The 144179-nt window shown below is 44.0% G+C and overlaps 1 protein-coding gene across 1 annotated transcript; it reads right to left on the reverse strand.

Annotated features, from left to right (window-relative positions):
- Nucleotides 1–8943: 8943 nt before the first annotated feature.
- Nucleotides 8944–109260, reverse strand: AMOTL1 (angiomotin like 1). Its single transcript, XM_040977126.1, has 13 exons — nt 109154–109260; nt 75404–75553; nt 69944–70877; nt 55740–56031; nt 50117–50261; nt 48925–49014; nt 30864–31009; nt 27968–28117; nt 22499–22689; nt 16369–16494; nt 15478–15704; nt 12216–12491; nt 8944–11377 (listed from the first exon to the last, which is right to left on the reverse strand). Exons 1-13 carry the CDS (start codon nt 109200–109202, stop codon nt 11271–11273), a joined length of 2883 nt encoding a protein of 960 aa, XP_040833060.1. The 5' UTR covers nt 109203–109260; the 3' UTR covers nt 8944–11270.
- Between the last annotated feature and the right edge of the window lie 34919 nt (nt 109261–144179).

Here is a 144179-nt window from a genome sequence, read left to right on the forward strand (position 1 = left end):
CTTCCCACCTGGTTGCAGGCGGAGTTCCGGCTGCTGTTGGAGTTCAGATCGCTGTGCTGGAGTATCAGTCACTGCAACACCACACTGCTGTGCCCGCTGCTTTCCTGTGTCTGTCAGTCTCCATGTACCCCTCTGCTGTTGTTCTGTCCTTTCCTATTTCCTGAAATATGTCCTCTCTGCTTCATCCTGATTAAATGTTTCTCCGTCTGATTAAACGTGTCCTTACCCTATTCCGCCATCTTGATTCTCCCTATCATTAATTTTCAAAAGTAACCCAATGAATGAACCATAACTGTGTTCCCCAAGGATACTCTTAAAATAAATATTTACAAAAATCTTTTAGACATTGCAAAAATGAGAGTGCCAGGGACAAAGGAACTATTGATGCTATAACACGACAGGACAAACACAGATTGTGCTTGGGGTGTGTTGAGTTAAAACAGAAAATGTGTTCTTCTTTAGGCCAGAGGGTAGGGCACTGGATGGAAAATCAGCCCCTAACTTGAGAACTCAAAGCAATTTTCTGGATGAAAATAGGGCTGGCTATGCCAGACTGGGTTGAACTATAAGAGGGGGGCATGATTCTGTCAGGTCTTTGGGATCTCAAAGTTGCCCAGGCAATCACCAATTGGTGTTTGGAAGGGAAAATGGAAATGTTATGAGGTTTTGGGGGAACTCAGTGACAGGAGTTGGCCGAGCCTGACTTCATATTCCAAGTTTTGGCTTCTTTCTTAGGAGAGCAACTGAACAACTCTCCACCTTCTCCAGATTTTTGGCTCTCCCTTGAATACTGCAGCAATGGTGTGTGGAGCTGGCTAAGAGTTCTGGGTTGTCTGTAGGTACCCCTTCCACCATCGAAGGGCGCACTATCACCTGCAGTTTCCAAAGGCACACATGAGTAGAAAGCTGGAATCAGAGACAAACTCACGCATTTTAACATGACATGTAGCCATCTCAAGAAGTGGTTTTACTATTGCACCAAATGCCTGCCTGCTCAGTTCAACTTTTGATTAATATCTATTCTGGATTCCTACCCCAAGACCCCTGAACTGACGTACATTCACGTATAAGTAACAAAAGGTAATCTGGCCTAAGGGCTGGAATAATTTCTATAGCGAACAACACTGTCTTTGTGGAGGACCAGCTACACACTACACCTACTAACTCTCATGAAATCCCTAGGGTTGACTTCATTCAGTCAGCAAACACTCAAGGGTCTGTGGTGTCACGAAGTGCATTAGATTCACACTAATTAAAAAGTAGACAGTCCCAGCTCCATGTCATTTGTACAAATGAGATGCAATGGGAAGTTCAAGAACTTCTCAAGGTGATTCAGCTACTATTGGAAAGGAAGCAATTAATTTCAGTCCTGGTGACCTGGAGCATTTTCCTGAGGGAAGCAGCACCTTGAAGAATGACTTAGATTTGGGTAGACAAATAAGAGGTCTTACTAGGCCAAGGGAATTTGTGGGCAGTGATAAAAACGGAAATACACATAGCAGTTTCTGGCAGAGTGATAGTTTCAGGGCAACTAGAGGGCAGGGGTGGAAGAAGTGGAAAGAAACTAGCCTGGGGAAGTGTCCAGAATCAGGTAAGACCATGATTGAGTGTGTGTGTGTGTTCAGCGCAAATCGTTTTGCTGTCAAATCCCTTAAGGGGATACTGGGATGAGAAATGCTCTCAGAAACCTGAGAGGAAAGACTGCGTGACCCATAATCTGTGGAGCCTAGCAGCCTGGATTGGATTCCCTGCCACTCACATGCTCTAGAACTTGAGTAAAATGGCTTCTCTGCCTCTTAGTTTTCCCATCAGTGAAATGGGGCTGTAATGATAGTGCTGGTCCCAGAGTTTGTAATATAGCAAAGGGTCTTAGGGGTGTTGGGTACACAAAGGTCCCAAGGAAATGTCACCTGCTCCTCTTGCTTGTCTGATATCTGCATCAAGTACAGAGTGGGATAAGACTGTAGGCAGTAGGCTTCTGCAACTAAGTGCCAGAGGAAGCCCTGAAACAAGGCTATGAGGATGCAGGGTCCATCAGGAATCAAGATGGCAGGTGGAATTGACAGGAAGAGGTTATAGAGGGTAACCGAGGGCAGAACATGGGAATAGACAATTGAATGGTTAGAATAGCACCATGTTTCAGACACAGAGGTTTCATGTGCTCAAACAAGAATAGACCCCTAGGGCAGGAGCAGGCCTGAGACAATATGTTGCATACTAGCAGTATTCCATGCTGACACACGGACTCCAGCTGGTGCCTCACAAAGAGATCAGAGCCATCGTTCCTGCCTCTTCAACCCATTATGTCCTTTTTCCTCAAAAGACCTTTCCCAAAAGTGTCTCATTAATGGGTTTTCAGTTAGCCATTTGCCACCAGTTCTGTTTAGAACCATCCAGAAACAAAAAGCTCATAAATTCACCACCACACACAGACCTAACTGAAGACAATCTCCAGTACACACACAGAATGGAGATTGTGTAGAAGCCACTAGGTCTGCATTAGACTGCAGAGCCCATATGTGCTCTTCAAAACTCTGGAAGCTGTTTCTTTACCTGGAATACTGGGGCACTAGTGAACAGTGAGGCCTACATCTGGGACTTCTCAAGGGAAATTAGCATTCCAAAGCCAACTCAACAGATGTAGGTCCTGCATCCCTTGAACACACAGGGGACAAAACCAACAGAGACATGACACTTTTTTTCATTATTGTTTAAATTTTTTTCTTCTTAAAAAACAAAACGAAACAAAAATAGAATTACAGAGAGAGAGAAAGAATCTACATTTGCTGGTTTACTCCCCAAAATGACTATAACAGCCAGAGCTGGGCTGATCTGAAGCCAGGAGCCATGAGTTTCTTCCAGATGTCCCACGTGAGTGCAGGGCATCAAGAACTTGGGCCATACTGCACTGCTTTCCCAGGCCATTGGCAGGGAGCTGGATGGGAAGTGGAGCAGCCAGAACAAGAACTGGCATCCATATGGAGTGTGAGCCTGGCAGGTGGAGGCTTAGTGTACTATGCCATAGTGCTGACCCCCATCAAAATTTCTCAACTAGTTCCTGACAACAGAATTATAATTCGCATTAATATCCTCCATATTACTCAGTTGTGTGGTCTCTGATGCTTAGACCCTGTGTCTATGTTATCAGTCTCCAAGAACCTGGGGAGAGGCTTTCTTTCTGGGTTCCCAGAAGCTCCACTTTTTGTTTCTAAAAATCATATGCATGTTAATAACCCAACAACTTTATGGAAAGATGGAATTAAAAGGTGTTTGGAGAAAAAATTGAAATGCATACATAGTTTTTCCACAGTGCATATTTCCCATGAACTTTTTAAATAAAAAAAAACTATGCATGGATTTATAATTTTCTATGTTGGTAGCAAAATGAACTGTGTATAAAACTGTCACGGAAAAATAAAATTAAATGTGTATTTTTTGGTGCAAAAAATTTTTGTAGTCTGTGGAAAGCACATGCTATAAAAAGGCAACGCAAATTTCAACAATTTTTTGAACCAAAACAACTAATATTTTTCAGCTTCATTTTCTATTTGTTTTGAAGATTTTTCATATATACTCTTCAAGGGGACTTCAGAAAGTTCATGGAAAGCATGAAACTACAGAAACCTATGCATAGATTTCAACATTTGAAAGACTTATTTACTTATTCATTTATTTGAAAAGCAGAGATCTCTTCATGTTGCTTCACTTCCCAAATGGCCACAATACCCAGAACTAGGTTAGGTCTGGATCTCACACATGGGGAGCAAGGGCCCAAGAACTCGGATCTTCCTCTGTTGTTTTCCCAGGCACATTAGGAAGCTAGATCAAAACCAGTAGCAGCCAGGACTTCAACTTGCACTTGGAGATGTGTACAAGCAGTGGCTTAGCTCACTGAACCATGCCAGCCCAGCTCCCCCCAAAACATCTTTTAATGTCTTTTCCCACACATGTCAAGTATCCTCACATACACAGCTTCTGACAATACTGAGAGCAGAGTCTTGAGGATGAAAACCTGAGGGAGAGGCAGCAGCTGTAACCTCTGGGTGGTATGGGGCTGTCGGCCTGCCATGGATGGGGCACACAGACGAAGCACAACGCACACACACTGATGTTGATGAAACAGTGACGAACGGTCCTTCAGGATAGACAGCTCCTTTCCTTGACAATGCAGAACTGTTTGAACTAAAGAAATCTCCTGGCTTCTGGTGTATTTCTCATTTGCAGCCTAACTTCTGACTGCAATGAACTGACAGCATTCACAAGGCACCCAGAGCTCTATGAGCCCTAGTGCACACCCGAACGGGATGACCCCAGCTGCTGGAATTGAGCATTTCATTTTTTCCCCATTATTTTCATTGGAAAGGCAGATTTACACAGAGAAGAGACAGAGAGCAAGATCCTCTATCCTTCAGTTCACTCCCTAAATGGCTACATGGGCCAGAGCTGAGCCAATTTGAAGCCAGGAGCTTCTCCCGGGTCTCCCTCTTGGGTGCAGGGTCCTAAGGCTTTGGGCCATCCTTGACTGCTTTCCCAGGTCACAAACAGGGAGCTGGATGGGAAGTGGAACAACTGGGACACAAGCTGACACTCATATGAGATGCTGGCACATGGTAGTCTTGCTGTCTTTCCAGGGTAATCTGTGGAGGCAGGGGAGCTGTGGCACTTAGCCCTTTATTCTGAAAGAGGATAAGACACACTGAGACAGGATTCCCTGCAGATCCTGTGACTGGAAGCCAGGACAGATATGTGCCACGCAGAAGGGTCCTGGGGCTCTCCCTCCTCCCTGGCACACCCTGCTTTCACATGCCAGTGCTCAAGAGTTAGGTTCAGCTCCCTGCCCTCTTTGCCCAAGGTTGTTTGAGGCTGTTCACTAGCCTTTAACGTGGTCATCAGGACTAGGGAGTTGTGAGGCCTGAGGGAGATCACTCGTATCATCACTGCAGGACTTAGAGAGGGATGCACCACCGTCTCCTGAGCAAACTCTGAGGGAGCTCTTCTCATGCTTTGGCCAGGCGTGGGACAGAGTCTTTTGCTGGAAAAGGCACTGCGCCCTCCCCACACGTGTCGGCAGCATCAGAATCCTGGAGGCCACTTAGGCTTCTGGCCCGAAGTTCAGTAACTTGCCACATGACCTTTCCCTGACCACTTACCTTCTTACTCCCGACCCTGAGACACCAACAGAGCAGGTGCCCTTACCCCTCTCCACCCTGGGCACAAAAGAGTGACTCCAGCCCAGGGTTCAGGCCAAGGATGTGAATTCCCAAGACACAGTTCAGTTTACAGTGGTCAATGGTAGGCTCTGAATCCAGAAACCCCTCCCCACAGCCCCTAAGAGGGCACTTGGATATCATCAGAGGAGGCACCATCTCCCTGCTCCCACCAGTGCCTGCATTTCCCGTTTCCTTATTTGTCTGGAGGAGCAGGGAGTGGGTGGGCGGTAGGCTGTAGCGGTCCTGATGACTCATTTCCTCCTCCAAATCAAAAGCTGAGTATTGGGGAAAACACAGCACACAGGTGGGCAGTGAAATGCTCACAGAGGCAGAAGAGGAAATGGAGCCGTCTCCTGCAGTGAGGAAACGGAAACATTTACAAAGCCGTCAGTTTCACATGTCCTCTTTGGGAGAAATAAGCAAGCCAGCAGGAAGGCCAGGCCAGTTTTTCAGTTTATCCATTTATTAATATATACAATATAAGGCACAAATTTAAGCAGCAAAGGACAGGAAAATCTTTGGCTAACCCACAGCATCCACAGTTGCCGTGGCAGACATGCTGTGTTCTGGAACGCATCCCACTCTGCACACGCAAGCCCTCTGGGCTGCACCTCGCCTCTCTAGGAACACGAAGATGCCCCAAGGTTCCCCAGGCACGGAAGTCTCCGGAAGAGCACAGCATACTGCCACCGACACAGCAACACACATACATGGAGTGGGCAGAAAAAACACTGGCACTGGGGATGTCACCATTTTGGCTGAAACTGGTACCTGCCCTTTGCCCTTGTTTAACAAATTTCCACAGATTGCGTAAATGTTTCATGAAGCAGGAGGTTCCGCCATCACTCCTCAGAAAGGAAATACATTTTTGTTGAAATGAAGCCACTGTGGACAAACCTGTTTACATTCTGTTTCATAATAAATACTTACAGGTGTCTAGCTGTGAACAGAATCCTAGGCAAAGTCACATGTAAACACAACACTGGGCATCAAAACTTCAGAGAGTTGACAGAAGAAAACGCTGTATATATGCTGTTTTATACGGAGCATAGAATCTTAATTCTGTGAAGAAGCAGTTTCATGACAAAGAAATACCTCCTCACAGCATAACACGACACTAACATGCATCTAAATCTAACACCAGCTTGCAGAATATGTACAAAGGAATATGCACTTACACATCTTGTAGCGTGTGCAGAGGTGGGGACACACGCTAGGCATGGCGGGGGAACAGGTTGTTAAAATGACTGCAGGTTACTTGAACTAACGGGTACTGCCCTCCCCCGAATCAATCACTTTGGGAGACCAATGACTTTTCAGAACACTTCTTTTCAGAAACAAACATGATGTAAATGTCCTCAACTGCCATCTTTATTCCTCCGATTGTGCTATGAATGGATCATTTTGGGCACTGAACTCCATCCTCTGAGATTGAAAGCTTCTCATCTGGTGGAAACAAAGGAACATGCCAGTTCCCCAAAGCCATTTAAATAGAGGACATCCCCAAATGCCTTTGCTACTTGGGTGGCATGGCACTCATCAGTCTCCCAATGGGACACCTCAATGGGAAAGCAGGGTAAGTAGAAACACTTGGATCTTTTGGACTTTCAGAAGAGAAAATCCACAACCAACAGTGTAGGCATATCTCACACTTAGGCACTCACACACATCTTTATGTAGCATTCAACTACTAAGCGAGATGATATGCCACTGAAAAATAAGAAAACACTGCTCATTTATTTCTAAAGAAATTCAGTCACTCAAATGTTGAGCACTGCATGCTCTCCGCTGACAGGTTTCCAGCAGTTTCCTTATTACTGTTTGCAACTCCCAGGGAGCAACACATCAAAGGCACCCCTCTCCCCCACCAAAACTCTCACATCAAAGGCAGGCAGTTTAAACACTGATTAATTGGTGGGGGTTGGGAAGGGAGAGACAAAGAAATGAAGATTTATAAAGCGCATGCCATGGCTGCCTCAGCTTTTGGGGTGCGGAGAAGATAATGCGAAGCTGGACATGCTCGGTCTACTTAAAAGCCTTTACCATTTACTAACATTCATGGGATCTCTACAACTATGGCCACGGCATCTTCCTGACTAGGAGATGTTCAAGATGATCCAGAGGGCACACTCCACTCACTCCAGCGCACATGTGCAGCCAGTCTTTGGTTTTAGAAGAACCCATCTTTTTGCCCATCACAGCTCCATGAGGTCTACATGGGAACCCTCTTTTTCAAAATCTTTCAAGCCTCCTTGTGTTCCTCACTGCCTCCTAAATGCAGGTTTCTGCTGGGTTATTCCCAAGGATCTGGGACTCAGAAGGCTGCTGGGACGAGTGTCCTCCCTCGATCAGCCCAAACATGCTTCAGGTGCTGTGTCACGAGGATGCAGATGGCGGAGGGCAGATCCAGGTGAGAACAAGGAGCAGCGACCACCAGCTTCTCCACAGGGACCATTGTGAGAACCTCCTTCCCGAGCAACAGAACCTTTGAGTTCTCTGTGCCGAGTTCAGAACTCATTTGCAGCAACTGTTCCCATATCCACTCCAAGGCCTTACACAGTCCAACTCGTCCATGAGTTCCAAAGGGCATCTTTGGCACATTTAGGGCCACAAAAGCTCCACCACTCCATACCCTCCGGAAAGCCCTGACCTGCACCTGTGCTTAGAGTGTGAAGTCCACCCCACTGCTGCCTACCAATTTCTGTGAAGCAAAAAGAATGCAGAGAGAAGACAATGCTAAGTGAGTGTTGTGTACATGCACTGACACGTTGGGAATATCATGTGTTTATCCTGGCAGCTTAACTGTACGGCCCTGCAGACAGTAAAAAGTTCTTAAGTATAGAACCATTCACTTAGTGAAACTCTGGCATCAGACACCTGAGCCCAAGAACTTCTCATATTGCATTCCATACCCTAAGGCTTTGCACACACCACCAGGCAAGCCCCTGAGCATGCAGCAGGGTCCTGCTGCACACCTTCTCAGCACGCCAGAGCCTTCACCCTGCCACTCTGAGACAGGACCTTCAGGTTCTACAACCAGGTGTTCCTGGGAGGTTCTGAAGAAGTGTCCAGGTCTCTGGACAGTGTAGAAGTACTCTTCAGGTGGAAGCAGTAGCTGTGCCTCTAAAGGAACACAGAGATTTCCACCTAGTTCTGAGATTAGTGTATACACAGGGAACATACACCATGGTAAGGAGGGTGGGCAGAGCAAGTTATGGTGTAGGCATGGCTCTTCTTCTACACCCCCGTTTTCAATCCCAGCTCGTGAGTGTGAGGCTCTGGGACTGGATGCATCCTCTGTGAGCCCATTTATGCATCCATGACATCAGGATAATAAAAAGCATGCAAACCCCACGTGATGTGAAGACTGTTAGAAGATACCAGGGCGCTTTCGTAGAGCGCTAAACACAGAGCTAGCAGGGGTTTTCTCAAGATCAAACGAGATAAGATACTGTAAACTGCCAGAAGCCAGAGCCAGTGCTCAGTACCTCTGATCCCTTTTCCCTGTATGCCAGCTAAGCTCAAGAAAGCTACTGCAGGGCAGGTGCAACAGAAAATGTTTTAAAGCTATAGACTGCTCTCCCAAGGAAGAGGCCTAATGGGTTAGTGGGGAAAAAGGCGGACAAAGGCTACTGCACAGCTGTAGTTGACAACTGGAAAATGGAGATGTGCCTATTTGTATTTTGTCAATCAAAACAACTGGCATTAGAAAAAAAAAAAAAGGACAAACTAACAAAAGAAGTATGGGAAGCTTGGAAGAGTGAGTGACTCTCATACGCACAGGCGCCAAAATGCAGTGTCTAGAGCGTGAGGTCGAGTCTTCTGGAGAACCACAAACAGGGCTTGGTCTCTTGCACTAACCTGTTGCCAGGGAGACAGCCCAAGGTATGGGGTGGCCCAGATACATGGTGCAGGCTGGAAACAATGATTTTCTTTCCTTTCTAATCCATTCCCAACACTGCCAGGGGATGGATATCACGCCCTTAAGAGTTAGTTGCCATCAACTAAACCTCATTCCCATTTAGGTGATAGGGAACAATGACACAGCAGGGATGATGGGTCCTGGGGACTCACTCCCACATCCACACTCAACTCCACCTCTCACTGCCAGGGTCTCCCCACAGATCATGGGGAGAACTTAGTGCTCAGTTGTTGGGAGCTGCCTCAGTTTCCCAGTCTGCACAATACTTACTCTGCTGCTGAAGAGGCAGCACAGAGCCACCGCAAGAGTCAGGACCTGTTTAATCTATCATTGTGGGTGGCTCAGAGACCTGTCTCGCCAAAGCCACTGGTTTGTTTTTTCCCATCTTCAGCTATCACCTCTGTCTCCCTTCTACCACCGGAACTCAGGAAGGCTGTAACTTCACCCGGAGTTATACTCCTAAGACAAATCCTAGAAGAAGCTTCCCAAGTGTGATTCCCAGGAATCGCCTTCAGTGTCTCATTGAGGTGGTACTTGAACAAATCTCAGGCAGATTTTTTTTTTTTTAACTTTGGGACTTGAGAAAAGACAGACCCAGCTGACCTGCAGAGAAAATAGCAGAATCCTGCCAGAGCATGTGGCGACCTGATTAGCATTTCCTCTATTCTAATCCAGCACCTCCTGCATTTGTATAAAAAGCCAACGGAGGAGTCCTGTGAAACATCATGAGGAGGACTGAGCTCTCTGTGCCAAGTTTAGAACTCAGGACAGAGGCCCAACACCCAGTTTACTTCTGGGATCTCTCCGTGGCATTTCTGTCTCACTTTGGATAAGCAGTTCCTAAAACTGAAACCTCCAAAAATTTACTCACACGCCAGTTAGGTTACAAATCAAGTGGCTGGCAGAGAGAAACCCAAATGTAAAAGTCTGCACGTTCATCTGCAGCTATCCGAGGAGTGCCCAAGAGGAGCATGAGACATGGTGTGTGAGACATCAGGTGTATGAAACATGGATAAAGTCTCACAGCGGTGCGTGGTTCTGCATGCACCAAAACAAAACTGTTGGCAAACCCTCAGCCATTTCCTGGGCTGCTGTCCTGAAAGTTTTACTCTTACAGAACAAAATTATGGCGATTTTGTGCTCCTCACTACAAAGCTGACATGAGCGTTGACAAGGCCAGGGCCATAATGTTAATGCAAGATGTTCCCGAGGGAGCCATGGACCCTTCTGCTTCATCAGGGCCTACCTAGCACATGGTCAGGATGCAATTAATGCAAAGCAGAGAAAACAGCCAGCAAGCCAGCATCTGACTTTGTCATTCCTGGTCACCGTCCACGGCTGAACACAGCAGGGCTGATTACACTTCAAAAACTGCCCCTTACAAATCCCAGACCTAAGAAATCCTGCCAAGTCTGATTACAAGTAAAATAAAATGCTGGAAACAAAAACAAACATAAAATGATGGAGTTGAGACAGAGATGAACTCAGAGGAGTTAGGGAAGTGGAGGTCTAAGATCCCAACATATCCATCCTGTTTAGAAAATACTGTTGAATCCAAAAAAGCAGAGAATCCTCACAACCTCCTGGAAAACCAAGCCAGGCAGCTAACGAGGTGGAGCCCACCTTTCAAGTTCCCCTCACCCCTGGCTGCTGCTCCTCACAGCACACACTCCTACAGCACACCCCATGGGCAGCACGAGCAGCACCATAGTTCAGCGAGATGGATCCAGGGATTTCTAAGAGGTTCTTAAACCAAACACGCCAGACGCAAGGAGAACGGGGTTATTCCCAGGAAGCTCCATGTTCAGGTTTGTCTGTTTATAACCAGAGATACATTTTCTGTGCAAAGAAAAATTCCACTTCCTATTTCTACTTAACTGTGTTTCCAAACCTACATGCGTTTTCTATCTTCCGCTACACGTCATAAAAATCCGTGGCATTCTCTTCCATCTTCAGTCATGGAGGTCTCTTATTTTTGTTCCTAACCTTTATCAAAAGCATTCCCGTGGATCTGACATCTCTTCTAAGTTCGCACCATTCCTGATTTCCCGTCCACAACCTTCTTGAGCTTTCTTCTCCTCTCTGCCACGCTCCTTGCCCATCAGGGTTCCATCAGGAGGCTACTGGGGATGGCAGAGTTAGATGAGCACTTCCATCATCTCTCCGTCAGGGAGCTCGGGCCTGTGTAGCAAGCTGCTGACGCGGCCCCTGTGGTCTGGTGACTTCCCGTGGCCAGGAGAGGTGTCTGCCAAAGAGAGGAGACACATTAAGCTCTGTGCGAGGACCCATGGCAAGCGCCCCTGTCCCAGCCAGGCTTCTCCCTAATCCCAGTGACTACTGGGGGAAGGTCAAACAATGTAGCTCATGACTGAATGATTGGCCCAGGCAGTCACACACAAGGGAAGGTAAGTGAACGGTGAAACGAAGTGAGTTCAGTGGGTGGGAATGACAGCAGGACTCTGCAAGAGCTTCTCACAGCACCGTCCCTAGACTCTGACATGCTCACTATAAGCAAGGAATTACCTGCATGTTCCTTGTTTTACATGGGAAAGTGCATCCTAAGAATTTCACCTCCAGAAAAGTAAAAAGTGAAACAAAAAAAGACAATTCTATTTATTTGTCTGTCTTAGGGGATATAAAAAACACACACACAAAAAAAATCTTCCCCAAGCTCCACCCTCCACCCTGGAGGTAAGTGTTCCTGGTTAAGTCAATGCCTTGAAGGCAACATCCCTGATAATATGGATGTACCTGGTGCCTAACATTAGCTCCGAAACATTTTAATTTTTAGCACCCCACAGGGGTCTCTATGACCCCTTCTGAGGAAGCAGTAGTTACAAGGCACACACTATAAACTGTGTGTTCATTTGAAGTGAAAGCAAATTATTGCAGCCCACATCTGCTCCTGTATTTTATTCCTGCAACATAAAATGCACACACAGCCTAGTGCAATAGGACAGGACGATCACAGTCACAAAGTGAGAGCTGGCAACTGCTGCCTCTCCAGCTCACCAAGGCTCGTTCTCTCAGGTCATGCAGTGCCATGGTTCCTGAATGGTATGAAGGAGGGAGGCATCACGTACCCAGTTTCTCCGCCACCCCTTTGGCCGCGGGGTGTTTCAGGACAGGGCTGTTGGAAGGGGTGTTGCTCAGCCTGCCCCGGCTGGGGAGGGAGGCCATGTTGGGCCAGAGGAGTTCAGTGTTCTTGTCCGTCTGGGTGCTGCTGTCCTTGCTGCCCGTCTTGGCATGCGCACTGCTGGCTGAAGTGGCGGAGGCTGTTGAGGCCAGTGCTGAGGATGGGGGAGTCGGCAGCAGGGGGGCTGAGGTGTGTTCATGATGCTCCTTCCCCAGCAGCAACCCTGAGGACGGAAGAACAGTATTCTCAATGACACTCTTTTTTTTCTGAAGAAACAGACAAAAACTTGTCTGAGAGATCACGTGCTTCTTGGCTGAGGACTGCTTCACTCATTCATTGATTCATTCATCAAGCATTTAATATGCATTTATTATGTGCATGATCAAATGAAAGGGACTTTAAGGAGTGACCTCATCCCTTTCCTAGGCAGTGGAGAAGTTGTCAAACAATCTAGTTACGACAGAACATCATCAAGTGCAGGACAAATTTGTTCCCAGGGTGGTCCCAGGAGCATCAAGAGGCACCCAACAATCAGAGTCTAAGTGTGGTGGGATGCCTGTGAGGTTTCCTGCAGGCCCTGCAGCATGGCTCAGGATGCCTGACCTGAAGCAATGGCTGTGGTTTAAGAAAAACTAAAGGGTCTTCTTGGCCCTTGGTATGTCTCTGTGGGTCTGCAGCTCTTCTGAACAATCTACAACCCTACCTCCACTTGAGAGAACACTTGATCATCTCCACCAGGTCCCGTCCAAAACTAGACATGCTCCCTGGGCAGGTATGTTGCTTTGAATGTGGTTTGTCCTCACGGATTCACATGTTGGAGGTGTAGTCTCAGGGTGGTGGTGCTGGGAAATGGTGAGCTCTTTCAAAGGTAGGAGTCTAGTTCAGTGAAGGAATTATCTTTGAAAAGGGTTCAAGCAACTCTTGTGGAAACTTGGGGATTCAGGTAACGAGAACAAACTGTTGCAAGAGTTAGCTCAATCCCTGACTTGCTCTCTGCCCTCCTGTTTGATGCTGCATCTCCCCTTCTTGCATGTGCTATGATGTAGTCTGCCACCAAGGCCCATCCTGGAGCTGAGTCAGTGCTGGTACCCTGCCCTTAAAGCTGCAAAACTCTATGTAAACCTCTTTCTTTATAAAGTAACCTGTCTTGGGCATTTCATTATAGTGCTTGTGGGACCGCTGAATTGTACACATTATTTCCTGAGAGATTTCCCTATACTAGAAAACCATGCCTTCCCACCTCCCCAAAAAACAGGAAGCCTGCTGGGTGCCCATGAGCAGCTGCTTTGCTCTCCTTCCTAGAGTAGTGAGGCTGGGGTGGAGGAGAGGGCATGCTGCCTATGAGAAGGACATGCAAAATGTGCAGGTGTTCATTTTCCTTAATCCCTTTGTGCTCAGACAGACAGGAGGGTAACTTTCTTATTCGTAAGTACAGCAAATGTTCAGGAAAGTGGCAACCCTCCAGAATGCTACAGGAAAAGCAGAAAGCACAATCAAGTATGTTTCCACCTATCTCACTAACAAAAAAGCCATGCATAGTGCATCCTCACTAGGGCTGTTTTCAGGTACCCTTGTGAGTTTGGGGAATTTGTAGCTCTATTCTTCAAACCATGAGGCTGTTTACAGGAAGATTCCACCAAGTGGGTGGGGCAGGAGGTTCTGGCCTTCTTACAAGCTCCCAGTGCTTCACATATTGTCCACTTTATATTATACAACATTCCCACGGATGGGTCTTTTCTTTCGCCTTACAGCTAAGAAGCAGAGACAGGATTCAAACTCAGTTGTGCCTGCTTTGAAGTGCATCCTACGTTTCTTTCCTCCTCATTTCCTGCCTATGGAAACTCCGGTGTCTGACAGGACGTTTGTATGTGTGTGTCTCCTTGGAGTTCCTGAACAATTAAAGAGACACACCATCTCCTCTATCTCCTGCCAGAGGCCACAGACCAAGAGATGGTAAGAACAAGTGGGGAACTGCACAGTGGGCCATCCACTGCACCTGTGGCCAGGCTGCACATCTCTCTGTTTTGGTGACAAATGGGTACCAACAGTAGTTATAAGGGGGAATACCAGGTTAGAGAACACAGCAATCTACCATCACACTAAGGTGCTCAGTCTCCTAGGCCTGGTGTAGACCAAATTCAGGAGGATATTGATTTCGACCAAGGGAGATGTCTCTCTGGCTGCACGTCAAACAGTCCTCCAGGGAGGTTTGCACTGGCATTGAGCACATTTCTGCCTTCTTCCCCAGGTCTGAGTACTACCTCCTGCTCTCTATCTGAGCTGGGGGGCCAAGTGTCCTCGGAAGGGTCTTGGCTGATCCCAGCTGCTGTCCACACACATCCTCTTTGAAGTGCATTTCCTTTGAGGGCAGGGGCTGCTGAAGCCACCAATGGAGGGACTTCAAACAGAGATTCTGGCTGTAAGTCTTTGATTCCCCCCTCAAGTGTGCTGGCTTCATATGGAAGTTCTTAACCCCTTTGGCACAAAGCAGCCAGCCTCCTCTAGGGAAAATTGGCTCTGGGCTCCACAGAGGAACAAAAACACACTGACCCAGGGACACACATCAAAGAAAGGCAGGACCCCTGGGGATGCCAGTGTGCTGGGGAAGGCAGCAGGAATGTGTGTGGGGGAATGCTGCCTGTTTCTTCTCCAGGCCTCTAGCCCAACAAGGGAGCTCGTGCCTAGCTGAGACCACACTCGTGCAACAATACAGTGAAAACGATCATTAAAAACCTGCACACTTGAGGGCACTTCTTCCAATGAACTTTTCTCTGCACCTTCTCCCTCTTGCCTCCCATGGCTCCATGGGGTGAAGCACGGTGGATATTGGCTTCCCTTTGTAGAAGCTGGACCAGAAGTGCCATGGTCAAATAATAGACTGAGCAGAAGCAAGTTCTGGACCTATTTATTTTCCCCCCACTAGGTGTTTTGCATTGTAAAGGAATAGCTCCACATTCAATAATAATAATAGATGATTATCATGGTATGTGACACTGTAGGGCTTACAGCCACTCTGGTGGTGTAGCCTTTGGGAATTCACAGTGTCCATTTCATTTTCACAATCAAGGTACAATCAACTTTCCTCCCCATTCTATAGATTTCTGAACAGAGACTGGGAGATGCTCATGGCATCTGGGAAAAGCAGAGACAGGGAGGCTGCCTGTCAATGTCTTGATTCTAAGATCCCAGCACGAAGGTGGTGGACTCACCTATGCTCCCCTTCCAGGTCTTCTCTTCCTTCTTCTCCTCTGCCAGCTGGCTGCTGGTCAGTGAGGTCTGCCGGGAGTGTGTCCCGGTGGCAGCTGCGATGGATGGGACTGAGCGAGCAGGCCGCAGGCTTGAGGAGTCTGCCTTCCCAGCATCTTTCCGGGATCGCTGCTGAAGGACTTTAATCATGGCGTCCTTCTCTATGATTTTGGCATGCAGGTTTTTAATACTGCAAGACACAGAAAACAGTGTTGAACAAAGAGCCAGTAGGTAAGAAAATCACATCTGGTTAGAACTAGAATCTCTCCTCTAGAGTCATCCCGGGCACTTTGCTCTGGCCCAGATATGGGAGTCAAGTGCTTTATAGATCATCAAGCATTCCTAACCTCTAAATTACAGAAGATGGATCATCAGTAAGAGATCAAAAGGCTGCATCTCCTGAGCACCGGTAGAGACTCCGGGCCTTCTGAGCAGCACAGTGAGAAGGGCCATGCCACCTACTGGGTCAAGACGGGCTGACAGAGCACTCTGCGAAGCTAGTACTGGGAATAGGTAGTGAAGAGCAATAGGAAGCACGGAGTCCTCTGAAGCCTCAAAGAGAGTGAGCTTCTAACTAAAGTCAACTTTCCTATTTTCTAAGAGAAAAAGCAAGAGAGATGGACAGATTATCTGGAAGACAAATTTTCTCCCCAGGTGGCCAAAAATAAAACCCAAAGCCACACGAGTTTTTTGGAGACCTCAAGTTCACAGCTGCCCAGCCAGGCCAGAGGTGCAGCTGCCTCCAGAAGAGTTGGAGTGAGAGAGTCACCAAGGGCTGGCAGGCCACACTCAGGGTCTGTAGGTGAGTGGTCAGGGCAGTGGCTGCAGCGCCAGCACATGCGGTCATTCCTTACGTGTATTCCATGTCTTGGCACCTCCTGTTGGCCTGTGCCACCTCTTCTTCCTCCTGCCAGATGTGAGCCTCCAGGGAGCTCTCTCCGTAGCTGCCATTCCGAGAGTGGTTGATGATTGTGGTGTCTCTGGGAACAACGGGGTGAGCACTGGGTCACAGACAGCCTGCTTGTTCATTTCAAGCTAAACACACTCAGAATGGCAAGAATGGGATCTACGTCAAAGCACCTGTCTGCTACTCACACCCTACCGGCATCTACAGACCTTAGTACTCTACTTCCTCAGCTCAGTTTCCAATCTGGTCAGGTGCTACCACATAGAACTTAGCAAACAGTCGTGAATAGCCAGCCAAAGGCTACCATGTTGAAAAAAATTGTTAGGGGCTGGTACTGTGGCATAGCAGGTAAAGCTACTTCCTACAGCACTGGCATCTCATATGAGCACAGGCAATTCCATTCCTAAATCTGAAAGAATTACGCGGTATATTGGGAAAACAAAATAAAATCCTCAAATCAAAATTTCCTGTCTTTCTACTAATAAACAACATTGTGCATTAAGCTATATGACAAGTTGCTTATATGCAGATTAAGCACCTATAGCTTTAATCTACTGACACGTGGATACTGTTGCTGCCATTGTATTTGTTGGTGTTTCTGGGACTATATTTCTGTATACCTGTCTTGTCACATTTTTCCAGTGTTAAAATTCTATTTTCAGCTTTCAAAATTTTATTTATTACTCTTGTTTATTTGAAAACCAGAGACGCAGAGAGTTTCCATGTGTTGGTTTGCTCCCCCTGTGTAGCAGCCAGAGCTGGGCAGGCTGAAGCCCAGATCCAGGAACTCACTTCAGGTCTTCTGTGTAGGTGGCAGGAAGTCAACCGCTTAGGCTGTTATCTGCTGCATCGCCTCATGTGCATTAGCAGGGGAGTGAAATGGGGAGGAGAGACGGGACTCACATATAGGAACTCAAGAAAAGTATGTGGACATCCCCAGGAGGGCTTCACCTTTGTGCCACACGCCTGCCCGGCTAGTTCAGTATTTTACAGTAAAAAGGGGCTCAGTGAGTACTTGAAACAAAGGCTAGCCCTCTTGGACAGAGAGACTCCAAGCTGAATTCTTTCTCCAGATGAATTCTGTCTCAATTCTTGTTTTATTCACTTGGGCTGTGGTTCAGGTTGGTTCAATGTAACAGACATGCTAGGCATCAGGAAAGAAGATAGACATTGTGTCCTTGGAAAGTCTAACTGAGGTGCGTGACACAGGTAGATGAAAATTCCCTTCAGATAGAAGCAGGTGTCTGACTGAACACAAGTGATCAAAGGGGCTGCTGTGATAACTGGCTAATCCTCTGCCTATAAGCGCCAACATTTCATATGGGCAGCGGTTGCCACCCTGGCGCTCCACTTTTAAATCCAACTCCATGCTGATAGATTGGGAAAGCAATGGAGAATGGCCCTCACCCCCGAGCCTCTGCACCCACGTGGGAGACCTGAAAGATGTTTCACGTTCCTGGCTTCAGACCAACCTTGCTCCAACCATTGTGGCCATTTGAGGAATGAACCAGAGGAAGAAGATCGCTCTTTCCCTCTGTCTCTCTGTGAGTGTTAAAACAAAAAGCCTGTCTTTCCAATATAAACAAATAAATCTTTTTAAAAAAAGTGATCAAAAATAACTATTCTGGCCACTTGTTTTTTCAATTTACTCACTTCTAATGAACAGCAATTAGTAAATTAGTACAAAGATAATTCTGCCATTTGAGTATATCTTTTTTTTTTTTTTAAGATTTATTTGTTTTCATTACAAAGTCAGATATACAGAGAGGAGGAGAGACAGAGATGAAGATCCTCCGTCCGATGATTCACTCCCCAAGTGACCGCAACGGCCGGTGCTATGCCGACCTGAAGCCAGGAACCAGGAACCTCTTCCGGGTCTCCCACACGGGTACAGGGTCCCAAAGCTTCGGGCTGTCCTCAACTGCCTTCCTAGGCCACAGGCAGGGAGCTGGATGGGAAGTGGGGCTGCCAGGATTAGAACTGGCGCCCATATGAGATCCTGGCGCGTTCAAGGTGAGGACTTTAGCCGCTAGGCCACACCGCCGAGCCCTGAGTAGTAGATCTTAAGCGGAAGATCTTATTGCCTCTGATTTTATGAATGGTAAATTAATGATTTAACTAAATATTTAATACCTTTAATGTCACATTTCATGGTCACAATCATATTGAAAACCTCAGAGCTCTTTGCTAGGACACCCAAGACAGCACAGGATTTATTTCTTCTATTCAGTGACCCCAAACAATGATGGACCATGAGTTTCTCACTGGGTCTGGGTAGAACCTGGTGCTCATGGCTGCCCCTTCCATCCCTACATCATAGGCAGTACGGATGACTATCCTCAGTGTACACATGGAGACCCCAGGAAGGGTGACTTTTCCAAGAAGACCTAGGTGTGAAGAATGGAAATGAATTCAACCTTAGGTACTTATGCTCCCCACATCCAGGTCCGTAACAGGCATTCTATATTCCTGTAAGTTTCATTTGTCTTTGTGAAGAAGGCTTCAGCAAAGATGCATAAAGACACAATAAACAAGACAGCATCTGTGAGAATGTGGCTCAAAAAAGAAAGCTGTGTCTGAAAATGTATCATGAAGTCAACATGTGCTGAAAGCAAACAACAATCTTTAAATATATTTATGAAAATACGAATTCATTCTACAGTGCACAAAAATCATCAATACAGCATTAAATAACTAGAAACAGTTTCAATATTTCAATATTACTTTTGAAAAATTCACATAGAGACAATTTTAAAAATTTATGTTTGTTCTGTTTATACTGTCAAGCAGGCAGAGTTAGATGAAAACAACTTAGATACTAAATTCTGGGGGAAAAATGTATCACTCTGAAATCTGTAGGAAGCTTCAAAACCTTCCCTTCACATATAAAATAAACCCAACTTCTACAATGTATGATTGCTAGTACTGAGATGCATAGAGTAGCAAAGCCAGTTCAGTGTGCAAAAATTACCTTTGTTGTTTAAAACTTATTGCTTATAAATGTAATGTATGCATCATTGGCTAAAAAGTCATAGAACTGGTAACCAGAGAAAGTCATTTTTATCTCTAGCTATTTAGCAGAGATCAGAGCTTCAACATTTCTCAAATGTTTCATTTTCCATTTTTCCCCTTACTGGCAATAGAAAAGCACAGGTGAAATTACAAAGATGTTCTTTGAAAAGAACTTAAAATTTCCATCCATCATTCCATTCATTCATCCATCACCCAGGGCACTGGAGGGGAGACACAAGGTTAGTATTGGGTCTCAACAGGGCTCAAACAGGACTTGGCTCCCCAAAACCATGCAAGCATTTAGGGGAGACCACACAGAGGATAGAGGAAGAGTTTACTCCCTATTCCTAGATCTTGTTTCACCACGCGATCCTTCTCTTTGTCTTCTGCCCTCCTTAAATGCCAGGTTATTGGGACTGTCTGTCTTGGATTGTTCAGACCTCCAAAACTGAAAACCAAAATAAGCCTTTCTTTTTCATAAGATGATCCTCTCAGATATTTTAGTTAGTATATGAACTTTAGACTGAAATAGATAAATCCCACAGTGCTCCTGTTGTCTGAGTACCCTTCATACTCCAGTGCAAGAAAGATGAAGTAATATGTGCCTAGAATCTGCTGCTGGGAGATTATTGTGGTTCTGCCTGGCTCTATTCACTGCTACCTTCAGTTTTAAACCCACCATAGGGTCTACACTGCAGAGCTGTTTATTCCCTCACCACAGGGTCTACACTGTGGACCTGTTCGCTCCATCACTTGTGTATCCTAGTTCCACTCTTGTGATCAGTGTTCAGAATGGCAAACAGACTTGTGCTCTGCTAAAAGCAAGACCACAAAAAGGTCCCCACTCCGGCCTCCAAGGTAACACATCAGCAGTGCTACTGGGGCCTTCGTGTCTCAGTCAGGCTCCCTGTCCTTAACCAGGGCAGAGCTATGATTTCCATTTCACTTAATGATGTCTGTCACATTTAGACGAGCTTGTCTCCCATCACACGTTCACAGTCAGTGACAGGGCAAGACGCCTTGCCTTTAGGTATTCTGCCTCCCTGTGTAGGGTCCTTCCACTGAACACCACACAGAGGAAGGGAACATGCAGGGCAATTGTTAACAGTCATGCATTAGCTCCAAAGCTGATCAAGTCTTCTAGAAGACCAAGTCCTCTAGAACACTACTATTGTTTGCCTAGAACACAGAAGTGACTTAGTCATTAGCTTAGAAAATAAAGAGTTGACTTTGGGAAGGTGTATTTCAGAGGGTTCCACTGTTCCCATCGACATGGTGCAATGCCTCAACTGGTGATTATACCTTCTGTCTCCTTCTCACCCAACAGCTACAGAGCTGTCTGTAGCTGACTCAAATATGTGTTTTATTCCTCAGACACTCAGATGATATTAGTTGTATATTCCACTACTGTCATAAACATCTATGGACAACACGCGAGCACTGGAAAATGATTCCAAAATGGTCATGTTCCATGTGTGTCTGCAGGTCTTTCTGGGTGCAAGTGTCCTGGGGTACCTGCTGGGGATGCCTGTGCCCAAATGATGACTCTGCCTTCTTCAGCTTTTGGAGTCATCTGGGCAGACTCCTGGGCACTCTTCTCTACTTGAGTAACGAACCTGAGTGCCCATAGACAGCTTTAAAACTGTCTCCCCTCCATTCCAACCTGTCTTCTCACACTCTAAGGAAGAAATAGCCCATCTCAAGGCAAGGTGAAACTGACTCCGCGAGCAGTTGCATCCTAGACTTTTACTCCTCTTGCTTGGCTCACATCCTGCAAGCCCTAATGGTACCACAACAGTCCTTTTTTCCCGAGAAGCTCCTTTGAAATTTGAGGCACTTCTCCAAGTACAACAGACCCATAAATGTTGGGAAATTCTGAACAACTTCAAATGACCAAAATCACTAATGTGCAGAAAGTGAAGTGAGGGAGAGGCAAGGGTGGGGGCTTCACTGGTTCAGTGCACAGGCAGCCAGGCTCGTGCAGTAGCAAGGCCGGGGGGAGATCCTCCAACCCAAAGGTAAGGAGATACTGCCTCACTCGCCCAGGCAGAACAGGATTTCAGCAAAATTCCTGAGCTCACACCCCTTGAGCTCATTATTACAGGAAGAATGAGGCTGTGCATCTACAGAAAATAGAGCATCAGTGGTAAATACAGACAGCATCAGAAAACATTCTCCAATTAGATGAAGTTGGATTTTGAGTGAAACAAGCCTCCATTTGACCTGTGGCCCCAGCACATCCTCCTAGACAAGTTTGGATAAATTACTGAAAAATCTCATTTTCTTCACTTACAACACTGCTATGAGGCTCATAAATTCTCATCTGACCCTGGATTAAAAAATTCCTACTACATCGTCACAGCATCATTTTTCATGATCCCACAGTATTGCCACTGTGTGGGTGTGCTTTACACTGCTAAATGAATCCCCTCTTGTTGCATTATAGACTGTTTTAAATGACTGATGTTTTCGACACCTAGGAGTGAATATCCTTGAACATATATCTTCAGGCACTCATGTAATAATGTCCTCAAGATAAATGTTGAGCGCTAGAAGTTTGGAACCAAATTATCCTCCAGAAATGTTTTACTACCTTCATCCACAACCTGCAGCATGGCCTTTTAAGTGACTGTCAACTGGGCCTGGCACAATGATCTACTGGCTAAATCTTTACCTTGAAAGCACTGGGATCCCATACAGGTGCTGGTTTGAATCTCAGCTGCTCCACTTCCCTTTGGCTCCCTGTTTGTGGCCTGGAAGGCAGTTGAGAACGGCCCAAGGCCTTAGTACCCTGTACCCGTGCAGGAGACCTGAAAGAGGCTTCGGGCTCCTGGGTTTGGATCGGCTCAGCTCAGGCCATTATGGTCACTCAGGGAGTGAACCAGCAGATGGAAAATCTTTTTCTCTGTCTCTCCTTCTCTCTGTATATCTGCCTTTCCAATATAAATAAATAAACCTTAAAAAAAAAAGATGGTGAGCTGACCTCACTCCCCAGGAGGGGCCCTGTTAGCTGGATTTGATATTTCCCTTGTGCCTTTGTGCCCTGCAGAGTCCCACATTCTCACCTCTCCGCTGCAGCAGTGGCTGCAGCATTCATGGCGAAGTGTCGAATGGTGCTCTCCTCCAGGTACTTTTGCTCCCACTTCGTCATGTCAGCTTCCAGGGCCAGGATCCGTTCCTCCTTCTCTCGCACGAGTTCCATAAGGGCTGGAGCATTATACTCTGGCATGTTGGCTGGCTGGCCACTTCCATGTTTCTGGAGAAGCAGAAATGAGATCTTGCTGCTCAAAATGCACAATGAACTAGACCACATGAACCCAGTCTGTGAAGCTGTACGTAAGGATCATATGGCTTCCCTAGACCTTACAGCAGTTTACACATATCAGCATTGTGGCCTTGTTGCCGGAGTGCTGTGTTGCAATCCTGATTCAGTAGATCCTACCACCAGACCACCTCACTTCTACTTTCCTGTCTCATTCAAAGCCCATGAAACTCTATAAAACACAATATATGCCCTCAGTTTCACAGACAAGAAACCAAAGTTTCTGGAAGGTTAAATGAATGGTTTGGTGTCTCTTAGCTCATCAATAGCAAGGTCAAAATTCAACTCCAGCTTTCTCTGACTACAAGGCTCAAGGTCTTTACACAACAAGCAGCTTGTCCAATGCCTGGTAGTTAATTTATACCAAAAGTAGGAATGGGAATTCAGATTTGGCCTCTCAGTCTAGAACACCTATTCCAGAATTCAAGGAAATGATCCCAGTTGTCTGTATCCCCCTGATTCTGAGAGGTAAAGTGGAAACAGGGGAGGTGGCAGCAACACGCCCTAACAGGCATGCCCCCGGGAGCTGTGATGTTCCTAGGTGGGAGGGGAGGCACCAAAGGCATCAACATTTCTCCTATCCGAAGGGCTGAGAGTGAGAAATAAAGAAATCATGGAAGCACAAGCACATGGATGAAAGGCAAGCTCATGTTTTAGCCTTTCGTTAATAAAGCAGTTGCCATCTGGATTGTAAACAAGCTGATGATGTTTACAGACTTTGCTTTTAATTATTTCCTATTTCCTCTCAACAGCATGATGTAGAGGATACTGGGCTTTAACAAGGTATGGTCTTGAGACCAGCAGTGGAGACAAGTCATCGTGGGAACTCAGGGTCAGGGGCCCAGTCCCCGCATGATCTGGGGTTACTTCACACACCAGCAGAGAATGATTCTCTCCTGGCTACTCTACAGCCTGAGACCCACAATCCCCTCCTGTCTCCCAGTGACTGCAAATATCAAAAGCAAAGCTTGTTGCTGGGTGAGAGGTATCCAAAAGCTTCACACAGAAGCCCCTAATGTCCTAAGAGGAACAGCTGGGCATCCTGCACTCCACCAATGGACTCTAGACCTGCCAGACCGAAGAGAACACACGGGCCTCCGGGCTTTTTGTAAACCGTATGCTCCTATTCAATGTTTTAAAACCACAAATGGAAATGATTCTCAGAAGTGGCTGCTTGCCAACAACCAACATTTAAGGAAGAACAGAGCAGAAGGCACATACCTGTTCTCACTCAGCCTGCAGGGAGCCACTGACCCCATCTGGCCAGTCACCCCAGACTCAGGCAAGGGGACAAATGAACCAGTCCATCGAGATGAGATATTCCCTTATTTTTAGAAACTTTCCAAGAAAGAAAGCTCCCTTGCTTTCCTTAGCTGCCATCGATGCCTGTCAGTTTCTATCTAATCCATTCTGTTACATTTCAGCTGGTTTGCTTTTGCAAAATCTTCTTGACCTCACATAACATCATGACAACTCTTCACAGGTCCCCAAATTCAGGCCATTAAAAGGTATTTAAATAAATGCCTGCCTTTCAGTGTTCAGGTGCACAGAGAAAGCATGGGTTAATGGACAAATGTGCTAGCTAGAGAAGACACTGAACGTCAGGGCAGTTTTTGCATCTCACCCAGTGGTGCATAAATATTTACTGAGCACGTACCATGTGCTGGGGATGTATCAGCAAACACCACAGATAAAATCTTTGCTCTTGATGTGTTCATATGGGAGGAATGCCCTAATAGTCCATGGTCACTTCATCTCTCTAGGCCTCATTTTCTCCAGAACATTCCTTTCTTCTCTCTTGCACCTCACAGCAGGATTAGTGTGGAAGCACAACAGTAGTTAAGACTAGCAATGGAAGTTTCTTTTTTAGTGGAATGCTAAGTGCCAGGCACTGTGGTAAGCATTTTGTGCAGTTTTTTAAATATTTATTTTAAAAAAACAGAGTCCCAAAGAGCGTAGGGGTGATTACAAAAAGAGATAACTTTGAACTGTGGATTCACTCTTCCTCCAATGGCTGCAACGGCCAGGATGGGGCCAGACCAAAGCCAGGAGCCTGGGACTCTGTCTGCACCTTGCAAATGATATGCTGGTGCTCAAGCACTTGGGCCATATTTTGCCACCTTGCTAGATGCACTGACAGGGAGCCAGATGGGAAATGGAGCTGCCAGAACTTCCTCATGTTACAGACCAGGATACTGAGGCTCAGAAAGAGCACTCACCCAAGGCTACTTCTCTGGAAGGAGGAGGCATGAGTCAACCCCGGCAGCTCTAACTCTGGAGCCTGCGCTCCGATTCCCTCCAGGATTCCATGCCACTCTGCTCATTGCTGGTAGAACTGCCTCCTGGAAGCACCCAAGACATTGTGCAGCAATGGGAGCTCTATTTGTTGGGTTAGATTTGGAAGCTCTGCTGTGTTCTAAAGGCAGAGTTAGTCCAAAGGCAGAGCCCTCATATTGGGAGTAGAGGGTGTTAATGCTACCCTCCCCAAAGGAATGGCCTCAGAAATTAGCACAGCAGTGTTATGTTGAACATGGGGTAATGAGGGGCTTTATTACAGTGTGGGCTCAGCATCCTTTCTAGAGGGGCCTCACGTGAGGGGACTGGGAGTGTAGGGGGCAAGGCGGCATGCCCTGCTGCCCTATCTGTGCAGGTGCAAGCAGGAGCTGCACAAGGGTGAGCGAGGAGATCAGAGGGGTCCATACAAAGTGTTACCTAGAAAGGCCAAGTCTTCTAGAGGACAGTGTTCTACGGTGGACTCAGGTCATGCCTGGTGAGGGCTGGCACACTGGTGCTTTCTGTACCAGTCCACCAGCTCCAGATCTGAGTATAACTAGATTTCACCTAGAGAAAAACTCAAGATTTTGGGGGTGGATTTTTTTCTGAAATAATATGTTTCCCTTTTGTTAGAATATGCTCACTGCAAAATTAGAAAATTTTATTAAAGGAAAAGCCTGAAAATAATTTACCTTTTAATGTGTAGATAAGCACAACAGGACTCTCTGAGTGCATTTCCTATGCCAGGAGGTGGATGTATATCTCATCTTTTGAACACTGTGGCACTATTTTGAAACACACGTCAAGCATCAATGTTCTAATTGGTCCTGAAGATTGCACTCCGCCTCATGTCAGCTGCAGATCTGCCATCAGCTCTCAAAGACACATCCAGAATACAAGGAGGGTAATTTCCCTGGGGAGCTTCAATTTAGCAATTTCTGCTCTTCACACACACGCCTGAAGGTATCAGTTGCTTTTAGGCATGGCAGGAGTGCTGCTCTGGCTGGTTTGAGGGAATTATGTGACTGAGCAAGCACAGGTCTCAGGGTATGTGTGCAAACTGTCCTCTGCAGCCATGAAGATATCTTTTCAGGATTTTAACTTCAACAGCTCTTCTTGATACATGGTAATAACAATGGAGTTGAGTCTGGTCATGCAGCTTTAAAAATGGGATGTGCCGGGGCTGGCACAGCAGCTCACTGGCTACTCCTTCACCTGCAAGCGCCGGCATCCCATGTTAGTGTAGCAGCTGCTGCACTTATCATCCAGCTCCCTGCTTCCAGCCTTGGAAAGCAGCAGAGAATGGCCGAAAGCCTTGGGACCCTGTGTCTGCATGGGAGACCTGGAGGAAGCACCTGGCTTTTGATCAGCTCAGCTCTGGCTGCTGTGGCCTTTTAAATGCGGAGTGAACCAGAGGATGGAAGATCTTTCTCTTTGTCTCTCCTCTCTGTAAATCTGACTTTCCAATTAAACTTACAATTAAAAAAAAAAAACCCTGAGATGTCCCTCTTTTGTCATCCCAGTCTACCAGTCTCAAGGTCTACTACAGGCCATTGCTGCGCCTGGTCCCACAGAAGTCCTGCCTTCAGGTTAGGGAGGTGGAGATCTAGTGACTGAGCAACACAGGACAACTGGAGGGTACGATTCAAGCCAGCACATGTGACACAAGTTACACATGTTTGATGTCCAGCTACAATATGCAAGATGGTAGGAAGCTGGGGTGGATGCCTAAATTTTTTTGGGCAATCCTAGTCACATCTCTATCTCCAGCAAAGTGCCCACAAGCAGCACAAACTGCATGGGCCTGCACTGCGAGAGAGCTGAGCTTGCCTGAGTACACACTTTCAAGTGTTTTCAAGTGTCTCAAACACAACCACTAGGCCCTGTTCTGTAGATAGCCCCATGGAGCTCTGCGTTGAGTAGCCCTGGTATCCTAGCTTAGAGCACACTTTTCAGCAGAGGTATACAGGACTTTGCCCACCAGGCTGGCTGATGATGGGCCAAGCCAGGCTTGTCTACAGCCAGAGGCTCTGACCGGCCTGGAATGGGGCTGAGACTGCGATGCTTCACTCTGTGCTTGCTCATTGCTAAATTACTTCACCCGCTCCCGTAAAGAAGGTGAGGCAGAAGGATAGCAGCTTGCTCATGGCCAAGGTCACTTCCTAGGGCTGCAGTTGGTTCTTCTGCTTACCTCTGGAAACTCACCGATCATCACCTCCAGTCACTACTGTCAACCCTCACCAGTGCTTTCTTTCCACTGCTCTGAGTTCCCACTGTCACCACACCTTAGAGGACACTAAGCCTTGGGGCTTGGCCCTTGACTTAATCATCCACACTCCAGATTGTCCATTGGCATGACTGAGGGCTCTTTCTCTAAGCCTTTGCATCACATTCTTCTTTGTTTTAAAAGCCTCCTTGGTGCTGGTTCTCTACTGACTACAGCAAGAACCCTCACCTCACCACTTGACCAAATGTCCTCCCTGGCATGACCTCCTCACCAGCCACCCCAACAGGCATCCTCCACTAACTAGTGGCTCAAAACTGCCTTGGACTTGACATATTGGTCCATGGCCCCTTCACTTTCCCATGCCCTTCCTTGAACTCCCTCTGATGAGTATGCCTTGGAATGCTCAGAAATTCACCTTTCAAAGTCCAGCTCAGATGTGTTCTTCTCTGAAGCCATTTAAAGCACATATCTCTCCCCTACGGCATTCTTCTTTCCCCAGCCCAAGTCGGTAGCTACCTTCTCTCTGTCACTCCACAATAAGTGGAAGGCTGGCAGACTCCTCCTCTGGTGGCAATGTAGGCTCCCTGAAGACAGGGAGTTTTGGCTTCCCTTTGAATTATTAGGGCAGAGCACAGAACCTAGCCTTCAGAAGGAGTTTTTTACTCTGCTGAATGATCATGTCCAAATCACCTGTTGGCCCAGCTGCCTTACCTGTTGGGTTCTCAGTGCATCCAGCTCTCGCTCCAGCCAGGTCCGCAGCCTCCGCTCCATCTGCTCTCGCTTCTCACATGCAGACTGCAGCTGGGTCAGGGCCTGCTGCAACTTTTCAACTTTCTCAACATATGCTTGCTTCTCTCGTAACTGAGTGGAGAAGAGTGAAAAAGAAGAGAGTTTAGATCAATGATTTTCAGTGTTGGGGTGCAGGTGGCAGGCAGATTACCTGGAAATCGTATTCAAACCACAGGTGCATGTACCCCACAATTCCTATCCTTCAGGTTTGCTGAGACAGAAAAGATTTATACAAAGTTGTCAGTTACACTTCAAATGACTAGGCTACTTGGAAATAAAGACCTCACCCTAGTATCCACTGTTGGTAATTTGCACAGCTTGGTTACTGCTTAATAACACTAGTATTTACAAGTATTAAAAGAGGCTAATGAAATTTTTTTAGTATTGTGAATAAATCCTTAATATTTTGGATCAAATGAAAACTTTAGAATCAAAAACTTCTATACTAAATAAGAGCAGGCATTGCAGTAAAGCAAGTTAAGCTGCTGCTTGTGACACCCAGCATCCCATGTCAAAGTGAGTGCCAGTTTCAGCCTAGTTTCATCCCACATTCCCTAATTCAGCTTCCTGCTGATCCTGGTGTGGCTTGGCCTAGCCTGGCCTTTTGCAACGATTTGGGAAGTGAACCAGAAGATGAAAGTGTTCTCTTTCTCACTGTTTTTCCCTATCTGTCACTCTGCATTTCAAACAAGCAAACAAATTTTAAAACATTCTATAAACTGAAGACAAACATGCCTGCCTATTTACTTCTCTATCCATTCATTCATTAAAAAATATTGGAAGGAAATACCTAAAGTGTTAACAATGTATATCTATATAGCAATTTTTTTCTTTGTTCTTTTCATTTTTTAAAAATTTCCACGACAAACATAAATTACTTTTATAAGGGACAAATTATACATGTGTATACACATGCATGTGGATCCACCTGTGTATGTGTGAATAAACATAATCATTTCTTTTGATTAATGTTAATAGAGTAACTTTCTCATAAAGATCACCAAGTCTTCTGGAGACAAGTGACAGCCCTGAAGAGTCAGGGAGGACCTAACCAACACTCTTGCAACTTAACTGAGTACAAATACATTAAGGTTAAAATAAAACGTAGGTAAATATCACAACAGGCACAGACTTAAGATTATGGCCAAAAATTTCAAACTCTTACCCTCAGAGTTTGTTTTCCTCCAGTTAGGAGTTGAGACCATGGTCATAAATCCTGGGCACATTTCTAACTTTCTGGAAACTGATGCGTACCAAAAACCAGGCAAGAGTATTAACTTGATCTAGTCCTGGGCAAGAATACACCAGATGGTATTTCCTGTCATTCTGCACCTGGGTATGCAGATGCCTTGCTGGTGATTCAGCCCTGACTTTAACCCCTGATTAAACTGGCAAGTCAGAACAGGCTAGTGATTGAGCTTGATGACTTCATTGGCAGCACGGCCGTGAGCTGTCTTTGTCCCCTCTCTTATCCAAAGCCATTGGAATAAAACAGAGGAATTTCTAACTTTTTAAGGAAGGCACATCAATTTTGCATATTTTAAAAAAGATTTGTTTTTATTGGAAAATCAGATTTACTGAGAGAAGGAAAGACAGAAACATCTCCCATCCTCTGGTTCACGGAGGACTGAACAGGTGAAATGACTTGCTCAGAGTCACATAGTTGATACTGATACAAGAACCTGGCTCTTCACAGCACTCTGAATCACCATGGAAAGTCAGGGTAAGTTGATCTGAAGGAGGACCCTCCAGAAGGCCCTGTAGTAAGAACAAGAGGTGAGTCTACCAGCCAGAGACATGGAAGATGATTTTAGGGAGGTTACGGGCAACCAAAGGTTTCACATATGGTGATGCTCAAGAATCTGTCTTTAAGGAGGTCATAAATAACTTTTACTTTAATAGAAATATTAAAAATGTTTTAAAAATTATAATTTTTAAATTTATGATCATTTTTCTTAGGACCACAGACAGAGGTGGAGCTTTCAGAAGTGACCTCTAGGATAATAACAACGAGAATTGGTGCGCCCTCCACAAGGTTGACTTTCTGTCCACTGATTGCTGCAGAAAACATCTTCCTATTTAGCCACTTCCTTTCTGGCAACCAGGAAGATACTCCGGGCTCCTACCCAGGGTTTTCCTGCAAGTATTAAAACTGTCATTTCTATATAAGACTTGGGGAGTTTAAATGGTTGATTATGGGCAAGACCCTGCTTTACTCACTGATTATTCTGTTTAGCAGCACTACCCTTGCAGGGAAGGCTGGTGGAAACATCTGAGTGACCAAACAGCAGGACATCGCCTGAAAGGACAGGTTCTTGTGCCATAGGTTGAAAGTTCTGTGAGCTGAAGAGGATTCCATTAGCAGCTACTAAACCCATAATGCTTCAACAGGATCAAAATTTCTGGGCCTAGAGGGATACTGCGTGGTTGATCCAGTCAACTTCTGAAAATGTGAGACAGATCTGCTGACCCAAGGACAACTGAACTATTAAAAAAAAATTGTTAATTTTCTTTTCTGTGAGGCACCAGTGTTTTCTAGTCCCTCCATTTTTTCCCTAGCCCTGGACATTTGCCAACCAACAGTTGGAGGCTGGACTTCCGGCTGAGCGGGAGTTCTCTCACAAGGGTATTCATGGCTGCTTCTCATATTTTCGTGGCTTTGAGATGCAGTAATCTGTTCTCATTATTTTTGTTCAGGATATTTCCCATATCCCTCCTATGCTCAGCTCCTTAAGTTTGGCTCTGGTTAAAGTAGCTGGGTAGGAAAACGAAGTGGAAGTCCTCGGGATTTCTGTTTCCCTCCCCAAGTCAGTCTCACCTCCTCTTCCAGCTTGATGACTCTGGCCTGGGCGTTGCTCAAAGCCTGGTCCAGGATCTCAATGTGCCTCCGGTGATCCTCACTCGCAGTCCGTACTGCTGCTAACTCCATTTCTAATTTCTCTTTTTCCTTCAAGAATTCTTTGTCTAGAAGGGAAACAAGAACAAAACTACCTCTATCAGCAAGTGCTTGGTCTCTGGGCTCACTGCCAGTCTACATCTGGCAAGGATTAAAAATAAAAAAGCATTCAAATAGTAGAGGATTGAGTTACTGTTTTTATTCCTCAACAGTGGTGTCTCAAAAACCATCACTAGAAGCATTCCAGGACACAGTTGCAGAGAGAAAACAGCACACAGAAAACCAGTGACCCCATATCTCCATAACTCACTTCTCTACAACACTGACTTCAATGCTTCAATGAGTTTTATACCTGTTATTTAATTTAATGCTCACTCCTCCCCTATTTCCATTTTCCAAGCCTCTACTGATGGGGGTAATATCAATACTAATGTTAATATTTTGACTTATAAAAATAAACCAAGATGCAGAATCAAGCATCTTGTCTTAGGCCACATAGCAAAGGCGAGATTTAAGGTTAAAAGCCCGTCTCTGGCTGGATGCTCTTCCCAAATAACCTGGTCCCTTACTTTTTCCTGCCTTTTTTTTTTTTGTAAAGAGGAATAACACTGCTTTAGGTTTAAAGCATGATTTTTCTCTCGTTCAGCAACAACAAGGGTGATAGTGGTTGCTGTCATTTTTCTCGTGTGGAAAGCCACGCTGGGACACCCTCAGTCCCTACTCTTCGTTTCCTGTGCTGACGTCTCTATTCTCATAGCTTACACAAGCAGGATCCTTTGTGTCATGGAATGAGCATTTCTTGTGAAAAAACATTTTCCCATTAATAAAGCACTAACTTTTCTTAAAAAATAGATTAGATAAATTATATATATTTATGTTCTGCACGATTTGGAAAAATTTGATAGAACTTTAAGGTCAAGAATAAGGGAGTAGTCACATCAATTACTGTAAACTTTTCAACAAATAGGATTGGGCCATTTAAATTAAATAAGGACATTGGTAACATGAAAAAAATTTTCACTAGTAAGAAAATGATTGTGAAATCATCTGATACTTTTCTGTATTTGTGAAAACAAAGTATACATGTCTAACTACAGCAGCAGCACCAACAGTGGGTTGAAACTGAGTTCTGTGTGCATACATCATTCTAACATTTCATACCAATTATGTCAATTCCAGCAATTCACACTAAAACAGGGAGCCAAAGTCAGGAAGTCACACCAGCATTTTTTTTAAAGATTTATTATTTTTTTATTATTTTTTTTATCGGAAAGGCAGATATACAGAGAGGAGAGACAGAGAGGAAGATCCTCCGCCCGATGATTCACTCCCCAAGTGAGCGCAACGGCCAACACTATGCCAATCCGAAGCCAGGAGCCTCTTCCGGGTCTCCCACGCAGGTGCAGGGTCCCAAAGCTTTGGGCCGTCCTCGACTGCTTTCCCGGGCCACAGGCAGGGAGCTGGATGGGAAGTGGGGCTGCCGGGATAGAACCGGTGCCCACATGGGATCCCGGGCGTGCAAGGCGAGGACCCCAACCACTTGCGCCACCGCGCCGGGCCCCACACCAGCATTTTTACAAGCAGTTGCATTTCTTCATTATTTCTTTCATAGTCACTCATTGATTTAATAGCATATGGTTATGAGACATTAAAGACCTGGGCTCTGATAGCAGCAGACATAATGCTGCACTAAAGAAACAAAGTGTGGTTATGAATACAGAATATGGAAATTAAAAATCTCAGATGACAAACTCACAACTTTAGAGTTAGAAGGGATCCCAGGAAACAAACACCCAGTTCTAGGGCCTTCACTTCATGGGTGACAAAAGGAAAACGCAGTAGAGAAGGCTCTTTGGCAAGGTCCCAGTGCCAGCTGGGGCAGAGCCACAGGCTAGACGTCTCCTGACGTCCCACTATGATGTCCCTTCAGCTTGACCACGCTACCCTTGAATTGTAAAATTATGTTGATGAAATCAGAGGGCACCAGATTGAGTGAATGTTCTGAATGAACAGATGGAGTGAGAGACTTGTCAAGCTACACAGTGGATGTGCATCCCAGAATCAAGAGTATTCCCTGCAAACACAAGGAGACCACCACTGCCTTGACCCAGGATACAGCATTACTTTTAGGCTCTCCATACCTCATTTCAGCAACCCATTGTTTTCCCTCCTTCTCCCTTTCAGTGGCATTTGGAATACTGCCTGTGAAGCCTCCTTCCCAAATCACAGAAAATAGGCAAGGAAGAGGCCTAACAATGGGTGGGTATCAGGCCACTAGCTCTGTGTTCACCTTCTATGGCCCTGAATGGACTATAGCATCCTACTCTTTCTACTGCCTAAGTCTGGGCAGCATCTCAATGGGCCTTGTCCAGCTCTGGGGGACACACATAGGTTACCAAGCAGGCACCCTTAGACATGTACCACTGTATTTCAGGGTTTCCATCTGGTGATCATTACCAATCTAACCATAAAGTTCTTTTTGTTGAGGGCTGTCAAGCACAAACTCATTGTGTTCAAAATCAGCATAATTCAGGAACAGAAATCACAAATAAAGCTTCGTACATTTTTAAAAATCAATAATCACAATTATTGCTATGTAACGAAGACAACTCTTCAGATACAGTTTTGAGTTAACAAGTGTTCCTTCCTTCCAAATACACACACACACACACACACACACAGCCAGCATTTGCTAATTTCTTGAGGGGCAGTACTATATTGTCACTAAGGAAACAGATCTTAGGATCAGAAAGACCTGCATTCAAATCCCAGCTCACCACCTTGCAGTTACAAAGCCTCAGACCAGGTATTTAACCTCTCTGAGCTGCAGCTCCCTCATACGTTCCATGGAAATCCTAACACCTGCTTCTCAGTGTTGCTATGTTGACTCTTCTTAATGGAGGACAGTGCAAAAGGGTATAAACGGTCTCAAATGTTCAGGACTTCATCTGTTTGGGTTATTAGTGATTCCCTGGGCCCAAAAAAAGTACCTGGCTGAATAATATTGTTGAATAAATGAAAAATCTCTTATGTGTCAAGCTCAAAGCCAACTGAACAAGCCATAGGTCTTGTTAACTGTTAGGCATTCAGTACTTCTGTGACTTCCCTACAGCGTTGATTATATGGCTGTTCTACTCCTCCTTTGAGCCCAGTATTCTTTGAGACTCCAAACCTATCCAGTGGTTGACACCAACCAGGGACAACCTCAGCTCCTCCCGGTCTGGACTTCCTGAACCCCATGACGTGCATCATAGAATAAAGATATGGATATCAGTCAAAGGCTCCAAGACCCTGAGAATGCTTCATAGACCTCCGAAATTCATCTCTGTTCCAAGTTTAGTGATTTGGACTTCAGGCTGCAGCAATGTCATTTAATATCATTCATATTAAAGTGAAACTCCTTGGTACTGACAAGAAGCATAGTTCTCAACTCTAAAGCTTTACAATTGATGCTTGAAGTAAAAAATTGTAATTAAGAGTATCTGTTAATGTTTGTTGAGTGAATACTGTGTTCCAGGAATGTTCCTTATGATTATTCTCAGTAAGTTGTTTCCTTTATTCTGAATTAACTGTATGAAGTAGACAGTATTTTTGTTTCTATTTTCCAGCTCAGGAAAATGGCACTGAGAGAGTAAGTGATGCCTGCCGGTGGCAAAGGCAGAGCCCCTTTTGCATCTCTGCATTGCATGCTCACAAACACAGGCTCAGACCTGCCTCTCCTGCACCAGTATATATAGTGACAAATGGCAGAGCAGAGGGGCCCCACTGCACCCCATTTGCACTCAGTACTGCAAGACGTCAGTGTGCCGCAGGTCACATCATATTTCTCCAAATTCAAGCATCACATTCATATGGGTATTCACTTACAAATATTAATTTGTTTTTTTTTAAAGATTTATTTTTATTATTTTTTCATTGGAAAGGCGGATATACAGAGAGGAGATACAGAGAGGAAGATCTTCCGTCCGATGATTCACTCCCCAAGTGAGCGCAACGGGCCGATGCTATGCCGATCCGAAGCCAGGAGCCTCTTCCGGGTCTCCCACACGGGTGCAGGTTCCCAAAGCTTTGGGCCGTCCTCGACTGCTTTCCCAGGCCACAGGCAGGGAGCTGGAAGGGAAGTGGGGCTGCCGGGATTAGAACCGGCGCCCATATGGGATCCCGGGCGTGCAAGGCGAGGACCTTTAACCTCTTGCGCCACCGCGCCGGGCCCCCCAAATATTAATTTGTTAAGCATCTGCTGCATGAAGAGAGACAAGAGCATTCTGTAGAAACATGCTTTTAGAATCAAACTGCCTCGAGTTAGGTCCAGATCTACCATTTACGGTTTCATGACTTAGTAGTTAAGCATCTTCATGCTTCTTCTTCCCCATCTCCTCCCTTCAAGTAATAGTACAACATGGTGTTGTGCTCTCAGTCTTGCAAGCAGAGAAGGCAGGCCAGAATCAGAGGAGGCAATGTGATAGGTTGCTCTAAGAGACATGCAAGATGCGCTGAGAACAAGGGTGAAGGGGTGTCAAGACAATGACCCCACAGGTCGGGGCACTTATGTGCCCAGTTCCTTGGAAGCACGTCATTCTGTGATGTATCAGATCCATTTTAAAAACACCCTTTGGGGCCCGGCGTGGTGGTGCAGTGGTTAAGGTCCTCGCCTTGCACGCCCGGGATCCCATATGGGCGCCGGTTCTATCCCGGCGGCACCGCTTCCCTTCCAGCTCCCTGCCTGTGGCCTGGGAAAGCAGTCGAGGACGGCCCAAGGCTTTGGGACCCTGCACCTGCGTGGGAGACCTGGAAGAGGCTCCTGGCTTCGGACCGGCATAGTGTTGGCCGTTGCACTCACTTGGGGAGTGAATAATCGGACGGAAGATCTTCCTCTCTGTCTCTCCTCTCTGTATATCCGCCTTTCCAATAAAAAAATAATAAAAATAAATCTTTTAAAAAAAAACACCCTTTGGGGAAGCGTACCATAAGTAAAGCACCCCCCCCCCCCATTTCATCCCAGGAAGGATCCTTCAGTTTCTTATTAGCTAACCCCTTGAGATGGAGCTCGAGAAAGATCAGCTTCATGTCACATTTTTGGTTGGGTTCCAATGTATACCCTGAAAATTCCTAGAACAGGCAAGTTGACACAAGGGAATTCTTGCCCAGAATGGTCTATTTACTCAGCGGATACGAATTACCCTGAACCACGTGGAGCGGGGAGTTTTTTTAGCCTGTGGCTCTGGTCCTGTTTACACAGAAGGGTGTCTGCTCACACACAGTTTACTCTTGAAACCACAGAGATGGCATGGGTTTTGCAGCCAGGCCGACCTGGTTGGATTCTGGCACCTTCACACGTCAGTTCACCTGGAACGTGAGACTTTATCCCTCTGAGATCCAGCTCCTTGGATGAAACGTAACAAGATCTATTGTGCAGGTGTGTTGTTGAGGATTGGAATGACAATCAGTAAAATGCCCATTATGGGACTGGGCACATAACATATTTGACAAATACTTGTTTATGCACGGAGATTTAGCACGTCACGGGCCCTGTGCCAAGAGCTTTATGACAGAACCTCACTTACTAGGAGCTCCGCTTGACAAATGACAAAACTCAAGCAAAACAAATCATGATCTTGGTGTGAAGTCACGTGTGGTCCTGCTTGTGTCTTCTTGCTTGGGGAAAGAGCAGAAGTAAATGGAGACTCTAAGTGAGCCTTATCTTACTTCCTTTTCAACCTACCCTCTCCTTTGGAGTTCTGGGCAAGGTTTAAAGCAGACAGTGGGTTGAAATTGTGATTGTTACCAGCATTAGGTTTAATTGCTGGCTGATTCATTGGATGCTTTGTAAAAAATGTCAAGGATGGGATTCATCATAGGGAATTTTATGGTATTCTATGCTGCCCTGTTATTTTTAAATTCAATGTTCCACCTTATGGCTGGAGCTCATGAGAAGAGCAAAACTGTAAGCTGACCCTTCTTACACAGGAATTATTTTCTAGACCTTTCCAGATTTGACGTGCATTTCCCTAATCCCCATATAACAGTTGGAAGGATGGAGGAGTCCAGATGCTGCCAGCTGGGCCAAGGGAGGTGGGGTGGGAGGGCAGTGCAGGGCTAAGTCACGAGAATGCTTAGCAGATGAAAGGCAGGTATGTTTCTCTTCTTCAAACTGGAACAAGAAATTGATTTACAAGAGGCTGGATTTTAGAGGGTTATGGCCATTCTGGGGTGTGTGTGTGTGTGTGTGTGTGTGTGTGTGTGTGTGTGTGTGTGTGTGTGTAGGCATTAAAACAGACAAGTCTAATTCTATCAATTCCCAAATGTTCCTACACTGATGTACAACTAGCTCATTGTGGCACCTCATTCTGGACAATCAGGTATCTCCTGACATATATCAAAGAATTTTCTTGATGCCTGGGATATGCTAAGCAGAGACGGAGGGTATAACCCAGTAAACCTTCCTTGAAGTGCCAATGGCTCAAAGCCACATTTTGACTGATGATGCTTCTGAATGAAGAGCTGAAAAGACGTTACTGGAAAAGAGACTACAAAGGACAGGTTGGCTGATAGTACTGGGCCTTTGTACCATCCAGAGGCCCTAAATGAAATATCTGAAGTTCACTGGAAGAGAACATGGATGACGTAAATAGTTCCTAAGCTGGAGGTCTCCATGATACCTTCTAAGTCAATGCCCCAGTTTCAAGATCCATCTGCTTCAATTCTCCATCCACAGAGATACATTCTTGTGGCAGGCATGGTTGCATTACAAGGCTGTCCCATTCTATTTCCTACTCACCATTCCCATTTTACAGCTGACCACACTGGAAGTGCCACTTGATCCAACTCCAATCAAAGTCTCTCACTTGGGAACTTCTAAGTGGGAGAAGCCTGGGGGAGGAGGTGATACTGATATGGACAGGCAACCCAGCTCAGGCTAAATAATCATATTTTCAACATGTGGTTGAAGAGAAAGGATGATATTCAGAGACAAAACAGATTCTCAAATACAGACTATGACTTGATTCGCAGGTTGCCAGTGTTGGCTCCTTACTTTGGAAGGCCTGCCTGAACTTTCTGCCTGCAGGCTCCATTAAACATGTATATAAGGCACTAAAGTCAGCTCAAGCAAGTTTTTTCTGTTTGTTTGAAATCAGAAAATTGCTGAAGTACCTTCTCATCTTTCTTTACAACAGACTTGGTAGTCTGGAAATGCTTTAGGATGAGATGGATCAACCCCAGGAGCATGAACTCTGGCAACTAGAACCTTCCCCACAATGCCAGTGAAGAACATCTGATTTCTCTTTTCTTGAGGATCTCCAGGCCCCAAGTTCCCTGATGCCTTGTTTTACACATCTGAACAGATGCTGGAGGGATCAAGGACCCACTACAGTGTATGGGATAACTGAAGAATCAGATCCACCTTCAAGTCCTTATTGACACCGTTGAGGTTTTTCCAAGTGGAAAAACAACAGGAGGACATCTCCCTGCCTTTACTATCTGTAAAACTATTTCTGCCTCAAAATAGTCTATACTCAGGGGCCTCTTAACCCTGCCTGCATCTACCCAACTCAGTTTGAGGGCTAGACTGATTAACCACAAAAGGGACCTCCAAACTATAACTCAAAAGAGTTCTGTTTACAACATGTAAGCATGAAATACTCATTCAAGGTTTATTTACTATAAAACAACATGAAAGGTAATCTATTTTTTAAATGCCGTTCTCATTAATTAACAAATGGGGTGACGAGGTAGTGGTACAGCAAGCTAATGCTCTACTTGCAAAATCAGCATCTCATATGGATGCAGGTTTGTGTCCCAGCTGCTCTAATTTTATTCCAGCTCCCTGCTTATGGTCTGAGAAAGTAGCTGAGGATGGCTCAAGTCCTTTTGCCTCTACATCTATGTGGGAGATCTGGAAGAAGTTCCTGGCTCCTAAGTTCTGTTGGGCTAAGCTCTAACTCTTGTGCTGTTTGGGGAGTGAACCAGAAGATGGAATATCTTCCTCTTTCTCTGTAACTCTGCCTTTCAAATAAAAATAAATAAATATATATATATTTTAAAAATTGATAAAGGAAAAAAAATACATGGTGTTGCCTCCATGGGCCACTAGCATGGTTTTTGTTATTATTGTTATCTTTCTTAAACTTGCTGACAAATTTTGTCAGATAGGAATCTGGTGATTTCAGGAAAGGATCTTCAGATCCATGCCTTCTCTGAACTTCTCTGCATGTTGTTATGGTTCAAACTGCTAAACAGAGACCTAGGATTGTAAATGGGAGGTTCAGGAGCTAGACTAAGAAATGCAGGCCCATTCAGGAAGGGTTTATTTTAAATACCTGAGAGGGTAAATGAGTTAAATGAGTCCTATAATAGCAGAATTAGGATGAGTTCAAACCCACCTCTGCTCTATTGAGATCCCGAGGTGGGTGGGAGCATGGTGGTGGAGAAGGGAAGACAGGGATGCAAGGTTTTGGATACTATCTGAATCTGTCCAAAGGGTTATGAGCTAGATGCCTGGTTTCCAAGATGGTGGTGTTGAGGTGGCATTTTGACACAACAACAGAAAACAGACTCAGACACGAGACATATGGAAGTAGTTTTGAAAACTCATCTCCTGTTTCAAGTAGAAATTTCTTCAGCAACTATGCATTTTACAGGGATTCCCAAATGTGCTTCCTTTTGAGCCACAATTCTGAGTATGAAGGCTCTGTTCCAGACATTACACAAGAGACAGATACATGTGGACATGGCTGGTATTGAACTACATCAGTGATATCTTTTGGATAGATTAATATGGGAAAATGAAGGAAAGTCTAAAGGGCTAAAGATTTTTTTAAGTTAAACATTTCCCTTCTACACAGAGCAGCAAAATTCCTCTAAAATAATAATTAGTTTGCAAGACCTACTCTGAGAGCCACAGGCTTCTTCTCTTAACTTGTTTGAGGAGGAAATGGGGGGAGCTAGTTTTCTGGTGAGTCCTCATTATTTTTGCTTGGCCTTCGAGATCCAGAGGCTCACCTCTTCTAGTCTTACTCTTTGCACTGGGCTTAGTTTATGGGCTGACCATTCTTCATAGCACACCTAAATCCTAGTTCTGAAGAATTTAAGCATCTAAGATGCTGGTGTTATGGTATACAGACTTAGCTGACACTTGTATCCCATATCCAAGTTTTGGTTTGAGTCCCAGTTGCTTTGCTTATGATCCAACTTCCTGCCAATGTGCACAGAAGGCAGTCAAAAATGGTCCAAGTTTTTGGGCCTCCTGTTACCCATATAGGAGGCCAGGAGGTTCTTTCTTTTTGGCTTCAGCCTGGCCTGGACCTATCTGTTGCAGTTATTTGTGGAGTGAATCAGGGGATGTTAGATTTCTAGTTTTGTCTTTCTTTCCTTCTTTCTATCTTTCTACCTTTCAGATATATAAATGAATCTTTAAAAAAATCTAAGATAGTTCGAATGTTTTCTATGATGAGATATGACAAATTTAGACAACAGCTTATTGAGTAAGTTGCCACTGGTACATGATTCAATTTTAATTCAGTCCTTAACATTTAAGAATGATCCAATAGCTTTTAAAGAACTATCATTATACAATAACAAAGCCTAAACACAGGAGCTTCTGCTGATCTAATATAAGAATACATTTTGGTCCTAACATACTAAGCACATTTTAATGCCATATATACATTGTTTGTGATATCTGCTCCCACAGTGAGTCTGAAGCACCCAAACTAAAATATCTCAGACATAATTTAGTAAAATATTTATGAGAATATCTATAAAAGTTCTCTTAAATACTATTTTCTAAAATCGTCATTTTTTCATGTTATAATTTAAAAAATCGTATTCACAAAGTTAAGTATATTTCAGTTTTCTTTTTCTTTTATATGTTTCTTTTTTACATACATGGCTAACAAATTTGCTTGCCTGAGTCTTTACTCCTTCACCCAGCTTGACTTTCAAGTGTTCTGTTCAGTCTTCCACTATACTTTTTACTTGGAATAAAAATTTATTATTTCTACATCTCTGATGGCGGAACAATGAATTAAACAACAGTTGAACAATGCCACACGCAGGATGAAAAAGGCATTGGGTTTTGACTTTACAGATATTCCTCTTTACTCATAGTTTTGCATTCTGCGATTTTCCTCGGTTTCAAATCACTCATGGTAAACTGAGGTCTGAAAATATCAGTTGGAGAATTCCAGACATAAACAAGGCACTCATTTTCAATTGCACATGATCTGAAAGGGATAATAAATCTGACACTCTCTCCCTCGGGGATGGTGTGAATCATCCCTGTGTCCAGGGCATCCACACTGTGTATGTGACTGCACGTGTTAGTCACTCAGTAGCTGGCTCCGTGGCAGTGTCAAAATGCTTGCATTCAAATATCTCAAAATGTTGGCATTTAGAATCTACCAAAAAGAAGCCACCAAGTCCTCCCTCGAAGCGAAAATGTGAAAGTTTCTGATAGACAACCATGTAAAGGAAAATACATAGTTCATACAGCGTGAAGTACTACCCGAGGGTTCAGGTGGTCTCGGGGGTGCTAAAGCTTCATTCGTGCAGCTATATGTATTGTGTATTCATGAATCAATTGCAAACCAAGCCCAAAGATTTAAATTTTCAATCACAACCCAATTCTTTTTGCCCTTTGCTTCCTTAATATAAAAAGAGAAACAGATACTCCTGTTTCTAGATACGGCAAAGAGATACCCTGCTAGATGACTTGGCTCTTCTTGTAGAAAATGATCATACAACCCAGACACAGCAGCACAAACACAAGCATGCAGCATCTGGGCTTGGGGAGGGACAGCTCCTTAGAGGGCAGAGAGCCATGAAAGCTTACCATCTCTGTCATGGCCACTGCGTTATCATACAAGTACTGCCTCCCCATGTGCACTTCAAATGTGTAGATATGCAATTATACCATAATGAAAAGCAACACAGGTACATTTAAGTATGTTTGTTTTAAAGAAAGCATTAAGCCATTGTTATAAAATCATGCCTTTAAATGGCTATTTCAAGCAGCAGAGAGGGCTTAACACCAAAGCCTGGCTCAAAGATCAATAGAAGTGTAAGATAGGGAAATGGTTCTGTCTGGGGCAGGAAATGATTAACCCCAGGACTGATCAAGGAGACAGCAATGGACTGCATGTAATCTGCAATTACATGTTCTCCCTTCCTGTAACTTCTGCATTCCCTTCCACTGTCAGTTTTGTGCCTTGCTTTAAAAAGACCTTTTTTTTTTCCCTCCTCTTCTTTCAACAAACCATAGTCTTTGTAAGCAAAAAGAAAATTAGTAACAGATGCAAGCTTATTTTTAATGGTCTAGGACCAAACTTTCTAAACTTAAGACAAACATTTTGCCCCTTCAAAGTTCTCTGATTCCATTAAGATACAGCTGCAGGCTCACACTATAATTTGTGGATCAAAAATAGTTTCAAAAACTAATTGTAAGAAACCACACTACAGAGTTATTCATTGTATTCTGCTTAGCTTTGTTTATTATCCAGAGAACAAGCTGTTTTGATCTCAAAGACATTAAAAAAAAAACCATTTTTTGTTTTCAGACTTGAAGCACCATTCTGATCTCAATAAAATTTAGAACTTGGGGCGGTTGGAGAGGAGGATCTGAAGAGGATATACTGAATTATTTAACAAAGCCTTTTTATTATTATGATTGGTTCTGGCTCAAAGATAGATGTAGAAGTCAGATGCACAGAATGTTAATTCCAGCAGTTAGAATCCACTTGCGAAGATCTAAAAACATTACCATAAAGTCACAGTGTTGGGATAGTTTGCAATGAAATAAGAAGAAATCCCTTTGAAAGAGGAAATAAATAAACAAGAAAAAGGTATCAGTTTTCTTTATGGCTTTATCACTAAACATTCATGGAGCCTTCTGTAGAGCCTGGAGCCTCACTTGGTGTTTCAACCACATGAATGCTGCACATATGAGCTCTGACATCCTGGGGCCCATCTCTGCCACCTTTCACCATCTCTGCCTCTTTCCACTGCTCCTGGTCCCTAGGAGGGGCTTCCCCATGACAACTCAGCATGAATTTAGGCTTCAGGGTTAGGATGATCTGGGTTCAAAATTGATAGTCTATACCTACAAGTGCATAATCATCTATGACCATCTCTTCCTGTGCCTCAGTTTTCTCATCTGCAAATATCTGTAATACTTACCTTGGGGTTTGAAGACAATATGCCTCTAAAAGCCAGCATAGTGCTTGGCTCACAGAGAGTTGTCAATTAGTGTTGGTAGTTGTACAGTTATTACATGACTACACTGAATCAGGACTTGAGGGATAAACAGCAGGGAGGCAAACTTGCAACTCCACCCAAGGCTAACAGATCAAGTCTCTTGGCAGTGGCATTCACACCAGCCATGAGCTGGTTCCTTACTGAGATCTGGTTCAGAAGAAATGTACACTGCTAGTGCCCAGACAATGACTTTTAAGGTTTTCTCCAAAGGTAGCGCCCAGGTGCAGAGTTGTAAGTTGTTCAGGAACTTAGGGCACCACTGAGAGAAGCACCTCTAAATCTCAAGCAGCTAACAAACAACTAAAGCAAATCACAGGGCTAGTTCTGTCACACCTATCTCCATAGTTACTTCATTTTGGATCCTCATTGGGTAACTAAGATTTGTGTATGCAGTTCTATGCATCTCAGTTTTTCTGAAATGACAACCATGCTACACTGATAAAAGATTAAGAAGGAAAATAACAATCTTATCCTCATTTATAAACCAAGAAAATCGTAACGTAGTACCTAGAGAATACGTTTCAAATTTTTTAATGTTGCATCTTCCTTTAATATGTTCTTTTGCAAAGGTTCCTTTTTCCTCTTCCCTTTCAAGGGCTGAATTCAGCAAACTATAACCTCCAGAACAGATTCGGCCCAGGCTTGCTTTTGTAAACAAGGGTGTTTTGGAACACAGTCACACCCACTTGTTTATGAATCGTCTACAGTGGCTTTGGGGCTGCAGGGGTGGAACTGGGTGTAGCCCTCAAAGGCTGAAATATTTATCCTTTGGTCCTTAACTAAAGAGTTTGCTGACCCACGACCTGGAACACAGTTATAGTTCACAGTAAATAGACTACAAACTGCCTACTGGAATAAATGATCATGATCATTTCTGTGGACATCTGAAAAACACAACTGTCTCTGAGTGCCAGGTGTAATTGTAGAAATAGAAGGAATTGTAGAAACAGAAGGGGACATCAAAAAGTCCATAAAAATGGAGTTAAAAGATGTTTATTTTGATGTAAAAAATTTCAAAATCATAAATATGAGTGCAACAAATCAGAAGCATGACAGACAAGGTCTTGACCTTACAAAGTTCAATAAGGGAAAATAGAAAATGGTCACCCAGTTACTTAAGTATAGCCATGATGAGTGCTTACCAAGGAAAATGTGCAAGAGGTTGGACAGTATAGGAAAGAGTGAAGTATGCATTTCAGGCAGTATTCCCTAGGCAGTGCCACTGTTCAACATGGACTTCCCTGCTCTGAATCATTAGAGGAATCAAGGATGTGTATGTATGCTTCTGGCTGTCGTCCATATTTGGAGCTTCTCAGTGCTGCCTGTCAAGGTTGATCAAGTGGGTTGAAGCACTCGTATGCTCTGCTTTCCAACTGAAAGTAGCCCATGCCCCTCACCATGAAATCTTGCAGAATCTTCCACAGAAAGTGAGTGTTGAAACAGATGTGAGGGAGAAGGAAGAACTGCCACAGAAAAGATGGCTTTTCTGAAGTCATCTTCACTTTTCCCATCACTGGGATGAACAGCTGGTTCAAGAATGTAATTTCTAGAATTGCATATCTCTAGTAAAATAGGGTCACATTTAAGGACAATCAGTTGATTCAGGTCAAAACCATTTTCTGGATCAAAATGATGTGACTTAGGCAAGCTCACCATGAAGAGCCCCTTTCCTTTTGCCTATAGTGCTAATCTGTGGTATCTCATATGGTCAACAGATCGGCTGGAGTGAGCATCCGGTCATTTAATACACAAATTGCATAACAGCTGCCCCTACATGATTTCTATCTGCTAAGTTTTAAGTTCAAGAGAATTTTAAAGGAAATTAAGTACATGTCATTCTTACTGTTTATGCTCATCACTGAATGTCCAAGAAACTGTTTTTAGATTTTAAGTGGCTGAGGGCCACATAGTTTTAATAGCCAGAATCAGCTTCACATAAATGGAAGTCTGATCAAATAGGTGAACCTGGAATATGTAGAAAATCCCAAAGGGACAGAGGTAAGCTCTTGTGCATCCTTCAGTCATGACTTGGTTATATCCTAGGATAACACAAGCATGCCAGAGTTCATCAGGACCCACTCAATCCAAGAGCATAACAAACCCCCAACACATCTATTTTAAAATCCAATAAAGTGAAATCACATTTCTGCCAGTCTTGCTTCCTCGCACCTAATATGTTATTTTTGGCTTATTGGCCTAAAGCTTGGAGGAACTCAGCAGCATTATCAGTTTTCAGAAAGAAACACTTAGAAACTTTCAATGACTGGGAAGACACAGTTAAGAATAATGAGACATTCTTTGGGGCTTCACTTTTAGCACACAGTTACCTGCCTCTGATGCAAATGCTTGTGTGTGTGTGTGTGTGTGTGTGTGTGTGTGTGTGTGTGTGTGTACGCACACACATATTACAAGCAAAGGAAAAACAGGAACCCCAGTCAAGCTAAAGCACAAAGAAGCCCTTGTTTAACACAGGCAGACCAACAGGAATTGGAGAGAGGTCCTGTTTCTCAGGAGCAATTTGATTTTGACATTACTATTCCATAAGTTGTAAAAACATTTGGAAAAACAAACACAAAAAAACCAGAAGTTCTCCAAAGAGAATGTCAGAACATCACAAAATGATAGCGGGAGCAAAGTTGTCAAATTCTTAAGCACTTAATTACCCAAGATTTTCATCACAAACGTTGTGACTGAGAGTAACGCAATAGATCTGTTCAATGTCCGTTTTAACCTTTAGAGCCAAGTGGTCACTTCCAAGGCAGTCTACCAAAGTTTGCATCAGGCTCCAACTTCAGAGCAGAACTCAGTTTAAAAAAAAAAGAAAAAAACTACCCTAGGAAACAGAGAAATTAAACATGAGCTGGTAGGAACGTCTTACCCTCATTAACTGACAGAGCCTTTATTTGTGCAGTGAGAGCTGTTGTGTGTTCTTAAACCTACATTTTTAGCTTTAATGAGAACATCTAGCACAAGCTGAGCCCACAATTCTCTGCTTCCTCCTTCCCACTGACTTCTTCATTGCTCAAGGTGGTTGTCAGAAATCTCACCATTAGCCTACAGCTCCCTAGCGCTTGTTATTATTCAGAGATGCAACTACTTCTGTTTTTATATCAACCAAGTCCCCAAAATTCTTCTAATAAAAGTCCCTAAAACTCATGTAAAAAGACGCCTCCTCTGACTAGGTGTTTGCACCTACTTCCAATACCAGGCACTTTGGAAGAATACACAAGGAATGGAACACATTAGTTAACTATGAATATCTGTACTTCCCAGCCAAAACAGCAGCCCCCTACAGAATATCAGCTACAAGGCCTTCTGAGTACCTCTCTGCCTAATGTTAGATCTGCCCACTGAACTGTGTACAGGCCACAGCATGAGATGACTAAACATGCCCACAACCTGGTTTGTCATCTGAGCCCAACCTGCTCCTCTTGCATTCTGTTAGTAAAGGGTGACACCTCATCTCATCTGGTTGCTCTAGCAACATTTTTCTCTCCCACTTCCTTTCTCTACCTCTTTCTCTGCCAGTGGGCAACTGATCACCACGTCTTGCTAATTTGTGACTTGCTCATCTGCCCTCTACTCCTCATCACTGCTTCTACTATCTTAGGCTTGGACCTGTATCTCTTGTCCGGACACCAGCCACCTGCTAATTAGTCTCTTTCCCTCTAAGTCAGTCCTTCATGAATCTGTTTTTGAATCCAAAGCTAGCTACAACATTTGTTAACAGTGAACTTACTCTTACTAAAATTTTGATGAATATTATCATAATCTTGGCATGTACAAAGCATCTCTAAGTAGGACATAAAACCTAGAAGGCATAAATATGCTACTTTTTAAAACCTTCTGAAGATAAACAACATATTAATTACTTAAAATAACTGGAAAAATATAAACAGTATACATGGTAAGGGACATGCTAATTACTCTACTATACTAAGAGTTCCTACAGCTCACCAAGAAATTCAAGTTTGAAATAACAGCTTGAGTTCACACCAGATGAGAAAAAAAAAGAATGTAAATGAACATAAAGCTGTGAGGAAGGCACAATTCTTGCAAACACTGGTTTTGGGAAAGCTGATTAGACAACATGGCTACTAAAGCTGCTTCAAATGTCTGGATTGAATTACATTACACTTCAACACCTGGATATAGCATTTGAAAAATGCCTCTGGTCTCTCTTATTTATGCCTTTAGAGCACAGAGAAACACGTTATAGATCAAATCATCCCCTATAAGGCTGGATAGGCCTTTGGGCCTGATCATTAGTGTTTCCACTTTGAGCCAGAGGGTTAAGGTCTTCGGGAATTCTTCTGGGCTCACACAACAGCAAATGCTGTTATTCCATCAGCATTGGTCTGTGCTGGGAGGCCAAAGCAAACAGCATCAGGTTGGATCACTTTTTCCACTCTGACCTGAACTAAGTGGCCAAATCAGATCCTCTGACCAAAAGGCAGGGCCTCAGCGCAGTGTGCACAGGTGACCTGCTGATGCAGCTGCCATGAGAACATCTACTCTACCTACACATGAGGTCTTCCAAAACAAACTTGACACTAAAGTTCTACACACACAGGTGGAGGACTCGGCTGTAGAATGGAAGCGCAGATGAGAAGGTAAGTTTGTTGCACCGTGAGATGAGAAGCATTTTATTAGAAAATCAATGCAGAGTATTCCCACATTTTTTTATGTGAATCTGAAAGTCAGGCCAATCACATATTACATATTGCAAGATTATGTCTATTTGCCAAAAATAAAATTTTAAACACTAAAATTGGGACTGACAATGGAATGAAATTATGAGTAAACTTATGAGAAACAAGAAGTTAAATCCAACAAAATGGTACTGGATATTAGAAAGTGCAACAAACATTTCCTGGCTTTTAAAATGTAGGGCTGCACTGAGGAACACACATAACAGAATACCACCCGTGCAAGAGGGACACACAGAGAGCAAAGTCAGTACTTAATGTTTTGAATTGTCTTTATTTTGAAAATGCTTGCTCCTAACGTTGTTAAGAATTATCACATTTAGGCATGAATCCTATTTTATAAGCAGCTTAAGAAAAAAGAAGATAGCTGGATTTTTACATATGTGGCTTATGCAATACATTTGCAGAAATTCCAAGTTTGATCAGAGCTTTCTAAAACCCATTTAATTCTATTATTTGCCTCAGAACAAGTTAATAAAATAGCTTCCTCATACATCCAGAGGCTTACAAAGCCACTGTTCACGATTCCCGACTGAAATGGGCTTGGTGGCTTCTGGAAATGAGCCTCATGCATGCAGATGCACAGTGTGGTCGATGAGATGGCACACACACACTGGCAAGCTGGCCAGTCTAGAACTCTGCAGCCCAAGCAAGCATAAAACCAGCCAAGAAAACCAAATCCAACCAGTAGCTTCCTTCCCCTTCTTGGAGAAAAAGGGTTTGTGACTTATTTGAAAGTAGTGAGTGCCAGAAAATCCTGAACTTTTGCTTTTCCATACAGGGAAAGAAATGGAGGTCAGAAGACCAGAAAAAACATTGCTGGAATATATACACCCAGCCTTTCTGGAAGGACTCCTCTGTGGCCAGTTAAGTTGTATGTTAAATTAACAAGCAAAAAAATAAAGGAGACACACACAAAAAGTAAATAAAAGGCACAAAGTCTGTGTGATGCTCACACGATTGTCTCAGACCCCCAGTGTTCACAAAGACCAACTCTAGGATAAGTGAATGTAGAGACTCACTCTGGGAAGCATAATGCCCCTCTGCGGCTTTGTCTTCATGCCCATCGTAGTCCCTGCTGGAAAGTTGCCTGTTGGCAGTCTCCAGTCGGTCTATGAACAAAGAGAAAATGATTAAGAACTGTATGCAGAATGAAGTCACCATCCAGCTGAGAAAAGACTTGGGGACCAAGAGTTGGGTAGGGAGAGATGCTCCAGCAGGAGCCAACACTGAAGAGCTTGTGTGGAGGAACAAATTGTGTTCCAAAATATCAGAAGAAAACTCTTCAGATGCTGTGCTGTGTGTCAGTACAACTAAAGCCACAGGGAATGCACCAGCAATAGGTTTCTAAGGACAGGTTATGAGAAAACTTCCTCCTTCTGTGATTGGAAATTCTTACAAAGAGGTGCAGTTTTATCGGCTTCAACCTCAGTTTCAATCTAATCTGGACCATCAGGCCTATACCTTAACTAGCAACTGTCATCTGTATCAGAATTAATAAAATAAGATCTGATAAAACATTTTTAAAAAGGCATACTGACCTAATGAATAAAAGTTGTACACTGGGACCTTTATACTTGCTCAAACTTCTTGGTCTGTTTTCAACAATTCAATTAAATAATTCAAGTCAAGTGGTGTTTATTGAATGTATATGATACCCAACACAAAACAGTTTGTAGTAACCAGAAAGCAAGCAGAGGTTGTCAAGATCCTGCAGCAGGTGGCCCTGCATTTCAGGGAGTAAATACATGTCTACTCTTTTCATAACGGGGGCTTGTTCTTTTCTAGAAGGCAAACACGTCTAGTTCTTCTATACTACATCAAGAAACTGCAAATGCTAGCTTTCAAAAGATTCTACCAGATGACTGAGCCTGATGTGGTAAGGGCTGCGCATCCTACATTGTTTTCAAATATCCCTATTGACAGTCATGAGTTACTGCTCAGTACTTTCAAAGCCAGGAAGAGCTACACACAGATTCCCTTCCTTTCACAGACTTGCACATGCAAGTGGTTACTTTTAAGGCTCAGTGCTACAACTTCCAAGGCAGAAGAGAATAATTTTACTCTTTGAGCACCACCCCTCTTAGAAGGTTGGGATTTACAAGATTGTCTAACACAGGCAGTACAGAACCTGTAGCCAAGCAGTCTGGCCCTGATGTCAGGCTGCTGGCTGTACAGTAGTTTAGGGTAGCGGCAACATAGGACTTGACACACCTCGTAGATCCCTGTTGAAATCATGAAGTCTTCTAATTTCGCCTTCCAGTTTGTTTCTCATTGCCTTGTCCAGTGACTCTCGTTTGGTGGTAGACTTAACCAGACTCTCGTAGGCTTCTGAAATCCTCTGAAGTTCCTTTTCAAACTAAAACAGAAAATTGCTATTAAGGAGATATTCATGATGATGGATTAGTAATATTGATTCCTTGACATTGCAAGTAAGAAGGCTGGGTCATTGTGGCAGCCTTTCCACATCTCAAGTTTCTACCTGATCATCTAATTGATTTCATTCCCTATCTACCTCTCAAGGCTGTTCGGATCCTGTATGTAACCTGCTCACAAGTTTGGCCAGATCACATTACAAAAAAATCCCTCTGTCCCGATACAAACAAGTGGTACCTCTAAACACTACGTAAAACGCTTACATTTCATATGGCAATTTATGCCGTTACTATCATCCCAGTTAACATAAGGAAAATATCAAAATACAGAAAAGCTAAAGAACTGCAACTGCCAGATTTCAAGTGCAGAGACCTTCCTATCATGCACAAAATGTGAAATCCACTAGAAAGGGTGCTTACTGGTCAGTATTATGCACTTGTCTATGAAACTATCTTTGTAAAAGATATATGGGTTTATACCTAAGTGTGAACAAAATTCCCTTGAAAAATGTCTGTATATACAGGCATTGATAGTGTTGGGATTAAAACCACACACACACGTGTTTCACTAAATCAAAACTAATTGTGGGAGCCTTAATTTTCTGTATATAAATTTATGCATATAAATTCATGACAACAAGCAAAATCATTACGATAAGGGTCTAATACAACAATGTGTTTGAGGTGGAGATTGATAGACCCTATTTTATGGTCATGTTGCAAGCTACTGAGAGACTGAAAACATGGAAACTCCATCAGCTGCTGCTGAAAGAAATTAGAGGCAATGCTTGTAGGACTGCAGAATTAATGCTCCCTTCCTTCCCCAAACCAGCTGGGCATCAAGAGCCCCAAACCATATTTTCAATGCTTCTACAACACAGCAATGTCATCAGCAGCCAGGTATCCATTTTCGTAAACCCCAATTGCCCAGACTGGAAAGTCCTTGCCAAGACTCCAACAAGTAATACATATGCTAACAAATATTCAGGGTTCATTTCTAATGTGTAGAAACTCTTCTGGGTGCCAGGGACAGAGCAATGAGACAATGTCTGGCCTTCAGGAGCTCACTGTAAGTTGGCCTTACCCAGACACACAATATAATAAGGGCTAAGACGGTGAACTAAATTTACTTTTCAGTAGTGAGAAGATGGTTCTTTAAAAAAATTTTTTCCGGAGAAGATGCCATCTTTTTATGAATTGTGAAGGCTGAACAAGATTTTTCCAGGAGGAAAAAAAAAAGGTGACTGGGGTTTGACATTCTAGGCAGAATACAGGACATGAGCTGAGAAGGCAGGTGAGTGTCTTTGCAGACAGGAAGTCCAGGGATGCAAGCAAGGAGACAGTAGTGACAGAAGGGTTGCAAGGGAAAATTATAGGGATGGAAGTTTGGCGGAGGGAGGGCTGTAAGCAGAAGGGTGGCATCCTTTCAGAGAAGCTTGAGAGTCACAGGGCAGGACTGGGTCGAGAAAGCAGGAGAAAAGTCGAGGTAAGAGGCTACTGTAACAAGTTCGTGGAGAGATGACATGGGTGTGCAGCAGGAAAAAAAGCCAAATCACAAAGATACTGAAGCATAGAATCAACAGATCTTGGTGCCTAGGTTTGGACCATAGAGCAGAGAAATAAGACAACATAGACATCCACAGAAAGCTCAATAAGATCTAACCAAGAGTAATGCTTCTAAGAGAATTAGATTTATCAAAAAAAAAAAATTAGAACCAGACTGGTTTTGGAAACACACTTGAGAAACCTGTAAAACATCTTGAAAAAGAGTTCTCATTAGCAGGTGAAAACACAGGTCTGAAAGTCAGTAGATAACTGTTTTTCCTCTACTGAACAGAGAGCAGAAACAGTCATAAAGTGAAGACCACTTAGGGAGACCAACTGAAGACCAGAAGGCCAAGGACAGGGAGTACTGATGCTGAGGGAGAGATAGGAGCATAACAGAGACACAGAAGCCAGTGACAGCTTAGGACCCAAGAAGTCAAAAACACAAAAGAGAGATCATGGTCCATGCTTTCACAGGATGTGTGCCTGCAAATAGGCAAGTCAGTCTACGACACCAAGGCGCCTCTTGGTTCCAGGTTATTTCCCCAAGATGTCCTCAAATTGCAGTGGTTCTTCCATTATCTCTTCATTTCCCCAAGGCCTCTGCACTTCTTCCAAAGATATGAACTGCTGGTAACGTGGCAGCATCATGAACAGCATTCTGAGTTCTACCACAAATGATATTCTTTGCTTTTAATTCTGTTTCCAAACATATTACCGTGGGTGAGTACTGTGAAGCAATGGGACTAACCAGCAGCATTCCATATTGGAGTGTCAGTTCAGGTTGTACTTCTCTGCTTCTGATACAGCTCCACGCTAATGCATACTGGGAGGCAGCAGATATGGTTTAAGAGCTTGGGTCCCTATGCTCCATGGAGTATCACATTTTTATCTTAAGCCTGCCCAGTTTTGGTTGTTTTGGCCATGTTGGGGGTGAACCAACCAACGAATGGAAGATCTTTCTCTCTTCTCTGCCTTTCAAGTAAATGAAAACTACTTAAAAAAAAAAACACAACAAAACACATAACCCTATGTTACTTTCATCTATAAAATGTATCTTTCGTTTCCAGTCAAGTAAGCAAGCCACAGGGACTGTACTTCTTGACGGGCCATAGTCTGATCCTGGTGGAAACTTTGTCCATTAATTAAGTTTCACAGAAACAGAGAGGAAAAAGAAGAAAAATTAGTAACCCAAAGAAAAGACAAAAATAACAGCTCTTTCTTGAGGTCCTGAAGCATCCTTCTGACATTAGCAGTGACCTTGAGCTTCTATGCAAACAGGGCCTTCAGATTCATGCTGGGCTTCGGCAGACCCTGCATTGTTGCGCTTTTCAGCTGTGTTCCTGGTGCAGTTTGAGCACACTAAGCTTTGTAATTAAAAATCCACTCATTTTCAGTTTTCCCCTTACGACACATCTTTGTATGGATCAGAGTGTTCCCGATGGTGTGAGGCTTTTACACGGGATGAGATTCTGGGCCCACTGTAGTTTTGTCCTGCAGTGTAGTAGCCTGAGCCCACCCAAAGCAGGCAGACATATCCCCCTCCCCCAGGTCACTAGCAGCGTCATCACTGAGAGCAGCTGTCGTCACAACCATCACCCTCAACCCAGCAGTAAGGCCAAACACCAAGCAGCGAGGCCAAGGGTGAAGAAGAGGTGAGATTGAGAGGACCTTGGGAACACAAGGTATGAACGCTTACACCCCAAAATTCAAGCAGTTCTCCTGGGCCCAGTGTTGAGGTCATGGAACTGGTGGTACACACGGCAAGCATCCACCCAAATCTCCAGCTTCTCTCAACCTCTTTGGTGTGACATACGAACGATTCATGACATGCTGTGTTTATGCAAACACTAGTAGTATTCAAGGGGCTGAAAAAGCTTTCCATTCCCGAAAGGAGACTGCTTGGCATTTGTCTCCTTTCCCTGAACTTATCAAAGTCCTTTGGAAATGTTTAAGAAATTTTAAGAATTTTAAGAATCATCTTCTGTGTGTATAAATGAAGTCCTGGGAAAGTAAGTGATTTTGTTGTTCAAAATAAAACCATACATCAAAACCAAGAAAGAGATTATGGCTAAAGTTCAATTACATATATATGCCTAAAAATGTCAGTGTATAATGACAGGAAGACCTCCCAGTCTTCATTCTGTCCCTGAGACTTCAGAAACAGTCATGTGAAAAGAGCCAGCACCAACCTCTGGCCTCAGGTAGGTCTGCATAGCTCTGGACATGTCTACTGTGAGCAGAATTAGGAGAGAAGAAAGAAGCACTTGTTTTCCAGAAACTGCTGAGTCTGCCCTGCCTCATTTTCAAACTGCAGCAAGAAACAGACTGCCCTAGGAGGTGTTGGAGGCAAGTCAGGGCCTGTGCAGTGACTTACAGGCCAAGGGCCAGGAGACACATACCTGTTTCCCAACTTCTAAAGGTTCAACTGGAGGTGGGAGTAGAGCCTCAATCTTCAGGCAGCCCCTGTTTTGTTTCTGCCTTCTATTTTTCCCTCGGATAAAGGCTTCCAAAGCTCCCCAGGCCAAGTCTGGACTTGACTGCAGGGGAAGCTGTACATGAATGCGCCAGGGCCGACCATTTGGGAGAGTCTACACCATCAACTGCACTGTTCCCAGCTCTTTGCAAGTGATCTCAGGAAGCAAAGGAAGCCTGTTTCTCTGAAATTCTGGCCAGCTTTACTTGCGAAAACAGCACAACACAGTGACCAGCAGGCCAGCTGGGAATCCTATAGGGTGTGATGTTCCTGCAGTCAAGTCAAGTTCGCATTCCTGTATTTTCTTTTTATAAAAGCCTCTGCTTTCTGAGGACAGAGTCAGACATTTAGACTTAATAAAAAGATTTATTTTATTATTTCTTTTTTTTTTTTTTTTTACAAAGGCAGATACCCAGAGAGAAGGAGACACGAAAACAAATTCCATCTGCTGATCACTTCCCAAGTGGCTGCAACAGCTAGAGCTAAGCCAATTCCAAGCCAGGAGCCCAGAGCTTCTGCCAGATCTCCCACATGAGTGCAGGGTCCCAAGATTTTGGGCCGTCCTCCACTACCTTCCCAGGTCACAAGTAGGGAGCTGGATGGGAAGTGGAGCAGCCAGGACATGAACTAATGCCCATACGGGATTCTGGCGCATGCAAGGCAAGGACTTTGGTTACTAGACTACCGTGCTGGGTCCAGACATTTAAACTCTTAAGAGCTCTCCCATTGCCTGCATACATGCTTCCTTGCTTCCAGAAGCAAAACTCATGTACCCTGTGGCTCTCTACCCTGCAACATCCCATTAACTTTGTCCCCATGTACCTCTTCCAACAAGCCGTAGTGCATCAGAAGCTGAAGTGTGGGTCATCCTGAAATCACTGACAACAGTTTACTCTTGCAGGACGTTCTCCTATTTACTTTGGCTCTCAGCATGGAGACCTTAAGATGTAGTCCCATGACAACGACCTGGAATGGACTCCTATCTCCCCAGCTGAGATGTCAGAGCATACAGAAAGCACACAAGGGTGCCTTCTCTTGATCCTTTAGTGTTGAGGCAATAATACTTTTTACAGAGACCAACTAAACGAAACAGCAATCACACAGTTCCTGAGATTTTCAATAAAAATTAACTGCTCAATTAATTCCGTCTATATCACCATGTGCCCTCTCCCACCCTGCTCAGCCAGTGAAATTCTACTTAACTTCGATGTCTGGTTAAGACACACCTATGTCTCTGCTATACCCTTTTCAATCCTTTGCAGGTGTCAGAATACGCAACTCACTTTCCTTCTTTCTGCTGTTTCCGTAAAACCTTTACCAGCACCTGACATAAACATTGGCAAGGGAGTCAACATGTTAGTGTTCCCTACCTCCATCATGAGTAGAGACCATTCTCACTCCCACACCCCCATCCCCACCACTACCCCCCAAAGTCACTTACCTTGTGGAGTTTGTCAGCATTGTCATAGTAACCCTGAAGCTCCTGGTGAAGCACCCGGTTCTCCTCGGTGAGGATCTCCACCATTTGTTGAGCTCGCTCCACAATCGCGAAGGCGTCTGGACCAAGCTGCTGGCTGGGAGAAGCGGCAGGTGGGGGCTGTGGCAGTGCCAGGGTCATTGGAAGTGGAAGTGGCAAGGAGACAGAGTGCAGTGGCCCACTGACGGAGGAAGTCTGGGAGGACATTGGGCTGTGCTGTTGCACTGTCGATGGGAAGGGAAGTTGGCAGGGGCGGCTGCAAAGAACAGAAGGCCAGTAGTCAGCTCCCATGAGAAGTGAGTGACAGAGAAGGAAGGAAGACCAAACTCTGTATGCACCGTGGAAAGCTTCCACTGTATGGGGTCATCAGAACACTTCCCAATGCTAGGTGCACACAGCAGACTAAGTCCCTCATCCCACAAGTATTCACCGTGTTTGCCTCTGGATCAGCAGTGTTCCAGCTCCTGAGGATACAGTCCCCACTACTCTCTTGAAGCTTCCACTCTAAAATAGTGCATGGAGACAAGCAGGCCATTAACCAATCAACAAAGCCAAAATTCAAAAATCTGTGAGTACTCTCCAAGGAATAAAATGGAATGATGTGAGAAGGGCCAGCTCTGAGAGATACGTCAGGGAAGGAGCCTTGAGCTTAAGTCTGAATGGCAAACAAGCAGAAACCTGTGCTTTGGACAAAGCAGGTAGAGAAGGAAAGGAAAGGGGTATCAATGAACTAGTGTAGTACATGGGGAGATACAGCAGGAATTAGCACTGGCATCAGTACGTGGAAGAAAGCAAGCCGGGGCAAAGCACATCCAGCCATCAGCAGGGTGAGATAAGGCTAGAGATGGGCAGGAGGCCCTGTGAACCAAGGCCAGACTTCTCTGCAGAGGGTACACATGCCAGGGAGGGATCTTTCCTCCAAGTACTGCAATGAATACAGTGCACAGGGACAAGATCAGAAGTCCAGAGTTCAGAGGGAAGGCAAAAGGGTGGTCTAGGGGAGAACCGGGGCCCAGAGTCAACGCAGAAGCAAAATAATCGGGTATTTTGCTATTTGTTTTGTCTTTGTTATGGATGGCTAGAAAGAAAGGCAGGAAAACTACATGTATTCCTTGATTTTGAGTGCTATGAGGATGAGAAAGGTTATCACAGAATAAAACAGTCAAATCTAGGGGAGGAACTATTTTGTGCCTTGTTTTGAGTGGGAGAGGTTTTAGCAATAATCGAATGTTGACCATGTCATAAAGAACATGTGCAGTTTTCTCTTGCTGCCTCAAATTCCTGATATTAGCACCTGTATTTGATATTGGAAGTTTCCAAGTCCTGATCCCACTTCCTAATAATTCCTTCCTCACTATTCCGCTGACCTCACCATTCCATTCCTGTTTCCTAGAGTCACTGTCTTTTGTTTCAACCTCAGCCAAAAGCTCCCAATATTGCCTTGATGGTATAAACAGGTGTAGTCTTGATGTCTAGTTTTCCAATCACAGATATCCCCAGCTGCAGAGGGACTTTCTCAACTTTTAGGTCTCATTCCGGGAACTACAGATACCATGGTAAGAATCACCAATGATACCCAAACACAATGCTCTGTGTTTAGGGGCTAGCCTTGCAGATCCAGTTGCTTCTGTTCAATAAAAATTCCATGAACCACCATCTCTAACTTGTGTTTATCCATCTACAATGATTCCAGAACAACACTCATTTGTTCTGGCTCTCTTAAAGAATATTTTGGGATGCTGTTAACCTCCATACTTTTCATCTCATAAGCAGGTCATAGCCATAATACCTATGAATGCCAACTCCCAGTAGCTAAATGTTTATGAAAAAACTTTGACAAGGGTCACTTCAGCCTCTCTACATGGATAGGCAGACCTCAATAAAGACAACCTCAGAAGTCAGCAGATCCTAACAGAGTCATGACCTTTGGTTCTTATTTTCGTAACAGATAATGTAACACTTCACCTGGGTCAGGAGGTATTTTCTAAGTGGATTTCCTGATGTCTTCAATCTAGGATCACCCCCCCCCCCCGTCTCCGTTTCATGCTCAGATAAGTGGATTTGAGTTCCTTTGGCAAGATGGTGATGCATCGTGCTCGATGCAGTTATTTATTGATTAAGTGGACTTCAAGGAAGCTTGTTAGTGGGAAGGCATAAAAAAATCATAAAAAATCATCCAGTCCTTCTCTTTCCGTACACCAATCATACAAAAACTTGGCTAACTCTTCAGACTCAAAACATCTCTGCACTTTGATGAGTTCATGCCCCTTCCACACTCAAGGGTGTATGAATATTTGTGCTTTCCTGAATGTAAAAGGAGGTTCAATTCCCACAATAAGAATTAAATACCCTGTCTCCATTCACAACACCCTGCTTTCACCCCAGGTCACTGACACTCCTTTCAGGCATGAGCCCAAAGACAAGAGATCAGTTACTGAGTGCAGCTTCCAGCAGGTTAACTAAAGCGAACATGGTTTTTTCATGGACAGAGCCAAAGTGCTGCAAATTCCCCCAATTCACAAGCAGACCTCTCTCTCTCCTGAGCAGTCTCTACACAATCCACCCAAGGGCAGGTCGGGTTTCCTTGGAAATGGAAGGGGTCAGCTGTGCTCCCACCCACTCCCTAGCCCAACCCAGGGACACTCAGGGTGGGACTTTCATACTTTTCTTTTTATTTAATTCTCAGATTTTGAAGTCATTTATGGCTAACTCTGGGCTTCTCTTCTCACTTACTATTTTTTCTGTTACTTAACAAGACAAGAGGCAGAAGTCAGATGACTGATTCCTTAATGTCAGTCTCCATTATCAACAATGAGCGAGAAGAAGCCTACCTGTCAAGCTGAAGGGACGGGTGCCTACAGCAGTCTCCTGCCAAATACAGAGCATGGGCCTCAGCAGTAGCCTAGCTGCACATCTGTGCATCTGATGAACACCCCATTACATTACCCAGAAATTGGTGTAGGCAGGGGAGTCGTGGACTTAGCATGAATGAGGAGAAAGCCTATTGGAAGAGAAAATCATACCTATGCTAAACATCAGTCTACCCTCAATGCCACTGATGGACCACTATCAGGACTAGCACATTTTAGTAACGGACACTCAAAGAGCAAAAAAACATTGATGGAAGGACCAGCGTTGTGGTATACTAGATGACACTGCTACCTGCGACACCAGAATCTCTTATGGGCATTGGTCCATGTCCTGACTGCTCCACTTCCAATTCAACTCCCTGCTAATATGCTAGGAAAAGCAGCAGAGGATGGCCTAAGCGTTTGGGCTCCTGTCACCCAGGGGGAAATGCAAACGCCTCTCTTGCCTTTAGCCTGGCCTAGTGTTCGCTGTTGCAGCCATGTGGAGAATGAACCAGTGGGTGGAGGATCTCTGCCCATTATACCCTCTCCCTCTGTAACTCTCAAAATAAATGCCTTGTTTAAAAAAAAAATGGGGAAACTACTTGTGAAGATAATGGTGTGTTTGTGAATCTATTTCTACTATTAGGAATTTAGATAGCCACTCTATTAAACTGTATGTCAGCTGTAAAAAGTATCTGAGGCACATATATAAGCTTGGCACATAGGAAGCACTGGACAAATGGTGGCGGTTACCACCATGTTTATATTATGTGGAAGATGGCCTTGTGATGAAAATGCTCATGTTCTATAGAAGAGTGCCTGAATCAGATCCCTGGCTCTGGCTTCTGTTTCCTACTAATGCAGTTCCCATGAGGCAGCAGTGATGGCTCACTAATAAGGTTCCTGCCTCTCACATGGGAGACCTGCACCGAGTTCCTGGCTATTTGCTTCAGCCCCAGCCCAGAATTGGCTGAACTGGCTGTTACTGTAGGGACTCAGGGAGAGATACAGCAGATGGGAACGCATATTCTCTCTCTCTTTCCTGCTTGTTTCCATCTCTCAAATAAAATCACTGTATCCTACAACCACTAACACAGAGCCCAGCTCGGAGCAATCATGATAAATATACGGAGGCTGACAAGTCCCAAGCATTTTCTACATTCCAACTACCATAGTACCCACTACCTCATGCACTGTTTGCATTGACCTTTGTAAAACAGCTACCATCGTCAGTCTATTCAGACCAAAAAAAAAAAGTGAGGCCCAGGATGGTATGATGTAAAGTTTAGGAACAGATACAACAGAGGGGACCAGAATACAAAAGAGATTCAAGCTCAGATGTTCTGATTCCAGAGTGTCTGCTGATCACTACACTTCCCTGGACTGGTGAGAGCAGGGAGGGAAGGAAAGTAATCTTTAGTCTTCTGCTCCTTGGTCCTTAACACCTACCTGTGGCCCAAGATACAATTTAGCACAGAAACAACACAACTTTCAGAAGGCTGAAACAGCCCTGAGGGAAGTATGAAGGTTAACAACCTATCTCTGGTTTGCCTTCTTGGATCACAACCTACACTCAACTTGATCTTCTTACAGGTGCATGTCTTGTCGACAGACAGCATTCAACTAACATCGGCTGAGAGGTGTGTCATCTGCAGGACTACATTTCATCACCTTGCATGATGCTCACAGCAAAGGTATTCCCACCCCCCATTTTCTTAAGAAAACACGAGTCCAGGAGGTCAGACATTGGGCTCTACTCCTTGCTCTAGGGATCAGTTGAACACTGGGAGATGAAACTGATCAGTGATTTCAATTCACTGAGTAAGACTGACAGACCAACCACAGTTAGGTGTGAAAATAAGAGACCAAAGGATGGAAAACACCATGTGTAAGAGACAAAACTGCCCTGAGGCTGGCATCCTTACCAATGAGCGTGACCCTGTTGTGAACAGTGTGACTACCAGGATCTGCACCCATGTGTTCCTTCCAAATGTACAATTTTGCCCTTCCTGACAACCTGTCACGACAGGCCTTATTAGATAGAATTTTCTCTCTTCCATTCGCATTTAAATATATTAATCAATGTTTCCATACCTGTGTCTTTTATCCCTAGTTATTTAGCAGGCAAAAATTCTAAGGATAGGGCCCGGTACAATGGCGCAGTGGTTAAGATCCTCGCCTTGCACGTCCCAGGATCCCATATGGGCACTGGTTCTAATCCCAGCAGCCCCACTTCCCATCCAGTTCCTTGCCTGTGGCCTGGGAAAGCAGTCGAGGACGACCCAAAGCTTTGGGACTCTGCACCCATGTGGGAGACCCGGAAGAGGCTCCTGGCTTTGGATCGGCATAGTATCGGCCATTGCGCTCACTTGGGGAGTGAATCATCGGATGGAAGATTTTCCTCTCTGTCTCTCCTCTCTGTATATCCACCTTTCCAATAAAAATAAAATAAATCTTTTAAAAAAATTCTAAGGACAAATCATTGTGCCTGATGCTGAATTGGCCACCAAGAAATGCTTGTTAAATACTTCAGTACTTGAAGTCCAAGAGCAGGCTAGACCCTACCTGCTTGGTGCATCTTTGCGGAATGAACAATCCTCTAACACTGCGTTATGAAGGAAGAGATGTCTGGCACTTACTTACATTCCGGTTTCTACAAACAAACTGTGGAATTGTCAAGTTGCCAATACAACAACTCAGCTTCTCATGTACCTGAAGTCACAAAATGCAGCCCTAAATCAGACTGGTTACATCATTTGGCTAAGGAAGAGGAAGTCATTAGTCTCCACTTCCTATCCGGTTTCCAGTTATTGGTCTGGGAAAGCAGTGGAAAATGCCCCAAGTCATTGGACACCTGGTTAGCCACAAGGGAGACCTGGAAAAAGCTCCTGGCTTTGTTCTAGCCCAGCCCTGGCTATTGGAACCAGCTGGGCAAATAAACCAGCGATGAATCTATCTCTCACTGTAGATCTCCCAACTCTGTCTTTCTTATAAATAAATCAATCTTTAAAAGGGAGAGAGAGAAGATAAAAGTGGCTGATCCACCTGTCCAACACAAACTTAGTAACAGAGAAATAAAAATTAAAACTATTTTCCATTGGTGTTAACAAGTCAGTTAAACAAGCAAAAATTTTCAACAACTTCTCAAGATAGTATGTATATTAGGATTGTGCCAGTATAAAAATCAATGCATACGAAAAAGACTGGGAGGGACTATTACAAAATGTAAACCAGATTAATCAGATGATGGGAACTACTGAGGATTTTTTTCCCTCTATTTTTCACACTTCTCTGCTCTTTACACATTTCCTATGATAAACATGTATGGTTAAAAAAAATCAGTATCTAAATAATGCCTATATATCAAAACATAAACTTGTAACTATTGCTAAAGGACTATACTAATATGCAGGAAATGGTGAGAGGGGAATACCGGGAGAGAGAAAAGAGCAGAAAAGGGAGAAATCCTACAGATCTGTAACATGGAAAAAATAATTTTTAAAAAGGAAGGAAACATAGGGTCTGGCATGGTAGTCAGCTCTGTAACCTATAGCACTGGCATCCTATATAGGAGTTTGTTCATGTCCTGGCTGCTCCATTTTCAATCCAGTTTCCTACTTATGGCCTGGGGAAGCAGCAGAGAATGGCTCAGGATTTTGGAACTCTACACCCATGCAGGAGACCTGGAGGAGGCTCCCAGCTCCTGGGTTCAAGTTAGCTCAGTTCTGCTCTTCACAGCCATTTGGGGAGTGGACCATCAAATGGAAGACCTTCTCTCTACATCTTTCCTCCTTTCTCTAAAATTTGCTTAAAACAAAACAAAACTTAAAAAGCAAAGTAGAGGGCCCAACGCGGCAGCCTAGTAACTAAAGTCTTTGCCTTGCACACACCAGGATCCCATATGGGCGTCAGTTCATATCCTGGCTGCTCCACTTCCCTTTCAGCTCCCTGTTTGTGGCCTGGGAAGGCAGTGGAGGATGGCCTAAAGCCTTGGGACCCTGCACCTGTGTGGGAGATCTGGAAGAAGTTCCTGGCTCCTGGCTTTGGATTGGCTTAGCTCTGGCCATTGTGATCACTTGGGGAGTGAACCAGAGGATGGAAGATCTTTCTCTTTGTTTGTCCTTCCAATTAAAAAATAAAAAAATAAAAAGCAAACTAGAAAATACAGATAAGCAAAAAAATCAGCATCTTTTAAAAATAATCAAAATAATCAAAAATGAAATTTAAAAATAGATGGAATAATAATACAAGCCTTCTTGACTCTGAAAAGCTTGAAGCTTGAGTAGTTCCCATTCAGTAAAAATATTTCATATTTCTAGGGAACTTGCAACTCTAAGTATTTTCTTCTGTATTTGGTCCTCTAAGCAACACAGAATAGAATGTTTCACAATGGTATCTCTGGATTATGGGATTCAAGGTTTCTTTCTCTGGTGGACTGGGATAGGGTGGCAGTTATCGGTGTTTCTGAATGTTCTACAACGGATCTTCTTTTACGTCTTAGTTACGTCTTAGGAACCATTTGTTGTACCAGTTTGCAGATAACAACACAGTTTCTGAGGCCTGTGCAGCCTGCTGCAAGGTGGGAGAATCCCAACTCAAACGCCTGGGAGCCTTCTCTGCCAAATCCAAACTACTCCCTAGCTGTGGCCTTTTGGTCATGCAGACACTACAAACTCATAAATGCTCAAACGAGGATTCCGAGGATTCGGAACTTGGGTAAACTAACATCAAAATCACTGCTATGCAGGGCAGACAGAGATAATCCTCCTATTTAGCAAAGCCTCTCATTTAAAGCATTACAGCTGGAATTGCATTAGCTTTGCTGAGAAAGTAACCTGGACTTGACCCTACCTTCCTGAAATTCCCATGCAGCAGAGCTGTTTGTTGGGACATACAGGACATTTTGTTTGGCTCAGCCAGCCGTAGTTCAGCTTAAGCAGTGTACAAAATTTGCCAGCTCTGATGCAGGAACTCAAAAGACATGTGTAGCCAGGAGAATTTCTACAGGGCTGCATGGCCTCATTTTCATTAAGGGATAGTGCATGATTTTTCAATCTATCAGCCCTGGTTCTGGCTTACTCTTTAGTGTCACACAGCAATTTATTTCACAACTGTATGAACTGCAACTCATAATTCACTTTGGAGATACACACTCCCCAAATGCCCCTTACTCTTCCAGCAGTTTCTAACTCAAAATATGGCAGAAGCACCAGGCCTCTTTGTTGTAATACTTGCACAACTTGTTCCCAACAGGGAGCCCATAGGACTTAACACTCAGCATCCCTCTTCAGGCTCGTTCATATTCAAAACTGCACTCTGGCTGCCCTGCTGGGCTCACGCAGTTTCCTGGAGGACACACTTCAGCTTCGATTTGCCATGCACACATATGCGTCTGGGCTGGACCCCGCTTGCCTCCTTTCTTCCTTGCCCTGTCATGCACATGTTCCCAGGGAACATCAAGTACCTTTGACTCTAACTAAGACAAAATCAGGTTTCCTTGGGGGAAATGCTCAGTGCATTATTTAAGGAGGATAATGACTCTGGGAGTTTGTTATATCATAGGCATGCTTCTCTCCATTAACACAGGACACCACAAGGGCCCCGTATCAATGAGAAGAAAGAAAGCGGTGATGACTGGTCTGTGTCGAGAGACGAAAACCCTGCTCTGTGGAAGAAAATCCACAGCACCTCTGATATCATCATGCAGGATGTTTTATAAGAGCCTAGGCCAAAAGGGTTGGACCAATCACCATGACCTCATGCTTTTAAATAAAGTATCTATCTACATAGTAAAGACCAAATAAATAATACATAGATGAATAAAATATTCACCAGTTACCACTCCTGTCTCCGCTTCCAGGAATCTAGCAAACCAAATCCCCTGTGCTGAAGGGATAGGACTGAGCCAAGATCAAGGGCAAAAAAACAGGGTACAGAGGGGATGTGTAGCCTGATGCATTCTTTGCATCACAAAGAGCCATGCTTAGTCATTTCACAAACTGATACTACCACATAAAAATTACACTTGAGTCAATGTTTATTGTCTTTTAAAGCTGAAATATTCTGCTAAAAATATCTATAGAAAATGCAGACCACTCTTTCCAGCTCTGCCTCCCAATGAAAGCAAACCAAAGACAGGTTAATGTTCACACCCTGCAGCTGTCAGCAAGGTGGAGCTTGCTCTTACAGTCCTCCCACTATCTGAAGACCAAGATGCGCATTTGGACAGATTCCCTGCTACACTACAGAATATTTAATAAGTATTCTGGTCCTCTCAAAAAAGAAAAACAGGTGGACAGAGCACAGTTTGGCCATTCCATTCAAAACACAGTGTTCTAGAAATCTTATTAGAAGCTCACCAGATTGGTCCCCCAAAGAAAAGCTGACACCTCTGCCCCCACTGCAGCATGCAGTCCTGAGGGGTACAGTGTGCAGTAAGGAGACCCCAGGTCCCACTCAGGCTCCTGCACTGCCAGACTAGTGGTCGCGAGTGAGCTACTGCAGCTTCTCCATGTAGGCCTAAGGCTTTATCAAGTGTAAAAACGGATGTATTAATAGTGTCTCCCAGTAAAAATCATTGTGAGGATTAAGAGTAACCCATACAAACTGCCCAGCACAAAGTAAGCACTTGGTGAAGTTTCAGTCCTACTGCTACCATCACCACTACTACCACTGCTCCACTGTTACCTGAGCTGGGTAGACTGCTAATTAAAACATCGAAACAACGCTATTTGCTTGTTAGATCAACAGGTTTTGTATTTGTAATGACTAACGTTGACCAAAGTGCAGTAAGTCACGATAACATTTTCCCAAAGTTACCCATAATCAAAAGTCATTAATTATTTGCTATAATTGAGCCAATAATTTTTTTAAAAAGATTTATTTATTTTTATTGGAAAGGTCTATATACAGAGAGGAGGAGAGACAGACAGGAAGATCTGTCCAACAGTTTACTCCCTAAGTGGCCGCAACAGCTCGAGCTGAGCCAATCTGAAGCCAGGAGCCAGGAACTTCCTCCGGGTCTCCCACACGGATGCAGGGTCCCAAGGCTTTGAGCCGTCCTCCACTGCTTTTCCAGGCTACAGGCAGGGAGCTGGATGGGAAGCAGGGCTGCCGGGATTAGAATTGGCACCTACATGGGATCCTGGTGTGTTCAAGACAAGGATTTTAACCTCTACACTATCGTGCCGGGCCTGAGCCAATAATTTCAATGCTAAATAATGATTCCTAAAGAAGTAAGCCAAGGTATGGAATTTTGATATACCTGAAAATGTTCATTACATATGTATAGAAAAAAAAATTGTATGAGTTAGATATTATGAAACATTACATAGCAATAAAACAGGATTATGAAAATGAAGGATCACGGGAGAAGGATTATGATACACTGCTATCTAAAACAGTAGATACAAAACTGTACATAATGTATGATTATGGTGTGAAGTAATTAATTTGCACAGGAAAATGTTAGTGTGTGTAAATGGAAAAATACGATAAATTTTTAGCATTCCTACTCTCAAGTTTTTGTATAAACATGCATCTTGACTCCAATGTGCTTTGATGAAAACCAGGTCTCTCACTGAATCCCTTTGTGCATTCATTTCTTCTGACAGTGCAGATCGCACCCGCCCAGTCGCGGCTTTACGGAGTGCACTGCTGCCACAGGGGAACCAGAGTCAACACCCCTTGCCTTAAGGGCAAAGGTCATGATTCTCCACCATGACAACCTAATTCCCATCTTATCCTCACTCCTATCCTTTCCACTTCCAGGTTTAGAGAAAAGCAAAACGGAGCAAGAAAGGAAACCAGAGCTTTACTCATGGCCCCCGAGGGTCCAGGTGCCCTGGCACTTTCATCTCTACCAGCCACACTGGCTCACTGATGACAAGAGCCAGGGAGACGCAAGTCCACCAGGCCTTAACTAGTGGCCTCACTAAGGAGATTTCCAGAGAGAAGCTAAAGTGCTTTATAATCACCTGTCTGCACCCTTGCTCATCAGAGTAGGTAAGAGGATTTCTAAGCTATGGCAAAGCAAGAATGAAAGTGAGTCATCTAAGTTCTTTATTTTCCCATAAGTTCTAACAGCTGTCTCTTCAGACCTTCCTACCTGCAGGTGAAAAGGAATGAGGTCTTGACAACATAGTGAGTTGGACAAAATCACTGAAAGTTCTTCACATTCTGATCCCACGTTTGTAGTATGAGGCAGGAAGGTGGTCTGTGATGCCTGGCAGTCAGCTCGTTCTAGTCCAGGAGACCATGTTACCGCACAAACATCTCCAAGAGCTTTAAGGACAAAGCGACATGAGTGGATTGCAAAGGAATCCTGCTTGTGTCTGGGTTCACAAATAACTGAATATCACACACTGCTAAATTTCAGCTCAAACCCTCAGAGTGCAGGCTATGTTAAATGTGTCTGAAACAGGGTTGGATTGGACACAATCTTTGTTTACCGAGTTGGCCAAGTGCTGAACCACTGGAGCCATGCTGGCTAGTCATGGCCAGGTTCACAGAGCAGCCTTGTAGTGCTGAGGTCCAGCCTCAATGAAGTGCCTGTTATGTCTTGAGACATTTTGACGTGTCATGTCAATGCAGTGACCAGGCCTGGCATTCAGCTCAAATCCCTCCTATATTTCTTCCTCTAACGTAATAACTTTCCACAAATAACTGGGTAGACCTTTAAGAAGTAGTTCCCTCCTCCTTTGACCATTTCTGCCACCACCTACTATACCTGTTTCCAAATGACAAAAAGCAAAATGACCCACTTTCCACACTATCCTCTAGCAAATAGGAAAGTCAATAAAAGAAGTTATTTTCACTCCCTTTAAGATGCTGAGTTAAATGTTCAGGAAAGAGTGCAAACTATCATAATCAGACTACGGTATAATTCTGGAATAACATGAGTTTTCTACACACAGTAAATTGGTGCAATACAAACACCTCAGATCTGCCAGTGTTTGAGACTAAATTTATGGCATAAAGAACAAACAAGAGGTGCTTCGTTGCTGTGGCCTGATGGCAAAGAGCAATGCAGCATCTTCCCTCCACCACCTGAGTCTTATCCTCCCCCATCCTTCATCTGTCTCCTGCCCTGTCCCTCTCCATCCTAATCAGTGGCCTCCATGAGTATGCAGTCCCTTCATTTCTATAACAGATACTAAAATACAGAAATCTATATTAAGAAGAGAAGAGCAAGTCTTTAAGTTCCACCCTGGATCCCACAATGGGGTCAGATCATGCCCAGTTCAAGAAGACTGACTGAGTTCTGCTGCCTGTCCAGAACTGAAAGTTGGCTATGCTGCTTCAAAGCAAGCACTCCCAACCTATGGGCACATGTGCCTGTGGCTGGGAAGGGAGTGGCAACTCAATGGGCTCTCTCAGCCAAGTGTCAGTCACTCCCTTTGCAAGGCATAGCCAGAGTATGACCTGTACATAGCTGCTTGGGGCTGCCTGGGGAAAGCTTCGTTCATCCATCTGAGATGCAGAAAGCCTAGCTCATCCAACCTAGATAAGGAAATCCTAGCTCATCAACCTTAGGTGGGAAAAGCCTAGTTCATCCACCTTAGGTGGGGAAAGTCTAGCTCACCCACCTTAGAAGCAGATGAGTAAAGCTCTTTATGAAAATGTCACATCCAATTAAGGGCAGTGGTCACTTGTCTTCTAATACTCTATGATCTTCATGTACAAGCTCATCAACTTCTAACCACTGGTAACTCTGAAATTTCTATCTCCAGATCTGGTTTCTCCCTATAGCAGCTTGATTTTCAGTCGTCTATATTTCCAGCTGCCCTACTCAACATCCGAATCTAACCCGCCAGTCCCATTTCCCCACCCATGTTAACATACAATACTTTTCTAGTTTCACTGTCTCAAGCTTTGGCTGCCCTCACCAGTTCTAACCTGTGTTGCTTTAACCAACCTTCAAGAGTCTCCACCTCATCCTGCAATATCACAGAGGTTAGCTACTCAACATTAACATGCAGTTCCTATTTAAAAATGTTGCTTATGGGTACACTTTAAATGCTTTAGTATGACACCAACTGGTCTAAGCTTCCCAGTCCAAACACATGGTCTGCCCCTTCTTACCACATCCTAGCACATCCTGATCTGCACAATCACATTATATAAACAAATCTTCACACCTTTTGTCTGAAGAAATGTATTTCCCTATGTTACTTTAACTCTACCCAACAACTCTTGTTAAACAGTATATTTATTTACTTCTCTTCATCTACCTAAAAAAACCAGAAACAAATAGATACACAGAGAAGCAGAGAGATCCTCCATCTCTGGGCTCACTCTCCACGGTCCACAACAGCCAGGACTCCATCCCTGTCTCCTGCAAGGATGGCAGTGGCCAGAGCACTTGGAGCCATCATTGCTGCCTCCCTGGATGCACGATCAGGAAGCCGGGCTGGAAGCAGAATAGCCAGGACTCACGCGTGGCACTCTGCTAGGGGCAGTAGCTTAACCTGATGCGCCACAATGCCTGTCCGTCCCCTCTAACTCTTGGTGGTCCTTTAAGACCTCCTGTGGGAAGTGTTCCTCTTTGTCCCAAGCTGTGAGCTGTCCTGTCTACTTCCCGCCCCACCCTGGCTCTCTACAGCTTCTGCCCTGAAGCAGCATGCTGGATGCCAATGGCAGTTTTGCTGGTCTTTGCAGAAACCAAAGCTTTACTCTGGTACTGGGCTCTGCACAGAGCTACACAGAGCACACCCTCAGACAGGGCTGCTGAATCCACCAAGTAACTGGGCCAAGAACACACTGGAAGGCCATGGGAAGCATCATGGCCAGGGAGGGAAAGCTGGGTGATGATCAGCCCCCAGCTTTCTCAGTCATGAGCAGCGAGTACTGATTAATCTCTGCAGGCTTTGGTCCCCAGCTGTTAATGAAGGGTGGGACCGTGTGATTTCCCTTGTTTCCATAACTTCTGTTGTAACAGATTCCATCTTTCTTTACAACCTACAGTGAAGAAGGACTCCATAACACCCCTGGATGATGGCATGTTCCAGATGTTAGGACATTGTCCAACAAGCCAGCCAGGAAAACTGTGATTCTTCCAAGCCAACTGGGCAGAGTTCCCAACAAAGGCTATCAAGGGAGCCTCTACAACCCTAAATCCCCAACTGCCCTCAGTCACCTTGTGAGAAAATCTCCAGTTGCCTTCTACTCTGCTTCACCTTACATAAGTTGCCCAAAAAGCGGCTTATTAAATGGAATGCCCAAAACCAACCTGATCACGGAAACCAAAAATACGTGCTGCCGACAGGACGGCTGAATGTAGGAAAGCCGAGCAAAGGCTCTCAGCTGCATAATCACCTGGTCACCCCGTACTCCGGCGGCGGCTGGTACCTCAGCACAGCCACTTCCGTCCTTGCAGGCTGCGGTGTAGGGTATGGCTTGACCATCTCATGCAGCACCCCAGGGTGCTGGTCACTGTAGAAAAGTCCATGGTCCTGGTTCTTGGTGACCAGAGACATCATGGGCTTGGTCTTAAAGGGGTATTCTGGCGGTGGACCTCGAGGGTCCAGCACTTTGCCAGCCGGTGGGGCAGGAGAGGGTCCCCCTCCTGCCTTGAACCCCTTTGCACTCCCTGAGCCAGGGAGATGTTGCTTGGCCCCATTCCTCTCCAGGGACAGCTGCATGATTCTCTCACTTAGAGAGCGGACGTGACCCTGCTTCAGTTCCTTCAGTGCCTCGTCCTTGTGGGCCTGTCCACTGTTGGCCCGGTTCACTGTGGGCCTGCCCTCTGTGCGGGCCTTCTGACTGGTGCCCCCAGCCATGTAGTACGCATGACCCACAGCCGCCTGCTGCGGAGGTGGCGGCGGTGGCTGCTGCTGCTGCCCCCTGAAGAACTGCGACTGAGCTTTGGCCTCCTCATAAGTGGGCAGCTCCTCGTTGTTCTGCTGAGGCTGAGAGGCTCGGACCTGTTTCTCCATCACGGTGTTGTCCACCTGGTGCTCTTGACCCTGAGGCTCCTGGCGTGCTGACTGGTAGACCATTTGTGGGTCTTCTTGGGTGAGGTTTTCCGTGGAAGAAAAGCCGTTTGGAGGGTGGGCTGGTCCTGCACTCCCTGTGGCCTGGTGCTGAATGGCCAGCAAGTTCATGTTCTCGGTCGGGGTGCCATATCGCAGTTGTTCCTGGATCAGCCGCTGTAACACTGTTCCAGCTGCTGCATCCTCGGAACCTCTCATTTCCACCTCTGAGACCCTCAGGAAGTTCGGGGAGTAGAAGTTATAGAGAGGATCTTCAACTGAAAGACAAAGAGAGGGGAATAGGATCAGAGAGTTCCACAAGAGGTACCTATCCACACATGTGAGGTGAATAATGAATGGTCCAACCCAGCAGCATTTAAACACAAGATCCCACACACTACCTTCACATCCATCCGCCCTGGAAGATCTGATAAAAGCCTTGCTCCAATCCAAAACCATTTTATCACTCTCCATTCCCTTTCCTGCTTCCTCCTACACTTTTCCTTCCTTTAACCCCACTGCATAAACACACCTATGTCTTTCTCATCTTAAAAATATAATACCATCAAAATCCAAAGTCAAACAAAAAGAAATCATCCTCTGTGGTCCTATCATAGAGCCCTAATTACCTCCTTGTTCCTCTCCTTCCTTCTTTTCCAGGTGTCTTCAGTAAGCATCTTTTGTTTACTGAGTTCACTTTCTAAACACTCCACTTGCTGCTCAGGCATTACCCAAACTCAAAGAGCATTTTCAGGCACATCATCCACTTTCTGAACCATCCGACATGGGTTATCACTCTCTTCTCGAAATGCTCTCCAAGCCTAGCATCCGGTTTACCCTGCTGGCTCTGGCCCATGTCACTTTGTGTACTCTCTCTAGCTCCCTTGTCTCACCCTGGCCCTTAAATCCTGGTATTTTCCCTGCACCCAGGTCTGTCCTGGGTGTTCTTCCACCCACACTCAAGAGAATCTCCCTGAGTCATCACATCTATCTCTCATCTTCAGCTATCCACTGATTCTTGCATCTACACAATAGCCAATGGTGCTTACAGCATTACAGCTCAATATGTCTTCCTTGATTCCCAGTCCTCATCCACGTACCCTGTCTCCCTTCCTTATGTGCTTTGCGTCAAAGAAACCCAGGGGTTTTTAAAAATTTCCTCCTCTCTCTTATCCCCAATGCCACGGTGATATATTGGTTTGGGTGTTCCCCCAAAATTCCATAATTGAGCTCTTGCTTTCCGTGGTGGTGGCACTGGAAGATGTTGGAACCTCTGAGAGGTGGATTCCAACGGGAGGTCCTTAGGTCGTTGGTGATGTGCTTTAAAATGGGAATGCGGAACCAGAGTCTCTTTTTTCTCCTTGTCTCTCTGACCTCCTGCATGTGTATCATGAAACCTTTGACATCCTCATCCGTGGCCAAGCCATAGGATTGCCAGATCTTGGACTTTGAACTTTCACAAGTGTGAGCTAAAAGTATATGGTCTTCAAAAGTTAGCTGTCTCTGGGGGGAGGGAATTTTGGAGGAGGTAGGGGAATCCCACAGCCTATGAAACTGTGTCACAAAATGAAAAAAAAAAGTTAGCTGTCTTAGTAATTTATTATACCAATGCAAAGTTGACTAGTGCACTCAATATCCACTCAGTTATTGTCTGGCAATTCTACCTGCTAATCTTCTCTAACAATATTACTCTTTATTTCCAAGCCTGTTTCCAAATTGATTACTAATAATCTAAATACAATCATCAGAACTGTTTTTTTTTAAAATATCCATGATGTGCTGGGTATCATACTAAATTCTGCATGTAATGTTACTTCTTTTCCTTCATGTTCTAGCCTATGAGGCAGATATTAAGTCCCCAAAGTTGCAGATGGGAAGAAAGGCTCAGAGAAGCTAGCTCACAAAGGCCACGAAGCTAAGAGACAGATTCTGAATCTATGTTTATTGCAGAACATTACAAGTCCTTGGTATCTCACACACAGAGGATGCCAACAATTTCCTTATCCGTGTCCCTGACTCTGGTGTCACTCTCATTTCTAAACACACTAGCTAGAAACACTGTTTTTACAGGAAAATCTAAGCATAATACTTCTCTGCACAAAATTCCTCAATGATCAGTAAGATCAAGCTAACATTGTACCACAAAACTTCCTGGAGTTGAAAATCCCAAGTACATGTAGTTTTCTAATATACAATAGCTCTCTCTGGCCTCTAGACCTTTCCTCATTATTTCCCCAGACCAAAATGATGCATCTCACATCTCCTGTGAAATTCCTAGGCATACTTCAATATTCCCAAATCAAACTCTGAACAAAACCTTTCCTGTGGCACCACAGCAGGCTTGAACTTTCCTCCTGCAACATATCCACTCCATTAGTACAGATCGCCACTGAGGCAATTCCCACAGTAAATGACGATGGTTGATTTACACAAGATTCTGAACTATCCCAATGTGTGCATGTAATGGAAGTCTAGACATTTAAACAGTAAAAGAACACTTACATGAACTGGAGAAAATATATTAGCTCATTTCAAGATGGTCCTTTTAACTAGTCCCTTAAGGTTACTTTATGGCATAATCTCAGTAAAAATTCTACCTCTTACTATGGTTAATGGCTTGAGCAATCCCTCACTCTCCCTGAGATTCTGTATCATTACTTGTGCTGGACAGAGCTGAACTGGGGCATCTCCAGGCAGCCTCCGACTCTACAATTCCATACAGTTACGACTGTGTATTTGCACATACTTTGAACACAGAGTTTCCTCCCAAAAAACTTTATTCCTAAAGTGCATCTTTTTTTTCCCTATAAAACAGCATCTTCATTATCAGTTATCCAGAGAAAAAATGTCATAATCACTTTTGAGAGCCTCCCTCCTTTGCTCTCTACATTTAGTCAACTGACAAACTGAGTTTTCTCAGCCTACAGTACAATGAGGAGAAATAAAGGCATTGTGGTGTGCTTACATGATATACACAAATCCTGACCTAGGTATCATGTGTGTATACACATAGGCACAGCATCAAAAGGGTTACAGCTGGTTTTGGGCAAGGACTGTCAAAAATCACATGTCCTCGTAGACTACTGGAACAGATCACAGACTCCATAATTTAATCCACACATCTACAATCAACTAATCTTTGACAAATAGACTAAAATCACTCCCTGGGGAGAAGACAGTTTTTTCAACTGCTGTTGGGAAAATTGGATCTCTGCATGCAATAGTATAAAACAAGAATGATACCTCACACTCTATATGAAAACCAACTCACAATAGATCAAAGATCTAAAAATGCAATAAATATTAGCATAACTGACATCCTGAAATTTGATTATTGTTTATAGCCTTTGTCTGTACTCTTGAGAAATGATGATTTTTCTACTCAATACTTGTTGAAGTCTTTGTTTAGTGAAGGGTTAAGCTTGTGATTACAAATAAACTCAAAGTATATCATTGTAAAAATTGAAAAAAAATAAAGAAGGAGTGAAGAAGGGTATCTTCATGCTGTTGAAACTGTATAAATGTAATTTGTTCTGTTTATACACATTTACAAGTTTTTAAAAAATTACAAGTCTTAATTTTCTGTTATTAAAATATGAGAAAAAGATGACAGTAGATGACATCCTCACGCCTTTCCAACAGCAAAAGTCTCCAACCCACTGTTGTCATTTGCATTAGAACGTCCACATCTTTAAAGCTGGAACCAAGCCCCGGCTGATCCACTTGCTTGCCTATCCAGTCTGCTCCAGCACACCCTCAGCCACTCGCGATTCTAATTCTCTTTTCCACTGGCTTACCTGTCCTGAATAGTCCTTAGCCTCTCCTGCCCTGGCCATTTCTCCCTTCAATCTACCTTGTATTTATCATGTGTCTTCCTCTCCCAGAAGCCAAGCTCCAGAGGGCAGACAAGTGTTATACCTGCAATGCTCAATGCTGCCCTGTCATGCAGAGGCACTCATGAAATGACTTCTGGGAGAATCGCAAGAATTTTACTGACTGGATCCTGAAGCTCAACTTTGATCTCTCCCTGTCTTGGCTACCTAAAAATGTCTCACCTCTGTGACCTCGGGCAAGTTGTATGACTTCTCTAAAACTGTCTCCTATAAAACACAGTGAGACTTCCTATCTGCCTCATAGATGCATTTGTGCAACAGATTCAAAATTATTCTTTACATTCAAACAATGTATAATGTAACTGAGGGATGAAACAAAAGTTCAATCATGATACATTTTAAACAAACAAACAAAACCAATGACTAAAATCCACATCAGAGGAACTACCAAATACCTATAATAAATAATGAACAGACAAAGAAACTTTCTAGTACATTCTAGGACCCACTCATTAATTTTACAAAGATTTATTGAAAAACTATTATATTTCAAGTCCTCTGATAGGTGCTGGAGTTAGAACAAAAGTTAAGATGTAGTTCTTACCCTCAGGATAACTGACTTGAACAATTTAATAGAACAAGCACATTCAAATATCAAAATGTTTTTAAGAAAATCAAAATTTAAAAAGTCCAAAGGAAAATATTTCGTTTGAATAAATAATAAAAGGAATGGGTCTACTGAATAAAGAAAGAAAGGAATTACGGGCATCTTTGGTAAGAACATGAGATCCTTTTCTCAAGATATTTTTAAAGAGTCCCTGTAGTTTTACCAGCCTCAAAGAGAAGGCATAATGCAATGTGCTAAGTTTTAAAACAAGATGGAGAATAAAGAAAATGTAATTTACAGGAAACAGTTAAAAATGAAACAGAGATTACTTTGCTTTTCTAACACAAATACCAGTAGGACTTACCAACTTTTTCCCTGATGCTACTGTTGGTCTCCACCGTCAAAGCAGATGCTTCATGCCTTCCAGAATAGAGCTGAAAGTCTGGAAAAAAGTAGTTGGAACTTTCTAGAATCTGGACAGGACTACTGGGACTGTAACAACCAGTGGAGGCAGCTGGGGGAAGAGAAAGAAAAGTGAATGTTAGTGCCACTGAAGTTCCGTCTTCCTGTATGACTCACGAAAGCTCACGAGGCTTTCTCCCACATTGCAACTCGTAATGGGAGCTCTGTCTTCTTGATTCACAAAATTCCAAAGTTACTATTCATCATTATGACAAGTCCAGCTTCCCACCAACATGACCCTGGAAGTCACATGACAATCTTCAAGATAATGCTCAGCAAACACACAGATGCTTTCACACAACCCAGGTTCAAGGGCATCAACAGCATCACCAAGTAAAAAACCAAGTCCTCTGCAGAACCAAACAAGTTACAAAGTTTGGAACAGTCAGGCTGAGGGACAGAAAGGAGGGAGGTAGGGGCCCAAAAAAGGAAAACTGAAATGGGAAGAGCGGCTGCCTTTGGAAACACATGAAAGATACAAAGAGGGAAGTTTATTTTGCCAGACCATGTTCAGTGAGAGACTATCCCAGCACAGGATGGAGCACTCAGCTTTGTTCAAAAGCTTCTGGAGTGTCGTGTTACAGCACGGAGCTGGAGTTACGGGTTCTGGTCCTCGGCCAAGAATTGGTCTTTCACTTCAAGTTTATCTGCTTCAAACACAAACCGGAGTGCGTTTCCAATTCCAATTAAACATGACACTCTATTCAGCCCTACAGTCCCCAAACATGAGATATTGCTACAAAAACACTGATACCACACACACAACATCCGTGGGAATGCTCGGCAGGATGAGCCAGGCCTTCTTCCATCTCTGCACTGTTTTCTCTATGTGGACACCAGGTTATGGGATCTTTTAGAAAAGTTAGTTTAATCTGGGGAAAGAGGCATTTTTTTAAAATTAAAATCTTTGTGCCAAAGAAAATTTCATTAGAAGGAAAAGAGATTTAAAAAACTGTTTCAAACAGTAATTTGAAATTTCTTGCCTGGTTTGCTACCTATGCATTTCCCACAGGGTCAAAACTAATAAGTGACTGAGTATTCCAGAAGGCCATGAGATGGAAATGTGCTAATAGTTGTCCTGAGTGTCTCTGGCCCCACAGCAACATGAGGTTGGGCTTGCATGCGTGCTCATATATACCTCAGGCATGTCTGGACTAGAGAGAGAAAAGTATTTGGATGATGAGAATATTTACTTCTAAATAATGCAGCTGTGACTCACCGTAGAGAGGAATACACCTGAATAACAAAAATATCATATAAAGATGGATCTGAAACTACAGTTCCAAGGCCTAGGGCAGCATCCATTCGCCTCAGCTTTTTGGCCAATCCACAGGACTACCCCCAGAAAGAAGCATAATCCCTTTCTGGGCCTTTGTCCTCCACAAACCAGGAAGGCTCAGCTATACCTAGGTGGGGCTATAAACCAGGGAGCCTATCCACAAAGGTGAATCCTGCCCAGGCTTTCACTTTCAGGCAGGTGGTAACTAGAAGGATGCAAGGGCTGCACATAGCAAGAATGTGAGGAAACTTAAAATCCCACTACCCACACCTCCCTCAGAATTTCTCCTGGTTAGGGAGGCAACAGAATCTCATAAAGCTCTGCAAATGATTCCAATGTGCAGCTGAAGTTGGAAAGCTCTAAACTAGAGGGGCATAGTGCACACAGAGAAAAACCAAACCAAACCCAACCCATAAAATACCTTTCTGCTGAGAACTCATACGCTTTAATGAAGGAAAAACATTTCTTAAAATAGATCTGTATCAGGAGAGCATGTACCAGCATATCAGAAATTCATGTAATGTCATCTTTGGGTGATGCCATCTAGTCACATTGCTAAGAATTTTATATATCAACACAGTAAACCTAATATTTATAGACCCAATTAAGAAAAGTTACATATGTGAGTGTGTGCATGCATATAAAGGAGTATATAGGGATATGTGTTTGTACATATGTCGGTAGACACAGGTGTAGGTGGTATGTGCATGCATGCACACATGTGCACAAGTATACATCATCAATATAGAACTCAATATGGACTTTGGCACCAGTAATTCATGATATGAACTGCTTTCCCATGTCTTACTCCATGGTCTGCCAGATGAAAATATGTTCAAGAGTTGCTAGTCACAGAATGCTTCGTAAGAGGGCTGAACTTGAAGGTAGCCTGTGCAAAGAAACAGAAAGTACAAACCACCTTTCATAATTTCCTCCTTAATACTGTCAAAGAACTGATGTATTTCACACATAAACACACCGGCACCAAGACTAAAGGACAGGAGGAGGCCCAACTATAACAATGGTCACTTAAGATTTCTCCTTTTCTTGCATACACAGACACTCATACAAGCACTGAGTTTTGTTCCCGCTGCTGCCTACCACCTCTGGGTGCTAAAGAAGGGCAGAAGAGCTAAGCAGATGATGACAATGGACCTGCAGACAGAACCAAGAGACAAGCTGGTGAGCCACCTCATCAGTGGCACTGCCTAAAGGAATTACATCAACTTCTGGATTTCTCACTTGTAATACAAGGAAAACAAAACAGTATCATGTAGTAGGTTAATCTACCATTTACAACACTGGCATCCCATTTAAGAACGACAGTTTGAGTCCCAGCTGCTATACTAGGAAAGGCAGTGGACAATGGCCAGGCCTTTGGTCTTTATCACCCATGAGGGACACCAGGATGGAGCTCCTGGCTCTTGCCTTCAGCCTGTTGCAACACTGACTGTTGCAGCCATTTTGGGAGTGAATCAATAGATAGAATCTCCCCCCACTCCCTGCCTTCCTTCTCTCAATCTATCACACTGGCTTTCAAATAAATATATATATATATATTTTAAAAGGATAATGCAAGGAAAAGTGACAGTAATATATGTCACAGGGTCTGTACCAATTCCTAGGCCATACAATAAAAACTGCGAGAAGGCCCAGTCCCATTAACAGGTATCACATCCTTCCTTGCTCATTGTCTTCCCTGGAAACTCCCATAGATAGCGTAAATTGAGTTTCTTTTCTAGCAAAACACAAAGCACACGATCTAACCAACAGGGTCAAGGATGTCTAAAATGAGAAACTGGAGGTAAACATATGGCCTGAGTGGGAATGCTATCTTCTTTGTGAGCAATTCATATGTAGAGTGCAAGCTAGAAGAAATCACAGCCGGCTTCCAGGTGCCACAACCCCCCAGGCAGTCCCTGGGAGGCCTGTGGCTGACAGCAGTGCCAGTGTAGAGGTGCCCAGGGTCGCTCACCGCTCTGCAGGCTCAACAGCCCACTGTAGCTGCCTGGAGGGCCTTTGTAAAAGACTTTCCATACAAGGATCCCCTAACTTAGAAAGTAATTTGAAATTACCTAGTATGTTTCAAATATTGTGGAAGGGGTGCCATTCACACAGCTTTAGTGTCATGGGGACGTGCTGCGGAAAGCAGGCAGAGGTCACTGTAAAGATGCTGGCTCGCAGCAAAGCAGCAAACATAGCTCCAAAGGCTGCCGTCTCAAGGAAAGGAAGAAGTTTGTCTCTCTTGCTCTTAACAGAGTGACATTCTGAAATTCAGGTGGGGAGGGGCATACTGCTTCAACATTTCTGCCTCATATTGACAATGATCTAGTTCACCAAAAACTGTTTCTTTTCCTTTTCAAAACCTGCAGGTCATAAGTCAAGATGAAGATTGTGTTGCTTCTTTGTCTCCAAGAGTGACTGCTTCTTGACTTGCTTCTGAAGCACTAAGCATGCTCTTCCCTGTGACTATGAGTTAATGCTATTTGTCGGTAGCTGTCCTGAGGTTTTTAGGCATAAGACTCCAAAGAAAAATTTTTTTTCTCTCTTACTCAATAGCAGCAATAACAAAGGTCTTCACTATTCAAGGAAGGATGGATTAAGACATTGAAGTGAGGGCCTGATATGGTGGCTTAGTGACTAAAGTCCTTGCCTTGCATGAGCTGGCAACCCATATGGGCGCCGGTTCTAATCTTGGTAGTCCTGCTTGCTATCCAGTTCCCTGCTTGTGGCCTGGGAAAGCAGTCAAGGACAGCCCAAAGCCTTGGGACCCTGCACCAGTGCGGGAGACCTGGAAGAATTTCCTGGCTCCTGGCTTCAGATCAGCGCAGCATCAGCTTTTGTGGTCACTTGGGTAATGAATCATCGGACGGAATATCTTCCTCTCTGTCTCTCCTCCTCTCTGTATATCTGACTTTGCAATAAAAATAAATAAATCTTTAAAAAAAAAAAAGAAATAGAAGTGAGTTTTCTGAGAGGTAAGAGGTATGACAAAGGAACTGGTAAGCTTCCTCTCTGTTTCACCTCCCACTTAGCCCAGATAATCTTCTAAGATCAGACCCTGAATCTGTCAACAAATATGAAAGGCTCAGAATTCTCCTTTAGGTTTAAACTGCCAGTCCGCAAACATCGGCCATGCACAACCAGTAGGATCGGGGAAGATCCCATTTACATCACACAGCTCTAGAACTACAGCTGTTATTGCCAAAAGCTTCAGAATCACTCAGGCTCGCTTAGTAGGACAAGGGAAAAACACCCTCCGTGCCTCACAGCACTGAGCATGGCTATCATGATCGCATAAGCCTATGTACACTTTGAATCACACCTCCAGGGATTGTTGCACATTGATACTGTGGCACTCAGTGAGACCAATGACTATGAGCACAGCTGAAAAATTACTCAGAGATTACAATTCTGGGTTCACCTATAAACAAAATCAAAACAGCTACCCAACTGATACCCTACATTCCATCTAAACATAAAAGTCCTTTTCAATGAAAACTACTCCATAAAGAAGGAACTATTATACCAGAAGAATGGACATCAAAGTAGGTACATAATAAATACAAATAACGAAATATGACACATCCAAAAGAACAAACTACTTCTCCAGAAATAGACACTCATTTGAGCATAAAGATCAGGAAAACACAACAAGATACAGGAAATCGCAGAAATTCAAAGGAAAAGGATGAACAATCCTTGAGATGAGAGACAAATTTGACGAAAGGAGAGAAATTCTTAAAAGTAATCAGTTATTATGGAGCTGAACATTTCACTCAATAAATTTTTTTTAAAAAAATACAATCTAGGAGAGAAAAAAATGCTGTTACATATAAAAGAAAGTCCATTACAGTAACAATAGACCACTCAGCAGAAACCCTACAGGCCAGAAGAAAAAGATGTGACATATTCAAGGTTCTAAGAGAAAAATTTCCTACCTATCCTTCAGAAGTGAACGAAAACTAAAGTATTACCCAAAGAAACAACAGCTAAAAGAATGCATCAGCATCATACCAACCCTACAACAAATCCCGAAGGAAATTCTACATGAGACGTTAAAGGATCATCACCACCATGGAAACACATCTGTAGAAATTCATTAAGAGAGTGGATACGCCAAAGAGAAAGGGACACAAATCAGACCTAGACACATCTGAGGACTGCTAAAACACAAAACAATTGAGAGAAAGAATACACATAAAGATAAGCACATAATATACATAAAGATCATACATAAAAGAGTCAGAAAGCAAACAAAAAAACCAGAGGCAATATTAGTCTTCATTGTAAATGGACTAATCTCAGTCAAAAGATATAGGTTGGTCAAGAGGACAAAAGTACATGCTGGCTACAAGAAACTCACTTCCCAGGTGGATACGCAGAGACTGACGGTAAAGCTTTCAAAAAAGATGTCATGCAAACGGAAACCAAAAATGACTGAAATAACTATACTCACATCAGCCAAAAACACTTATCAGAAACCATAAAAAGAAACAAGGAAGGAAATCATATATCAATAAGAGGATCAATTCACCACTAAGAAATTATAATAATCTTAAATGTATATGGACAGAAAAAAAGACAATCCAAATATATAAACTATTATTAGATTTAAAATGAAAAATAGACTCTAGTACAATAACAGGGAACTTCAAAACCACACAATGATCCAGACAAAAAAAACAGTCAAGAGAGATCAGACTTGAACCATATTGATGATAAATGGATCTAACAGACATTTATGAAACATATCATCCAATGACTACAAAGCACACATTCTAGCCACCAGCACAAGGGACATTTTCTAGGACAGATCATCATAGCCAAAAATAAAATCTCAGTAAATTTTTAAAACTAAAATCTTACCAAGCATCTTCTCTGACCACCAAAGAACGAAGCTAGAAATTGACAAGAACAACAATAGCATACTCACAAATACATGCAAATTGAACAACATGTTTCTGAATGACCAAAGGATCACTGTTTTTAAGAAATGGAAAAGGAGAGCTCAGCGCGATGGCTCACTGACTAAATCCTTGCCTTACACACACCAGGACCCATTTGGGCACTGACTCATGACTGGGCTGCTCCACTTCCCATTCACCTCCCTGTTTGTGGCCTGGGAAAGCAGCACCTCTGTGGGAGACTGAAGAAGCTCCTGGCTCCTGGCTTCAGATCAGCTTAGCTCTGGCCACTGGAGCCACTTGGTGTATGAACCAGCAGACAGGAGAGCTTTCTCTCTGCCTCTGTAAATCTGCCTCTCTCTGTCTCTCCCTCTCTGTAAATCTGCCCTTCCAATAAAAATAAATAATTTTTTTTAAAAAACACTCTCAATGTTTGCTTTAAAAAAAGAAAAAAATTATTTGAAACAAATGAAAATGCAAACACAACACCAAAATCTGTGGGATAAAGGAAAAGCGGTAAAACAGAAAGCTTATGTCAACAAGTACATACATTAACAATGTAAGAAAAACCTCAAATAAACATCCGATGATGCATTTGAAAAACTAAGAAAAACAAAAACAAACAAAAACCAAAACAAACCAAACCTAAAATTAGCAGGATACAGGAAACAATACAGATCAACAGAAAAAAAAAAACAAGAAATGGAAACAAAAAATAAACAAATAAATAAACAAAAGATCAATAAGATAAAATGCTGATATTTGCATGAAGCCAGGAGCCTCTTCCGGGTCTCCCACAGGGGAGCAGGGTCCCAAAGCTTTGGGCCGTCCTTGACTGCTTTCCTGGGCCACAAGCAGGGAGCTGGATGGGAAGTGGGGCAGTCGAGTCATGAATTGGAGACAACACAACTGACACTGCAAAATATAAAGGATCACAAGAAACTAAACAACTTTGCACTACACAGATGAATTCCTGACTACATCCAACCTACCAGTACTAAATCAAATGAGATTTAGAAAAAATAAACAAAATCAGTTCATCTAACTACAGACTTCTCAAAGTACATCAATACTCAGTACTTATACTGCATCAATACATCACAAAATATTGAAATGCAGGTGCACACATTTCTGTTGCGCCATGTTAAGCAGCCACATGGGATGTCTACTTGTCATATTAGGGTACTGGTGGGAGACAGTGATCCTCTGTTTCCATTCTAGGTTCCTGCTAACAGACATTCGGGAAGCAGCAAATGATCATTCAAGTACTCGAGTTCCAGCTGTCTACATGAAAGACATGAATAAAGTCCAAGCTGAGGACTTCAGACTAGGCCAACCATGGCTGATAACGGCCTTTAAGAGTAAACCAGTGGGTGGCAGATCTACTGAGCACTCTCTCCCCCACCCCCTCCGTCCCACTCCGTCTAGTCTACTCCCTACCTCCCTACCCCGGTTCGCTGTCCAGCAGCAATGTACTTGGTGCATGGAGCTTTGTTGGGAGCTACAGACTTACGGGCCTTAGACTTGTTGGCCTGCCTGACAACCTGCTGCACTGCAAAACCTATCTTTCCCAGGCCACAAGCAGGGAGCTCAATTGGGATATGAAGCAGTGCCCATATGGAATCCTGTTGTTTGTAAGGCAAAGATTTAGCCACTAGGCTATTGTGCCAGGTCCTAAATGTAAAAATTCTTAACAAAATATTAGTAAACTGAATCCATTACTATATCAAAAGGCTATAACTTATGCTCAAAGTGGGATTTATCCCAGGAATGCAAGGATAGTACAATATTTTGTAAACCAATAAGCACAATAAATCACATAAAGAAAGAACAAAAATCATATAATCAACAGATTCAGAAAAAGTTATGCAGTCAACTAGTTTGTCCATCATCAGATGAGAGGATAAAGAAAATGTGGCATATAAACAGAATGAAATATTATTTAGCCACAAAAACAATAGCATTGCATAATTTACAACAAAATGTCTAGAACTGGATAAATAATATGCTAAGTGAAATAATCCTGACACAGAAAGACAAATACCACACACTTACTCTCATATGTGGGAGCTTAAAGACTCAATCTGACCCCAGCTGTAGGCAACGGCTTAGGTTGCATGGTGCCTCGGTAGGTGTTATACTGCTGGGAGGAAAGCAGCTAATAGCTGGTGATCATCCTGGGCCTGGTTAATGCCAAATTTGTGTTAATGATACCAGTGTGCCAGCATAGTCACCGATTCTTTTTTTTTTTTTTTTTTTAAATATATGAGGGACAGACACTGATACATTAACAGACAGGGTCTGGGGACCCGTGCAAGAATATGTGTGGGCCCTGGGTAGACAGGGCCCCAGTGCCAGAGGACTAGGAATGGGGGGGCTATGAATTTCTCAAGGAAATGGGTCTGGAGAGGTGTGGGAGGGAGGACTGCTGAGGGAGTACACGACAGTTAAGGAATGACTTGTGGGAAGCTTCCACCTACCTGGCTACTGCACTTGCAGCTAAACAAGGTAGGTAAACAAGGGGGCTGAGACTGGGTGGTTTAGAGAACGGAAACCAGACGGCTTCTTGGGGCCAAATCAGTACACCCGCCCACATGGCAGACCTGAGCTGGGATTGTTGGTATCAATCACCATCTACCAGCACACACAAAAACCATGACTAGGGGCCTACCCAGCAGGGCTCAACCAAAGTCCTGCTAGTAAGTGCTGAGGCAGGGGTGGTTCATGTTTGGCTGGGCTGATACTTATCAAATCATGAGAGAACTGAGTCTGGGAGCAAATCTTTGGGAGATCATGGGCTTAACCCTGTGGGACTAATATACCAACTGGTTTGCTCGAGGGCTAGGGTGGTGATGGGCTGAGCTAGGCATGACCATGGAATTCAACAACACTTATGGATGCTGGGGTTGAGAACAAGCCTGGCTGATCTAGGCTGTAGCAACCGCAGGCACACCCAAGAACTGGGTGTGGGGCAGGCCCAGGCCACAACATTCACCAGCACACACACAAAAGCCAACGCTGGTGAGCAGATTGCAAGGTAAGGGCCTACCTTCACACCTGCTGGCACGTGTGAAATTTGGGTCTGGGACTGGGCCAGGTAGGGACACTTGGGAAACTGACCTGGGGGGTCATAGTTCCCACTGATGCACACGTGAGTCAGGGCTGGGTTTTGGTCAGGCTGGACAGGGTTGCTTCACCTGTTGACACGTGTGTGAGCTGGCTCTGAAGAGGGTGGACTGGGAAGGGCCAGGCCAAACCAAAGCACACTGGCATGTGTGGGAGCTGGGATGAGGTGTGGGTTATGCAGGGCTAGACTAGATTATCACACCAGACTGGCTTGCATGAAAGTCAGGGAAGGAGATGGGCTGGGCAGAGCTAGGCTGCAGTACTCACCAGTGAGAGTTGGGACTTGGGGCGGGACAGGCAAAAAGTGTCTGCAGCATCTGATGGCAAAGGCCAAACTGGGTGATGGGTTGTGCCAGACTGGACTGAAACAACCACGGGCACATGAAAGATCTGTGACTGGGAGCAAGCTTGATTGGGAGCTAAGGTGATGTGCCAGCTGGGCTGCAGTTCCCACTGGTGAGTGCAAGAGCTGGAATGGGGGAGGCTAACAGGGCTGGACATGACTGCTGCATCCCTAGGCAAGGGTGTGGATTGTGTCTCGGGTATGCCAGACTGGGCTAGGCTCCAGAACCCGCTAGTGCTCACAAGAGCCAGAGTGGGTGTAGGATTGGCTAGGCTAAGTCTTTGTACCTGCTGAACCATGTGAGAGCAGAGTTTCAGGGTGGATTAGGCATGGCTGGGCCGTAGCACCCAACAGTAAGAGCTGGAATGGGTGTGGGCCAACTGGGAAAGGTCACTGTTCCTGCCAAGACAGGAGATAGGTCAAGTCAGCCTGGGTCAAGGACCTACCAGTGTATCCAAGATCTGCCACTGGAGGTGACCTGATATGATAGAGGAGCTTAGGATACTCCTCTGTCAGGACGCAGTCCCTGCAGGTGAGTGCAAGAACCAAGGCTGGGAGCAACCCAGACCAAACCAGTTTACAGTACCTGCTGGTATATGTGTGACTCAGATCTGGGGGCAGGCCAGACGGTGACAGTTCATAGCACTCACTGGCAGATGTGAGAACCAAATTGGGATGCAAGACAAGCCAGGTTGGGCCACAATGCTGGTGAGTTCACATTAGGACTAGGACTGGGAACTAACTGGGCTGGCTAGGCTGCAGCACCTGTCAGCATGAACTGGAACTGGGGGCAAGCCAGGTTGTAGCACCCAGTGAGGAAAGCCATGTCAGTCTGGGCTGCAGCTCCCACCAACACACGTAAGATCCAGGATGGGGTGGGCAGAGGCAAGCTCTGCTACTGGTGAGCATGAGAGCTTGGACTGGAGGTAGACCAGGCTGCGCAGTGCAATAACATCCACTGGTTTGTATATGAGCTGGGTTAGGGTTTTGCCACAGCATCAGCTGGTAAGTACTGGGACTAGGGGCAATCTTGTCAGACTAGAGCATAGAACCACCTGGAAAGTACAAGATCCCGGGATGGGAGTGGGCCCAGGAGGGAAAATGTGGGCACCTCCTTGATGGGTTGCAACTTCTGCTGGTGAGTATGAGAACCAGAGGTCGGAGCAGGCATAGCAGGGTGGTACCCTCTGGCATGATTGTGGGCTGGACAGTGGGGTCATTTGGGTTGAGCTAGGCTCCAATGTCCTTCGATGTGTATGAGAGAGATGTGGGACAGACTGGACCAGTCTGTTGCACATACTGGTATGCACAGGAACTAGAGCTAAGGGTGGGCCTTGTGGAGATTTTGGGGGTCATTCAGATTGGGCTGCAGTTCCCTCTTCTGTGTGTGAGGGTAGAGTGTGTGGTGAGCAGGGTTGGGGCTGGGCTGTATCATCTATTGGTTTGCGTATGAGATGGTGCTGTGAACAGAAATGACCAGGTGACTACAATCACTAGTGTGTGTGTAGGCTGATGTGACTGATGGACTGAGCCAGACCCTACCCAGGCTGAAACATATGAGTCAGGTCTGGGGTCACCTCTGGCAAAGTTTCTTTGGGGACCTCCCCCTCTGCCAACTGAATCACTGGACTTAGAACTTGATGGGGAAAATCACAGGTTATGTGGTCTGACTGTGAAGTACTTGTGTCAGAACTGGGTCTCCATGGTTGCAGAGGCCTGTGTAGTACAGAGTACACTCAGATGCTCACGGAGGACATGACAACCAGTTTATTGAAGCCTGCAAAGGACATCTAGTACTACAGAGGGCAGAACAAATAGGACGGCTCTCCAAGACAAGGATCCAGGCAAATCAAGCTTCTATCTCAGGCTATGTCAGTCAACGGGCTTCGGAATGATTTCTTCAACCTTGGACCAATGACATCAACAGCATCTTAGAACTATCAAAATCACTTAGGCAGCATCCTTGAAACATGCTCAACAATGGGGACCCTGGGATGACACTGGGTGACATTCTCTAATTCCTGGGTACTAATGTGGTTGGGTTGCTGTGAGTGGCTTTCTCCCCTTCTCACGCCATATTCTCCAGACACCAGAACAAAGGAGATTAGAGACGGTTGTGTCAACCACTTCCCTCCATTCCTCGACCCTCCCTACCCTAACCGGTGGTCTGCATGGACATGTATCCCTCTCCAACTATGTAAACATTGTAAAAAATAAAATGAATTATTATTTTTTATAAAAAGATTCAATTTGGACACAAAATGGTGAATACCACAGTTTTCAAGAGGTTGTGGGAATGGGAGGAAGTAGAGAGAATTTGGATAAATTGTATTGTGTTATAGATGTATCATAGGAATATGTTCTTAGTTTATAAGGGAAGAAGTTATGAACAGAGAAGACTATAGCGCATAGTAAGTAACCTTGTAGACTATATATATATATATACATATATATATATAATGTCTAAACAAAAGAAACAAGCTTCAAGCTTCCAAACATGAAGTATGTCAAAGAAAAGAAATCGTTGACACATTTTGAAATACCACAGTAACCCATAAATAAGTGTAATTAAAGTCACTTAAAATTTTTTAAAAATAAATCCTGGAGGTTATTAAACTCCTGCCACAGTAACACATACACAACAGGGAATCTCTTGTCCTGAAACTGCACACCCAACATGCCACTCCCTTGCACAACATTATCACTTGAGCTGTTATGTCAAGGTCAACTTTGGTTTGGTCTTAAAGGCTGTCTATCTAATCAGGCAGACCCTTTCTTTGACTGTCAACAAATTTTCCAGTTCCCCCAGCAGCCCCTAAACATCACCTCATTCTTCAAGTATATCCTCTGGCTTCATACGCTTCCATCCCCAGCTACTTAAAGTTCATCCCAGAAAATCTTCTACAGTTTGTGTCCTCTAGAATCCCTCCCAAAGCCCTCATCACAAGCAATGGCCTCCCTACCCTCAGGTGCCACAGCAATTGTGAGCTGAGACACACAAAACTCACACCCAGAATGTCACCTGCCTGCTACTTCCTAGTAGGTATTTACTATAGGCTGCTGTTACTGTCCTGGGAAAGTTACCAGCCCTATGAAGGCTTGGTACCACACTGTGTGCCCGCTAATGTCTGGAAATCACATACTCTTCTCACTTGCTGACTGGTAGAGAGAATATGGCATTATTCTCTGGAATGACCTCACTACCAAGGATTTAAAGAAAGGTCAAAGCCTGCACTTTTAAGTTCCCTAAGAGAAGGAGCATTTACTCTTGGCTTTACAAGCCTGGTGCTTGGAAGTTAGCAGGCCAGAGACCTACTCCACAAAAACAACTCCCAAAAGATACTACAGTGTGGATGTGCAAACCATTCTGCTGGCAACATGTAATCCAAAACCTCCGAATACACATAAAAACAATTTCGCTGCCTAGAATAGCCTCCCACAGCTCTGTAACAGTTTAACCACAGCAACAAACAATTCTGTGGCTTCTACCTTTCCTTTCAAAGGGAGAAAGAATTTTCTGAGTGTGCCAGCAGCCTCAAGAGCGTAATGTAAGCAAGCAGGCCTACGATCCTGGCAGAACTTGAGGTTTTTCTGGGAAGTGGAATACTTTGCTCAGGGAGACAGATGTCTTGGAAACAACATTTAGAAGGGGCCCAGAGAACCCAGGACCAATACCTAGAAAATGAGAGTCAGCCTGTGCATGAGCCCTCATATGAAGCCAAGCCAGTTCAATAGGGTTAGCCAGATACTGCCCAGGCACTTGAGCCCTGAGTGAAGCATAGAAGGGCCACACAGTCTGCCCTAGAACATCTGCATGGATGTTTATGTTTTTAAAAAAGAAACAGGAATCTCCACCCCTAAACCAAAGCACCCAGTGGAATATGCCTGCTCTTTTCTCCAAGGAACCATTATTTGAAACCCAAGATTTGGGATGAAGGCAGAGGTAGACACTTCTAGACTCCCAACTCCAACATGGCAGAATCTTCCAAATGAACAATAACTTTCAATTTGAATTCCTGGACCAACCAATGTACTCCAGAAAACTGAAATCAATGTATCAATATCTATTTAATTTATATTCTCTCAAAGTGGAATGTGTAATGAATAATTTTCAACTTGTCTAAGGTTTAACTTTGATAATGGTTACTTAGAAATATCTTAGTGATATTATCAGAGTGAGCTAAAATGCAAAGTCTATGCTTAATCTTTAAAATAACAATTTAGGAGCTAAAAATATAAAGAAATGAATAAGACGGTCCTTAGCCTTAGCATATTATGATTTGATTTCCAAAGAGCAATGTGCCAATAATCACTCAAATTTCATTATGAACTAAGTGCTCTATTAATGGAGCATATGCTTTGAAGATTCAGAAGTAACTCATGACTACCTGTTAGCTAAGGCAAGTGATGGGGAGGTATAACACCAAAGGGCATGAGACACGTGAGTTGAGCCATGATAAAATATGGATGCTAGCACACTGTGTCTGGCGGGGGCGGGGCGGGTGGTGAGGAGGGAGTGAGTGAAGACGAAGCACAGGCCTGAGTTGTCAAAGTGCTCCCTTTCTTTGGAAAAGAGAGTTCCTGGTAGCTTGGCTGCACCAGTGGACCCAGAATTCAGGATTTACAAGAGGTTTTAAAATAGCATTAATTCATAATTTTCCAAATACCACAGAATTAGAAATAATTTAATTAGGTGATTCAACTCCCAGATACTACTTAGCACACGCTGCCAATGACTCACTTAACCAAATCCTTAGAGTAGTAGAGAACTCTGACGTCACTGTGCAAGTCATGGGAGCAAGAGGCAGAAGGAGCCCCTCCAGGCCCAGCAAGTAAGACAACCTAGGCTCAGTTGCCTGGAGGTTGACGGAATTTTGAGGAAATGACATGAAGAGAAAAGAATGTTGACAAACTACATTATACACGGCAGTACCAACAGCAGAAGCTCAGGAGCAGAAGAGGTTTCCACGGCGACCTCATCCAAAGAATTTAGGTAGTGTATCCCTGGCTGGGTTCTTGGTACATCTTAAAGTAGGTTCTTGCCCATTTTCCGAGCCTTCCCATTGATTTGTGAGCCCTCACATACACTCTCCTTGCATTTCTCTTTTGCTTAAATTAGCCAATGTTACTATGTATTGCTTACAATCAAGAATCTAATGGGTTTTTATTTTTAAAAAAATAATTGCCATGATCCTCATTCTACCATATGATTCTTTTTGCACCTTACATATTACATGATTTAGCATTATGTGCCTTGAATAACAGTAACTTCTCTAGAATGAGTTGATTAAGATAATAAAAATCTATTGCCCCAATCCTTGGCACAAAATCCCAGAGATATAATCTGCAGTTCCCCCAAAACTGTCTCCATCTGGGAAGGTCTTTCTCGCCTTAGGAATCTAGGAAACTCACTCTGACACTCACTGAGTGCTAAGATACATATCCTAGCTATTGAAAAGTCTTTTGAAGCTCTGCTCTGGTATCACCCCTCCAACACACACACACAAACAACTCACACGGAGTCACTCTATCCTCCCACATTTCTATGCCATTCTGTGAACACTGATGCCACTACATGCTAAGCTGGCTATATCTTCAGTTTATTTTATTCACTCTTCGCTTCAATCACAAGTTTAAGCACCAGGGGCTATTTCTTAACACAATTTTTCCTCTGCAGTTATGACTAGCAGAAACAAGGTCAAATCAACTATGTATGTTAGTGAATCAGGAGCCATCTGCACATCTGTAAGGTACCTATAAGCTTCTAATACATTGGGGTACTAAATACATATATTATTAATAATATGTATTAAAATAGAAGCATAAGGCAGGCATTGTGGCTTTGTAAGATAAACTACCACTTACAATGCCAGGGTCCAATACTGAAGGGCCAGTTTGAGAGCCAACTGCTCCACTCCTGATACAGCTTCCTGCTGATGCACCTGAGAAAACAACAGATGATGCCCCGAGTACTTGGACCCCTGCCACGCATGTGGGTGACACAGATGGAATTCCTGACTCCTGACTTTAGTTGGCCCAGATATGTTTGTCCCAGCCAACCGCAGGAGTGGGTGAGGAGAGGGGTGGAAGGGCAAACCTGTAAGCGGAAGATGAATCCCTTTCAATCTCTCCCCTCTCCCTGCTTTTCAAGTAAATAAATACATTTTTTTAAAAAGGGTAATTTTCAAACAACTAGTTTTGCACATATTTTAAATATTATAGAACTCAGTTCAAAGTTACATTTGTCTTGGGATGGGGTGCTTTCTCAAACAACTCAGGGTGGCGCTGGTACACCCCAGGGTCCAAATGCCACCATTCCAGTGAGTTGATATCACTTGGTGCAAACAGTAAATAGTTAAAATATTGGGGGCAAAAGAAAACAGTATGGAAAGCTTTAAAATAACACCACCACCACCCCTGACATAAAACGACTGCCCACATCACTACGCTCCCAGGAGCCGCCTGTGCCACCCACACTACAAAGGCAGAGGAGCAGCCCCGACACTTCCTGCAGGCCATAGCATTCCCACAGATCCTAAGTCATGTGTGTAGCTGCAGATGGCCAATGACACGGGGATGGCCTCCATCAGGCAGCTGCATCCCACAGGGCCGAGAGCTCTCTCAAAGCGCACATGCATTTTTCGAATCACACTCACCTAGCTCATAAATCAGCATGTGCACACTAACCAACTGCATAATTTAAAACAACCAGTACTACTCTCCCCCCCAAAAAACTAAATGCCACTCTTGTACTAAAAGAGTGCAGCCACAGATACTAAAAATATTAGTGAAGGGATGTTGTGTAATTATAATGATCACCACCCTATTCCCATTTTGTTGATAGAAACACTGAGGTTACATGATGCCCACAGTCATGAAACTAGCCAGTAGCACAGTCCCTCCAGTAGCAAAGCTCCTTTTACTGTACACCTCTGACCCCAAACACTACAATACACAAATAAACTCTTTTCCCACCGAAGTTCTTACTTTACAACTAGAGGGATGTTAGTGAAAAGATCCTGATTACAGATACAGAAAAAAAGTCCTGGGTAAATTTCCCTCCCTGCCTGGATGAGACACATAAGAATCCAGAGCTATTTTATAAAAGCCTAGTGGGAATAATGACACACCTTCCCTGCAAACCAGCAGAACAGCTCCACAATCAGTGAGAACACCCTTCCTTCTGGCCGGTTTCTCGATGGGCTGACAGTGAGTGCCAAGCCTGCAGCATGTGAGAACCACTTGCAGAGTTTGCTGAAACAGCACTTCTGGTTTCCCACATCAGACCTCTAACAAGGGGGCAAGTGCAGGCCAGCAGTGAATGCCTCGGACTTCCCGGTCCATGTGAAGGCAGTCCAGGCCTGGAAGCTTGACCTTTCTTCCATACAAGCTCTTATATAAACAGCACATGCATTACTGGAAAGCTGTGGTCAACTGAGATTTTTTAAATCAGTCATGCTTTAAGTACAAAATGAGTTGGACTGAATAAATTCAAATAATGACGAATAAGTAAAAGATTTAATTCTTTCTAAAACTAACCTATCTCCATTAACTCCTTCATCAAAGTTGTATAATTCTTCATGTCTTATGTTATGCTGAACAAATTTATTTTTATAGCTAAACTGTATAATAACTAATCTGAACAAGTGGATAGGATATATGGCTAATTTCAGTTATAATCAAAATGCTATTCTAAAAATACAGCAACAAGCTGATGACCAAAACAAACAAACAAAATACATCTAATTCAATAACATGATGTAGTAAAACCTGTGAAAATGGCTAGCATAATATACACAAATGACTGATGAATCTGAAACAAAATTTCTTGACTGAGTATGACAATTCTTGTGGAGTTGTTATAAGAATTTAAGTGAGTTAATGCAAACCAACTACACACATTATCTGGTTGTAGCATCCAACTATAGCCAAAGAGTTTATGTAATTACAATGGTGAAAGAAAATAACAACAGTCAACAAGACATGAAACGAATAGTGTCTCTGGTAACCCTGGCATTCCTAATAGGATTCATTCTCTCCTTTGCACCTGAACCAGAACAGGAATGACACGTCACAGCTCCTGACCACAGGGCTGAGAAGCAAAGTCAGTGCTGACAGTATCAAAACATTCCAGGACATGTAAATGACATTTTAAAGTACCTAACCACTTGGGGGTTTCTTTCTCTTTCTCTCTCTCTCTCTCTCTCTCTCTCCCCCTATCTCTCTCTCTCTTAAACATTTCTTTTTTCTTTTCTGTTTCTTTCTTAAACATTCATATATTTATATTTGGAAGGGAGATTTACAGAGAGGAGAGAGAAGGATCTTGATCTTCCATCCACTAGTTCACTCCTCAAATGGCTGGCATGGCCCAAGCAGAGATGAACCAAAGCTTAGAGCCAAGAGCTTCTTTTGGGTCTCACACGTGAGTCCAAGGTCCTAAGGACTTGGCCCATCCTCTGTTGCTTTCTTGGGTCATTAGCAGAGTCAGATCAGAAGTAGAGCAGCTAGGATACAAACTGGTGCCCATGTGGGATGTCATCATTTGTAGGTGGAAGATTAGCATATTAAGCCACCATGTCAACCCCTACTTTGGGGTTTCTTACAACTCCGGTGAGTTATCAAGGATTGTGAGTCTGTGAATTTGATTAACAACAAAAGGCAGTGTTTTTCACTAATTTTTTTCCCATTCATTCATTCATTCCAGAAAGATACAAGATACCAAGATACTGCCATGAACAAGATAGGGCTAGGTAGGGAACCCAAATGTGATGGTGTAGTGAGAAACTGATGTATAAGCAAACAATGGCCAACAGCTCAGCAATTTCATGGAACAGGCAAGTTCAAGAGCAGTGAGCTGGGACGTCAGTGTCCACATCCGTCTCAGAGGACCTAGAACTCACAGGACCTAGAACAGACCTGAGGAGCACACCCATCTCTTTCTCCTCTTCAGTCCTTTTGTTTGATATCATGGATAGCCCAGTAATAGCATCTGTCAAAAATGATAGAGCTTCTCCCTAGGTCTAGAAGAATGAACACACACACACACACTCAAATTCCACGTACAGCACCACGGAGTTCACTACAAACTCAAGTTGCAGAGCCCGGCATTTAACTGACATGATGATGAGAGGGAAGAAAACACGCTGCACAACAGAATTTCCTGGAAGCAAATCAGCTACAGGCCTCGGGAAGGGGGAGAGGAGGGAATCAAGCACCTTCTGTTCTGAGCGAGTCCCATGAATTCAGTCCTCCTAAGAACTGTGTAAGTGTTAGAAAGTATTAAAGTATCTGTTCATTCGTCTTAAATAACATTATACTCATTATAAATCCATATTTTATGAAAAATAACTCATTCAATAAAGCAAAAAAAGCAGTTTTAAAAAGCAGCCTTGCTTTATAATTTGGCAAATTTCTGTAGTGTCTGGCTTAACAAAAGACAGCTGGATTCCCATGTCTGCTTTGGTTTTCAATCTGTTGCTGCATAATTTTTGGCTGAAGTGGATGAAGAAAATCTGGCCTCATACAAATTGGCAAAAGGAGTAGTATTTTAACAAGCTTTCCAGATCATTGTGATTATTTCTGAAACAACACCAAAAGTCAGCAAGTGAAACTATAGCACGGGTCTTTTCACTAACGTTCATCTACGTCATATTACAATAAAAACCATTGGCCTATTTATCACTCAGTAGAGGCCTTCATAACAAACACTACATTTTATAATCTCATATAAGGGTACTTCCAAAAGTTTGTAGAAATTGGAGAAAAATTATTTTGGAAGAGAAGAGAAGAGAATAAAGGAAAAGAAAAGAAGATGAAGTCCAAGCCTAGAGCAATGGCTCAACTGGCCGATCCCCCACCTCCAAGTGCCGGCATCCCATATGGGCACCAGTTTGTGTCCAGCTGTTCCACTTTCTATTCAGCTGTCTGCTTGTGGTCTGGGAAAGCAGTATAGGATACCCCAGAGTTTTGAGATCCTGTACCCATGTGGCAGATCCAGAGGAGGCTCCAGGCTCCTGGCTTCAGACTGGCTCAGCTCCTATCACTGTAGCCATTTGCAGAGTGAATCAGTGCATGGAAGATTTTTCTCTCTGATTCTTCTTCTCTCTATAAACCTGCCTTTCCAAAATAAATAAATAAAATCTTTTTGTTTAAAGGTTGAAATCCATGTATAAGATGAAGTCTTCAAAAAAGTTTATGGAAAATGCATTGTACAAAAAACACGTGTGGACTGCACATTTCTAGCACTAAAATGCATTTACATGTAATATATATGTAAAAAATAGGTTTCTCTCTTTTTTTCTTATTCAAGTGGAAGATAGACAGGAGGACAGAGTTGTTATCTGTTGGTTTACTTTTCAAACATTAAAAATGGCCAGGATTAAGAATCTCAACTGAATCTGAACTGTGGTAACGCAACAAGGTGGAGGAATCCACCATTGGGGGAGGGTTTGGGGAGGGGTGAGGGGAATCTCAGTGCCTATAAAACTGTGTCACATTATGCAATGTAATCAATTAAAAAAAAATGGCCAGGACTGCACCAGACCAAAATTGGAACCTGTTAAACTCAACTCAGATACCCTCACAGATGGCAGTGACTCCGCCCAGCTACTAGCATCCCATGGCTGCCTCCCACAGTCTTCATCAGTCAAAAGCTGGAGTCAGGAGCCACCGCCAGGACCCAAACCCTGACACTCCAGTGTGAGATGTGGGTGCTGTATCGGCATCTTAGTTTCTAAGCTATATTCCCTCTCCCCTAAATTTATCCTTTAATTTGATTTTTTTTCACAAATTTTTAAAAGCACTCTAGTTCAGGGGCCTACAGCAATGGTCTAATGACTAAATCTTTACCTTACAAGCACTGGGATCCCATATGGGCACTGGTTCACATCCTGGCTGCTCCACTTTCTATCCAGCTCCCTGCTTGTGGCCTAGGAAAGCAGCAGAGGATGACCCAAAGCCTTGGGACCCTGTACTGGATGAGAGATTTGGAAAAGCTCCTGGCTCTTGGCTTCAGACAGGTTCAGCTCGGGCCATTCCAACAACTTGGGGAGTGACCAAATAGACAAAAGATCTTTCTCCCTGTCTCCCCTCTGTAAATCTGCCTTTCCAATAAAAGTAAATAAATCTTAAAAAAAAAAAAAACTAAAAAAGGGAATGGCTCAGTAAATTATGCATCCATTCCATATAGTGAAATAGTTCAAAAAAATAATATTTATATAATCACATTTCTTAACATACTATGGATTTTAATCATCAGAAAAGTCTTACCTTTGGGAAGCCATCAAATTCATGGTGGCAGATACAAGTTGCCCCAAATTCGATAACCCAGTTTTCAAATGAAAGCTTAGATTCTGTCATCAGCAACAGTCACTTGTTTTTCTTAAAATGTTGGATTCTATTTATAAATTTTTGAGAAAATATCTACCAAATTTCCAAGTCAGAGCAGCCAGTTTGTCAGTTGCTCTTTAAGTAAATGTGGTTTCTCATGAAAAAAGGCAGTCAGTTTAATATTTATCATATGTCTCAATCACACAAATGGTTTTCCCTGGTTTGTGGCAGAAGCGCTTTATGTATACTGCCCATTTAATCACACAAGATGTTTAAAATATATACTCAAGGTTTGAGAGTTAATGTAATTAATCATCTGTGCTGCTTCAACTAGAATGTTCTTACGTGAAATTTTGTTTTCTTGTATGTCAGAAATACACTGGATACTAGCACAGCATCTTCCTGATTCTTGCAAACACTCCAGCAGATGGGCCATCATTGCTTTTACATCATCAGTGCAAATGTCAATGCAGTGAGAAAGGTTGCCGGGACCGACAAACTTCCAAAAGTTCATGGAAAAGTGGAATTAAAAGGTAAGATTATTTTAGAGCACAAGAATTTTGAAATCCGTGCATAGTATTTTCATAAATGCGTTTTGCATTATCTGCTTGAAGAACCCCTATAGATCTTAATGTAATATATAAAAAATAGCTTTTCGGTCCCAAAGAGCATCCCCACACTTCCACCCCAAGATTCCACAGACAGTAATTTGAGAACCAATTCAACATCACACAGCCTCTACCTTTGGGAAAGTCCAAAAGATTGTGAGACTTAATGAGAATTTGAAGATGAAAATGCTGAAATTCATTTATAGCAGATTGATTTATCTCCCTGCCCATGTGAAAGAAGATGCCTGCAGTCCCGGGAAACCAATGAAGCCTAAAGACAGTTAGAAGCTCTTTGATGTCAAGCAGGGCTTAAACTCTGCCAGAGGAACGGGCCCCTGTTGATAAAAGAAAATGCCCTGGAACAAGGACAGCCACCCACCCAGAAACCACCTGCACATGAATGCACCTTTCTGCCCGTGAGGAATTTTTACAAAAGAGAATATAAATCAATAATGATTATTTCACAAGTAAAAAAAAAAAAATGCCCCATGAGATCCTTTCAGAAGACAGGGAGGAAAGAAATGCAGTAACTTGCCAAGCAGGAAGTCAGTCTATTCTCAAAGCAAAAGATGCTAACACATGAAGACTGAAAAGAGAAAGATACTATCAAGTCAGAAGGCCAGAGTTTAGAAAGATCTAAGAAATAAAAAAAGATACAGAAGAAATCGTCTACTAAATGAGAGGCAAAGCTGTATCATGTTTTGTTTTGCTTTGACAAATCAGTGTTAAGAATCCTGGCTTTTTAAGCGATGTGCTCTACCATTCACTAGAGCCAATCATTGAGTTTCTCAGTGTCCATGACTTCATTAGTAAATGAGAACAGGACCCGTTACACAGCGCTATAGATCACATGAGACGATGCATGAGCTACAATCACTGACCTAGCACAGAGTAAGTCCTCAGAAAATTTTAGTTTCTTGTGACGAAAATGGGACTATGGGTCAGGAACAGCGTTGGTAAGATTCTCTTTCAACGAGTGACCACAGCAGTGAGCTTTTTTAACACAGTGACAGCAAGCAGGAATTTGGTCCACTGGTTAAGACACCATGTTCCATTTCAGAAAGCCTAGGTTTGATTTCCAGCTCTGGATCCCAACCTCAGATTCCCATCAAAAGAGAGGCAACAATGATGATGTCTCCAGTGATTAGATCCCTGCCATCCACATGGAGACGTGGATTGTGTCTCTGGCTTCTGCTTCCAGCCCTGGCCCAGACTTTGGAAGAGAACCACAGATGAGCACTCGCTTTCTCTAGCTCTCCCCATCTTTCTTTCTCTCCTTCTGCCTTTTAAATAAATACTTAAAAGGAAACAGTAGCAACTCAAGTAAATCAGAAATAAAGGCTTTGGAGTTTCATTTAAAGCTCAAATTTCAGCTAACTGACATTACTAAAATTATATTTCAATTTTGCAAGGATTCAGTATGAGAAAAGACTTAAAATACACAATCTCCCTGAAAATAAGCTTGGCCCTATAATTCTGCCACCAAAGACCAAAAATAAAAGTGTACACAGTATTATCCAATGGTTCTTTAAAAACTCAATTTATCTGAACACCCTGGCAGGCAAGTCAGGAGCCACGTGGACCTGGAGAAGGCACGAGAAGCGGGACTTTCACCTGAACAGTGCCCAGATAGCTGGGATGTTCTGTCTCCACAGAATGACCACCGAACAGTTCTAGTGGATGGGAGCAGACTTGCCCTCTGTACTGAGCGTGACAAATGAAACCAAAAACTCCCTTTCCGGAATCTTTGTTGCATAATTTTTTCTCATTTCATCTGTGGCATACAAGGATAAAGGTCAGGGTGTAAACTGCAAACCTCTTCTAAAAATCTACAAACATGAATCTGTCCTTTATATTGACGGCATAAGAAAAACTGGCTCTTTATGACCAAACACGGGGAAGGCCTATTTCTTCACAATCAGAATATTTTATTCAAGGCCTATCTGTATGCTCACAATAGTGAGTCTTCTAATGATCTCTGAAGGAAGAGGACTAAAAAACAAAACAAAAACAAAAGGAAAGCCTAACCTCCCTTCGTACACTGACAAGTGGATCCAAATGAATCGATGTGAGCAGCACCTAACACAACATCTCCATAGATTCTATTTCTTTCTGAGGCTGTTGGTCAAGTGCCCAGGGTTCTTGGAGCACAGGATCTCTAAGGAACAGAAAAAGCCAGCAACACAGGGCCTTCAGGTGTATCAATGTACCACTCGTTACTGCCACTACTCCGAGCGCCCACCAACATGTGCCTTCAGTTAGTGTCTGTTTCAAAATATTAACTGTGGATAGCAAAGCATCCTCTTAGAAAAAAGTTATGGTGATCGCCCACTGTCAGGAATTATTTGTGTCATGATCCCCACCCCCCACCCAACTCAAACAATCACTAGACCATTTTTTCTTCCAGAAACCAGACAGGTTTTATATGAGTTCTGCAATGAATTCAGTGCTACGTTGCTGTACTGCATTTAAATCTATGTATTATGCACTGCATCCACTTCTTTCCAGAATTCTGAAAAAGCACATTCTCTTAGTCTATTTAACTGCCCTTATATCTTTCTTTCTCACTTTAAAAAAAAAATTTTATGGCATGATTCCATAGGTTCAGGGATTTCCTTGTCCACCTTCCCCAATCCTATCTTCTCCTATAAAATTACCACAGTAGAGTCCTTCAGCATCAGTCACAAGTTCATCATTCTTCTACTTAAGTACATCATGATATTATAGATATAGACAACAGTAGAAAGTCCAGCATCCTACTGTCAAGATATAGTTAACAGCTTTATTGGGAGTCCACCTTTGATTCCAGAATAGAGATGCATACTGCAACACATCTTCACTTCTTGTTGTGCTAGTCTCCACATTTCCTCTAGATGAATATATGCACAGATATATTCATATACTTAGATACAGATAACACTACCTATGTATCTGTTGATCTTTTATTTCGCCTGAGGACTGCCCTTATATCTTTCAACCAGATCACCAAGATAAGCAATCAAATAAACTACCCTACCACTTTGGAACCAGTCCCTTGGGAAAAAGAGCCTCACCAAAAAATTTCACGTTCTTCCCTCTACTCATCAGCCCCTCACCCTCATCTCTCCAAAGCCCTTCAGAATCCATTTCTATAAGGAGAGAAAACACTTGTCACACATCTGCTTTCTGGCACCACACTCCTGGGTCACGTGGCTCAGAACTGCTGCTACAGCTGAAAAGCATCAGTTGAACCTGAGATGCCTCCTTTCTCGGGGCACTGGGTGTACACAAAGCCCCATCTCAGGGGGGGGAGGGTAGCAGAACAAGCCTGGAAGACAAGATATCCATCTTCTGCATCTTGTTTGGCCTGTTCCAAGAAGGACAGAGAATGGCACAAGAAATGAGGGGAAGAAAGAACACACCCAGCAGATGTAAGAGATAGAAGAGCGGAAGTGAGGGCTGTCACCATAGTCCAGGAGACAAGTACTGAGTGCTGAAAGTAGTTGGGTTGTAGAGATGTGCACAGGAAGCATTTTGGAGGTCAGCTGCACAGACCTGGTGGCTGGGTGAAGGGTAATCAAGGAAAGGAACTTTACAGATCACAGGATGCCTTCCAGGAAGACAAGAGAGTGACACAGCGTGCAATGACTTCTGAGTGAGCCCCAAAACTGCAGAGATGAGCAAGGGCCAGGTCCTGCCTCTAGTGGACGAAGCCTGGTTCAACAGTGGGATGGAGCCAGGTAGAGAACTCCAGCTGCCTTCCCAGTATCCCCTCCAAGAGAAGGGACTCCAAGGGCCAATCCCACCCTATCATTCCTAGCTGCTTCTCTCAAGAGCCTGATCCTTGAGAGGATACCATGAGCTGAACATTCCCAGAAACAACAAACAGCCATAGTAACAGCCTGGTGACCTCTGCCGCACCCCTCATAACACAGCTGCTGTGCCAACCCACTTCCAAACGAAACGAGTCACCAAAAAAGGAAGTGGCGAAATGAGGTACAAGTTAACAGAGCTTTCACCTTATGGTGTTTTCTCCAGATCAACTCACACCAGATTTCCAAAGGAACAGTGACAAATGTACTCTCCCATCATATTAAGTCCAAGGATTTTGCCATTAAGCAGGGCTAACTGCTTCAGCACAGAACAGCACTGGCAGGAGAAATCCCTGCAGCAACCAGAATGTTATTAAGCTACTAAACTGTGGCTAGAACGTTTTATTTAATTTTCATTAATTTAAGTAGCCACAGGTGGCTAGCAGCTATTAAGTATTATATCTGTCTAGACACTTAAAAGCAAACACACAAACAACAACAACAACAAAAACCACAGGGACCAAATCACATCTCTGAAACCATCAGAAAAATTCACGAGCCCAGCGCATTAGCCTAGCAGCTAAAGTCCTTGCCTCGCATGCATTGAGATCCCATATGGGCACCGATTCTAATCCTTTCTGCTTCCCATCTAGCTCCCTGCTTGTGGCCTGGGAAAGCAGTCGAGGATGGACCAGAGCCTTGGGACCCTGCACCCATATGGGAGACCTGGAAGAGGCTCCGGTCTCCTGGTTTAAGATCAGCTGAGCTCAGGCCATTGAGACCGCTTGGGGAGTGAATCATCGGAGGGAAGATCTTCCTCTCTGTCTCTCCTCCTCTCTATATCTGACTTTCTAAAGAAATCAAGTCCTTTATTACCCCTATATATACTCAAGCAAATTTCCAACACAAAGGGTTTTTTTTCTTTAAGATTTATTTATTTACTGGAAAGTAAGATATACAGATAGGAAGATCTTCTGTCTGATGATTCACTCCCCAAGTGAGCACAATGGCTGGTGCTATGCCGATCCAAAGCCAGGATCCAGGAACTTCTTCCAGGTCTCCCACACAGGTACAGGGTCCCAAAGCTTTGGGCCATCCTCGACTGGTTTCCCAGGCCACAAGCAGGGAGCTGGATGGGAAGTGGAGCTGCCGGGATTAGAACCAGTGCCAATATGGGATCCCAGCATGTTCAAGGTGAGGATTTTAGCTGCTAGGCCACGCCATTGGGCCCAACACAAAGGTTTTGTTTGGTCATTATCAATGTCCTTCCAAAACACTCTGGTCTAGAAAGTTCTCAGAGAGCCGAGCCCAACCAGCCACCAATCGCAGAAACCTTCTCCATGACAATCCTACAGATTTCTGGGCAATTGTTGCAACTGTCCCCAGATCCCTCAGCAGCAATGGATCCGCACCAAGAAAGACCATGCCAAAAAGAAACCATGTGTATGTAAAATAATAATAAAAGAAATTACTTTGTACCATGTTTTTCCACTTATGTAGACCTTTCACATCCATTACCTCATTTAAGTCTTGCAGTAACTTTAAAATATGAGTATTCAGCAAATACATCCATTTCACAAAGGCTGGGTGACAAGGCAGTATGGCATGTCTTTCAAGCAGCAAGAGACAATGGAGATAAGGAAAAATAGTGGCTAAGAAGAAATTAGGCACAGAAGAAAGGTGATTAGAAGAGAGAATAAAGCATGCAAATCAATAATTAACATTAGAACTCTATTCAAATTCAACCACATAATGATGAGCATACTTGAGTTCCTAAGGGTAAGCAACAGTGTTAAGACAGACTGTGCCCTGAAAGACTGGCTCTGAGTGTGAGTCCAGCAGCAGTAGTGGCTGCATCACTTGCAAATTTGCTGGCAATGCAAAGTCTTAGGTGATACCTAATACCTACTGGAATAGCAGCTGTGGGCATGGGCACAGCCAGATGGAGCCCTCCACATGATCCTGACACCACGCTTCAGAGTCTTAGAAGCGTGTCCTAGACTTGTACATCCTAGACTTGTACAACCACGACACACTTACCTTCCTCTGGGAGACCAACAATTTGCTCATCAAGAAAAGGGAAACAGAGCTGCCGGCTACCAAGTTTGAGATCCATCCTAGAAACCTGAATCCTAACTTGCTGTTCCAGGGCAACAAGCACCATCAATACTGAACTAGTCTCAGGGCGGCAGACTCACCTGCTGCCACCCGTGGTCAGAAGCAGCAAGGACAGCATTCTTTACTCAGATGTTTCCTCAGCTGGGAGAAAAGGCACGTGTGATAAACAGTGCTAGATTGTAAACTGAGTATCTAGCTTCTAATCTCACTCAATAGATACTTGTTCCCACCTTTGGAAAGGTAAGATTCTCTGGACCACAGCTGGGATTCCAGTTTCTCCCAAGAAAACAAAAATAAGACAGCACCCATAACACTACCCAGTATTTCTCTCTGCCACGTTAGCAATAATAGTGATAACCAGTATTACTGCGTGCTTTCAAAGTGCCCAGTGCTGTGTCAAGTAATATGTATGCATTATTTCATTTTACCTACATCCAAGCCCATGAGGTCAGAACACTACTGTCTCCATCAGCAAGTATGTTTTCTGGAGGTCACAAAAGCTAGGAGGCAGGGCCAGCAAGCAAACCAAACCTAGCTACAGTTTCTAAACATTCCAAACATGATGTCCTTTTTCCATGTTAACAAAGATCCTAACTCAATCAATTTAGCTTGATTCAGACTCCTTACTGAGTTTTAACCATTCTGTTCTTAAATTGTTCTTAAATTAAGTATTGTGTTTTTAAAGCTCTCATGCCATGCGTTATTCAGAAAAAAATCCTCAATCATCCTTTCACCTCAATCCTTTGCCATGGAATCAAGAACCAGAATAACCTTCACTGAAGAATTCACTGCAATAAAGATGTCAAAACTGGATCAAATGTAAAAACAAGTTTTGCTCCCACCACGCTCAGGCTATATACTCAGCGAAGCCCTCCTTGGCCACTGGGACCAAAGAGCCTTCTGCTCAGAGTTGCCACAGCATAGCATATGTGTCTCCGTGATCACATTTAACACATGGTAATACATGCAACCCCAAGAATCGACTGAGCTCTCTGGAGTGGGAAGTACGCCTGGGAACCCAGCTGCATACTTGCTGAGCACCAACCACACGGTCAACACCTGGTCGTCTGTAAGATTAACAGCAAGACACACAATTTCTTAAGAGGGATAAAAGTGAATTACAAATTCTACATAGAACTATAAAAACTTGTAGAAGAGAACACAGGAGCTCACCTTTCAGGCATAAGCCTACAGAAATATTCGAAATGTAATGTCAAAAGTACACACTACAAATAAACTATTAGACTTTATCAGAAATAAAATGTTAGGTTCTACAAAGGTCCTTCACTAGAGGATGAAAAAAAAACATGCTATATACTGGAGAAAATACTAACGTGAGGCAAACGTCTGACAAAGGACTTGTATTGGGAACAGGAACATATAAAGAACTGTGAAAGCTGGGCCCGACAAGATGGCTCAATGGTTAAATCCTCACTGAGCAAGCACCAGGATCCTATATAGGCACCAATTCATGTACTGGCTGCTCCACTTCTCTTCCAGCTTCCTGATTATTGCCTGAGAAAGCAGTGGAGGATGGTTCACAGCCTTGGGACCTGTACCCATATGGGAGACCCAGGAGAAGCTCCTGGCTCTGGCTTCAGATCAGCTCAGCTCCAACCATTGTGGCCATTTCGAGAGTGAACCAGTAGATGAAAGATCTTTCCCTCTGTCTCTCCTTCTCTCTGTAAATCCGCCTTTTCAATAAAAATAAATATTTTGGAAAAAAAATTCCGAAAGCTGAGTGGCAAAACAATCAAGTTGAAAAATTGGCAAAAAAAAAAAAAAAATGAATACACACATTCAACAAACAGGATATATAAACGGCAAACACATGAAAGGCAAATTTTTAAACCATAACAAGGGGTGAATGCCTGCCTCTGTGGCTAGAGTTCTAGCTCTGCTTCAGATCGCAGGCTCCACTTCCTATTAATGCACCGCGCAAGGCTCAAGTAGATGGGTCCCTACCACATACGGAAAATCGGAGTCTCAGTTGTGTGGGCATTTGTGGGGTGAACCAGAGGATGGGAGGATATTCTCTCTCTCCCAAATAAATATATGTAATAAATTGTCCATATGCAAACCATAATATCTAAGATAAATATATAGTCTATATGATTTATAAGTATATAAATATTATAGAAATATATATTCACATACAATATATTTTTTAAAGAACAATACTTAGAACAGCTATTGGGGCAACTAAAATTAATAATAATGGCAAAACCTACTGTTGGCGAAGATCCACAGAAACTGTTTCACACACCGCTAACAGGAATGTAAAATGGTTGTCATTCTGGAAAATGCTCTGGAAACTTCATAAAAAGCTAACACATGTTGAACTTATGATGTAGCACATCAAAGTCCTGGATGCTAATCCCAAGGAAATAAAACGTATGCCCACACAAACACCTTAATGTTTATAGCAACTTAATGTGCAACTGTCAAAAGCTGAAAGCAATTCAGATGCCCTACAATGGAGGAACGCTTAACCAAGCCACGAAGCATCCTTACCATTGACTAGTACTCAGTGAAAAGAAGAAGCCATTGATAGAAACAAAAGTTTGGATAGGTCAGTTTCAAGAGATCCTATACCCCCTGAATTTACTTATGTAAAATTATCAGAATAATTCTACATATGGCGAACAGATTAGAAATTATTAGCGTTTAGGGCCACGGGGGAGCAAGGAGAGGAGACCAGCATGGTTGTGAGCATGAAGGGGTGACAGAATAATTCTGCGTCTTGATGGTGGTGATGGTTATATGAACCTATAAAAGGGGGAGACGCAGCTGTGCGTACAAACACAAGGGTGTGCATGTAAATCTGGCGAACTCAATATGCCCTGTGGGTGCACCAGTGCCAACTTCCTAGCCCAGTTGGTGTGCTACAGTTATGTAAGGCATGAGCCATGCAGAAAACCAGCTGAAGGATACACAGACCTCTACTATTTTTGTAATTTCCTATGGGATTTTACTCATTTCAAAATAATGGAAAAAAAAAACTAGTAAACCACAGACATTTTATTTAAAAATGGGAAACAAAAAAGCTAGTAGCTAAAATACTGCACAGTGAGTTAGTTCCCAAACAGTCTTATATACACAGTCATAGGCTATGATTTTGATCATCAAAAACTTCAATCTGCTACTCCAGAGTCTTAGAATTCCTTACAATTCCTACAATTCGACCTACTTTCCTACTCCCCCCTGAATAAGAGAGTAAAAATATCTCCTTGAGCACCTGTGGGAGTCCAGGAGTCCTGGGCTGAGTTCATAAGCCTGGCCACAGGGTGGTACAAGCCAGAGAACCCTGGAGGTGCAGGCACACCAGCCCAGCAGCCATGGCTCCTAGCTCCCTCATGGCAAAAGTAATATACTGCCCAAACTACTACCAGGGCTGGGTCCACATTGTGTGCCTCTCCTCCAAGACAAAACAAAGTAAAAAAAAAAAAAAAAGTAAAACAAAACAAAAAAACACTAGGCAAACAAACCCAAAATCCTCAACAACCTCAATTTCCTGCAAACCTTGTAATCAAATATGTCTTCCTCTGTGACCTCTGTGCTACCTCTTGCTTTTCAAGGATTCTATTACCTACAAATTTCTCAGTCCTATGAACCTACCAAAAACGAATGAAGAAATGAAATAAACACTGCAGAATGTCCTGACCCGAGCCTCCAAATGCATGTGAAATGCAACTAACCCCCTCTATCTTAAAAGTTATTCTGGGGTGGTATAAAAGGGGGAGAGACTTTTGCAAATCAGAATTATCTACAGATCCTACAGTACTATTTTTTCTTTAATGCACTGATCTGACAAGCAAATGCTTCACAAATTCATCCAACAATTCCTTAGTTTCGTGGCATTAATGAAGTCTTCTACAATGTTTCATCATTTCCAAGGCATGTTCACAACATGCTGCTAGGGAATTCAGCACAGGACCTGCAGGCTGGACTTTCTAATAGTACCCTCACCAGCCAGACTGCCTGCCTTCTAATTTCAAGGAATTCTCGGAGATCCTTCCCCCAGGCCCCCAGCTCTCACACTTCTGCACAGGAGTGGATGAGAGAGAGAGAGAGAGAGAGAGAGAGAGAGAGAGAGAGAGAGAGAGAGAGAGAGAGAGACGTGCTCTATCTACCCTTAGATACCCCAGAGGCCTTCCCTAAAGTCACTCACACTATCGTATTCAAAACCTCACTTAAACAGAAAGTCATCCATTAGCTTTCATGAAAACATGTACTTTTCAATGCTTTGATCTCCATGTGCTGGTTCCTACATCAATGTTTTTCGCCTTCCAAAATCTGCAGGGAAGCTAACTGACCAGGAACCCTGTGCATCTTTCAAAGAAGAGCGAAGGCAAAGCGAGTTCTACACGCAGACTTACAGGGCTTTCCCTCCCAAGAACTAAACAGCTTGCTCCTGGCTTCCCCACACCACTGGCGGGAATGTGGAGTTTCTCTGGGTCCAGCTCCTTACCCTCCTGGTGGAATCTGTGCTCAACTCCCCTTCCCTCCCTTCCAGAATAGTTCAACGTGGCCCATCCTGCTCCTAAAGAACAGTCACAGAAGATCCTGCCAATGAGCCCAGCCCCGGGCTAGGAAGGCAGTTCCTCTGGATCCTTCAAGAATTTACCACCTAGGAGACACCCCTCTACCAGGCCACAGGATTACAGGTCCTGTAGTGGGAGGCAAGTCAGGGGCAAGGCTGGCAGGGACCTACAGGCCTGTTTTGGAAGCAGGGAGCCATGACTGTTCATGTAAAGCCCTGATTTCGCCCCTGAAAGGGAAGGAAATTTTCTGGAATTGTGGCTATTAATATCCCTCCATTCCAGTTTGATTTCGTCTACGGCAAGTAGGTTAACACGTTATTATTTGGGGGTGGTCAGAAACACCTTGAAAGTGTCGCAAGTGGCTCTCATGTCCCCATCCCCCTCCCGGAACGGGAGCCTTTATAAGCACTACAAAAACTCCCATTTTCCTGCCTTGCCTCAGTTGAACAAAATGGGCCACCGTGAATGTTCGAGGCTCTGGAGCTTGGCAACTAGGGCAACACAACATTAGGTCCAAATCGCACAGCCTGCGAGTGGCCAAGGGCCCCAGGTCCAAGCCCGGTGAGCCACACAAACTTAAGTCAGAAAAACTAATCCTTCCAACAAAAATAGAAAGGGAAAGTTCTTTCCGGTCTTCAATCAAGATACCAGGACTAGGGCGGGTGCCAGCTGGAGCTGTGCGTGGGGACCCAGGATTCTCTACCCGAGGTCCTCAGGGGGTAAACTTAGAAACGTCTCCGTCTCCGAGCCTCCTTAGATCCCTGCAGCCCTTGGGCAAGTTTGGCCCCTGTCCTGACGCAGGGCCCTGGAGCCGCTCGTTTGTCATCGGAGGACGTACCAACTTTCTCCTGCCACACATGTCACATTCCAAGAAAAACCAGTTCCACTTGGAAAAGTTTAATTCCGCACCCACCCCAACCAGCTTCTTTTAAAGGTAAGGCAAAGCCAGACCGCACTCCCCGATTAAGGAAACTTGTCTGGGCAGAACAAAGAAGACACAGTAGTGGGAGGCGGTCGGAGGCCGGGGGTCCTGAGTGCGACCCCCTTAGCTTCCCCAACCGCCTGGTGACTTGTGCCTGCGGGCGGGCCGCATCCAGCCCGGCTGGCTCGGGTCAGTCGCGCTGCTAGGGGCGCACGCCTTTGTCTCCAGCGGAGGGAAGCGGGTCCCGGACACCCCCTTCCGCCCGGGCCGCAAGGAGCCTCGCGCGCGGGCGCGGCTCGGAGCCCGGCCGTGTGGCAGCGCCCCCTGCCCTCCCGGAACGCCGGCGCCGCGAGGGAGCGCGTCCGCACCGGGCCAGAGGACTCAACTTCCCCAGTCCGCGGCGGGGTGGCACCAGGTACCTGGTTGGGACGGAGGGGGCTCAGGCCATGGCTTCTGCTTTCTTTCTTTCACATCTGGATGACTAAGGACAAAATACCCGCAAGGGGACACTCCTGGTTCCCAAACGCTGAACCGGCTGCCCCCGGAGCACCGGCGCTCTGACCTCCCCCGCCCACGCGGAGCCCCCTCAGCTGAGGCAGCTGGCCGCAGCGTCCTTTGCGCCCCAGGCTTGGGGCTCTAGGGGCGCCCTCCCTGCATCCCACACGGGGAGGCGGAGGACCGGTTACCTTTCACCGCAGGCTCACAAGTTCCCCGGCGCAATTCTGCCCTCCTCATGAGGCGACCATGGCTAGTTCAGTCCTGTGGCTGGAGAAAGCGGCTGCTGGGCAGCGCGCTGGGCATGGCTTGGGGCAGCGCGGGGAAGTGGCTGGCGCCCGACAATCAGCCCCATTCACACAGGAAGGAAGGAAATGCCAGGGTTTCACCTCCAGCTCCAAACCGCACTACCGCTGCTGGGTCCTAGAGAGTCCCGCGCGCGCCAGCCAGCCGCCCGCGCTCCCCGCTCCGGCGCGCAGTGCTGGGAAGGGTCGCCCCAGCCCGTCGCTGTAACCCTACACTCCACCCACGCCCCGGCGCCCGGCCGCTGGGCCCTAGAGCCCGACCACAGCCGCGCGCCACCCCTCCCTGGCCCGTGGGATTGCCAGCCTGGGACTGTCCAAGTTCCCGCTGACGTGTCTCCCGTAGACTTAGGAGGACGACAGCTTCCCCTGCTCTTAATTAGAGTCAGACTCTGACCAGTTTGCCTTCCGGACAAAACGTGCTTCCATCTCCTCCCGCTCCAAGCGTAGGTTGGGTTCTGCTCAGGATGGGAGTTGCTTCTTCCCCCGCCCCTCTCCTTCCCCTTTCCGCCGCCCCGACGCTTAGGTGGACTTTCTAGGTGGAAAATAGCCATGCTTTCACAACCTTTTCCAGGCCCCAGCGCTTCCCTCTCACACCACGAAGGAGCCAACACACAGTTATTACGTGCTGCACTGGACAAAACAGCCCCACAGCCTTCCATAGTAAACGCTGCGTGCCCAGACCCTTACCTTCTGGGGCCACATCTGCTATCAGCCCAAGTAGAGGCAGGGCGAGTGGCCAGGTTGTCCTTCTGTCCCCATCTCTTAACCCGGGCTGTGGCGATTCATAGTCCAAGGCCACCCTCATTAGGCTGCATTATACTTGCTGCACTCAAGAACCCTGAACTGGGGTGCCCCGAACTGCCCCATAGCCCCTTTGCTTGGCTTTCTGGGGGCAGATCTGCTGGGTAACTGCAGTTGCTTCCCTTGTTGGGAGGAGAATCAGCACACTCAGCCTCTTCTCCTGTCCCCCAACCCCCGTGGCTCCCCCAAACTGCAGCAATTCCCTAACTCTTAGGTCCATGCGGTGGGTTTGTGTGGCTTGATTGCAGCCTATTCTTCTGGCTCAGTAAGCTCTGCTCTCAAGATAAGACCCAATGCAATCCTTTAAAAAGTTAGCAACTGTTCCTCATTGTCAGGTGGGGGTTAGTCCCAGATCCTCTGTGCATACCAAAATCCTTGATACTCAAGTCCCTTGCATAAAATGACATATTTTTTGCAGATAACCCATGAACATCCTGCTGGCATAATTTCAATTTAGTCCCATACAATTGCAGGAGGTAAGAACTGTTATTGTCTCTGGTTTGCCCAGAAAGACACCATATCTTTGAAGATTCCAAATGTCAGGAAGAAGGATATCAAATCTTTGAGGTGAACTTCTACCCTTTTCCCTGACAAGATGGTGATCCCAGGGAAGACAACATATAAATAAAACAGATTTTGAGTCTGGGTCATTGAAAGAACAGACCGTTCTTGGAGGCCCAGGTCCTCAGATGAATGCTGGAAGCAGCACAGTGGTAAGGAAGAACTGGTTTGAAAAGATGCTGAGTAACTGTCCGCTGAGTAAGAGAGTCCAAAACCTGGATGAGACGGAAAGAACAGAGGAGCAAAACTGGGCAGGTTGGGTTGTTTGAAGAAGGGCTACAACTTCAGAACAGGGAAAGCAGAAGGAAGAAAAAGAGGAGGTAATACAAGGTGGGAAAATCTGAAGGTGTGGGGCTAAAGGAAGTATTAGGGAGTTGGTGCCTCTATGAGATGCAAAGGATGAAGTGATCGGCATCGTCTGTCAGGTCGAAAATCTTTTCAATCAAACAGGTGGACATAGCCTAGATGTCTCCAGCTGGTACCAAGGGATGGGACGCATGGTAGCTAGCACAAGCAGAAAAGACTGCTGGAGGCCAGTTTACGCCTTGCTTTTAGTAATGTCTACATCAAATACAAAAGAATGAAGGATCTTTACATCAAGCACCTCTGAATTTATTGTTCAGAAACTGAGACTTGAAAAAAAAAAGGCTTTAAGTTCCACTAGCAAAAGTTCATCAATAGCATTCTCTAACAGAAAAGGATATCTTCAAAAACCTGGTTGACAAACCAGATTGAAAGGTAAATTTGTTATAGCACAAAGCAATATGAAATTCACATGCAGATTTTCATAATAGGTATTTTCAATATATACATTTTTAGATACCTACATCAGGCTGGAGATTTTGTTTGAGCCGAATTACAAACAAAACAAAACAAAGCCCACGATACATTTGCAATTAAATATGAACCTAGCTTAACCAGCAGCAAGGCAGTGAATTGGTCAGTCCACATCTGTGCTTTCTATGGGATCTATACACTCATTCAAGGTCAACAACCTTCCTAGAGGGACTCAAGTTGTCATTTATTCACTCCTATGAGAGTTTAAGAAGGTGATAGAACAATGTGAGAACTCTTTGAAACAATCTGTAACTCCAAACAGGACAGGTTCCAGAAAGTTCCAGTTGTCTCGGGAGCATGACAGACCAGCAGAGGCTGGGGGCTGGGGCAGCAGTAAGGTGAGCTGGGTGTTCAGATACATGAGCGAGCACTGCCTATATATAGGAGAAAGAACTGGGTTCTAGTTCCAACTTCAACTATTTCCGGAGTTGGAGAGTCACTTAATCTGAGCCTCAGCTTCCTCTTGTGTGAAATCAGAATCATTCACCCCATAGATTCATTGTGAGAATTAGATGAAATGTTATATGTCAAGTGCCAGGCACATTTAAAGAATTCAGTGAATGGCAGAAACCCTTCCCTCCTCCAATAATTTGAAATGCTAAGGCAGTTAACCTCCCTATGACGATGGAAATCTCTTTCCCTTCTCATTCTTCTCAGCACCTACCTAAAGATACTCAGCAGTTAATGCCTAGACTTGGATAGGCTCTAATAATGAGTCCAAATTTGTCAAGAGGAAAAAGAGTGGCAAAGGAGTGGCTAGACATGCTCGTATAAGGCTTACCTGATGCATAGCCTCACTCAGAGTAATTCATAGTTCTCAGTTAACAACCCTTGAGTGAACATACCCAAGTCGCCTTAACCAAAAGGCTCCTTTTGCTTCTGGGACAAGGGAAGACACCTTTTAAAGGCCATCTCCTATAGTGCTTTCCAGAGCATGATTTCTGAACCAAAGCATGCAAATATTCAAATCCCTTATATCCCACCTCTGAATTTCAGAATTGCTAAGTCAGAGTCCTAGAATCCACTCTAAGAGAGTTCTGCCACATTGGTTTCCCACTGGCTCCCAGTGCTCTTCAAATGCTGTTTCAAAAGTTTTTACTACAGGAAGGTTTACTATATGAATGGTAAAAGATGAAGGTTGACCTATCGGAGGGCAAAACAGACCACCATGGAAGCACAGCTGAATGATTGTTATAGATAAAAAGGAGTGGAGGGGTGAGGTAGGATCCTAGCACTGTTTATTACACCTGTGCCTGAGGTGGCAGCATCCCAAATTGGTGCTGTCTTGAGTCCTGGCTGCTCCACTTTTTATTCAGCTCTCTACTCATGTAGAGAAAGCAGTAGCGGGTACCCCAAGTTTTTGAGACCCTGCACTCACATGGGAGACCCAGAAGAAGCTCCTGGCTTCTGTCTTCTGGCGGGCTCCGCTCTAGCCCTTGTTGGCCATTTGGAGAGTGAATCAGCTGAGGGAAGATCTCTCTGACTCTGCTCTTTCTGCAAAATCTGCCTTTCAAAAACAATAAATCTAAAAAGAAAGGAAGAAAGAAAGAAAGAAAGAAAGAAAGAAAGAGAGAGAGAGAGAGAGAGAGAAAGAAAGAAAGAAAGAAAGAAAGAAAGAAAGAAAGAAAGAAAGAAAGAAAGAAAGAAAGAAAGGAAGAGGAAGGGGCAAATATCAAGAAATCTGAGTGCTAAGAAGAGGCCAGTTCTCACGAAGGTACAGACACAAGGAAGGAAAGAATGCACCGAGCAGCCTCTCTGCAGTTTCTTCTGATCACTTTTCATAACCAGAGAACCATCACACCAGCTCCAAGTTTGATAAACCCCTAGATGGTTATCCGGGCTTAGCCATGGCCTAAAAATATTAAAGGAAAATTCCAAAAATAAACACATTTTTAATTGTGCACCAAGATGAAATCTTGTGATGTCCAGCTCTGTTCCACTTGGGATGTGAATTATTCCTTTGGCCAGCTGTTCACACTGCACACAGCCTCATCTGTTAGTATATGTAGTGCGAGATATGCACGTAACTTCTACTGTGATGTATTAATACAATTATTTTATTTTGTTATTAAGATTGCTCATTTCTTTCTTGCCTAATTTGTAAATTAAATTTTACCATGGTATACACGTATAGGAAAAATCATAGCAAATATAGATTTAGTACTATCCATCTCCTAGAGTTAGTCCATGGTTTTGGAATGTAACCTCTCCTACCCTGAGGATAAAGGGGGGCTATGTATGACATTGTCACGGAGCAAGAAAATTTTTTCCAAGATTTTCTTCTAAGCCCCTATTTTACAAAGACAATAGTGTTTTTTGTTTGTTTTTTACTGGCTCATTTCCAAATACAAAACCATGTTCTCAAATAAGCTTGTTCACGTAGCACAGGCCTCCTCTGGAGAGGCTGATGCACGCCCTGTCCCGGTCTTGCAAAGCGTTGACAGGAGCACAATTTGGGGATCACTGGGAATGCCTGAAGCAGAAGCTGCTGGGTGCACACTGCCAGGGCCTGCCTAAGAGTGGGAGAGTAAAAAACGAGTGCCAATGAGGCGGGCTCAAGAGAGGATGCACTGAAGGAGACACACCTGTTGTTTTGTGAATATCAGGTGCCCAAGGATGAAAGAACTCCAAGGAAGAGTGACAACTTATATAACAGACTAGCTAGTTTGGAACCCTCTCCGTTTGAAGCTTACCCTAAGGACTCTGTTAATTAGGAAAACTTTCCCAATAAACATGTATTAGATACCTACCAAAGGCCAGGCTGGGTGCTTTCACCCTACACAGGGAGTTGGGCTTCCTTATGAAGTGTTGCATCGGAGGCCTGTTTGTCTGGATGCTTTGCCTTTCACACCCATGGTGACACACCAGTCTCTTCTTGCCTCATTGCTTTCCCCTGTGAGAATATTACCCACAGGACACCAACCCCATAATTTGTTCTATATAAAACATAAGAAAAGGAAAGGTAGATGTGACCATGTCCAGAGAAAGTACACCTACCCCCCCAAAAGTAACAATCATCAGTAGAGTTCCTGGCCTAAACACACCTAGGGTCATATTCTGAGATAGAGTAGCTGTGACTAAGAAGACCATAGCACATAGGATGTGCTCAGCAAGCGATCATTATTCTGATTATTTCTATTATCACTGCAGAAACCTTGAGAGTACTGAAAGCTCCTAATACTTTGGTTATTTCAGGGCTTCTCAGCTGCGGCATTACTGATGCGACAGGGAGAGGTGACGACTCTCTCTTTGGAGGACTTTCCTAAGCAGGAAGGATGGCGTCTGATCACTAAATGTCAGGAGTAAGTACTCCCTCCACCCCAAGTGGAAACAGCAACAAAAAAATGGCTCTGGACATGGCCAAATGTACCTCCTGGGACAAAATTACCTTAGTTGAGGAAACTGGGTTGCTTGATGAATTAATGTCTGATAAAAAGAGGCTCCCAAGCTTCTAATCACTGGGTTGCTGGGTCAATCCAATTGTGTTCCATCAGGAAGCAGCAGCCTCAGTTTTTGCTCACCCTAACAGGATCCTGTGCTGTAGTGGCTGATTCCTTTTCCATGTCTTGTAAGAGGGGGAAAAAAAGCGAATCACGTTCGTCTCTTCTTTGCAGTAATGATATACGCACTCTCAGTTTTGTCCCTGTAAGTGTAATCATACTGAGCTTTTAAAACAGCAGCAACACAAAGCTCTATTAAAACCAAGAATTTTCACAAGAACTGAGGGAACTTAGGCTGGAAATGTTTCCGCTACAGATTGCTTGTGATCAGGATTTAAAAAGGATACTTGTGTGTCCCTTCTGGAAAGCACGGTACTTTTTTCATAACTGGGAAGAACAGTGGGAGGAACAACCTGTACAGAAGTTCCAGTTGTCTTTTCCTAAACCATGCACTGCAGAGTACTTTAATGACAAAGATAGAGAAGTGTGGAAGTTCTCACCCCTCCTAATGGCTCCAGTTGCTTTGGATGGCTTATATCTGGAGAAAACTTCATAAGCTCAGAGTGGAGGAGGAATCAAAATCCACATTTTAGTTACTCTGTATAAGTTCCCCATTAAAAAATCAGCAAGTGTTTATGGTGTCATTGTTGTAGCTAGTGTGCTAAACAGAAGAGAATCTTTAGAAAAGTCCAAAGTAGAGAGGGACATGACTAGAAATAACCAGAGAAATTTAAGTCCTAAACAGAGAGATGGACTGAAAATACAGAGGGAATTGAAAGAAAGCAGAACTAAGAGGTCTACAGTGGGTCAGCCACTCATTCAAAAAAGCACTGATTACATTTTATAAGCCATATCCTCCACTAACACATTTCAATAATCTGTAATTGGTTCTTTTCTTATCGTCATATGTATTGATCAATGGATAATTAAAACCTGAGCAATGTGTGATGGAAAGCAGCAAGTTGTAACAACAAGAGGGATCGATAGTGAGGGGCAACGGTTGCCATTTAGAGGGAATGAAAAGGAAAGACTTCTCCAAAGAAGTGCTACTGTTTGGAAGAGGAAGAAGGTCTAGTCACATGCAGAAGAAAGGAAGGAATATTCAGGTCAGTGCAAAATAGCATGTGCAAAGGCCCTGAGACAGAAAGGTCTCTGAAACTGAGGAGCCCACAGGAGGCAAGGGAAGCCAGGCACCTGTAGTTTCCCTGTACTGAAGATACAAGACTGCTCAGGGAGAGTTCTTTAGGAAATCCTAAGTCTCCTTTACTTTGATGTCTGGAAATGGTCCCTTTCGATTCAGCCTCTATAACATCAGGCATATACAATATTGGTTTCAAGTCAAAAAGAAAGGGGGGACAATCAGAAAACAATGAGATTGGGATCAACAATAACAAATGGATTAGATACAAACAGCATGGAAATAATACCCACTATCTGTGTGCTTGGTCATTGTCTTCCTAGATGCAGTCTTTCCAGAGGCTTTGAGTCCTATTGGAAAAAGGAAAGCCCTGGAATCCTCAGTGGTTCTCCAACTTTGGCAGCACCAGAATCATCTAATGTGCTTGTGAAAACACATATTGCAAGCCCTACCCAGAATTTTTAACTTATCTGGTTTGGGTGGGGCTCAGGAATGTGCATGTCCAACAAGTTCTCAGGTGATGCTGGTGGTATTCCAGGTGTGTGGAGCGCACTGTGAGAACCACTAGTTTAGTATCTGTAAGGATCCATGCTTCTGTGTACTCAGATTCCTGACCTAAGGGAGGGAAAGGCAAGAGATAGAGGAACAAAGTGATCAAAATCCAGTGTCCTGCTGTGAGCAAGCATGTGTGTGGAATGTCTCCATTGTGCCAGTTTCACATATTATCTCATTTCATCAATACACAACACCTAGCAAGGTAGGTATTACTGTCCTTGTTGTACAAAGCATGAAAAGACACTAGGCAAGTCAATGTGAATTACCTGCAATCACATCACCAATAAATGACAGAACTGGTATCCAAACCTGTTTTTCGGGGTAGAGTTCCTACTTTTTACTGTCTTTTACGGCCTCCCACCTCACTGGTTGAAGAGAGATGCTACCTGACTCCAAACTTTACTGTCCTCCTTCAACACACTCTGATGTGAGAGCTTGGTGACGGAGCCTGACAGTTTCATAGATCCCTATGGGCTGTTAGGAACCTGAATTAAACCAGTCAACTCTTTGCTTTGCTATGTGAGGCAGTAACATCTACTAAAACCTCTGCATAAGCACTATGCTAGGCATGCTATGCACATTCTCTGCTTTTTAAACAGCAAAGATGGAGTTCTCTATGGGGCAGTCAGTTATCTATCTTAAAACACAGACTTATAAGGTGGGTGTTTGGCTCAGTGGTTACACCATTTGGGATGCTTGCATTCCATGTCAGAGTGCCTGGATTCAAGTCTTGGCTCCACTTCTGATTTTATCTTTATGCTGATGCAAACCCTAGGAGACAGTAACAGCTCAATTACTTAGGTGGCCACTGTCCACATGGGAGCTTGGAACTGAATTCTTTGCTCCTGGCTTTGTTACAGCCCAGCTATTGCAGCCATTCAGACATGAAACAGAACAGAATTTGTGTCTCTCTCTCTTTCTCTCTCTTTCTTACTCTTTCTTCCTTTCCTCTCCCCTCCTGAATCTTCCTTCTCTCTTCTCCTCCTGAATCTTCCTTCTTTCTTCTCCTCGAACCCCCTTTCAAATAACAGAAAAAAAATTTAAAAAATTTTAAAAGCATAGATTCAGGAGTTACATGGGGTCTGAGTTCAACTCCCCACAGCCTAAGCCTGCAAGTGCTACAAGTGCCAGCATCCCATATGGGCACCAGTTCATGTCCCAGCTGCTTCACTTCCCATCCAGCTCTCTGCTTATGGGCTAGGAAAGCAGAAAAATATGAATATGGCCCAAAGCCTTTGGACTCTGCACCCACATGGGAACTTCAGAAGTATTTCCTGTCTCCTGGCTTCGGATTGGCTCAGCCCAGGCCATGATGGCTATTTGGGGAGTGAACTAGCAGTTAGAAGATCTTTCTCTCTGCTTCTCCTTTTCTGTGTAAAATCTTTCTTTCTAATAAAATTCTTAAAAAAACAAAAAAGGTAACCTGCTCAAGATCACAGTCATTTAATGTCCATGGACCTGAAGCAGCCAGAGCTGCATGTTGTAAATTTTTCTGTTGCTGGATCTTTCTTTCCCAGTGAAGTCACCAGCTCATCAAGGGACAGACTGTCTTATCTATTCTTGTGTCCTTGAGTTTACCTTATAGTGTGTGGCAAGCTATAGACAGTATTGATATGAGCTGGTAGTTTTGCAGTCAGCTATACTTGGTTTCATAGTAAAGCCCTACCAAGAATCTGCTACTGATAATCAGGAGTTTGGACTTGAGTACTTACACCAAAAAAAAAAAGCCACCCTCTTCAACCCCATAAGGGGAAGAAATGTACATAGAAGGAGGGAATCGCATCACTGCAGCCAGTTGCGCAGTCTGCTCCCTGCACAGCAGTGCTGGGCTGAGGGAGTGACCAGGGCAGAGTTGGGAGGCTCCAGACCAGACTAATCACAAGCTAGAACACTCTTTATTAGCCTCTTTGTCCACACAGGAAAAGTGGCTTTTAATTTGCTCAATGGCACTTATTGGAGCTTGTAACAGTTCTGGCTTTCTCTTCAATTGTGTTGCTTATTTCCTTTTCTCGGGTTTCATTTTCACCAAATGAACAGAACACAGGAGGGAAAGCAGGATCAGCTTTAGGGAAGGAAGCTATATTTGAAAGTGATGAGGGCAGTGGGGGAAGGCAGGAAAAGGGCAGAGCAGACAGGAGGATTTCGCCAGCACCACATGTTAGCTTGTCTGATCTTGGTCACAGCCCTGCCAAATGGAAGGACACCTCTGGAGGAGGAGGAACCACGTAGTCACCTGTAGTTAAGCCACGTAAAAGGGGCTGTGTCACACAACTAATTCTTGACAAAAGGTCAGAGCCTGAAGTCCCCCTTTGAGTTTGGAGGCAGCAAAATGGCTTTTGGAGCCTAAAAGGAAAAGCACTATTTTTGAAAAGAGGGGAAAGCCTAAGCTGATGTCTGGTCGGCCAACCACAATAATGGACAACCGTGTGTGGGCAATGGTCAGGAAGCAGCGAACCTCTGGGAGACAGAAACAAGTGAGTTCCGGCAGGCTCACACACACCCGCACTAGACCACCCTTTACTGCCCACCCCGCCACCCATCACTCTCCATAGAGTCCATACCAGACCAAGCTCTGCTCCCACAGGCTGCATCTCTGTCTTTGGGAGAACCTAGAAGTTTCCATAGAATATTTACTGTTACACAGTGCTTGAAAGCTGCCAGTGTCTCCTCTTCCCAGGATTTTATTTTTTTTTTTTAACAAATGCTCTGGGAAATAAATATTTAAACATTTAAAAATAAATGTTGCCACCAGTGGTCAATAATCTTGCCAACTCTAGGTTTGGGGGGGTGGGCGGAGCAAATCAAAAAGTCACAGGGAGTGGTGAACTAAGTAGAAATGAATGTATATTCAAAAAAGCACATATGTATGTCTTGATGATAAATTTCCCTTCTAACAATTCTGCAAAGGGTGTGTTTCAGCAGGCGGTAGATGCAAGAGACAGCCAAATCATCCCAGAACATCTGTTTCTCCCATTTTGCCAAGAAACTTTTTTTTTTTCAAAGCACTTTTACAATTTGACCTGTTCCATTTTCTGGCAGAAGGCCCTAGGAAAGTGAGCACAGCCTTTTCTGCCTGTATTCCAACTTCAGATGGAAAGATGGAGGCAGGAGGGAGGAAACTCAGGGAAACAGATCCAAACAGATCTGTTTGTTGATCGGGGGAAGGGAGAGTGTGGGAAAGGAGAAATAGAAAAAGGGCAAGACACAAGACAGTGCAAGGCAGGGGAAGAGAGAGAGGAGAGAGCAATGAAGCGGCATCAAATCCCCAGGTGAAGCTGACTTGAGGGGTACAAGGAAAACAGGAGACAGTCCAAAATGACCAGCCAGAAACCACAATCACAACATCCTTGCAAAAGTCGAGCTGGCTATGCATGAACATCTCAGCTTTCCTCAGGATAAACACCTGATAGAATGTCATCTTTTCTGGGGATCATGCATATACTTGATATTCAGGAGTGACTGGCCACAACCTTTTTAAATTTTAGTAGAAATAGTTCTCTGGCAAAATCAAAAAAATCCCCTTTCCATTTTGTGTGTGTATGTTTGCCCATTGTCCTATATTAAACATTTTTTTTTTGTTCACGAAGGTAGATTACCCTCAAGAATTTATTGTCATGTTCTACCTTCCTACTCCATTCTCTCTTCCCACAGGGTCACCTAAAGTAAAACCTCTCTTCCTGGGCAGTGCCAGTATCACTTGGCTGTGTGTTCATTTTACAGCCAAGTCTGAGCTCACCTGTCTCTGACTGTGCTTGGTCCTCTTCTCCAGGCTTCAGCTCTCCTGCTCTAAATTAAACTGCTGCAAATATTTAACTTCCTTTTTGAAATCACAGTGGTACCACAAGGAAACCATGAGAGGTTTCTTTCCTCCAGGACTCCAATGCAGTATAAGGCAGAAAAAGCAAGAATTGAGTGAGTGAGGCTAACAGGAAATTGCGTTTGCTGCTTTGAATGCCATTAATAAATTCCTGCGTACTATATGGATCATCATCCCATGGTGTAATGATAATAGTATACATGCATTGAATAAATATGTACTCAATAGCCGTGGATTTCTGGACGCTGTGATGGACACGTCTGCCTGCTATTTTATCCAACCCACAGCACAGTCTCCCTATGAGGAGGGAAACTTGTATGTTCTCCTCCCAAGGAAACTGAGATTGGCTCTGGATACAAAGATTATATGTTGAATCAGAGCTTTGCCTTCAACTAGCTGTATGACAGTGAGCAGATTACTTCATTTCCCTGAGCCCATTTCCTCCTCCATAAGATGAAAATAATTTTTTTCTGCTTTGCTGGTTTTTTTTTCCCTGTGGGTATGATGAGTTGATATGTCCAATAAGATCAATTGTGGAGGAGAGTGAGTTGTCCAGATTGGGAAACTATCCCGATGTTAAATTATTCTGTGATTGTTTTGTTGAAGCCAGGAGGCTGGACCACACCCTGTGGTAGGGAGAGGTTTCCTGTGAAGGGAATTAAATTTTCCATTGTCAATCACCCTGAGAAAAAGTGAAACGGGGGAGAAAATGTCCTCTCTCTCAGATGCTGTGTTCCTGGCTAGGGAAGAAGATGGCTGGAGAGAGAGGTTTTGGAAGAGTGGACAGATGTGCTGTATACCTGGGGGTGGGGTGAATGCCCCTTGGCTTTTGGAGGCCAGCTGAAAACTGCGCAAGCTGTAGTTGGCCTGGGCTTGTATAGTAACGAGGTGCTGTGTCCACACCGAGGCTGTGAGAGTGCATGGGGGAGGGGTCCTCATCCCTGCACATGGCAAAAGGTAGGAGGCTGGTAAGGTAGGCTTTCACAAGCCTCCATGTTCCCGTGAGAACAAGAGCAGCAGTAGCAGCAGCAGCATCAGCAGCAAAGGCTAGAAACATGTGGCTATCTGTTTCTGGAGAACAGAGAACATACAAGAGTTACCACAGTGTTCACTGCCTCAGTATGCTATATGTGAATTCCTGTTCCCCTGGCAAGAGACTGGAGCAGCCAGAACTGACCGTGCATGCAAATGAGTATGCTCTGAGGATTCTGGAACACAAAATTAGAGGATAGCCTTCATTACTTAGAAATATGGATAGGTGAATCCTTGGAGAGTGTTATATCTGAGAGTGCCAATGTGAGTTACACGATTTAAACTTTAAGCTGGTAAACTAAGTACAGAACTTACATGTGTAAAGTGTGTGAGATGGACTGAGTTAATGATAAACCAAACTCACTTTTCTTTAATTATCTCAGTATAAATGAGAGGGGGGAAACTGGATGCAAGGTACCTTTGACTTGGAATAGACTTGTTCACAACTTTTGAGTTTTGTTACTTCCTCCCAATGCAGGATGTGTAAGAAGTGATGAGTGGCAAGATCATTTAAGTTACACACAAAAAGCGCAATCTTTTAGAAGGTTTCATGGTGCCTAATGGTATCAGAGCATTTATTCAGTGACAGAAAAGCATTTGAAGGTGTTTACTCTGTTTGGGCTCTCACACACAATGCATTTAGTCCTCACCACAGTCGGAGATTAGTACTATGACTTACCCACACTGTTTCAGGTCCTATGAGGAATGGAAAAAACATTGTGGAAAGGACTACTTACAAAGTGTTATGGGCAAGGTTAAGGGAAAACAAGTGCAAGGAAAGTACCAGAGCCAATACACAGGGGAGCTGATGCCACCCCTGTGTCTGATAATTGTAGGAGTTGGCTTGATGGGATTCAGGATCCTTCGAGCACTGGTAAGGCATTATAGCTAGTGTGTCTGTGAGAGTGGTTCCAGAGGAATTTGGCATGTGAGCTAGTAGACTGAGTGAGGAAGATCTATCCTTAATACCAAATAGGTACCATCAAATTGGTTAGTTGGGTACCTAAATGGAACAACAACAACAAAAAGGCAGGGGGGGAGGGAAAGGAAAAGCAAATCTTTGCTCTCTCTCTTTTAGAGAGCCAGAATGCCCTTGATGTCAGAACTCCAAGTTCTTTAGGTGTTGCAGTCCTGGGCTTGTACTATTGCCCTCCTCATCTTCCCATTGGCCTAGCAGAGGTTACATCATTGGCTTCCCTGGTCCTGAGGCTGTTGGGTTCGACCTAAGCCATGCTACCAGCTTGTTTGGTTCCCTAACCTGACTATTGCCTCGTGGGGAGATGGCATGTAAGCATGTGAGTCAATTCTTCGAACACGTTCCCTCTCATCTGTATGCAGATATCCTAATGATTCCATCACTTTGGAGAACTAAGATTTATAAACAAACTTAAACCACAAGGTAAGGGTACCAGAATCTATAGCCTCGGTGCTATAGGTTGCTCTGTAGGAACTGCTGCTGTCATTCTATCACACAGCCACATCACCTGACATCACTGAAGGGAATAAGTATCCCAATACCTGTTTCTTGCCACCCTCCCATATCCTGATGGTACCCCTGAATAGCTAACAGCTTTCAACGGGAAGGCAGGTGATATATTCTACAAGGTAAGTTTTCTAGGACACATAGTGCGAACAAATGTTGACTTGAATTTGCAAAAGCATCAGAACATAGCTGGTACATGATTTTACAGATCAGCAAGTAGAGATACAAACAGAATCATTTTTTCATGGTCAAAAAGCAAGTTAAGAGATACAGCTAAAACTTAAACCTATGTACTATGAGACATGTTTCTTACAGCTTGTTAAAAAGATTACTAGTCCTCCAACACCTTTCCTTCCACTCTACCCAATCATTTGTCTAATAACAGACTCTATCCTAACCCCTTCCAGATTTCTCAGACTCTTGGAGCTGAGTGTAGACATCAACCTAAACTTTAGGCCAAAGGAATTTAAGTGGAAATATGCATGCAATTTTCAGGTTGTGCCCTCCATTGTTTTTCTCTTATAGATTGAATGTACATGTGATTGGGATCTGAAACAGTCATTGTAGATCCCTGCATGGAAACTAGAGTTGAGGATACAGAGCATCATGAAACTACCAAACCAGCAAACTGCTTCTGCTCCACATATGAGCAAAATGAACTTGCTTTTTTAAAAAATTAGATAACTGTCATTTTGATCTTTGTTATATTTTCCCAACCTATATCCCAAATAATATAAAGGACAAGCACCTAAATAACAGATGTCCAAAACAACACTCAGTCACAGTGGTTCGAGCAAGAAGAGATATATGGCTGCAAGAGACAGCTACTGATCTAGTGATCATCAGTGTACGTGCTTTCTTCCTACTGGCACATAACTAGGTTTTGTTTTCCAGTGCTCTTCCATGTAGTTGAGAGTATGGGATTAGTTCTCACCCTTGAAACCCGAGGGGAGGTGAGTATTTTACTTGCAAACTGAAGCTGTCAATGATGAACACACTTTTTCTTTGATCCCTGATCCACCTTTCTGCCAAATGGATGTAAAGAATCCAGTGAAAGAAATCTGAAACTGCAAAGGGAAGGGAAGTTACAGAATTGGAACAGCTTGACGAATCAATGACCACATTAAGCAGAGCCCTCTGACAACCCTAACACAGGCAAGCAACACAGCCATTACTGTGCTACACTACCGATAACTAGGCTTAGCCAATCTTAACTATGCATAAAAACTGTTTTCCAGAAATGCAATTTCATCTCCTATCGTAGGAGGATGGGGTATGGGTTAATGGGAGGGGCTGGCAAATATTGAAGCTATTATTTCAAAGAAAGTATAAAATGTTACCTTTTTTTAAAAAAAATCACAGTAATACATCCTGTCTGAATGAGAAAAGCAAGAATAACACAGCAAAACCCTTTCTCATGATATTTTGGCCCTCAAGGGAATTAGCCCTGGTCACTCCAAGAATGCTGTTCTCATGGGATACGTCTCTTACTGCCCTCAGCAGGCAATTCACAGGGTCTAAGCAAGGAGAGCAACCTTGAGCTCAATGGGGCATGTTAGGGGTCAAGCAGCACCAAAGGACAATGAACTAGGAAATGTTAAGAAAATAAGGAATGAGTTTGCTTTCACTTGGTAGAATTGACTTTTTCTTCATTCTTCATAATGTTCAGATTTCCAAAAATAAGCCTGTATTACTTCTATAATAAGAACTTCAATGAGTTGGGGGCGGACCAGGCTGAACCAGTTCACATTACCCACTGGTGAATCTGAGCACCAGAACAGAGTATGGGTGCTTGTGACAAAAACCAATGCACATTACAGAATGCCAAGGTGAGGTGACCTGTACTGGACATGACCGCAGCGCCCAACCAGCACATGTGAGGACCAGGGAGAGAGGGGGCTCCCCTGGTGGACAGCTACTCCCACTGAAAAGCGTGAGCTGGGATGGGGGCAGACCAGACTAGGCAGGGCTACAACACCTGTGGGCCTCATGTAGATTAGATCAGGGAAAAGCCAGGCTGGGCTGATTGTTCCTACTGGTACAAGCATAAATTAGAGTGGGTGAGGATTGGTTGGGCTTTGCCACAGCATCAGCTAGCACTGGGGAGCTAATTCTGTCAAGTTAAACTGTAGAACCACCTGGAGAGTGCATAATCTGGGAGTGGGAGTGGCCTAGAAGGGAAATAGTAGGCTCCTCCCTCTTGGGTTACCACTCCCACAGGAGTGCATGAAAACCAGGACAGGGGCTGGGGTAGCTAGACAGAAAGGCATCCAACAGCATGTGTGTGGACTGGATAGTGGAGCTGGTTAGGTTGAACTAGGCTTCAATGCCCATTGACATGTATGAGAGCTGAATGGGATGTGGGACAGACTGGACTAGTCTGCTGCACATACTGGCAAGTATGAGGACCAGGATGGGGGGGGGTTATTGTAGGTTGCTCTGAGTGGGCTGCAGCTCCCACTGGTTTATGTGAGGGCCGAATGTGTGTTGGGCAAAATTGGGCTGGACTGTAACACTAATTGGTTCCAGTGGAAAAAAGGGCTGGAAATAGAACCAACCCAGAAATTGCAACCACCAGCTAATTGAGGCGATGGACTGTGCCGGGCCCTGTACTTGCAAGTACACACAAGAACCTGGTCTGGGTTCACCTCTAACAAAGTTTCTTTAGGACCCTCCCCCCCAATTGAACTGCTGGACTCAGATCCCTAACCATGAAAAGACAGAGGACAGAACAAATCAGTCAACTACCCCAGCCATATGTTGGTAGTGAAAAACAGGGCAAATGGAGACTCTAAGATGGACTATGTCAATCAGTGGATTCTTACGACTTCATCGTGCTTGGAATGGCGAGATTGGCAGCAATTCATAACTGTTGAACTATCAAAACCTTTTGAGCAAGACCCGCAGAGCATGCCCCACATCAGGGACCTGGGATGGGTGGGATACTGAGTGGGGCTCTTCCTTTACCTCCCTCTTTACTCCAGATATAGGAAAAAAATGTGAAAATAATAGTCTTACCCACTTTCCTGTAGCACTTGAACCTTTGTGCCTTACTTTACTATGTAAAGATTGTCAAAAAGAAAAAGAAAAAAAATTACAAGTGAATAACAGTTCCAAATTGCTCATATAAAAAATAAAAATAAAAATAAAAACTTCAATTAGTTGGACAAACCCCAGGAATGAGAAAATGAGATAGAGATCACGTGTTAAAGGATCCAGTCTCCAAAGCACTGCTGCAACCAGCAGAGAAATATTAACTGTGACAATATAAAGCACCTTGGGGTTGACTCACTCATTCAATAAGCACTTACTAGGGAAACACATGTATAAATAAGTAAATATGCTAGACAGCAACTTTTACAAAGAAGAATACAGACCTGTGTTTTGCAGTCAGTGCTGCTGATTAAAATCACTTGAGATGTGACTAAAGCAAATAAAAAATAGACTGACACTTGACTCTATGCCTGAAAAATTCTTATGGAATAGTTGAGGATTAGAATCTGGTTTTATAATATCTAAAAGCTTCTCCTGATTTTCATGCTCAGCCTAACCATTAGGAAGATACAACACATGGGATTATTGCTGAAGGACAGGCAGGAATAAGTCAAGGACAGGGGACACATGATTGAAGAGTAGAGAAAAAAGTACATGCAGGCGGAAGGAACAGAGTTGAATTCTGAGGACTACCCATAGTGCTGACTTTGATTCTGTGGGTATAGGACCAATGCTAAACCAAATTTCCCTCCTCCCAGTAGTGGAGAACACAGGAGCAGACACATACGGGTTCATCCCAGCTCTGAACTCAATCTCTATCCCTTCAGCTAGCTATCACTTCTACCTATAGATCAGCCCCCCAGGAGCATTCTGTAATTCCTTTGGAGAATGATGTGAAAATTCAGTGGTGAAAAACAAGTGGCAAGAAAACACTCTGTATACTGTTCCAGTAACGAATCTCTAACTTTTCCTGCCCTTGTCACCATTCCTGACTATTTTTGAAGACTAGGTAAGTCACAAAGAAGTTTCCAGAAACAAAAAATGTTTTTTTGAAATTTTCTGAAATTTCCTGAGTGTTAGAGGCAACAAGAATGTCCTTTTAAAAGCTTCATCCCAACCACACCTGAAGTAATTGGTGGAAGCTCCCTAGATAGCTTCAGGTTGGGAGTTGACTGGCAGAGGAATCAACCATGCTATTAGAGGACTGGAACTTGACCTTCAGCTTCCTCCTCCCACACTTTCTCAAACACACCTAATGTGACCTTTGAGGAGAGTCTGCTGATTCAGTCAATCACTAATAGCCAACAATCCATTCAATCATGTCTACATAATAAAGCTCCACAAAAACCCAAAGAGCTCTGCAGTATTTTTGTGTCACTGAACCCATGTACATGCTAGGGGTGGAATGCATTTCCACTCCACCAAATGTGGAGTTCCTGTGCTCATGCCCTCACCTTGTGATTCTCCATTAGGCTGTTCTTCTGTATCCCTTGTGGCATCCTTTGTAAAATACCCTGGTAAATGTAAATGAAATGTTTCCCCGAGTTTTGTGATGCACTAGAGAAAATTAACCGACTAGAGGAAGAGAGTTGTAGGAACTGCAATTTGCAGCCAATTAGGACAGAAGTATAGGTAATGTGAGGAGCCAGTATTCCTGATTGGCTTCTGATGGAACAGGAGGGACAGCAGCAGTGTTTTGGGGCTGTACCCTTAGTCAGGGTCTACATTAACTCTGGGGAACATGAGAATTTATTTAAGTTGTAGCACACCCAGTGTCTTCAAAGAATTGCAGAATTAGTGTGGGAACCCACATACTGTCAGTGCTGTGAGTAGAGAATGTTTCCCTGAACTTCCTCTACCTCTTATATTCTTTCCAGGGTTGAGCCCATACAAATCAATGCTCTGGAATGAATGGCTGCTTGAAGAGGCACTTTTCCTGCTGTATATCTAAGAAAACCAGCACAACCCACCAAGACTCTTTTCAAGGGAGAAATGTGAGTTCTTTCTTTGACCTGAATAGCATGGCACCCATGCACTCACCAGGAAAGCAGTTCTGTTTGGGAGATAACAATTCTTTGAAGATGCCACATATGTGTGTGAAGCAATGAAGCTCCAAATGGCTATTGGCTCCTCGGGCTTATGATCCTCCATAGCTTCTAAGGAAGCTAGCACCGGAAGACTTCTTAGGGCTGATTACCAACCTCCCATCGGTAGTATTTCTGATATAGCAGCCTGGGATGAGACACACATTCTCATCTCCTTAAGAGAAACAGAACTTTTCCCAAGGGGAGCGGAAGAGAGGAACGATCATTTTCTCATTCTCTACTATATCTTGAAGGGCTTCCCCTGTTTACCACTGCTTCAGCTGAGCAGTCCTGGGCTAATTTCAGAGAGAGAGATATGGAAATGAAAGAGGGTTAAACACCTGGGCCTTTCTAGTTTGTGAATCATCCTGTGAATAGAATCGGCTCAGTAGTCACACAGTTGGGATTCTCAGAGCAGGCAATGTTCATCTTACCAGATGCCTGTGCTTATCAATAATTGAAGACAACAAAATAGCTTCTTTCATGCTGTGGAATTACAATGCTGTGTTGTTAGTGCATAATTACACATGTGTGGAATAGATCACCAGTATCTACCCTCTTAAAATAATCACTTCATGCACAGTTATGGTTTGACGTATCATTTTTATTTCACAAAAGGATTCCCTGTTGTGACATTATTTTTTTAAGAATCAGCCATTCTTTGTTCATTTTATTTATTTTCACTCATTTGAAAGGCAGAGCAAAACAGAAAGAGGGAGAGAGATTTGCCATCCACTGGTGCACCCCCAAATACCTTAAAGAGTTTGGGCTGGCTCAGCTTCAAGCCAGGATCCCAGAACTCTACCCAGGTCTCCCTGTGGGCAGCAGTGACCCAAGTGGTTGGTCCGTCATGCAGCGGGAAGCTAGATCAGAACTTCAGCAGCTAGCACTTAAACCAGCCACTCAGACTGGAAATGCAGGCAATAACTTGCGGCTTAACCACGTAACAGTGTCCAGCCCACACCAGTGTGTCTTTGAAACCTAGCTATGTTCACTCACTTGTGACTCTAGTTCCAAAGTGTGATTGCCCCACAAACTTATTTGAAAGATGGTGGAATGAAATAAGGAACCCTTTCCTACCTCAGAATGCCTTTCTAGATCTAGACCAATTCAGAGTGCCTGGCTCCCAGAAAAGGATGGTGCCAAGGCAGGATTTCACCTCAGGTCCTTAGAAACTTGATAACACACCCAAAAGGGTCACGAGAAATAAGGTGCCCCACATTGCCGCTGTGGATAAACATTGTGAAACTAGTACCTGTGCAAAACACCTCTCTTCCTTTACCATCAACTTATACCATTGAAAAACCTTTGGATTCCATGGTAGGAAGCCCCAAGATTTTCAGGTTGGTAAGATGAGAACAGAGAGGACAGACTTAGCAGCCTAGGCTGTCAGCAGCTAAACTAACCTTGAGAGCAAATAAACTAAACAAAAAAGAGAAAGAAAAGAAATATCAATCACTAAGGACTAAGGCACTAAGGCGTGGAGTGAGACCTGGGGACGGCAATGCTTAGAAGGATGCTGACCATGCAGACTTCCCAGTTGCCACGCAGGGAAGTTGATCTGGGGCAAATCCGTCACCCTTCACCTACCACAAATCTGCACATCCATGTAACAGGGGCAGGAGGATGGGATGTCCCATCCCAGACACCAGTCTTCATCTGAGGAACATAAGCCAGGAAGGGAAGCTGCTCTCAGACCTGCATTTTGGTGACTATCCCTCTGGTGTCATTAACCTCAGGTTTGGCAGTACCCATCCCTGCTAGGATCTGGGTTAGAGAGACTGTGCCACCACCTCCTCATTCCAGGCAGGATAAGCTTAGCTGACTTAGCTGACTTATAGAAACCCAAAGTCTGGGAGTTTTCTACTCACACAGAAATACTCCTACATTTGCCTATGACACACATGTTCACACACAAAGCACTGGCTTCTCTCTCTCTCTCTCTCTCTCTCTCTCTCTCTCTCTCTCTCTCTCTCTCTCGCACATGCACACGCACACACACACATATCCCACAGTAAGTACATTTCAGGCATGACACCCCTGAAGTGTCCCTCCAGATTATTTATCTTGGTGATGCTCTAAACTCGCCGATCTCAGAATTTCAACCAAAAACAGGCAAAAAGCATAGACTTACCTAAATCCTCCGGGCTGTAGGGTGCAGGAGAGGCTTCCAGAAACTCACTGTCTGGGGGAAGACAAGAGCAGAGAGCAAAAATTGCATTGTAACCATCGAGGGTTAGTTGACTGAGCGTCTGCTACAGCGCAGGTTCCTTAGAAAAGCGCCGGTTTCTCTCTCCCACAGATGTGGATCTGCAAATCCGGGGCCACGAGGGATTCGGACCACCGGATTCCCCCAGGAGTAAGAAAATGCCAAGAAAGTTGGGATGGGGACAATTCGACCCAGGGAAAGAGCAAGTCCCTGGCTTGGGCAGCTTCACTCCAACTTTCCTTAGGTGCCACCCAGAGCGTCCCGGAACCCGGTGCGTGGAGCAGTGATCCCATCGTGTGCTCTCAGCCCGCAGGGCGCATCGCTCTGTCCGCTAAGCCTGGGGCAGACGCCCCAGAGCCTAGACGTGAGGAAGTTTTCTAGGAGACCCGAGCCGCGGCTGCCCTGAGTTCTTCTGCACCCACTACTCCGGCTGCCTCCTGCGCAGCTCCGACCAACGGTTGCTAAGTGACCACGGCTGACATGCTCAGCTGCGGCGCACGCGCTGCCTGGCGACTGGCAGCTGAAGGTGTTGGGAGCTTCCCCCACCTGCGTTGCCCATTTACTGACTGTTGAAGCCTAACCAGCTTCCGAACGATGCCCGGCTGCGTCAGCTCTCTTCTGGTGCTTGGGGAATCATTTGTTCCAGTGACATCCAGTGAGGAAGTGGGATTTTCAGAGCTTGACTGTCTTACCAAAAGGAAGGAGCAGCTGCAAATGCCCCCACATCCCTCTTCATTTTGAACCAGAAGTCCAACTTAAGGCCATACATGGCTGACTCTTCTTAAGGGACTACCTGATTCAAGCAGGAAACATGCATGTCCTCCATTTCACAGGTAGAGAAATGAGACTGGGAAGTTGGAACGGGGACAGCTGGTGGGTAACTGCACAGCATGGTAGTGGCGGAAGCAGGTTGACTGGTTTTCAGCACAGAATGTCGAAAAGGAAGTTGTAGTAAAGGACCTGTGATTCCTAAAATACTTAGCAACCCTATGAACCTGTGACATGAATAGCTACACACACACACACACCATGAGCCTGTGTTCTGAATAGCTTCTCTCTCTCTCTCTCTCTCTCTCTCTCTCTCTCTCTCTCTCACACACACACACACACACACACACACACACACACACACAGAGTGCTCTGCCTGGGAGGGCTCTGGGTTTTTCCAAGGCGCCACAGGGAGGGATGCAACATACATACACATAGTTGTCCCTCCTCCATCCTCGGAGGATTGCATTTAGAAGATTTAGAAGGTCAACAGTCTGGGCAGCCTCCCTGGAGGGCCTTATATTTTCTCAAAAATGATGAGAGCACCAGCCACAGCAGCCTACGAGTTCCTGACCTATGCCAACGCACTTACATCTGGTAAACACACTATCCATTCTGGGCTTTCCATTCTGTGCTTTTGCCTTATAAATCACCTTGGAGGAGGGGGTGGGGGAAGCAGTTTAGCTGATGCTACTCAAGGAGCTCAGGGAAAGCAGGAGTGTGATCCTGCTCCTCACAAGCTGAGCTCCCAAATCCAGGGATTTGATGTGTTTGGGAAAATGCTTGCATCCGTCTCTCTGTCTCCCCCAACTCCCAAACGCCTTCCATTTGTCCTGTGGAACTCCAAATTCATCACTAGCAAAATCTGTATCTTCTGCTTCTTCTGTGATTTCTTTCCATTTCAGCCTCTGTCCAAAGCTGAATGACTTTCCTTGAAAGTAGCAGCCTGATGATTTGCTGTCCGTACTTATTTCAACCATCTATAGCCCCTTGGGTTATTGGACCTTATTCTTGGAAAATTATAGCATCTGGCTCTTTGTCATTTCCCCAGTCCCATTCTTGTGATAATAATGCTTGTTTTTCAATTCTGCATGGTAGATTCCTCTCACACCCTGGTCTTTGTTCAGTGTCCTCTTCCTTCCTTGACCTTCCTTGACCATGCCAGCTCCTTATTCTCATAGTAGCCTTGTCTATGTCAATGTCAAGCATCCCACTGTCTGGCCATCACCTGTTACTAGTCTAGTTGATTTCCTCTGTTACTGTATCCAACATCTCCCTCACCCTTTCAGCATTTATCATGACTTATGTTGTGGCTCCTTTTGTGTCTCTTACTCTCATGGACCCTCTTACATCCCCATGCACCTTAGTTTCCAGGGTCATTGCTATCATTTCCCTCTTATGTGTATCTTCAAGCCTATGTACTTCTCTCTTTTCTGTACTTTGTGCCCTCCACCTTTTATCTGCCTGCACTAAGCAAAACATGATTAGAGAAGCACAAAATCAGGATGTTTGCTATTTTCAGTTCATGACCACTAGAACTCAAGTGGACTGCACTGTAACTCGGCAATCTCTATATACTTGCCTGTTTTTCTATCTTTCTGCTTTCCTGTTGTTACAGATGAACCATGTAATCACATAGGGCTGACTCCTCAGCTGTGGATCAGATTCCATTCATGTGGTTCTTCTACCATCTCACCTATGGTGGCCTTTCCCCTCCATTTTATAGCAGTCTCCTTGGATTGCAGGCGTGTTCTACTCTTTTTTAAGAACCTCCCTTGACATCACATCTTTCTCAAGCCACCACTCCAATTCTAAGCTGCCCTTTATATCAAAATCCATCAAAAGAATTGTCTGTACTTGTGTTGCATTTTGCTCTTAGAGGCAATTTTAATAGGTCTCTACCTCATGACATGGCCAAAATGACTTATCAAGGTTAAGAATTCCCTTGCCATTGCCATGGACAATACTTATTTATTTTTGTCTTTTTGAAAAACAGAGTAGCAAAGAAAAACAGAAAGATCATCAAACTATTGGCTCTCTCCCCAAATACCAACTGCCAGGGCTGGGGCTGGGTCAGGCCAAAGCCAGGAGCCTAAAATCCCACCCATGTTTCCCACATGGATAGTAGGGACTAAAACACTTAAGCTAACATCTTCTGCCTCTCAGTATGTTCATCAATAGAAAGTCAGATTGAATCCAAGTAGTTCAGACCCAAATCATCCCTCTGATATGGGAGGTGGACATAAGAGCAACAGCTTAACTTGCCATACCACAACAGAGGCCTTCCTCCATGCAACAGCAGCTGTTCATGCACTGATGCTGTGAGTGGACAGGCTCATAGGATGGACTGTGATAAAATCAGTCTCCTTGGTAGCCCACGATAGCAAGAGGCAAACAGCCTTTGTGTTCCAAAAGTGACGCTCTAGAGAGGGCTCAGACTGGCTAGAGCTCGGTTCTAAAGCGAGCTCTGACATTAACTAATAACTTAATGTCTCCACTTCTAGTTTTCTGTCAAAATAGAAATAATGTTCATACCTAACCTTTGGCTGTGGTCTGAGGATAATAAATCAATGCATCTAGCCTTGGGAGGGAGGTTATGATACTGTAAAAATCAAATAAATGATGATGATTATTAGATTTCTTGTACCCTTTTTATAGTTGACATAAACAGGTTATTTTCTTTCCTTTAATATGTTTGAGTTTCCCAAAAGAAACAAACTGCACAGTATGTCTAAATTAAGGAGAATCTTAGTCTGTATTCTAAAGATTGGAAACATGTTTCTTCCCTATGAAGAGGGAGGGGGATTGAATCTGTCCCCTTAAATTCCATGTGTTACAATGGGATATTAGTCAGCTATAAGAATGAAATGATACCATTTGCAACAAAATGGATGTAACCAGAAATAAGTTATTGAGTGAAATAAGCTGAACACAGAAGGAGTACTACCACATATTCTCCCTTATACATGGGAGCTAACATTAAAAAAAAAAAAAACCCAAAGAAGTGAAAAATCTGTATTGGCCAGTATTGCTGCAAATATGGTTTTGTGAAATTTTAATACTTTTGTCAAGACAATGGTTAAGAATGCTGTACTAAGGTTTAATTATCTGTACTTACTTTAAAATTTACTATATTTGGGTGAAATGATCTCTTTTCCCTTCAGCTATTGCTTATAGTAATTCTGTGTTTTCTGACTAAAATTGGGTCTTTTGTTTTCTATTAAGCTTCTTATTCAGGGAAATATTAAGCCTTTTTGCTGTAGTGTAAATTTAAAACATGCATCTCCAAAAACACACACACACACAGAGAAATGGGTCAGAAAGAAAGGTGGAGGAGGGAGAGTGGAAGAAAGGAAATATCATTATTTTTTTTTACAATTGTATCAACAAATGACATTAAATCTGTTATAATCTAAAAAGTAAATTTGAAAAAGGTTTAAAGATAAAAGGAAACCAGTAAGAATGTGGAGAGCTCTGAGCCTGCAGGGGGGAACCCCCAAACCCCATGAAATCAAAATATAAACTTGAAAGTATTTAGTAGAAATATGGAGACATTTGGAAAAATCTGTTTCATGTGTTGGAAGTTTATACTCAAAAGTCCTGTGTTAACGGTATTTGGTGGTAACAATGGTGAGGTGCTGGGGGTAGCACTCCCTTTGTGACAGCAGTGGCTTTGTAAGCGGAAGAGAGAATCATGGCAGCATGCTGATCTTGCCACATGATGCCTTCCGTCACACTATGACAACCCAGGATGGCCCTCAGTATGCACCAGGTAGATGCCTGCACCATGCTCTTACACTTCCCAGGCTCCAGAGCATGAGTCAAATAAGTTCTGCTCTCTGTAAAGCATACAATCTCAGATATTTTGTTGCAGCACCTCAAAGCAGCCTGAGACAAAGAAAGTTCCACAGGAGAACTAGGGACTGCAGTTTGACAACTGCTTCAATTCACAGTGGAACCCTCTTCTCCTTACCAAATTTGTTCATAAAAAATGGATGACTCATATGCCAGGGCTTTCCTTACAGTGCTTTACTTAGTTGCATTTCATAACCAACCAAAGAAGGTTAATGAGAATACATTTATTTGTTTTAATATTTGCAGTTGAAAATTTTCTGAAATGTATCATTTCAATCTCTAAATTACAAAGTAAGGAAGCGTGAACAGTCATGTCTTCTGTTAATCAAACAGGTGTTTATTGGGAATTCAACGTGTTTTCAGGACTGTGCCAGGCAATGCGGTCAGAGCTGATTAGTGACAGACCACTTTACTGAATCTCAGGGCAGTGACCATGGGCCTCTTATTAACAGTCCTGCTGAGAGCCACTGAGTTAGAATGACCAGGTGTATATGTGTAGCTTTGCGTCTCAACACTGTCACTTGGAAGGGGGAAATATTGCTAGCTCAGAGTCTTAGTTTTGTGACAATAGTACTGATATCACGGGGCTATTGGGAGCAGCTAAACAGGTGAATATTGATTTCTCTTCCCTAGAGCTGGCCGGAGAATGCCGGATTATCCATTTTACTGACCCAGGTGAAGAATGAGCCACCTGCTGCCATGGTCCCTGCAGACAACAAGAGGAAGTCCCAGCCCCTATATCTAGGGCAGCATTGATTAGAGTGGGACATAGGAGGAGCGAGCAAGCAGCAGGGAGGAACTGTTTCTGTGGCTGAAGGTGAGGATTTCCGCAGAAACAGGGCTAAGGTCTAATGGCCCTTTTCCTATTCTCTCACACATCATGAGTGGAATGGTATTTACAAGCTAGCCTGGCTTTAATATCATTTCTTAAGGTATTTTAATTTCTATCATATAAGGCAAATATATGTTGAAAGCAAAGGAAAAAACAATGCAAGAGAGGATGACCTGAAAACTCTAAGTTCTCTTTTCTTAACTATCCCAACCTCCATTCCACACTGAAACACTAACTACAACTTCTTGTGATACATTCAAACACACGTAGCTGTTGCTCAAAAACATTGGAAATATTCTTAAGGGTTCCAAATTAAAGCCAATGCTATTCTAAATAAAATTTCCCTTCTGTCTCAATGTAAGCTAAGGCTTAAGTTTTCTGTTTAATAGAGCAAGAAAGCATATTCAAAAGCTTTCAAAAGAAGAGCATATTCAAAACCATATTCAAAAGAAGAAAAGCCTTATAAAGTGTCAGAAAACTGTAATTTTTAAATGTAGGCGTTTAAAGGATTATATCTCAACTGTCTGGAAAGCTCAGTTAAACACAACCCTCATTCTTCAGTAAATTAGCAAACTGGGCAACTCTGAGGCTAAAGGAATTCTTAGCTCCATTTCTGGAGCTGATAACTCACGCTAAATACCTTTTGGAGTAGTGAGAAGACATGTTCTTAGCACAATGCCCATCTCTTGGTCCTGCCCAGTGTGAAGGCGCTCCAGCTGTGTACTGGAAACATCGCTTGCAGCAGGCTGGGAAAGCTCTCAGCACTTCTGTGAACGTGCTAGATAGGGACTGCCTCCACTTTATGGGCAACATTGATGCTACTTTTGCTCAGGTTGGGGAGAAGCCGAGATGGCATGTCACACAAGTAATTCTTCCTGTAAGAAATGGGTGAAGGACCACATGCTGCTGGGGTAGATTTTTTTTTTCCCAGCCAAGATAAACTGTCAATTCTTTTATTTATTTTTTAAAATTTGTTTATTTTTATTGCAAAGTCAGATTTATAGAGAGGAGGAGAGACACAAAGATCTTCCATCTGCTGATTCACTTCCCAAGTGGCCACAATGACCAGAGCTGATCCAATCCAAAGCCAGGAGCCAGGAACTTCTTCCAGGTCTCCCATGTGGGTGCAGGGTCCCAAGGCTTTGGGCCGTCCTTGACTGCTTTCCCAGACCACTAGCAGGGAGCTGGATGGGAAGCAGGGCTGCCGGGATCAGAACTGGTGCCCGTATAGGATCCCAGCACATGCAAGGCAAGAACTTAAGACACTAGGCTTTCATGCCAGGCCCTGTCAATTCTTTATGAGATTCACAAATGTTATGATAACAAATGAAGATGGTAACCAGTGCCATTAGGATCTGTGCATGGTCTTCCCAACCCAGCAATTTCAAACATAAAGGACTCAAAGAAGAGTGTTGCCTTCCTCCCTGGCATTTATTGTCCTTTGCTTGTCTTCTCTGCATGTGGCTTGCTGTCACCTGGAGGCCCTCTACTAGTTAACAGCAGAACAGAGTGGACGAGCACTGTGGGTACTGCCTCCCTACCTCCCTTCTTCTCCCTGGGGAACATGAATAAGACTGATTAGGAATGGAAATGTGAGGCCAAGACTGTCAGAGCACAGCACGACTCTCTTCACTTATTCTTGTCTTTTATCTCCATGTATTAGGACAAGGCAGAAAATGGGACCAAGGACAAAGGTATGCCCATCTGTAAAGTGTCTTCAGAAAAAAATTTTCAATTAATTGATCTCAGCATTAGTTCCTGAGCTGAAGTGGCCCAATGGGTATCTCACTTTCCCAGGATTTAATGTTTGGTTTTTTTTTTTTGTCCTGGCACAACTTGACTTCTTAATAATACTCAATGGAAGGGAGAAAGAAAACACAGTTGATTTTCCTCAAATTAAAACCAAGCATAGATAACTGCTTTCAACCTTTTATAACTTCAAGAAGAAAAAAGTGGATCCTATAGGAAGATTAGTACACTGAATCTCAACTGAAAACAATCTTTACCTTTAGCAGATACAATCCAACCCCAGAGATGATGTGCTATGAATTCTGACAGGAAGACAAGGATTCATATTGGTAAAACCTCTAAGCCTGTTCTCTAAATTAGCCAAACACGGTGGGTTGACATTGTGGCATTGTGGGTGAAGTTGCCACCTGGGACGTGGATATCCCATATGGGTATAGGCTCCTATCCCAGCTGCTCCACTTCCAATTTATCTCTCTGTTAATGGCCTGGGAAAAGCACCATAAGACGGCTCCACCCAAATGCTTGGACCCCTGCCACACATGTGGGAGATCCAGATGAAGCTCCTGCCTCTTTCTTTGACCCAGCCCAGCACTTGCTGCCAGTTTTGTGGGGAATGAACTAACAAATGGAAGATCTCTCTGCCGCTCCTTTTCTCTCTATAACCCTTTCAAGATAAATAAATAAATATTTTAAAAAATACACTAAACACCAGTGCAGGAGATGCTGTTAACAAAAACATATAGAAACAAATTAGCTCAATCTACTCACCAGATCCTTGTTATCATGCATGCTATAGATATGAGGATTTAAAAGAGTCATCACTCAACATCACATCAAAGGAAATAAATCTTGACTGAGCCAAGATGCTACTAGAAGGTGTTTATGGACATGAATTAGAGTTTCCGAACGATTCTAAAAATATACACAGGGAAAAGTCCCTACAGAGGCAAATCATGCACTTCCAAGTTTCACTCAGTTGGATCTGTTGAGTGAGATAAGATAAAATGCCCTGTGTTAAGATTGAGCACCAAAACATTTACTGCAGCTAAAATCTATGACTAAGCCATTAAAAAGCAAAGTAAGATGAATGTGAGTTTCTGCTGAAATGAAGACCCCCATAATCTTACATTTTCCACCCTAGTGTCCCGGAGAGAAGCTCGAGAGAATTGCTTCTTTCAGAGCTGCAAATCAAGTTTTCTTGGACTGCCTGGGGAGCTGCTCCTACTTCCTATGACAGTGTTTTTCCAACAAGCTAGTGTCTTGGCTATCAGCACAGTATGGGTGTTGGAGAAGGACAAGTCCCTGGGCTCCAGCTCTGGTTTTGCCATTAATTCTTGTTGAATGGCCAAACCTGTGCCCTTCTGTAAAACCAAGGAGCTGGAACAAATGAGGGTCTTTGGGAAACTTACTGGAACTGTGAATAATGGAATCTACTGTACTCATCTGTTTATCATAGTGTGCATAAGAAAATTAGAGAAAAAGTAATCAAACCTCACAGAAAGGTCCAGATGCAGAATAATGTTGACTTTTGAAATTGATAGAGTAGTAGCATGAACAGGATGACGCTTGGGATATGAAGATATGACTCTGAATGTTGAGTGTGGCTTCACTGGCTGGCCTTTCTGGGCTCAGTTTCTCCATCTGCAAAAGGGAACTAAGTACTTCTTATGCATTCAAGGAGGATTTGAATGAATAAAAAGAATGTGCATAGTGAGTCTGGTGTGATAGCCTAGTGGCTAAAGTCCTCGCCTTGCAAGCACTAGGATCACATATGGGCACCAGTTCTAATCCCGGCAGCCCCACTTCCCATCCAGCTCTTTGCTTGTGGGCTGGGAAGCAGTTGAGGACGGCCTTAAGCCTTGGGACCCTGCACCTGCGTTGGAGACCCAGAAGAGTCTCCGGGCTCCTGGCTTCAGATTGACTCAGTTCCTGCTGTTGCAGCCACTTGGGGAGTGAATCTTTGGACAGAAGATCTTTCTCTCTGTCTCTCCTCCTCTCGGTATATGTGACTTTGCAATAAAAATAAAATAATTCTTAAAAAAAAAAAGAACGTGCATAAAGGTGGTTGGCACACAGACCTCTACTCGAAAAAGCTGCTTCCGTCTGTCCTGGCCAATGTGATAAGTCGCCCCGGCCCTGGCAGGCACCAGAAGGGAAGTCTCCTTTTTCCTGCTTCTGTAAATATGATGGGGACAGCGCCACTGAAAATTACCAGGCACCTGGTCTGCACTAGCAGGTTAAACTTCCCAGACTTCCTGCTGAAGAGGAGGTTAAGCAGGTTGAGACTCCTGGGGAGCATAGATGACAGCAGGATTCCCAAACCGCTGAGTGAGCAGGTCGCGACTAGGAGGAAGACTGTTTAATGGATTCTCTGAGAAGAGCCTGCCTCATCCTACGACAAATCCTAACACACATGATATTACGGCTGGCAAGTCGGAGAGATAGCCCGATCAACTTGTTGTGCAACAGTCAGAATCAGCTCTGTCCCATCACTGTCCTCCTCTGTTTGAAATATCAGGGGCTGCATCTGGTTGCATTTGGAAAGTGTGCTCTGCATCTTGCAATGAGTTTGAAAATCTGCTGGCCGTGTCCATGGGGGTATTTTGATGAAAGAGGTAAGCAGGAGGAATGACAAAGGGACTTTCCTGTAGAAGCTCCTTTTCACTGCCCCTCCCCTCCGCCCACCCCCGCTTCCGACCTCCCCCCTCCCCCACAACACACACATTGGGTTCTCCCCAGCTGGCTTTCTGGAAGCTACCGCACCCTCAGCCCAGAGATGCACTGTGGATAACAGGGCAGATGTTGTGTGCATCTGCCTCAAGGCCCATGAGTCAGCTGGATGATTGAACCTCCCTGGCAGATAATGCAATTCTCAGCAGACACTGTGTAGCCAAGGACAACACTCCAAAGCCTGGACACTTGCAGGACTTTCCCTGGTACATTACTAGAAATATAAGCCCCTCTCGCTCACACTGGGCCTCATCGATGGAATTTATGATCCCAGAGAAATGGGTTGTTGAGGAAAAGTACTTAGCAGCAGGTGGATTGGGGCCTTGAAATGCATTGGAGGGGCCCACTGCCGGGCTTGAATAATAACCCACACATAGAAATAACACTTAATTTTTCTGGTTATACTGAGAAGTAGTTCTCCTTTCTATTATGCAATCAAATCACTAGGAATAGACCCTTGAAACAACCGCCAAAGCCTGAGACTGTGCTGCAGAGCAGGGAGTGTTGGAGAGTGGACTTTGGCACAGGAGCTGCACTAGGTGCTCCAGGTTCAAATTGCAGGGCTGCTGTTTATAACTTGAATAACCTTGAGCAAGTTTTTTTCAGTTTCTTTGGGTTCATTTTCTTCATTTATAATACGAGAATAACTTTGTTGTAAGAATTGCTCAACAGAGTTTTTATCTATACAAAAAAGCCTTGATGCAAATCCTGGCCACACTGTATGCTTGCTAAATTAATTTTATTTTGCAATTTGACTGTACCCTGGGTCAGTGGGCTTGTTAGCACACTTTGTTTCTGAGTGTGGGCTTTCTCATCCCTCTTCAGGACTTCACATTTCAGAGCCACACATAGTCTTCTTAGAATTTGTCCCTTTTCTGAATTCTAGTCCACATCTCTGAGACCCACCGTAATGCCAGTTGCCCAGAAGCATTTTCCCATTTGGCAGCATGGGAAATGTGATACACCTACATATTGCACTTGTCACTGTGATACACCTACATATTGCAATCTTGCCTTGCCTTGTCTTAGACACCTTTATTACTATAGAAAGGGTGTCTGAACTGGGGTCAGAAATTGTAGTATCTGTTACCCACCAGAGCTACGCTGCTTCCTGTTCCAGAAATTCAGAACTTATCCCAAGAGCATAGGCATAACTGGACGTAAGTCTGGCTGCCTTTCTTATGGATCAGTGTTGCTTGTCATAAAGATTATAGCTATACGATCTGGTAAACCTACAGAGGGCTGAGATGGTGCTTGGAGTTAACTACCATAGAGAGCTAGTCACCTATTTGTCACAGTAATCTCTGTGACTCTCTTGGCTCTAAAATTCTATGATGAATGATATCATTGCCTAGGTAATACAAATCTCAGTGGGCAAGCCACAATGATTTTCTTTTTTCCTTTGTCTTCAAGCTTTGGCAAAGAATCCTGGGGCCACTAAATGAAATCTTGTGGGAGTACCTGAAGCATAGTGTAGTGCTGTGGTGGTACCAGAAGCAGTTGTACAACTAGGTAGGTTGGCCCATCCAAAAGGCTCTCAATGAAAGCAAAGATAACAGAGCATTTTTGGTCCTACCCATCATTCATCCACCCAGCCAGCCAGACAGCCAACCAACCAAACATACATCCAGTATTTGCCACACTATCAGGAAGTTAATGCAAAGTTGCTTAAAACAAGATGTCTGCATCAAAAAGTTTCTTGGCTATTTAGGATTTAGACAATTCTCATATAGCATGATGCATGTTTAGTTCAGGAGCCTGTTAATGTTATAGAAGCACCGAAGAGGGCCTCTCCTTTAGACCAGGATGAGAATGGGTAGGTGTTGGTGGCAGGAATAAATCCCCAAACAGATGATTTCAGCTGTACTTTAAAGCTGCATAGGAACAGGCCAAGTGGAAGGAAGCTGGTAACTAGAGGCAACCCAGGTGTATGGCAGCATGACGTATCTAAAGATCCAACGGAGAGGACAATACAGCGAGGCAGAAGGGAGTTGTTTTTAGTGGTGAATGGTGGTAGATGTTTACAGAGAGGCAGACAGAGGTCAGGCGAGGAAAAGCTGTGTGTTGAGCTACAGAGGTTCCTCTTTATTCCTAGGGCTGTAAAGAGGAACTGATTTAAGAACCTCAAAAAGCAACTATGGTGACAGTGTGATGCAGTAGAACCAACAGCTACAGGTTGAGTTGCACCCAAATTTCCTCCCTCAGAATATCCTATGTCTATGCTGCATTCCAGGAAAATACAAGGAAGTAATAATATCCCTATCATGTAATGCTGGATCACGTTCATCAGATGACTAAACAAAGAAAAGAAGGGAAAGGGAGCTGACCCACCTGTTCATACTGATCACTTTATTCTCACTTGGAGAGCAGAGGCCATAAGCAAGGCACATGGTGGATGGTGCTCAAAGATATTTGACCAACTTTCCACCTGCCTAGGGCACAGGCTCAGAAAAATTCAGCTTGTGATACTGATTGTCTGTTGAAAAAACCCTCATTCAAAGGACCATGCAAAGTAGATATTCTGATTCCCATGTTAGAAGCCAAGAGTGATAGATTTTTCTCAAAGGCACACAATTTATAAGTAACAAATTTAGTAAATGCACTTGATCTTTGCCAAAAGGCCAAGAAGTGATGTAAATTTAGGATCTGAATCCAAGTAGGTTTTGTTTTGTTTTTTACTTCAAAGTTTGTGTGCTCCTCATCCACCTGGCTGCTTTTGAAAAGACAACCGTGCTGGGCAGGCACCGAGAACAGCTGGGCTGACTTAATAAGATGCAGGGGCTGAGAGGATCCCATGTATCAGGGACATCAAAGGAAGCCATACCCCCTCTGGTGTTGGGAAAATGATGAATTCCGGCATGGGACAACCAGCTTCCTTCCTCCAAGGGCCATTTTTCACTGAGGTCCATGCTTCCAGCAATCCCTTTATCTGTGCAGCTCTCAGATCAAATAGAATCTCCTGAAATACATAATGAGCACAAAAAGGGAGAGAGATTACTACTAACACACTCTTGGGGAAGGCAGTCTTTCTGGAAGGGAAGTTTCTGGTTCATTATGCTCCTTTGGCATGCAGATTTTGTTGTCAAAATCTCAACAAGGCCTGAGTGAGCTCAGGCTCAAAAACAGGCTCCTCTCTCCATTCATTAGTAGTTCTGAATGGACTGCCATATCCTAGGCTCTGGGCAAGGAACTTTTTGTCCAGTTCTTTATCTTGTACAGAGTCCTAGAATACTAGGGCAAGATACAGTGGGATCTCAATTCTCTTTAACAAGAAAAAGGTATGCGCTATTGCCTATGCCTGAAAGGACTATAAAATTTGGGGGTCAGCGTTGTGCTACAGAAAACTGGCCTTCTGTCTGTGACATAAGCTTCCCACATGGGTGCCAGTTCAAGTTAAGATTGCTTCACTCTGATTGAGCTCTCTGCCAATGTGCCTGAAAAAGGAATAGAAGATGGCCTCTGCATCCACATAGGAGACCTGGATGGAGTTCCGTGCATCTTGGCTTTAATCCGTAGTTGCAGACATTTGAGAAGTGGATAGAAACTCTCTCTCTCTCTCTCTCTCTCTCTCTCCCTCTTTCTCTTTGTACGTGTGTGCCCCTCCCTAACTCAATTCTGCCTTTCAAATACATATAAATAAATAAATCTTTTTTAAAAAGACTGAAAATTTTTGAACTGCAAAATTGGAACAGATAACATTATATTGGAATTATTAATACCTTTTCATTTCTTTGTAATTTTCTACAATTTCTGCAATGAACATACATTGTTTATGTAATCTGAATAATATGCAGCAAATGTTATTTTAAGGGGAAGTCTCAAACCAAGAAGGATCATGGAGACCAATTAGAAAGGCATATGTTATGAGGGCTCTTGATTTTCATAAATAGTTCTCCCTTCTCACTAACTGCCTAGAAAAGTGTGGTGCTCATGTGAGCTGCACCAAATAAGCAATAATCCCTAATAAAATACTAAGAGATACCTAAGACCGCAATGTACTTTATTGAGTACTAGCTCATTAGGGATT

Source organism: Ochotona curzoniae, unplaced genomic scaffold (genome assembly GCF_017591425.1).
Source record: "Ochotona curzoniae isolate NIBS_2020 unplaced genomic scaffold, NIBS_Ocur_1.0 contig_2723, whole genome shotgun sequence".
Classification (NCBI taxonomy): domain Eukaryota; kingdom Metazoa; phylum Chordata; class Mammalia; order Lagomorpha; family Ochotonidae; genus Ochotona; species Ochotona curzoniae.

What these genes read in the sequence shown, in the direction of transcription:
- AMOTL1 (XM_040977126.1), bottom strand. Translation starts at nt 109,202, where the DNA reads ATGAGGAGGGCAGAATTGCGCCGGGGAACTTGTGAGCCTGCGGTGAAA. An exon ending in TTGTGAGCCTGCGGTGAAAG is followed by an intron (nt 75,554 to 109,153) that starts GTAACCGGTCCT and finishes CTCTTCCCCCAG; the next exon opens with CTGCCTCCACTGGTTGTTAC. An exon ending in GGGGCATTATGCTTCCCAGA is followed by an intron (nt 31,010 to 48,924) that starts GTGAGTCTCTAC and finishes TTTCCCTTCTAG; the next exon opens with ACAAAGAATTCTTGAAGGAA.